Below are 135,000 nucleotides of genomic sequence, written 5' to 3' on the forward strand. Positions count from 1 at the left end.
ACACACACACACACACACACGCACACACACACACACATTATATACACATATATGCATATACATTGGCATTAGGAAGGGCATTCAGCTGTAGAAACCATGCTAAAACAGACAGTTGGAGCCTGGTACAGCTTTTGAGCTTCGCAGCTCCCATCAAACTGTCCAACCCATGCCAGCATGGAAAACAGACATTTTCATCATCTTCATCACCATATGCAAATATATTATATATTAAATTACATCATATATATATATATATTTTATTCTTTTACTTGTTTCAATCATTTGACTGTGCCCATACTGGAGCACAACCTTTAGTAGAACAAATTGACCCTTGGACTAATTGTTTGTAAGCCTAGTACTTATTCTACCGTTTTTTTTTTGCCAAACTGCTAAGTTACGGGGACGTAAACACACAAACGTAAATTGTCAAGTGATGGTGGGGGGACAAACACAGACACACACACAAATATACATTTATATATATATACGACGGCCTTCTTTCAGTTTCCATCTACCAAATCCACTCAGAAGGCTTTGGTTGGCCCAAGGCTATAGAAGAAGACACTTGCCCAAGATGTCACATAGTGAGACTGAATGGTTGGGAAGCAAACTTCTTGCCACAAGTGATGGTATTTTGATAATACTATCATTCTCATATTTACTTATATATATATATATATATATATATATATATGATATTGGTTCCTTTGAATTCCATATACTATTTGTTTTGTTGTCTCTATGAAGAGTAATCAGGTTAATAACACATGAACAGGTTGAATTCCACTCCTTTATTATTAATTAACTGGTTAATATATATCCAACTAATTAATCAGTCATTTGTTTAAAAGTCAATCGTTTTTTTTTTTTTTTATTTTGTTTGTCAAAGTTCATTTGTTGCCATTTGCAACTTTTTCAGTGATTTCCCTCCCAGTTCATTATGGAGGCTGTGTTTGTGTCTCTGAGGCCTTGTTGCTTGTATGTGTGTAGAATATAGTAGGTGTGTCTGTTTGTGTGTGAGTGTGTGTGTGCCAGTGCTTCTATGTGTGTATGCACATGTACATATGCATGTCTGAGTGTGTATACGTGTATGTGGTGTGTGTGTATGTGTATAGCCATATGTTCCTGTGTCCCTGTGTGTGTATTCTTATGTGTGCATGTATGGGCACATCTATACTACCTATATTTACCTACCTACAAAATATCTGCATTCTTATTCTATAATTTAAGTCAGGACAGAATCTGCTATATGGATTATCTGTTATAGACGGCATCTGCCAGAAGAGCACAAATTATGGGTGTGTCAACACTTGTAAATGTCTATTTGCTTAAATTATGTAAAATTTGTCATATTTAATGAGGATCGGTAGATGCTCCTGCCAGATGTCTTACATATGTTTTAATGTCATAACTATATTTGTATTTATTTGTTATCATCAGCAGTTTTTTTATTTAGTATTTAAGCTGTTCACTCATTCAGAAATTTTATTTTCACAGTTATAAATAATATTTCTATCATTAGCCTAATTATTTCCCCACACATTTTTTAAAAATTAAGATATTTTAAATTGCTGCTGTAATGATAAAATTCTTTGGATGCAATAAATATAGGCATCTTTAATCTTGGGAAAAGCACATTATTGTTAAGCTATATTTCAGGGAGTGATGGAACCCAATAAGCATTGTTGATGATATTTCTTCAAATTAACTATTTTTATGTTTGTTTTGCCATTTTATTATCAACGCTTTTTTGACTTTCAGTAAGATCTTTTAGCTGGGATTTACATTCCATTTATATTCCATTTACAGTCAGCATTAATTGCAAACTTTGCAGCTATTTCCTTCGTAGTTCATAATAGATAAAAAGAAATGAATTGTTGCTAGGTTTTTGACTGTTTCACCTCCCCAACTGCAGCACATCTATTAATATTAATAATATTAAGTCTCTTTTGCCGAACCGCTAAGTTACGGGGACGTAAACACACCAACATCGGTTGTCAAGCAATGGTGGGGGTACAAACACAAACACACAAATACATACATACACAAATATATACGTGTATATATATATATATATATATATATATATATATATATCTATATATATATCATCATCATCATCATCATCATCATCATCGTTTAACGTCCGCTTTCCATGCTAGCATGGGTTGGACGATTTGACTGAGGACTGGTGAAACCAGATGGCTACACCAGGCTCCAATCTGAATTGGCAGAGTTTCTACAGCTGGATGCCCTTATTGATAAATAGATAGATAGATAGATAGATAGATGGATGGATAGATAGATAGATACATACATACATACATACGTATGTATGGATACATGTATGTGTTTGTGCAAATATGTATTTTATATATAGGGGCTGTATGAAATTAATTGGCATAGATAATTGTTGCTGTGAAGATCTGCTTCTATCAGGTCAAAGCAGTTCAATGGCATCAAGCCAGGAAGCTAATTATATTGAAATCATGTCTAAATATTAGATATTGATAATAATCATTGACAATTGTGTTGATTCAGCCAATAATAAAAGTCATTAGCTGCCCGAATATAATTAGTCTTTTTACATGAATGAATATTATCCTCATTATCAGTCTTTTCATTGATTGTTTTGGGTTTTATAAACATCCTTACACGCTAGCATGGATTGGCTGCATCTGTAGTAAAGCATTCTTGCGTACACCTGAATTGTCTTACCATTCCTTACGTTAATGTTAACTCATTGCTCTCATATTCGTCACCTCACCACCACCATCACCACTTCTGTTTTATTTTCAAGTTGACTTTTTGATCTACTTATAGTATGGGTGTCTTTTCAGTATCCATATGCAATGCCTGATCATACCAGTGAAAGGATCTCTTTTGCATACATCTACCATCATCATCATCATCATCATCATCATCATCATCATCATCATCATCACCACCACCACCATCACCATATCATCACCACCACCACTGTCATCATCATTACCATCACCACCACCACCATCACCACCACCACACCATCATCATCATCATTATCACCATCACCACCACCATCGTTATCATCACCACCACCACCACTGTCATCATCATTATCATCATCACCACCACCACCACCACCACTACCACCACCACCACTATCATTATCATTATCACCACCACCACCACCACATCATCATCATCATCATCACCGCCATTTAGTGTCCATTTTCCATGCTGGCATGGATTGAACTGTTTGACTGGATCTGATAGGTCCAAGGATTGCATCATACTCCAGTGTCTGCTTTGACATGATTTCTACAGCTGTATGCTCTTCCTAATTTATACCAACCACTTTACAGCATGTAATGTGTGCTTTTCTTGTGCCACAAGCACTATTGTGTTTGCCATGCAGCAAACATATATATATATATGTATGTAAAACAAGAGTCCCACATGGTGCTTGATTCCACTATTACATGCTCCCACTGTAACTGTGGGTTTTGTGCCAATATCAGCCTCATAAGCTACCTCAGGATCCACAAGGGGTAAAGCTCTTAATCTGGTTGGTTCTGGGTTCAGTCCCACTGCGTGGCATCTTGGGCAAGTGTCTTCTACTATAGCCTCGGGCCAACCAAAGCCTTGTGAGTGAATTTGGTAGACGGAGACTGAAAGAAGCCCGTCATATATATGTATATATATATATGTATGTGTGTGTATATGTTTGTATGTCTGTGTTTGTCCCCGCCAGCATCGCTTGACAACCGATACTGGTGTGTTTACATCCCCATAACTTAGTGGTTCGACAAAAGAGACCGATAGAATAAGTACTAGGTTTACAAAGAATAAGTCCTGGGGTCGATTTGCTCAACTAAAGGTGGTGCTCCAGCATGGCCACAGTCAAATGACTGAAACAAGTAAAAGAGTATATATATATTCCAACATCAATTAAATCACTTTACAGAAGTTGGCTGCTATTTCTTGTAAGCCTTCTGTTAAGTCCATAGTTTTGAGTTTTTAGTTTATTCAAGTTAAGTATAATTAAACTTGATTAGTTGAGAATCCACGAAAGCTTTGACCATACATTCTGGGTATTTATTGTTTGCATTGATGACATACCAATGAGTCTTTTTCTTTTGTAATGTGATTCAGTGCAATTAAAGGACATAAATACTTCTATTAACTCCAAAGCACTTTTAATTAAAGGCTATTGTTTAGCTCTAACTTCAACGTATTAAGTGGATGAGGGAGATAAACCTCCTGGACAAGATGTCAGTTTGTTTCGAGATTACGTTTCCTAATGATTCATTTCTTTTTCTCAGCAGGTAAATGAAAAGATATTTAAGAATTAACCGTTTTTAAAAATTTTATTTTACCATATTTCTGCTCAAATACACTGTTTTCATTTTAATTGGTGTCTGGAACATAATTTAACATGAAATTTCAATGGAAGGTTTTAATTTAAATCAGTTTTAAAAAAATGCAAGTTTGTATCACAGAATCAGTGGTAGGCTTTTGTTTAGCTCTAACTTCAAGATTTTAAGTAGATGGAGATAACCCCTCTGGACAAGATATCAGTTAATTAATTCTGAAAATTACACACAAAAAAATTAGTAAAATAATTTTGTCATTATTAGAATCGTTAGCATGCTGGACAAAATGCTTAGCAGCATTTACTCCGTCTTTACATTCTAAGTTCCAGTTCTATTGAGGTTGACTTTCCCTTTCATCCTTTTAAGGTCCAGTTGAGTACTGGGGTTGATGTAATCAACTAGCCATCCCCTCCCAAAATTTCAGGCCTTGTGCCTATAGTAGAAAGGATTATTATGGTGGTGTTTGAAACACAGTTTAACATAAAATTTTCATGGTAGGTTTTAATCTGGATCACTTTAAATAAAGCAAGTTTATATCATGGAATCAGTGATAATCTCGGCAGATTGGTAGTTACAAAAGGGTTAAATGTCCCTTTTAAATACACAACAAAATACCTGTTGTGGTTTTGTACCGAAGGCCTTAAAGAAGTTAGTTTAATATTGTATCTTAATCATTTCATTTTTATCAGAGCATGAATAAATGGGTTGAAGTTAAACCTAAAAAATATTCATATAAAGTCACATGTTTACTTCTTTCTAGCATGGGAGTATGGCCATGCTTGGGCACTGCCTCTCTGAAGGTTTGGTCAAAAAAATCGCTCCTTACTGTGCTTATTTTAAAGTTTTGTGCTTATTCTATTGGTCTGTTTTGCTGAACCGCATGTTACGGGGATGTAAACAAACCAACATTAGTTGTCAAACAGCAGTGGTGGGAGACTAAACACAACACACACACACACACACATTAGGGGCTTTCTCATGGTCTCCATCTATCAAATTCATTCACCAGGCATTGGTTGGTTTGGGGTTATAGTAAAAGGCACTTGTCCAAGGGGCAACACACTGAGACTGAACTTGGAACCTTGTGATTGCAAAGCAAACATCTTAACCATACAGCCATGACTACACCTAAACCGAATGCCAAATCTTGAAGGATTTTTTTTTCTTTTCCCCTTTTGGTATGAAGTTTTAAATAGAAGTCTATTAAAATACCTCATTGTTCATATTGCAGACTGGAAAATATGTTAATCACAATTGGTATAAACTAAAATACATATTAATATTGGTCACTTAATATAGTTTGATAATAATTAAAATATAGAATGAATGTTTTAGCAATCAAACAATAATTGTACATAGAAAATAAAATATAACATATGGTGCACATGTAGATTAATAATAATATTTTCAGTTTTGACTTTTGTCTTCAATAAAGTTATTGGCTGGATGATGTTGCATTGCCTTAACAGCTGGTTCCAACCTTAGAGCTGTGATTCATCAATATATTTCTATGGAAAGTACATGTCATAATATGGAAATAAGTAATAATTTCTTTTTACTTTATATCTTACTTACTATATATAGAAGACGGTTTAGCCAAGCAGTTTGGGTCAATGTGGGAAGGAATGGTGCAATCAAGATAGAATTGGAAGCGCATTGTGATCAGCTGGGTATTACAACATCTGATGTTCTGGGTGATACTGTGATATATGTGTGTGTGTCTATGTATATATATATATATATATATATATATATATATGTATATATACCACTTGAGCATGGCTGTTGCTAGTACTGCCTGACTGGCCCTTGTGCCGGTGGCACGCAAAAACATCCACTACACTCTCAGAGTGGTTGGCATAAAGAAGGGCATCCAGCCATAGAGACTCTGCCAGATCAGATTGGAGCCGGACGTTAAACGATGATGATGATGATGATATATATATATATGTATATATGTATGTATATATACACATACACACACACACACACACACACACACACACACACACACACACACACATATATGTCACAGTATCAGTTTATATATATATATCGCAGGAGTGGCTGTGTAGTAAGTAGCTTGCTTACCAACCACATGGTTCTGGGTTCAGTCCCACTGCGTGGCACCTTGGGCAAGTGTCTTCTACTATAGCCTCGGGCCGACCAAAGCCTTGTGAGTGGATTTGGTAAACGGAAACTGAAAGAAGCTCGCCGTATACATATATATATATATGTGTGTGTGTGTGTGTGTGTGTGTGTATGTTTGTGTGTCTGTGTTTGTCCCCCCAACATCGCTTGACAACTGATGGTGGTGTGTTTACATCCCCGTAACTTAGCGGTTCGGCAAAAGAGACCGATAGAATAAGTACTAAGCTTCCAAAGAATAAGTCCTGGTGTTGATTTGCTTGACTAAAGGTGGTGCTCCAGCATGGCCGCAGTCAAATGACTGAAACAAGTAAAAGAGACATAAGTTGTTCCAAACGCAGATGTCATATCAGAAGCAAATGAACTCTCATTGCAGGTACTTACACAAAAGGTACAGTGCAGCAGCGAGCCAGATGAACTGACCTCGCTGGCCTGATGACCGGCCCGCAGGCTGTAGTTTAGTGACCCCCTGATCTAAGGTGATATTCCTGATCCAGACCAAAGAGAACACTTAGAACAGCGCTTCTCTAACGTTTTAGCTACTGCCCACTTTCTTTTAGTAACACTTTCAACACCCTCTTGCTATGGTTGAAGAAAATTTAGTACATCACAAAATCAGCCAACAGGTTAATCACCATTAAAAGACTATTTATACAAAGGTAATTCCATCAATATTATATGGAATGTCAAAACTCATTTCAACTCTAATTACATTGCCAGATGTTTCATGCATAGAATAAAAATTGGAAATATTTTTGCAAATTAAGCTTAAAACATGCATCATTGACCCCCCCCCCCTACTGCCTCCTTTGTCCCTAGTACCATTTCCCCACCCCTTTCTTTAGCAGTGGGGTAGTACCACCCACAACTTATATTTCACCAACTGGATCATTTTTTTACCATATAGTCAGGAGGGAAGGAGTGTCTATGACCTTTTCCAGAGCCTCCGAGACTGGTGGATGGATGGATGGTCATGGCTTAGTGGTTTGGGTGTCACACTCATGATCATCAGAGTATGGTTTCAATTCCTGGACCGGGAAATGCGTTGTGTTCTTGAGCAAAACACTCCATTTCATGTTGCTCCAGTCCACTCGGCTGACAAGAGTGTGTAATTCTGCAATGAACTGGTGTCCCATCCAGGGACGAAAATATATATGGTACAAAAAAACTGGAAAACCATCCTTATGAGTTTTATTTTTTATCTTTTAAGACCAGTGGGAGAAAGAGAATAAGGAAGATATCTTCAAACCAGAGACTTGGCATGAACATTTGCAACAGAGCAGACCATGCTAAAGGCCACCCAAGGTGTTAGGTGGCAGTGTTTAAGCAGTTGATGGATTAAGTCTATTATCAAAGTAGGCCACAGTGGGATTTGAACTCAAAATGCAAAGATCCAAAACAAATACCACAAAGCATCTGATCTGATGTTCTTCCAGTTTGGATTGGAACTTTATTTACCCCGAAAATGAAAGATAAAAAGGGCTACAGCACAATTTGAACTCTGATTTTATTCATTTATTTGCATTGTATAATTCTTACATTGCTCTGGACATTCAACTCCTGATAGAGTAAATACCAGTTAAACAATAGGGCTGATATAATTAATTTACACCCTTCCTCGAATTTGCTGGTTTTGTGCCAAAATTCCAGAATATGAAACCAATTTTTATATTTATTGCCTATATATTACTTATGTCCCATTGAAGACTAATTTTATTTTTGATTTCTTTTTTGTCTATGTCAGATATGATGTCAATAAAGATAAATTTATTGATATTGAAGAATTAAAAGTCATGATGGAAAAACTAGGAGCACCACAGACACATTTAGCCTTAAAGGAAATGATTAAAGAAGTTGATGAAGATGAAGATAACAAAATTAACTTTAGAGAGGTAAGTGATATATTTGATATGAATATTTAGATTTTCAAAGCATATTAAACATGCACACACACACACAAATACATACAGAGATTCATGCATGTTAATTACGGGTGTGGTTGATGTAACAAGGAAAATTTCGGTATGTTTGTTGTTGGAAAAGTAATATAGTAACTTTGGTTTTTTCATATACAAAAGCCTATGGTCAGATTTTGTAGGAGAGTGTGCAGTCAACTGGATTAAATCAACCTGTTATTCATACATTTTTAATCAGTTGTGTGTGTGTGTGTGTGTGAGAGTGAGTGCATGCACGTGCACATGTGTGTTTCTGTGTGAGTGAGTGTGTGTGAAAGTATGTATCATTGTGTCTCCTTGTGTTGACAGTGTTTGATAGTTGTAAATGTATATCATTGTCATTCATCGTCAATACCAGCATAATTAGAACTCAGTATTAGAGCCAGTTCAATCAACTGAACACTCCACAAGCTGGTGCCCCAGCATGGCCACAGTCTAATGACCGAAACAAGTGAAAGATAAAAGATAAATGGAGCTAATCCAATCATTTCTATTTTGATGTAGATGCTGCTAGGTTGACTGAAACAAGAAAATATATTTGTGTGTATTTTTTCTCACATTTTCTTATTGTAGCAGTAAAGCATATTTGCTGTTATGTCCATTTTCGTTGCTATTTTTGATTTTGTAATTGTTTTATTGTTTGGTTAATTTTTCTGGTATTCACCTTATTCACAACTTCTAGATTAATCATACACCACTGCATTAGTTTAAAGAAAATACTTATCCTTGTTCTGTTTCTAAACTAAACGTTACTCGTTTTTCAACCTTATTCTTAATGTTAAATCCATTGTTTTCTTTCCTTCTTACTTCTCATGCTTATTTCGGATTGTCTTGTTATTCTAATTATTCTAATTAATTGGTAGCCACATCCAAATTATAAATATTTCAACAAAACTTGTCACCATGTTTCTTGTGCTCAAATAAGACTGCAATATCAGCCAAAGAACTTGTCTGTAAATATTTTACCAAGTTGCTATCTCTGTTATTTCTACATTTTCCTTCTTACTGGGTTTTTTTTTTATCATGTTATCAAAGAAATAATTGGTTTGTAAATTTGATAAGCTTGCTCAATTTAAAACACTTTTTGCCATAAATTACAATATTTTGTATTAGCAAGTAAAAATACTAATCATTACTTTTTAATTACTGGTTAAAACATCTCTACAACTTGAGTCCATTCAGTTCATTAATTCTTTCTAGCTTTGTGTGTACGCAAATTTTTTATGTGAAAAAATGTACCAAAAAGAGAAAACAAATAAGGATAATAAACAAAAATTATATAAGCTTTGACTCTGAAAATGCAAGTATAAACGCTTTCTTTAGTGTTAGATCTAACTGACATTTCTAATCACATGAAAACTGGATGTACAAATACTGGAAAACTGCATTGTAAGGTGATACTAGATATTGTAAGTTCTAATCTGAACTGTAACTGGCTCAAGAGCCTATAGCTGTTCTTGGACTTAAACTGATGATTATAATTGTATCTATTATTTTAATGAAAATTAAAAGTTATAAAATTTTAATTTTATTGTTTCAGTTTCTCCTTATTTTCCGGAAAGCAGCTGCTGAAGAATTAAACACAGACAGTGGTCTATACGAGTTATATCAAAATGTATGGGAAATAGATGTGGACAAAGAAGGAGTGAAGGGTGCTAAGAACTTTTTTGAGGCCAAGGTAAAAATTCCTAAAAATTCCATTCTATATCTCTAAGTTGACAAAATGCAACAATTCAGATATATTTTTTTGAATGAAATGTTATCTACATTTCTAAATTGAATCAATTCAATGAATTGATACCTCAAGACCTTATTAATATTCAGTAAATGATCTGAAATTTGACATGATATTGTGTTAGTTGTAAATGAATGTTACCATCATGCAAGCAGTGTCCTTTGTTTTTGATCTTCCCTGAAAACATGTTTCATCGTGAGGAGATATCTTACTTGGAAACAGGTAAGGGTTGGTGGCAAAAAGGCCATCCAGCTATTAAAAATATGCTTCAACAAATTCCAGGCATGGAAAAGTAGACATTAAAATGATGCTGCTAGTGATGATATATACAATATATGGTAAGAAGATTGCTTCCCAACCACATGGTTCCAGCTTCGGTCCCACTGCATGGCACCTTGGGCAAGTGTCTTCTACTATAGCCTCAGGCCAACTAAAGCCTTGTGAGTGGATTTGGTTGATGGAAACTGAAAGAAGCCCATTGTATATGTATGTATGTATTTGTGTGCCGGTGTTTGTCTGCCCCCACCATCACTTGACAACTGATATTGGTGTGTTTACATCCCCATAACTTAGTGGTCTGGCAAAAGAGACTGATAGAATAAGTACTAGGCTTACATAGAATAAGTCATGGGGTTGACTAATTCAACTGAAGGCGGTGCTCCAGTATGACTGCAGTCAAATGAGTGAAATGAAAACGGCTTCAATATATATTATAGATGTGTGTGTGTGTGTGTGTGTATAAAGGGCTTCAATATGTATTATAGATATGTGTGTGTGTGGTGTATAAAGGGCTTCTATGAAGGCTCCATCTGCCAAATTTCACTAACAAGTCATTGGTTAGCTCAAGACTAGTAGAGAACTGGGATGGAATCTGAAACCACAGAGTTGTGAAGCAAACGTCTTAACCATGCAGCTAGGCTTGTATTGATGTCTCTAAAGAAATTGTGTTAGAATAGAAATACAAGCATTAGATTGATATTCATCGAGATAAAAAATATGATTTGAAATTCCAGACATTTTATGTCAAATGAGAGATTCTCAGTGTTAAAAATATATCTAAAGTAGTTGCCTTGAATATCTTAAATCAGAATTCAGATAGGCATAGGCATGACTGCATGGTAAGAAGTTGCTTCCCAGTCACATGATTCTGGGTTCAGTTCCACTGTGTGGCACCATAGGTCAGTGTTTTCTACTATAGCCATGGGCCGACCAAAGCCTTGAGAGTAGATTTGGTAGATGACTGAGAGAAGCCCATCATGTGTGTGTTGGTATCTGTTTGTCCCCTACCACTGCTTCACAACCAGTGTTGGTGTATTTATGTCCCCGTAGCTTAGTGGTTTGAGACCAGTGGAATAAGTACCATATTTTAAAAATAAGTACTGGGGTTGGTTTGTTCAGCTAAAAGTTCTTCAAGGCGGTGCCCCAGTATGAAGCAAGTAAAAGATAAAAGATAAGATGACTGTCTCGTTAAGAAGCTCTCTTTGCAACCATGTGGTTTCACATTAAATAGGTGCAACAATCCTCGTGCTAATTGCTGCACTGCACTCAATGCAAACATCATCAGACAGTGATTACAACAACCCTCATATATTATAAACTAATTAATTAGTGATTAATCCCTGTTGTTTCTAATCCACCATACATTACAAAACCAGCTGATTCAATGGTTGTCATAGCTCTTATTTCTATAATTGAAATGTCTTTGGATGTTATTCTTATTTTATCTACCTAAACAAGCTACCAAATTAAAACCAAAACCAGCAGCACCAATTACGACTGTCTGGTCAAAATTTAGTCATTTCAAACAACCTTGTTGTTGTTATTGTTGTTTAGTCTTTGGTCAACTTTGATCAAGTACATCTCTGGTCTGAAGTGTTCTAGGTATGACCATCACAACTTTTTGTACACTTGAGACAAGTACAAAGTGGGTTGTGTGATTAAGAAGCTTAAACAAGGATAAATCAAAGAATATATTTGAACTTTAATATTAGGGCACAATAAGGCAATGAGCTGGCAGAACTATGAGCACACTGGATGACTTGCTTAGCGGTATTTCATCTGTCTTTACGCTCTGAGTTCAAATTCTGCTAAGTTTGACTTTGCCTTTCATCCTTTGGCGTGGAGGGGGGGGGGGGGGGTAAAATAAGTACCAGTGGAGCACTGGGATCGATGTAATCAACTAGCCCCTCTCCTGCATTTACTGGTCTAGTGCCAAAATTTGAACCCAATATTAGGGTGACCTGGCAGAGTTGTTAGCATGCCAGACAAAATGCTAGTCAACTTTGCCTTTTGAGTTTTTTTGGTGTCAGTGAAATAAGTATCTATCAAGCTCTGTGGATGATGTAATCAACTGGTCCTTCCTCCTGGCCTTGTGCTTATACTAGAAGGAATATTAGGGCTCAGTTGTTAACTTATTAATTCTGCCATTTCTATCCATGTTCACATTTCATTTGAACATGCAGATGTATTGTTTAATTAATGATTTCCTCTTTCGTTCTTTTAGATTGATGCTCAGACATGGTCAAAGAAATTTGAAAATGAAATCAAGGAAGAACAAGAGGAAAGAAAGAAGCAAGCAGAAGAAGCGAAAGAACGAAAGAAAGCATTCAAGGAAAAGGCGTCGGTGTTTCAGTAGCCGTAGGAAGTTGTTCTTAATTTGGCTTCCTTTAGTTTTTTTTTTTTTTATTCAAAAGGAAAAAAAAAAAAGGTGCTCAATTTTATTAAGAATCCTTGGAACAATTTCTAAGGAGTTACAATAAGATCTGACAGATTGGGTCCAAAACGAGTGATCCATAAACTTTGTTTAACACTATGGAAATGTCGATACTTTCTTTGAGCTTGATAGCCTGCATTGATGATTATTTCTATAAAGTGCTATGCCTTTCTTTTCTTTAAACAACAAATATTTAAAAACAATAGGCATTTTATGTTTTCAAGAGACGACTTTCAGTGCCTATCTCAATACAGCAAAAGCAAAAAAAAAAAAAAAAAAAAACTGTTATCATATATATACTATATTAAAAAATATATTAAGAGACCAAACAAAAAAATGAAAAAAAAAAAGGAAACCAGAAAAAATAATTTCATGTTAAAAAAAATGAACATTTTGTTGTCATTGACTGAGAACTTTCCAACATTATTTTACTATATTTCAGATTAAGTCTACCTTGTACATAATGAGTCATTTAATTTCTCATTCGTTACATAGCATAGATATTTCAGTAATTTATGATGTTGAATATTTTAATTGTGTTTTTTCTTTTTTTTTTTTTAACTCTGTAATGCAGTTCAACAAAGAAAGAAAAAAGAACAAACTATTAATGAAAGAAATGCTCTTAATCTGTTTTTTTTTTTAAATATTTAAAATGCAGATTAATTTAACAAGCCAATCATATTTTTAAAGGTGTTTCTTTTTTTCTTTTAAATCTGTTCAATACAAGTGTTTATATGCTTATTCTCATAATGTTCCAGTTTTAGAATATCTCTTCAATTATTGTTCACCTTCACACTGTTGTGTATGGCAAATACTGTCAAGTTGAAGTAAGACTCACTCACCATATGTCGAATCCGTGAAATTGTTTTGTATACTGGTTAGACTTCCTTTCTGTTTACTTAAGTTGCTAATGCCATCGAGCAAGGCATGAACATTATGCAATCACATTTCCCCCATTTCTAATGAATGTAAGACCTCGTGCGTCTGTGAGAAATCAGTAATATCTGTTATTGATAGTTCAGAGTATTTTAGTTTTTCATATACTTTCAACATCACTTTGGACCAATTAACTTTGTAAAACCCAATAAGTATCATATCACACTAGTATGGTACTTTGTTGAGTAAATCCTTTTAACCACTAACTATTTGTTCATAAGTGATTTGTATTTTATCTTCTAGATATTAAAGCCATTCCTTTTGAATGTTGTAAAAAGAAAAATATTTAACACTATAAAGTGGTCTTTTCCCTAAATTAATAGATTTTTACATTATGCTGAGCATCCAGCTAGAAATCTTTTCTGAAATGTTGTTACAAGCAAATATTTATTGATAAAAATTTAGAAAAAAAAAATAACCTTGCTTGCATAAATTATTTTTTAAACCATTCACTACCAGCAGATAAAAAGAACTTTATTAATTCTAATTTAGTAAAAAATAATTGTAGTTTTGGGTAAAATTTAAAAATTTGAATGTAGAATAAATTACATTTTTAAAACATTCTTCTTTACATCTAGAAATGTTTTATCAACTTCCAAAAAAAAAAAAAATAGTTCCATTTTAAAATAGATTTTTAAAATATCTGCTTCTGGTATGTGTTTCTCTGATCTTTTTTTTTTTTTTTTTTTTCATAAAATGTCTTCAATTTCTCATTTTTAATTTATATAAATACCAATTGTTTGTTTGTCTTTGTTTTAGATATATTTATATATTTTCTACATCTTCATGTTAAAACATAATTTAGAAAACTCTTTGTTATAAAGATTTTCATGTACTGAACTATAAGAAGCAGAGGAAATGATAAATGATAAAAACAATGTTTTAGTAAAAGATTTTAAGTTTGGAAAATGTCTAGTTCTATATTTAAAAATCTAGTTCTATATTTAAAAAAATCTGGCCATTTTATGTTTACATTCTCAAATGACATTGTTTCTAACTATTCTACACACTGTATTATGTTTGTTAAATATGCTCAACCTATATTAGTGGAAGTGACAGCATTAAATGCTCAAGAAATGCTTAAATGGGAACAAATTAAAGTGAGACATTTGTAGCAATTTTGTTGTGATTAGTTATCCTGTAGTGATATCTATGTAAAACATTTGATATAATAACTAATATAAGGAAAATCTCATGCAAAAACAACAAAAATAAAATCCTGAAACTCTGTTTATGATTTGATGATGCATTACTCTAATTACTAATTATTGGTGTGTGGCTATGAGTCATACTGATTGTGAAAATATTATAGATCAGCATTATTAATAGCTAAATGCTAAACTAAAAGGTTTAAGCTTTTTATTGATTGATAAGTAGAATAAACTCATCTGTTAAAGGTAACATTTTCATATGATTGAATGAGAAGATATATTTCATAAGTAGCAGATTAAAAATAAAATATTTAAAATAAAGTGTTCACAAGCAGAGTTTTAGTTCAAATTTATGATATGGTTTATCATCATCATCATTATTATTATTATTATTATTATTATTATTATTATAGACGTCGCACAGTATACAATATTATGAGGTTGCTGATTGAAGATATAGTGTCTACCAGGAGTTTGTACTGTTTGTCAAGTCACAACAAGGACTTCGGACAGACAGTACTTTACGCAATATTATTATTATAAAGGGCAGTGAGCTGGTAGAATTGTTAGTATACTGGACAAAATGCTCAGCAACATTTCATTGATCTTTATGTTTTAAGTTCAAATTCTGCTAAGGTATCAGTTGATAAAATAAGCATCAGTCAATGTAATCAACTAGCTTCCTTTCCATCACCTAAATTTCAGGCCTTGTGCCTATAGTAGAAAATTATTATTTTTATTTTTAACTTTACTCTGAATATGTATAAGATTATATTTATAAGATGAACAGATGTGTTTTCTATTTAGAAACAACAAAAGATGTATTAAAGTTTTATTTCACATCACTGCAGCTAAATACAATTAAATATTGCCAAAATCTATATTCGATATTATAAGAGTATTTTTTTTCTCTTTTTCTATAAATGTTAAAATATGAACCCCAAAAGGTCATCATTGATCAATTTCTTGTGATATTTAGTGCTTTGATTAATAAGTGGTTGCCAAAATAAAGAAATGTTTTTATGCATTATTTATAAACAAACAGGTGGAATTTGGTCAGACCAAAATAAGGTATAGGAAGGAAGAAAATAAGGGATCTTAGAACAATTCAATTTATTTTTATTTACATTTATAACAACTTATAATGATATGAACTATATTTTAACTAAATAGGGGTTAAAAATTTGGTAAATGTTTTTTCATGTGTCAGGCTCATAGGAGAATAAAATCTCAGCACTATAAGCTTAGAATGATTATATAAAGTTCCTGTTACAGTAGTAACTTGTACCTGTTTGCAGGATATATTAACAGCTAGGTAGACAGCCAGAAAAGGTTACATGTTAGCCATGGACTTGGTGCTGCATTAGGATACGATCCATTGACTCATTTGTCAGCATCTTGGCAGTCATGTTTACTCAGAAAGCTGTGGATGGGATATGTAACATGGATTATTAAAGAGACATAATTCTTTGCTGGAAGCAATACAAAATTGTAGCTGTTTTTATTATTTATAAGTGAAAATGTTGCCAAAAGAAGCTTCAGATAATCAATAAACTTTCACAGGAACAGTTGTAGTAGTTTATCATGAGGATTTTGATTTGATAGTTTAGGTACAAAAGCCAAAAAACAAAAACAAAACGAATATTTCATGACATTCAGAGTAAAAGCTGATTGGTTGGAGCACTGCCAGTTTTATGTTAATTTATCCCAGGCAGCACAAGGTATTCACCCCTTGACCCATAACAAACAGCTAGCGGATTGACTGAAATCATCCTCTAAGACATGTCCCTCTATACCCCCACCCAAACAAGACTCACAGCTAAAGTACTCCAAGAGGTTCACTCAAATACGCACTGCAGTGGTTCAGACAAAAAAGAGAAAAGATAGAAATCTCAGCCGTCACCATTTTGAGAAAGTTGCTCACTCCATCAAACTGGACATTTTTCGTCCAGCACTGCAACTCATACCGGGCCATCTTCCAAATCGTGAAGTACATTTCTGTATATCATAGTCTGCAAGCTCTCCTCTCTCAAACTGCAACTGATCCTTTTGGTCCCTTACCAGAAGGCTTTTTGCCAACTTTGTGGAATCCTCTTTTTGTCCATTTCTCGAACATTATAGTTCTATGAGTTGTACTCCCATTGGAGAAAGCCTCCACATCTGTTGCCCATTTTGCTTACAGTTCTATGCTACATACATCGATTAAATTTCCTCCCAAACTGTTCTTTTCCACTTCATCAGGTTTGCCACTATGCATTAAGTGTTGAAACTACCTCTTGTCACTTCATATTAACAATGTCATCAACACAGACAGCGTCCAGTAACCTCTAACAATGATCCTCTGAGCTAACCCCTACCTTGACAAAACTATTCACTCTCTCTCTCTCTCTCTCTCTCTCTCTCTCTATCTCTCTCTCCACACATCTCAGTCTTTGGCAACAGGTTACAGTGTTTTCATTCCTAGCAAGGGCAACTCTACTGTCTCTATCAACCTCTGTCCTATGGCATTCACTTCTAACATTTCGAAGGGGATGGAGACAGCCATTAACAATAACAACTTTCTCTAACATCTCTCTTTCTCTCTCTCTCTCTCTTTTTAATGACCTTTAACACTACTTTTATTAAAGCCTCACCCACTGGGTACAAACTCCAATGTCTCTCAACAATGGTGCAAGTATCTCTTTTTTTGGATCAGTGGCTTCCTATCAGATTACAGCATTATGATATATGCTGATAAAGCTCTCTCCCCCCCCCCTCTCTCTCTCTCTGACCATCACTCTATTCAACTCTATATGTCCCAGGACTTGTTTTCGCCCTCAATGCTCTTGCGGTACATCAACAGCTAACTTGTCATCACCTCCAACAATACCCACTTACACATTCAACCTAAGCATCTCATGTTAAATCAGCACAAACTTCAGGAACAGCAGCTTCAAAAAGATCTTCCAATAAGGTCATATCAGTCTTGTTTCCTTCAACAACATCAAAGAAATATCTAATCATTACACATATCAAGAAAATATCACACCTCACTCCTACTAAACATGAAAAGCATGTAGCTAGAACCTTCAAAATCGCTTCAATACTAGGCATCACCATCACTGAGGATCTCTGTCCAGGCAAATGTGTATCCTCAACAGAGCAAAACTGGTCTTCCTCTTCATCTCCTAACTATCACAAAGCTCTGGTGAAACCCACAGTGGTGTAGTAATGCTGCCACATGTGGGACATTGCTACTGCCATGCACATAAAGATTCCACAATAAAGCCACTTGACTGATTGATGTAAAACCACTCACAAACACACTCTAATCTCTGATCTATGGATGTCCTGTCTCTTCTTCTGTCTTTTCTATCACTTCTACCCTAGTCTCCGTTCCTTTGGTTTCATACCACCTCCATTTAGGCATTCCTGACCTACTTGTCTCTCATCTTCTCTGCACCCGTTTTGTACCCTGAATACCCCCCCCCATACATCACCCCCTCCTGAATTCCATCGCTGCAGCAGTCAATTTGCAATCATTCAAGAAGAACGTTAACAGTCTCATTCTCATTAGTCTTTGAGGTGGACATGGGTAACAGTTCTTTCCGCCAGACCAAACCAGTATTAAAAAAAAAAAATAAATCATGAACAACGAAGAAAAACCAAAGACAATATTGTCAACCTTACTCTCATCTAACTTATCATTCTTCCAAACCTAATGATCCTTGCCATTCTTTCTTCTGCATCAAGAGATCCTACATAAATGGTCCTTCCACTTTAAAATAGCTAATAAAAAAAAAAATAATGTTTTGAATAATAACGTTTCAAGAAATAAAAACAAATAGCTTTCTGAAGAATTTTCTACAGAAGTACACCATTGCTACTTACTAAAAAGATTATTGTTGATTAAAATAAAGAAACCAGTATAATTGAAAAAAAAACCTTAAAAAAAAACAAAAACAAAAGACAAGAAAAATTTTTAAAAATTACTATACTTGTTACAGTCATCTTGAAATAGGAATGTTTTAATGGAAAAAAAGAATGTATTTCAGCTAAAAATTAATTTTAATTTTACAATCTTTCTTAATGTTGCTATCAAGACTTTTTATGTGTATAAATATATTCACTATATCTTTGTGCCTGAACAAGTGAAACCATTTCAGTATCTTTCATTAACCAAACTCGACGAGATGACATCAATGTTCCTCTATGTTGTCTGCTTATGCATCAATGCATATGGTATGCAACATGCATCTAAAGAAAATTAAACTATGTGTAAAAAAAAAAATGAAATGGAACCCCCCCCCCCCCCGTTTGTTTGGAACATTGCAGGCTCCTCTAAAGGCCTCAAGATGATGATAAATGGCTTGTTAACCGAATTACATTAAAATATTAATTCAGCAGTAAATTTATGATGCCATAAAAATATCTTAAAATCATCTTGATATTTTCTGGTTTACATCTAAACAAGAATCCTGCATACGGATGTATTTTTTTTTCACTTTGTTGTTTGTTTTTTATTCTTTTTTTCCTTCTTCTCTGTAGAAGTTTTTCATATAACATTTCAAACATTTTTTGCATACATAGACTATCAAAATTTAGACAGAATGTTGATGGAGATCTCGAAGAAAATAGTGTGAAAGAAATTTAGAAAATTGTGTAAATTTTGTGCCAAACAAAAAAAAAAAAATTAAATAAAAACTCTAAATGTGACCATGGATATCTAAATGATTTGGAAAAATTGTTTATAAATAATATACTTCATAAAATAAAGCCTATCCTAATACTAAGGGTGACTTCAAAATGCCAAGGTCGTTTTCTTCTTGTTTGGGAAAGTTAAAAAGAAAAAAAAAAAGCTGTGATAAATAATAAACAATAAAATAAAGAAGGAAATTGCTTTCAAAATTTAGAGATATTACTTGGTTATGGAAGCAACCCTGACAACACCAAAAATCAAGAAAACATTAGAGAGATGAGATCAATTTTGGTTATAAAAAAAATGTCAACTTACTGCTGCTACAGAGAACACATGAAGCTCTAATACAACCATTGTCTTATCTTTATATTACTTCTATCTCAACAAAATTTTGGTATAAGAAAATGTCAGCATAGAATGTTGGCATAAAAAAATCTACTTGCATTGAATAATAGCAGATTCATGCACAAATATCTATATACCTATGTACATCTGTGTATGCATGTGCAGATGATATGTAGATGTACAAAGGTATCTGCATGTCTATGTATATTTATGTAAGTATACACACACACACACACACACACACTTGTACTTCTATATGTAAACCATGTTGGCAAAATAACATAGTCTGCCATGGACACCTGTGCTTTGGTTCTTTCTTTCTTTTTCTTTTCTTCCTCCCTTTGTCACTTTTGCTATGAATTAAATTAATGAATTCAACGGGATACACCGTCTGCAAGTAGTTGGGTTCAGCATATTATCCTCCATTTTCTAATTGTTACACAAATTTTGGGTAAAACCTCCACTTTTACCCGCTCCCATTGATTGCACCTAGTATAGCACTAGCGTAGCAATAATTGGGTACCCTCCCAGCAGTATACTGGATAGATACTATCCCTTAGTGGGTTGTACCCCCAACCCCTAACTCTCTCACGTTATATATATATATATATATGTGTGTGTGTGTGTGTGTGTGTGTGTATAGATTAAGTCACAATATATGGATTCAACTAATCTGGTGGTACTCATTGAAAAAGTTCCTTAATGTATCATTCAAGAAAAATTATGAATAGAGAGAGAAATATATTATAATAAAATATATTTTACCATTGAATATTCATATTTGATATACAAATATCCAATGCTAAAATAGATTTTATCATAGTATATTTATCTATTTGTAATTTCATATATGTACATCATCAACGTCTAGTATTTCAAATCCAGGTTTTGTCCCCATTAACAGGGGTGGCCAGATCTACCTCAATGCCATAGCAACTGAGGTAGGCAGGTGCAGCTCACCCCAACTTTTGGGCTGGCTGGTGCCCATTTTCCTTTGCTGTCACGAGGCTTTTTTTGGAGCTGGATTTTCTATGGGGAGCACTCCCTTGCTTACCCCCAACCTCAGTTTCTAGACATGAGTGGTCCCAAGACCAAGGCCTCTATCATGAGTTTTAAGAAATGTGGTGGAAAACTAGCTCAGGGACACTACTCCCTGAGACCCCTTTCAGAGCCCCCTTATCTCATATGTGTGTGTGTGTATAAGCAAAAGAACCCAATAGAATTAGTACCGGGCTTAAAAGAAGAAAGAAAAGTACTGTAGTTGATTTGCTTGACTGAAAAATAGAATGTTCAAGGAGGTGCCCCAGCATGGCCACAGTCTAATGACTGAAATGAATAAACGAAGACAAAAGAAGATGTATATATATATATATATATATACACACACACACATACATACATATATATACATATACACGCACATTTATATGCATACTAGCAGAAATACCCGGCTTTGCCCCGGTTAAAGAGAATAATGAAATCTAAAAACGCCGTCTAGACTACGTAACCCTCAACTGTTAGTAGCTACGATACCATATTTCTACATTAATAACTCTCCAATCCATGCCAGCATGGAACATAGACATTAAGTGGAATGCCAGTCTCTCATCTAGGAGGGCCTTGAAATCAATGTTACCAACTGGGGACTATGTGTGTCGTAGTGATAATAAAAAGACCCAAAGGAGGTCTGCAACGAAATAATTTTACTCAACACTTTGCAAGTGAATCAGTGGAGGCAAAGATGCGTCTCATTTACTTGACAATTTATGCACCACATTGCAGAAATCACAATGAAAGTATGTCTGAAAGGGTAGTCTTACACTGTTGTACCGTTGAATTACAAATAATGCTCATCTGTTATGTTTGGGTTAAAATTTTATCAACATCAAAAATATATGAATTTTCATGGGAGTTATGGCCGTTATACATAGAATATAATTTCCAAATTTCATAAAGATCCGTTCAGTACTTTTGACGTAGTTTTGGATAAGAAAACAAATGACTAATGTGTGTGTTTGTGTGTGATGGGTGTATATATGTATAGATATCTGTATGCATGTATATATATGTATATATGTGTACATATTACATGTACATCTATATATATATATATATACATCTACACATGTGTATACATATACATGTATGCATATAGATCTATATCTATATATATATATCTATGCATATACGTGTACATATACATGTATATGTATACATATACATCTCTTTCTCTCTCTTTCTCTCTTTCTCTCTCTCTGAAAGTATCTGTCATTACAGTATCGAAATGTGATTGTTTCAGTTAGTGGAATAACGTGTACATATACATCTATATGTATACATATACATCTCTCTCTCTCTCTCTCTCTCTCTCTCTCTCTCTCTCTTTCTCTCTCTCTCTGAAAGTATCTGTCATTACAGTATCGAAATGTGATTGTTTCAGTTAGTAGAATAGTTTCATTTTTAAAGTGAAAGTATTTGACAGGAGTGTTTTTGTTTCACTTTTGACACGTAATACTTAAATAGTGGAGGAGATATTATGTTGCTGTGGGCTCGAACTCTGCAAGAAGTTAAAATTTTTTTTGACTAAAACACAACTGGAACCCTAAGTAAGGCATCTGTAAAATTTGAATGAAATTGGTTGCGTAGTTCTCGAGTTTTAGGGATTCACACAGACAGACAGACAGACAGACACACATTCTCATTTTTATATATATAGATATTTATACATACACACATATGTATAGATATATATATGTGTGTATATGTATACATGTATATATATATATATATATATATATATATATATATATATATATATATATATATATATATATATATACATGATGATGGTGGTGGTGGTGATGGTGATGACGATGATGACGACAATGATGATGTCAATGACAATGCATAAAATGCTGCCACACACACACACACACGTACAGCACACAATTGATGCTGGGTTACATCATTATAATGTGTATGCTCAAACTTTTGAGTGGGTTGCTACGTATGGTCTATAATCTTTGTTTTCTGTGATCTTGTGATACAAATCCAAACAAAGCCATTTTTCTTTTTTTTTTGCACTGTGTTATTTGTTTTACTTGAATCAACAGTTTGTTGCTATCATTAAAACTTTACTAGATATTTAATCTTTAAAAATAGTCACACAAATCTGATCGTGTGAGTTGCTAACTATTTCATTAGTTGCATTGGATATCTCTGCTGAATTTGTTCTATCCAATCTCAACCATCACAGGCAAATTTAAGTCTCCTTCCCTAATCTTCTGGATAATAAGCAATGTGCTTGCTTTATACAACCTGCAGAGTTGGTAGAATGCCAGAGTAAGGAGAATGAGAATAGGGTGACCTCATTATATTTCACATTAGATTTACTTTGCATAGCATATGCATTTGTAAAGACTAATTGTGCTCCACTGGTGTGCAAAGCGCTAGTTCTGCCATTAATATATATTCCACTTGGGAATTATGGGTAATTTTCCAAGCCCAAAATAGTTGATGCTGGATTAATTTGTCATATATGTTTGCTTCGTGTTGGTTTTAAATATTTAAGTCAACAAAAATATCAGTAGCTCTCTAAATAAATATAAACATAAGGTATAAATTCTTGTTTACTAGTATCAGCCTAGATGCATATTTCACTAGGAGTGTAAGATTTACTAAACTAGAATAAGAAATACCAAGAAAGACATATTTCTTCTTGTATCCACAGAGTAGTTGCAAAAGGGTTGGTGGCATTGTTATGTGAATGTCATTTATTGGACTCGTTCATGTCACCAATATCCAAGGTGCCATGCAGGGACTAAACCTGAAACCATTTGGTTGGGAAGCACATTTCCTAACCACATAACCAATGATGTACCTAATGGTTAAATACATAACATAGATTGAAAAACATCTTACACTTGTACATGCATTTTGGTACATAAGTATTTCATTTACAAAACTGTTATACTTTTGAAACAAAAAGTACTGATGTATTGAAATATTTGTGTAACTGAAATATATTCATTGATAAATAAATATATACTCTACATTATTATTATTACTATTATTGAGTGAGAGAGCAGTGCATGCCATCAAAGTGATACTGGGGTAAAATATACGAAGCCCATTATACCCATCATGACTACCTGTTTTATAAGGGTACACCAGGCACATGCATCACAACCATATGTGCGCGACATGGTGATCTCATATCAAAATAAACACCGCATGAACTCGCAGGTGGGGGCCCAGTTAGAATTTTCTTCAGGTCGAGTAGCCCATCCAGCTCAAAAGGTCCCTGAATAAGGTTCGTTTAAGGATGTTGAGCAAAACACTCATGTTTCCAAAGGTGAATTATTCAAACCCCAAAGAATTCCTCTCCCCCACTACTTCTGCTCATGATCAGAGATGCACATATCGTCAGCCACCAAGGGGCATGCCCAACTGGTTAAGGTCAAACAACTGACAAGCAAATCTCTGGTATTAAGCAGAATATTTGCTGTAGCCCATCTTTTATAAATATTCTGCTTAATATTATTATTATTATTATTATTAATACTGAGTGAGAGAGCAATGCATGTCATCAAACTAACACTGAGGTACAAATATGCGAAGCCCAATATACCAATCAAAACAACCCATTTGATAAGGGTACACCAGGCACATGCATCACAATCATATGTGCATGAGATGGTGATCTAATATCAAGACAGACAACATATGACCTTGCAGGTGGGACCCAGTTAGAATTTTCTTCAGGTCTAGTAGCCCATCCCGCTCAAAAGTTCCCTGAATAAGGGTTGTTTAAGGATGATGAATGAAACACCATGTTTCCAGAGGTGAATTATTTAAATTCCAAAGAATTCCTCTCAACACATGGCTATGACTGAATCATTAGCTCACTGGGCAAAATGCTTAGCACCAGTTTATCAATCCTTATGTTCTGGGTTCAAATTCTTCCATGGTTGACTTTGCCTTTCATCCTTTCGGGGTCAATAAAATAAGTACCAGTTGAGCATTGAGATGGATGTAATCGACTTAAACCCTTCCCCAAAACTGCTGGCTTTGTGCCAAAATCTGAAATTATTATTATTATTATTATTATTATTATTGAGTGAGAAAGTAGCACATACCATCAAAGTGATGCTGGTGTACAAATATATGAAGCCCAATATACCCATCGTGACTACCCGTCTGATAAGGGTACACCAGGTACATGCATCACAACCATATGTGTGCAACATGGTGACCTCTATTATTATCATTCGACATTTGATAGTTTCAGGCAAATTTCTACAGCATCACCTGCTACACCTCTGGGTTACTGAGATGTGTGCAGTATTATTATTATTATTATTATTATTATTATTATTATTATCATCATCATCATTATCATTATCATTGTTATTATTATCATTGTTGTTGTTATTATTATTATTATTATTATTATTATTATTATTATTATTATTATTATCTCAGATTTTGTTGTAACTCCTGGAGTCTTGTTGCATAGCAGGCTTGCTGCCTGCAACCTATGGTACGTACCATGCAATCTGTTCTTTTTAACTATCTAATACTTTCCTGATTATTTTGGCCATGCCAAGGAGGCAAATCTTTTGTAATAGTTCTACTACTACTACTACTACTACTATCATTATTATTATTATTGAGTCCTTCTGTTTAGTTGTAGTCTTCTCAAATGTCTTTCATGGACTATAAATATATTTTATATATATGTGTATATGTGTGTATGTCACACCCCAAATCTCTATATATTCTGGCAAACATAATTGAAACCTGCAAACCCCAGTTTTAGTCATCTAGAAATTGAATATGTCAACGATACACTAAGAAATTATTACCTCAAAGCATAAATTGCATCATATTTTTAGGATATTCTAAAAATAACTTTCCAAAGTAGATTTATTAGCAGGAATCTAAATATTAACCCAGGAACAAAAGGAAAAAAAAAAGAGTAAAGAAAAAACTATTTGTAAAGTATTAAGGGAGCTATTTTTAGAGAGTTACTTTACCAAATTCTTCAACCACCTGGAAGTTCTATGAGTGAGATTCCAAAACCATAGCTATTTTGGCATGGGTGTCTTAACCCTTTAGTGTCAGATTACTCTGTTAAATGTAATACTTTTTCACTCAAATTGTTTTGAATTAACCATGCATTATCTTATAGCTTTGAGGTTTCAATGATGTGATTGTTTATTTTTAGAATGTCAATGTAGGTTAGGTGTGAGAGGCTAGATATCGCCAGTTTGAATATAAAACATGTAGAATATCTGGGTCAGATATGGCCAGTTTAAACACTAAAGGGTTAATGCTATATAATATAAGTTGCTGAGTAGATAGGAATCAGTGGTTAATATCCTGCCATTGGTACTGTGTTATGTTTGCAACCAGAACATTTGGGAACCTTTATATGAAAGGTGTGAGCCCATTGCCTGCAGCTAAAATTTTACCTGTATTCAAATTTAAAGCTGCCTATTAATAGAACCTCATAAAAACTGATATGGAAAGAAGTATTGAAACCATTAGGTACTCATACACACAATAAAGGGGTGGGTGGGTAAATTCATATCAGTTTTATATCTATGGATTTGTAAAACTAATCATTATACTTATTATTGTTGTCATTATTATCATCGTTATCATTACCATTTTCATCATTGTTATTTAATGTCCACTGTTCCATGCCTGTATGAATCAGATGGAATTTGTTGAGGCAAAATTTCTAGTCGAGATGCTCTTCCTGTTCCAACCTTCACTCGCTTCCAAGTAAGGTAATATTTCTCTATGCTTGGAGAAGTTTGCATGGAAGAATAGAAACAAACAATAACACTTGTGTGACAGTAATACTTGTTTAAACTATTGTATGGTAGTAAGACAAAGAGACACCACACACACACAGATTGTCATTAGGAAGGGCATTATTGATGTTAGGAAGCAGACATTGGAACTTTGCAATTGTATTTTCCAGGTTTGAGGAAAATAAGGATCAGTTAATTGCAAATGAATTTATTTGTTGGTTTTTAGCATTACGAAGGGGATTCATTAAAGATTTTACCTGACCCATTTCCCAAGGAATGGGATAAATGAAACTTGGCATAATTATTAGTCCTTCTCTACATGGCCACCACCAATGGTGACACACTTCTCCCATCACTTTATACAGCTGTGAAGACCTCATCTGTAGAAGTCAGTAGGTTGCATCTGGAGCCAAGACTTTACCTCGGAAATAAGTTCATCATCATCCGAAAAGTGCTTCTCTTTCAAAACAGACTCTATGGTTGGAAAGAGGTGGAAGTCAAATGGTATGAGTCCAGGAGAGTAAGGGGGATGAGGAAGGATTTCATAGCTGCAGGAGTGTGCTTTCATCTGGGCAACTTGCCCATTGTGAACTGGGGCATTGTCTTGGAAGAGGCTGACTCCTTTGGTCAGCATTCCATGCCTCTCTGCTTTGATGGTGTCCTGCAATTTCTGCATCAGAGAAGCATAACATGCTCTGTTAAATGTGATGCCCTTTGCCAGAAAACTTGTCATCACTACTCCATGTTGGTCCCAAAAGACCATGTGCATCACCTTGCCTGCTAAGGGTTGGACACAAGCCTTTTTAGGAGGTGGTGAGTTATTATGTTTCCATTGCTTCGATTGGACTTTAGTCTCAAGATCATAGTGATGGACCCATGTTTCATCCTGTGTGATAAGTCTGCTGAAAAAGTCCTCCTTGTTTTCTTGGCACATTACCAAAAGAGTCTGAGAGTAATTCACTTGTTCCTGCTTCTGAAATGGTGTGAGCATCCAGGGAATCCATCATGCAAACAATTTCTGCATGTGCAAATGGTTGTGAGTGATGGTAGCTTCTGCTTAATGAATGGTTTTATCATCAATGGCAGAATGTGGTCATCCAGGAATAGGAACAGTTTCCACCGATGTCTGACCACATTTGAACTGGTGTTCCAGTGATTAAGTACATTGTGTGATGGTGCATTGTCATCATAAACTTCTTTCATCTCAATGGAAGTCTCTTTTGGTGTATGACCTTTTAAGTATAAGAACCTGACCACTGATCTGCATTCAACTGCCTCCATTATAACACCTTAGTCTACTTTAGCAGCCGTAAAAGACAAATGAATGCTAGTGGAAAACTGCAATACAGTGGAAAGCTGAATGATGTAGAGACATGTATAATTATACCTGTACAAGTTCTGTTTCCTGCAATAACTGGAAGTGGGTCAGGGGAAATCTTTAATGAACACCCCTCGTATGTTCTATGACTACCATGGAGAAGGTTACCTACAATCTATTGGTTTCCTATCCAAGGAAAGATTTTTTGTAACTTGAAGATTTCAGTGATGTGATTGCTTATTTTTAGAATGACATTATACAGGGGCTGGAGTAAGTTACAAAATAATGCATGACTAATTCAAAACAATCATCAACATCATCATCATCATCATCATCATCCCCACCACCATCTTCACCATCAATTTAACATCTTTTTTTTTTCTATGCTGGCATGGGTTAGACACTTGGAAAGCCTATCAGCATTAGCTGCTGCAACCAGGATTCTAACCTGGGTTACCATGACCACAATGTGGGGCCCTAACCACGAGACGATCACAGCTGTCAGCTTCTATATTGCGTAATACAAGGAGATTAAATAAGCTTTATATTTGACAGAATAATCCGAATGCTAAAGGGTTAATTAATTGTTGATGTTGTTGTTATTGAGTAATCACACTTGATCAACACCCTGGCTACAGTTATTTTATTATACTCCCTGTAAGGCACACTGCCCTACATAACTTTTAGGTATAAAATAAAAACATGTGATCCCTACTTGAGCTGGTACAGAAACTCCTACACTTGTTTACGTTGTTGTAATTGTTGTTATTACAGATGTCAAAGAAAAGTTTCCTGTAATCTTTCTTTTGCATTAATATCCTGAAATCATTAATATTTTGAATCATTTTCTCTAATTAATCCCTGAACCTAATAACTGACATTCTGTTTTCTGATAGAAATTCCTTTTTAAGCAATCTTTCAGAAGAACTACATCCTCCCTACCATTTTTCCCTTCTAGTTTCTGTCACTACAACACAGAAATGGTATTTTGGCATTAGTACAAAGACATTTTTTCCATTGATATCTTTGTTAGTTTCTAAAATATCCTGTTTATTTTCTGTTTTCTCTTTGGAATATTTTGGAATCTTCATATTCTATCACTGTTCCTGTTGACTGTAATTTATCCTTTAATTTCTTTTCTTATTCATCATTTGATTTCCATTTTCTTTTTGTGATGTTTTTAATTGAAAGAATCTGGAGAGAGGGGTCATGTCCTTTGCTTTTGCAGGTCCAATGAGATCAATTCATGCTTCTCTTGAATAATTGCAAGTTGATAGCTGCAGGAAAAACATGGGCAGATAAAATACTTGTGTGTGAAGAGTGGTCAGTGCAAGTCTTGAGCACATAGTACTATCTCTTATCTACTGACCAAACAGCACAGCACTTAGTGCTTGTTAGAGATTAACCATTCTGAGACCACCTTTGATCTAACAATACAAATTCCCTGTTATTAACTGATTTAAATTAAAGCCTTTCCTCAAAATCTTATTTTATTTATGTTCTAAACACCAACTTAATAATCTTTTCTACTATAGGCACAAGGTTTGGACTTGTTGGAGAGGGGGATAGTTGATCACATCAACCCCAGTGTTTCACTGGTACTTAATTTATTGACCCCAAAACGATGAAAGCCAAAGTCAACCTCGAAGGAATTTGAACTCAGAACAGAGCAGCAGACAGAATACTGCTAAGCATTTTACCCAGCATGTTAACGATTCTGCCAGCTTGCTACCTTACACCAACTTAATAATGAAAAAGTTATCTTACTAATATTTTATTTTCAAAATTAATTGAAATAAAGGCAGTGTATTCCAAGAGAAATATAGTAATGAAAGGGTTAACGTTGTAGTAATAGATGTGATTATAAATGCTCCAGTTAATCAATGACTAATCCTCATCCTTCGGTGGGCTTCAACAACCAATCCCAACCGGTTGGGATTCACAGTATGATTGACTTCTATACTGTTCAATCATTCATCACAACTCCAAGTTTATTGATGGCAATTCCTGAGTTGCATTCAATGACATCTAGAGAAGTGAGTTTTCTCACAAAGACTCTTTATGTCAGCCTCCACAAGAGGAGGGGGATGAAACAATCTCCTTGTCTGCTTGATAATAGAGACCAGAATGTGTTTTCATATTTTCAATATGGCTGTGTTATAAAGAAGTTCACATCACAATCTTCTGGTTTCAAAGACACAAGCATGGCTGGAAATATAAGTAGTCCACATCACAGTGTAGTGGAATTGACTCCAATATGATGCGGTTGTATGGTTATGATCTTAACTTCATAGTCACCTTGTTTTGGGTTCAATCCTGCAGCATGTCACTTTACATAAGTGTTTTCTACAATAGCCTTGAGTTGATCAATAACCTTGTCACTGAAAAGGAATTGATAAAAATTGTAAGGAAGCTTGTTGTATAAATACAAATATGTGTCGTGCTAGAGAAGAAGACTCATCAAGCAGAGCAAAATTACAGTCGTAGCAGATACTGGTGTCACGCAAGTGGCATCTATGTCGGTGGCATGTAAAAGCACCTGGAGTGGTTGGCATTAGGAAGGGTGTTAGGAAGCCGTAGAAAACCATGCCAAATCAGACTGGAGCCTGGCACAGCCTTCCAGCATGCCAGCCCAGTCAAACGTCCAACCCATGCCAGCATGGACAACAGACATTACATGATGATGATGATGGTGTGTGTATCTCCATGTGTCATTACATTGACACCACTTGGCATTCGTTTAGGTCACCCATTAACAATTTTTCCAGCAGCTCAGCAGTTTAATGTGCAAATAAGAATTGGAGGCAGGAAAGGCATTCAGGTATGTCTGAATACTGGATGTTTTGTCTAAGCCATGCAAGCACGGAAAAAGCAGTCATAAAAACCACCATGATGATTCCATTCACACATCATCATCATCATTTCAATATCCACTTTTCGATGTTGGCATGGGTTAGATGCAATTTGTTGAAGCTGATTTTTACAGCCAGATGCTCTTCCAGTCGCCAACCCTCACCTGCTTCAAAGCAACAGTATATTTTTCCTTTAGCTAGACATGTTCTTTCACAAAAGAGTGGGAATGCACATCGTCTCTAAAATAAAGATGATTGTCATTTACAACCATCACTTGATGCCTAGACAAAGGTACACACACATGCGTGTGTGTGATAGGCTTCTTTCAATTTCCATCTACAAAATTTACTCACAAAGCTTTGGTTGATCCAAGGTTATAAAAGAATACACTTGCCCAAGGTGCCACTCAGTGGGACTGAACCCGAAACCATGAGGTTGAGAAGCAAACTTCTAACCACACAGCCATTTCTGTGCCTATTCATATTCATAGATTATCTTTCTGTCTGCTCTGAGTAGCTAATTAGCAAGTCGTCATTTTTTTTTTTCTTTTGAAGATAACATTACAAATTAGAAATGCATTTGTGTAAAAAGAAACAAAAAAAAAACCCGTTCAAGATCTAACGTCTCTCACTTTCATTGTTCCATAATCTATTTATATATTAGCACGAAAACCAAAAAAACAACCCAGTTTGTTTCTTTGCTTTGATATGATAACTGGGTTACCTTTGAAGTGCTTCTTATCAACTGCCTCAGCAAACATGTCAGTCTGCTAACCTTAACTAATGTGCAATAAAATATTCTTTTCTACTCTAGGTACAAGGCTCGAATTTTTGGGGAGTGGGACCAGTCGATTAGATTAACCCCAGTATGCAACTGGTACTTAATCTATTGACCCTGAAAGGATGAAAGGCAAAGTTAACCTCAGCGGAATTTGAACTTAGAATGTAAAGACAGACGAAATACCATTAAGCACTTCACCCGGCATGCTAATGTTTCTTATTTCTTTATTGCCCACAAGAGGCTAAACAGAGGGGACAAACAAGAACAGACAAAGGTATTAGGTCGATTACATCGACCTCAGTGCCTAACTGGTACTTAATTTATCGACCCTGAAGGGATGAAAGGCAAAGTCGACCTCGGCGGAATTTGAACTCAAAACATAAAGACAGACAAAATACCGCAGAGTATTTCACCCGGCGTGCTAATGTTTCTGCCAACATCACCACCACCACCACCATCATCATGATGATGATGTTCATGTCTGCTTTTCCCCCATGCTGTCATAGATTGGACTAGATTTCTTGAGGCAGTACTCTATGGATGGATACCCACCCGTGTACTGATGATATCATGTTGAAAATGCTGAGAAATGAGATGTATTGTTAATCATTGTCGTTATTGTTGTTTTGCATCTGTTTTCTGTGCTGTTTTCTGTTATATGGTTCAATATGGTTTGAGTCAGTTCTTTTTTGGAGCTAATACTTTCTTTAGTATGGCAACAGGACCAAGCCCCAAGTGTCCGTTTTCCATTTTAAAATGATTTTTACTGCTGCTTATGTGGAATGTAATCAAACATCACTGTTACCGCGTGGTGTCTCAATGAAGATATGCAAAGTCAACATACATACACACACACACACATACATACATATAAACACACACACTGGCTTCTATAGACTTTCTGTTATCCATATTTCACTTACAATGTGCCACACAGTGAAACTGGATCCAATCCTTTTTATGATGTCAGAATGTGATTTGAGGAAGATTTTGCTGCTATTTCTAGCAGACAGGATGACAACATAGAGACTCCATTTGTTGCCTCATCTGGATAATGAAGGCTATAGGCTAATTCAGGGTACACTATTAATGGCATGTCGATACAGGGATGGGGACAGTATAGTGGGAACAAAACTAATTCAAGAAGTATTATTGCTTCATATCTTCATATTCTATCTGGTAAGGAACCAAATTCAAAAGAACTTATAATTCCCGCTTCCTCTTGGTAAACCATTTTGGCAGTGTAGCTTTCCATTTCACATCCTGTAAACAATATAAGGCATTAAATTGCCATTGGTGTAATATTTCTGGTACTTCCTCTATTCTAAAAAAGAAATAAAAATCCTCTGGGAAGCAATTACAACTGTTGCACATGAACTGGTTCCATGTGCGATAGAAATTTCATGAGCAGATCATTGCAGAAATATTGTGGAGTCAGGTTCTTGCATCACAATGAAATTCCTTATGGTGCAGCAAGTCTTCATTGAATGTATAGAAGAATGGTACTGATTAGGAAAGTGTGGAGGGGGGGAGGTTGAATATATGAAAGAAAGAGAAGAATTGAAGAAGGATTGAAGAAGAAGAAGAAGAAGAAGAAGAAGAAGAATTGAAGAAGAAAAAGAGAAGAAGAAGAATTAAAGAAGAAGAAAAAGAAGAAGAATTAAAGAAGAAGAAGAATTAAAGAAGAAGAAGAAGAAGAAGAAGAAGAAGAGTAAAGGGAAAATATGTAAAGGAGGGGAAAGAACAGAAGGGAAAGGAATAAAAGGAAGAAGAAGAGAAATGAGACAAGAAGAAGAAATGGAAAAGAGTGAGAAGATGAGAAACAATAAGAAAGAAGAGAGTAAAAAAAGAAAGAAAACGAAAAAGAAAAAAGTTAAGATGGAAAAGAGAGAAGATATTTTGTTTTTTGAACTGAAAAATTTGAAATCATTGAAAAGGTTTCAGTTATGTGTAATGAAAAATTTATGATAAATTAGTTTATAAAAAAAAAAATAATAAAACTGAAGTGAACTACAACCAGTGTATGTGTTTTTTGGCAACATGACCCTACCAAAATACACCAAAAGTAATAAGAGAGAAACAGAAAAAGAATAAACAAGGCAGACAAAGAAATTTGTATAAATTATATGAAATTACAGTAATATGTCTGTAGTCTGGCTGTGAAATTAGGTTCTGTGGTTATACTACATGGCTTTTTGACACCTCAGAATGAGGAATGAACAGACTGGCTTCATTATCTTTATAGCTCATCAAGAATTACTTAGTGTTTCCTCCTGAGTAGTGAAACATTAGTAGCAGAGAGTTATTATCAGAAATTCTCTCCAACAAACACACAGAATGCACACAAGACAAAACAATTCATTTATATATTTGTAGAAGACTAATGACTTGACATTAATAACTACTAAAGCAGTGCTCTGCAACAAGTATAGTATGCCGTGGCACACTGGTGTGCCATGAGACAATGCTAGGTGTGCCGCAGTGTAAACTGAATATAATTTTTTTTTCCCTGATACTTTTGGTTATATTTTTAGTTCAGGTGTGGTGCTGAATTTTGAGAAAAATATAAGTGTGCTGCAAGTGAAAAAAGGTTGCGGAGCACTGCATTAAAGCACTGATATAAAAGAATGGCTCATGAATGAATGAATGGACGGATGGATGGATCAATCAATCGATTGATCGATAGATAGATAGATAGATAGATAGATAATTAGACAGATAGAGATAGAAATACATAGATAGATAATAAGATAGATAGAAATAGATAGAGATAGATAGATAGATAGATAGATAGATAGATAGATAGATAGATAGCTAGATAGATAGATAGATAGATGATCTTCTTCTAGTACATTAGCAGTCCACCTAGTGGCCTCCTTTATATATATTTTTGTATATACATATACAATAATCCTTTGAGATCTGATATTTTTTCTGAATCTCCCTGATTCGTTTAATGTGCTTGTTCCCTGGTATTACATTGATCATCATCATTCATCATTGTTTAACGTCCGCTTTCCATGCTAGCATGGGTTGAACGATTTGACTGAGGACTGGCGAACCAGATGGCTACACCAGGCTCCAATCTGATTTGGCAGAGTTTCTACAGCTGGATGCCCTTCCTAACACCAACCACTCCGAGAGTGTAGTGGGTGCTTTTACGTGCCACCGGCACGAAGGCCAGTCAGTCGGTACTGGCAATGGCCACGCTATTTGATATTAATTAATATCCAATTTTTTACCCTATTGTTTAATTTGATAGAGAGATAGAAATAGACAGAGATGGATAAACAGAGATAAAGATAGATAAATAGATAGATAGATAGATAGAGAGAGAGAGATAATGTTTCTGCCAGCATGCTGCCTTGCTTTTGAAATAAATATTAAGAAAACAAACAGTTCTTACTATATATTTTATTATAAGATTTGAACAAGTAAAAGAATTTACAAAAAGGAAAAAAAAAACCAACAACAACAACAATAATAATAATCAATAAATTACACTTTCTTCTGTGTTATCAGCTTTGTGGTGTTATTGTAAGAGAATTACCATGTATATTCCAGAATTTATAATGAGATGATACATATTCATGAACTGGAATAAAATTGTAAATAATTAATTAATTAAAAAATAAATAAATAAAAACAGAAAATTAAAAGAAACAACAAATATATGATATACTCTTTACTCTTTTACTCTTTTACTTGTTTCAGTCATTTGACTGCGGCCATGCTGGAGCACCGCCTTTAGTTGAGCAAATCGACCCCAGGACTTATTCTTTGTAAGCCTAGTACTTATTCTATCGGTCTCTTTTGCTGAACCGCTAAGTTATGGGGACATAAACACACTAAAAGCATTTGTCAAGCGATGTTGGGGGGACAAACACAAACACAGATATATACATATACATATATACGACGGGCTTCTTTCAGTTTCCGTCTACTAAATCCACTCACAAGGCTTTGGTCGGCCCGAGGCTATAGTAGAAGACACTTGCCCAAGGTGCCACGCAGTGGGACTGAACCCAGAACCACATGGTTGGTAAGCAAGCTACTTACCATGACAACATTTTCTATGGAAATGGATGACAGTGGGGGATATGTTATTAAATTTTACTCTAAAATATCACTGTGTATTTAAAAACTGATTGGAGGTGTAATTTTGGGTAAGATAAAGGTACAACTTGGGGGTCTTGGAATGAAACTTATTTTTCCCTTGTGTTCTATTATTTATTACTGATTGAAGGCAGAACCATCAGCACACTGAGCGAAATGCTTAGTGGTATTTCACTCGTTGCTATGTTCTGAGTTCAAATTCCACCGAGGTCAACTTTGCTTGCGTCCTTTTTGGGGTTGATAAAATAAGTACCAGTTGAATGTTGGGGTCGATGTAATCAACATATCTTGTGAAACTGTCCCACCCATACCAGCATGGAAGGCAGACGTTAAACGATGGTGATGATGTGAAACTGAAGCCGGGAATACAACTAGTAACAGATGATCTTGAATTGACACAAACTGATCTCTCAACCACTGTTTCCTACCACTAGTGGAATTAACTCTTTAGTACTTAAACCAGTTTAGGCATGTTCAAAACTAGCCAGGTCAAGCTTCTCACACTTACCCTACAATGTCATTCTAAAAATAAACAATCACATCATTGACGATGATGATGATGAAATCTCAAAGCTATGAGAAAAGGCATGATTAATTCAAAACAATGTGAATAAATAAACATAATATTTGTCAGAACAAGCTAAATTCTAAAGGATTAAATAAACAGAAATTCAATAAATTTCAAAGGTAAACAGAAATAAATGATGAATTACCTGTATTTAGTTTACATTTCAATTTTCCTTTCACTTGTACAGATTTTGAATCCACATGACATCCTGACTGTGTAAAATCATTAATCCGAAATGTGAGCTGACAAAGAGATTAATGGAAATTTGCTTTAATTTTGCAAAATAAATGTGAAAATATAAATTTATAGCATACAAAGGAATGAATGAATGGATGGAGAGAGAGAGATAAACATGAGATGAATGTCTTAGTAGCAGTGTGAAGATATAAAAAGATGGTGACTTGAATTCAATACCTTGACCACCCATGGACATTGTCCTCATTTTAATCATCATCATCATCGTTTAACATCCGCTTTTCATGCTAGCATGGGTTGGATGATTTGACTGAGGACTGGCGAACCAGATGGCTGCACCAGGCTCCAATCTGATCTGGCAGAGTTTCTACAGCTGGATGCCCTTCCTAATGCCAACCACTCCAAGAGTGTAGTGGGTGCTTTTACGTACCACTGGCACGAGAGCCAATCAAGTGGTACTGGCAACGGTCACGCTCAAAATAGTGTTTTTTACATGCCACCTGCACAGGAGCCAGTCCGGCGACACTGGCAACGACCTCACTTGAATGTTGTTGCCAAATGTTCACTTTTCCATATTTGCAGGGGTCAGGTGGAGTTCATTGAGGCAAATTTTCTATGGCCAGATACTCTTCCTGTCACCAACCCTCACCTCTTTCCAAAGAAAATAATATTTCCCCATGGTTAGACATGTTTCTGTAGGATATTGGAAATGAATGACACTGCTTGTGTGACAGTGACACTCATTTACAACTGTCATATATCGTTGCTGTTATGCAAAAGTGTCGTAAGTTCAAAATGTTGCTTTTTCAGAAAATGAAAAAAATAGTATCACTGTTCCATTTCTTTTTACATTAGCAACAGTTTCAGCTTAACAATAATACTTTGGTGGGTGCATTTCACCTGTCTAAGTTCTAAGGTCAAATTCCACTGAGGTTGACTTAACTTTGCATCCTTTCGGAGTCAATCAAATAAATACCAGTCAAATACTGGGTCGGTGTAATCAACTTCCCCTCCCCTCAAAAACTGCTGGCCTTGTGCCAAAATCAGAAACCACCTGTGCCAAAATCAGAAACCATATTATTATTATCATTACTTCCTGATGTATTGCCCTTCCTGTCGATTTCAAGTGCCTATTTTTCTGAATATTTCTAAAAACTACACCAGTGACCATCCTTTAAAATCTGTTGAACTCAAAACACTTATCAAACCACAAATGAGCAGCATGTTAAGTATCCACCTTGGTCATATGTGTGGCTACTTAACATTTTTATTGTGGCCCACTTGGAAGTATTGTACATAGAGTGCTCCATTCATGCCATATTCATATTATATTTTGACAAATGTTGAAGCTTCACTGGCAGAACTGTTAGCATGCCAAGCAAAATGCTTTGCGGCATTTTATCCGTCTTTACAATCTGTGTTCAAATTCCATCACAGTTGACTTTGCCGTTCATCCTTTTGAGGTCAATAAAAAAAAAACCCAGTTGAATACTGAGGTCAATGTAACTGACTTATGCCTTTCCCAAAAATTGCAGGCCTTGTGCCAAAATTTGAAACCAATATTGATATGAGAAAATCATTAAGAATGTTATTAATGATATAGTTGTGTGCTTATGAAGTTTGCTTCTCAACCATGTGGTTTTGGGTTCAGTCCCGCTGTGTGGCAAGTTGGGTAAGTGCTTTTTACTATAGCCCCAGGCTGACCAGTGCCTTGTGAATAAATTTGGTAGTCAGAAACTGAAAGAAGTCCATCATGTGTGTGTGTGTATGTGTGTGTGTGTGTGTGTACTCTTGTCTTGATATCGCCTCATGGTTCTAAACGAGTGCTATTTGTTTCTAATCTTCCATGGAAAGAATGTCTAGCCAGAGGTAAATATATACATGCTTGGAAACAGGTGAGGGTTGGCAACAAGAAGGGTGTCTGAGCATAGAAAATCTGCATTAGCAAATTCTATCTGACCCATGCCAGCAAGGAAAAGTAAACAGTGAAATGATGATGATGAAGATGGTGATGATGATGATGATGATGGTAATGATGAATATATGTTTCCATGGCAACGCTCTGGTTTCTGCTTCTTATCTCCTCCATATTTCCTTTTACATGGTTAACATTATTTCTTGATTCTTTTATTCTTTTATTTGTTTCAGTCATTTGACTGCAGCCATGCTGGAGCACTGCCTTAAAGGGTTTTAGTGGAAGAAGTCGACCCCCATGACTTATTCTTTGTAAGCCTAGTACTTATTTTATTGGTCTCTTTTGCTGAACCACTAAGATACAGGGACATAAACACACCAGTATCAGTTGTCAAGCGATTTCGGGGAGGCGGGAGAGGCACAGATACACACAAATAAATAAATACATACACACACACACATATATATATATATATATATATATATACACACACACATATACATATACAACAGGCTTCTCTCAGTTTCCATCTACCAAATCCACTCACATGCAAGCCTTGGTTGGTACGAGGCTATAGTAAAAGACATTCGCCTAAGGTGCCACACAGTGGGACTGAACCTGCAACTATGTGGTTGGGAAGTAAGCTTCTTACCACACAGCCGAAAGAGCCACCTACCTTAGTGAGTGTTATTTATTAGAATGCCCATCCTGTTGGTCTCAAATATCTGTTTTTCTAAAAGTTTACACCCTAATCCTTTTGATACCAATCCATCATAGGCTAACCCTGATTCTATGATACAAACTCCATTTTAAATTAAAATCTTCAAAAAAAAATTTCCCATGTTAATTTATGCTCTAAACATGAGCTTAATAATGAAAAAGTTATTTTACTAAATAACTCATTATTTCCAAAATTAATTGAAACAAAATGTAGCGTGTTTCAACTTAAATACGGTAAGAAAACGGTTAAATATTCAGTAAAGTGTAAAGAAAGTCAATCACAAAAACACAATCTTACTCTGTAAAAGAAAATGAATAAATAAAAAAACTCACCAAAACGTAAGAATTCAGGTCAATGCAAAAGGGATCTTCATACATGTCAGGATTTGTAGGCAACTGTTTATTGAGTAATAAGGTTGACGTCAGGAAAACTTCAAGGTTTTTACTAGGGAACTTCTGCCCTATTGAAAGTAATAAGCAGAAAGATTTAGAATAAAGATACATTAATACAATGAAGTATTTTAAGGTAGTGGATCTGTAGAAACATTAATGTCTTAGATGGGCTATTGTGCAGTATTTAGTTCTGATTATTTGTGTTCTGAGTTCAAATACCACCAAGATTAGCTTTGCATCATTTCATCCTTTTTGGATCAATAAATAAAATATTAGTCAATTAGTGGGGTTGGTTTAATTGGATCAGCATGTCTAATACAAGTGGACAAAAGATAAAAAAAAAGAGGACTTTTAAAATTAAACCTTTTAGGGTTCTTCAAATTGTTTCCACTATTTTATTTACTCAACATGGCTGTTTGGTTAAGAAGCCTGCTTTGCAACCATGTGGTTTTGGGTTCAGCCCCACTGTACAACACTTGGAGTAAGCATCTACTAAAGAGCTGGGTTGACCGATGCCTTGAGTGAATTTGGTACATGGAAACTGTGTGGAAGCCCACTGTATTTGCCAAATGAATATTAGATTTATTGTTATTTAAAGTAATATGCCGCTGCTAATACCAGCTTTATCATTCTCGATCTATTTTTCCATACTTGCAATAGTTAAAGGAACCTTCCCCAGCAGAGCCTCCTACCACTTTTGGCAGCCCCTTTGTCATCTCCTTCATCATAACCTTTCCTGCAGGTTTCATCCAGTTGGAACATCTGACATTTCTTTAAACCCACTGTCATCTTCTATATACATCACATGCCTCCACCAACATTGCCAGTAATGTAGCTAAAGGTAAGCAATGGGAGAAGTCCATCCCAGGTGATGTTTTAAGGGTAGCACTTTTGGGTCTGTTCTATAAGCCTGTATAGGCAGTAGTGGCCAAGTGAGAGTGGCAAACTCAATTACTGCCCCAAGCAACACAAACTCGAGATCAGTGGTTCTCAACCAGGGTCGATATAAGATTTTGTTGCTAAAATTTATGTATTTATGTGCAGTAAATTGGTCATACTTCTACAATACACTAAATGTTTTAACAATTTTTCATACAATTCAGAATAATATTTAATTATGAAAATACCATCAGACCTTTTAAACATTGAATGGCTATGAGAGCCCATCCAAATAAAATCAAGAATCAAGGTGATCCATAGGTAAAAAATGGTTGAGAACAACTGCTCAAGCTACACAACTGAACAGCCTTCTCTCTTGCACATTATATCTGATTCTTCTTACACCCAGCTTAGCTTTTCTTTCAATTCATTCAAGTGTTGCTGTCCATTCATAATAACCATTACACATCCAGTGTAGCATGCTCACTTCATTTCTTTCCAACATTTTGTACATCCTCCACATTCAATGCTCTTTTTTTTTCACTCTCATGCAACCTCAAACTTTGTAAACAAGCATCATACAACCAGTCCTTCACTTGGAGAGGGAGAGAATTCATCTGTTGTCAGCAGAGGCAAAAGATCTCTGAACTTTGATCTTTTCCCCTCATTCTTATTCTGGCTACTTTGCTTTTAGAATATGTGTGTGTGTGTGTGTGTGTGTGTGAGAGTGAATATGAGAGAGAGAGAGAGAGAGAGAGAGAGAGAGAGAGAGAGAGAGAGAGAGAGAGAGAGAGAGAGTGTGTGTGTGTGTGTGTGTGTGTGTGTGTGTGTGTTAGGTGATTAACCTTTTATCTTTTACCTGTTTCAATCACTGGACTGTGGCCATGCTGGGGCACAGCCTTGACGGGTTTAGTCGAACAAATTGACCATAGTGCTTATCTTTTTCTTAGTTTGGTACCTATTGTGTTGGTCTCTTTTGCCAAACCACTAAGTCACAGAGACATAAACACACCATCACTGGTTATCAAGCAGTGTGGCATGTGTGTGTGTGTGGGGGGGACAAAACACATATACACACACACACACACACACACATCATCATCATTTCATGTCCACTTTTCCATTTTGCATGGGTTGGATGGAGTTTATTTGAGATAGATTTTCTACAGTCAGCTGCCATTCCTGTCATCAACCCTTGCCTGTTTCTAAGTAATGTAATATTTCCCAATGGCCAAACATCATCTTGCACAATACTGAAAATGAAGAATACTGCTTCTTTGACAAAAAACACTTATTTACAATTATCACATGATATTAAGATTAACACACACACACACACACAAGTTTATTTTGGTTTCTGTCTACCAAATCCATTTACAAGGCTTTGCAGTCAGCTTGAGACTAAAGTAGATGGTCGAAGGTACTGCACAGTAAGATTGAACCCAAGACCACATAGTTGAGAAGTAAACTTCTGACCCACACAGCCACATATGTACCTTTGTAGACCTTTGCTACTGATATTCATACATTTTGTGCCAATTCTGTCCAGTTTCCATTAAGCACTGATTTTTTTTTTTACTCTAGTTTTGTTTAATTATTGACTTTTTCCCCCTATGAAGTTATTTCTGGAGAGAGAAGAAAACATGTTAAAATATAATAATGATATTTGATATTTTTTTTTGGACTAAACCTAGGCATAAGGCCAATTTTCACAGGCAAGAAGTATTGTTAATTAACGGGTGAAAAATAAAATCAGAATCCAGGAAGAGAGGAAACAAGTGGTTATTAATTAAGTTGATTTCAGTATATTTTTTTTGTTATACAATCTGATTAAAAAAAAAAAAAAAAAAAAATTAACAAATTTGGTGGATTTGAATACAGAAATGTAGTGCGTTGAAACTAATGACTATAAAATATTTAAACAATTTCTCAACTGTTCCTGCCAACATGCTGATGCAATAATAATAATAATAATAATAATGACGATGATGATGATGATAAAGATAAATAGGAAAAGGAAATACACACAAAAAGGAAATGAGGAATGAAGTAGAAAAATAAAATAAAATAAATGCATAAATGTTGAGAATTAAAAGTAAAGATAATGTGTGTGTGTGTGTGTGTGTGTGTATGCGTGTGTGCGTGCGTGCATGCATGTGTGTGTGTGTGTGTGTGTGAGAGAGAGAGAGAAAGAAAGAAAACTGAAAATATATATATTTATTAAAAGTACCTATGTTCCAAACCAATTTACGCTTATCAACCAGTTGAACACTTCCTTGGCTGGCATTCACTTCATAAGACTGGACAAGGCCACTGAAGAAAATAAATATTACAAATATGAATATAAACTTTTTAGAAGTTTCCAAAATAATTACTGTATATTATTATTATCATCATCATTGTTGTTGTTGTTACCTCCGCCTTAGTGAAGGCAGAAGTATTGATTACAGTCATGTTTGTTTGTCCGTGGTCAAGATATCTCAAGAACCGCTGGATGGATTCGGATGAAACTTTCAGGGATGTTTGGCTTCGTGACTGGCACAAACTGATTAGATTTTGGGATGGTTTTCTATGGGTGGATGCCCTTCCTAACACCAACCACTCCGAGAGTGTAATGGGTGCTTTTACGTGCCACTGGCACAGGTGCCATTTGCATGACACCGAGATGTGTTTATGTGCCAATTTGCATGATACTGGTGTCTGCCACAACTGCAATTTTGCTTGGCTTGATGGGTCTTCTGAAGCACGACATAACGCCAAAGGTCTTGGCCCATGTGAGGCCCAACACTCAAAAGGAACTCAGTCACTTTGCCCATGTGAGGCCCAACATTTGAAAGGAACTCAGCCACTTCGCCTCTGTGAAGCCCAACAGTTGAAAGGAACTCAGCCACTTTGTCTCCGCGAGGCCCAATACTCGAAAGGAACTCATAGACACACACACTTTATGTACAACATATTGACATGTTATCTAACTTTCAATGGAGTTACAGCTAGACATGTTATTATGGTGTTAGGCATCTTGGTAAAAGGCTGTAGAGTTTGTATTATGTTACTTGTACTGTAATGTATTGATGGCCTATACACTTGACTCTTCTTAGCTACATGTAGGTCACCTCACCTTCGTATAATGCAAAGCACTTTGTAGTTAATGCCAAAAATCTCAAAAAAAAAAAAAAAATCACCTCAGGTTCTAGATGTGAAGTTGAGCCTTCCTTGAACTAATTTTGTCTCTGATGTTCTTTTTCCTCAATAAACACTGTTAAAAAATTAGGGTGTGTCTAACATACCCAACAGTCTTTTATGCCATCATATATATATATATATATATATATATATATATATATTAGAGGAAACTGGGTTATTTTTCTTTTGTTCATTTTATTTTTGGGAGAAACTTTGGATAGTCTCCTGATTCAAAGTATTAGCAGAGTTTAAATTTTCTCTGGGGGGATATTGAATTTCGTTCATTGTGAAGAGTTTTCAGCCTGAATCACTGAGTTGACTTCGCACACTTGTTGATCATGTACTGCAGGGACTAAGCTTAACACAAGTATCAAATAATTACATAATATATATATATACGTAATTGCATTATATTTGCTGATGTTAGCAAAAATATTTAAATAAAGACAAGCTAACAAAAATACTTTCAATAAAGAAAGAAAATAGTTACACACACAATTGTTTCAGTTAAAAGTACTTTATGAAAAATTCATGCATTTTTTATTTCATTAATAGACACTGACATGATAGCATAAAAGACGGTATTTTAGAGGTATCACAATTTCAACAGCGCATATTCAGGAAAAACACTTTTAATACATTAAAGCATGGCCCAACTTCCCATACAGGACCCAGGGTGGTTTTTCTTTGAAACAATTCTTTATAGAAAAAAAAGGAGTCTAATTATGTTATAAGATATGGTAATCAACATCATTTTAATGTCTACTTTTCCATGCTTGCATGAGTCAGAGGTGATTTGCTGAGGCAGATTTTCTAGGTCTTCTTGTTGCTTGTCTTCACCTAATTCCAAACAAGCTACTATTTCCTTTTGGCTGATCATGTTTGCATAGAAAATTAAAAATGAATAGTACTGCTTGTATAATGATAACACTTGTTTACAACTATCATGTGATGTCAAGACAAGGAGACACAAACATACCCATGCATGCACACACACACACACCTACACCCATATCATCATCAACATCATTGTTTAATGTCTGCTTTCCATGCTGGCATGGGTTGGACAGTTTGACTAAGGACTGGCAAGCACCAGGCTCCAATCTGATCTGGCAAGGTTTCTACAGCTGGATGCCCTTCCTAACACCAACCACTACAAGAGTGTAGGGGGTACCTTTTACATGCCATCAGCATGGGGGCCAGTCCAGCAGTAGTGGGATTGACCATGCTTGTATAGTGCATTTTATGTGCCACCTGCATGGAAGACAGTCTGGCAGCACTGACATCAGCCATGACAATGATTTCACTTGACTCAACAGGCCTTCTCAAGCACAGTATATTACCTGATGATTGAAGTGCACTCTTAAATGGGTTGGTTATGCGACACTGGCATAGGCCACAGCTACTTGGCTTGCCAGGATCTCACTCGGCTTGCCAGGTCTTATATCATCATCATCATCATCATCATTTAACGTCCGCTTTCCATGCTAGCATGGGTTGGACGATTTGACTGAGGACTGGTGAAACCAGATGGCAACACCAGGCTCCAATCTAATTTGGCAGAGTTTCTACAGCTGGATGCCCTTCCTAACGCCAACCACTCAGAGAGTGTAGTGGGTGCTTTTACGTGTCACCCGCACGAAAACGGCCACGCTCGAAATGGTCTCTTTTATGTGCCACCCGCACAAGCCAGTCCAGGGGCACTGGCAACGATCTCGCTCGAAAATCCTACGGGAGCCAGTCAGGCGGTACTGGCAACGGCCACGCTCAAAATGGTGCATCTCATGTGCCACCCGCACAAGAGCCAGTCCAGGGGCACTGGCAACGATCTTACTTGGCTTGCCGGGTCTTCTCACGCACAGCACATTTCCAAAGGTCTCGGTCAGTAGTCATCGCCTCGGTGAGGCCCAATGTACGAAGGTCTTGCCTCACCACCTCAGCCCAGGTCTTCCTGGGCCTACCTCTTCCACGGGTTCCCTCAACTGTTAGGGTGTGGCACTTTTTCACGCAGCTATCCTCATCCATTCTCACCACATGTCCATACCAGCGCAATCGTCTCTCTTGCACACCACAACTGATGCTTCTAATGTTCAGCTTTTCTCTCAAGATACTTACACTCTGATGGGTATTCACATTGACATTACACATCCAACGGAGCATACTATATACACACACATATATATATATATATAGATATAGATATATGTTCATCATGTTGAACCATTAAGCCCTACACATTTTTTTCCCTCTCAATCCTTTCTGCTGAAGGATGTAGGCTTGAAACGTCAAAGACTTTTCCATTCTTTCTGTGTGTCAAACTAATACACCTGCTTGTTGTTTCCTCACCTGTCTTCATCTTTTGTATTCTGTAAATGTGAACTATATATATATACACACACATGCACACATTTATATACACACACACACACATTCAGTTTCTTATTTCTTTATTGCCCACAAGGGGCTAAACATAGAGGGGACAAACAAGAACAGACAGAGGGATTAAGTTGATTACATCGACCCCAGTACGTAACTGGTACTTAATTTATCGACCCTGAAAGGATGAAAGGCAAAGTCTACCTCGGCGGAATTTGAACTCAGAACGTAACAGCAGACAAAATACCGCTAAACATTTCGCCCGGTGTGCTAGCGTTTCTGCCAAATCTAGCATTTCTGCTAGTGCTTCTGTCTCCCATATCCACACACACAAGGCTTTGGTTTTCCTGGGGTTATATTAGAAAATACTTGCCCAAGTACCATGTAAGGACCGATCCAAAACAACATAGATGGGAAGCAGGCTTCTTAACCACACAGCCACACCTGTGCCAATTATATAATACTTCAAACAAAATAACAGAGAAAGCATCTTTAATTGCTTCAGATAACTCTGGCAACATAACCGAAAATTAATGAATAATTAAGCTGCTCTCATTAGACTCATTTCATGTAGCTTTTCTAATTTTACTCTTTGGATGGTTTTAATGTTACCTGAGTATATTCTGATATCTCTGGCTCTTTTGATACTAACCTACCTGAGACCACCCCATGTTCTATGATATAACTTTCCTGTTTTTAAAGTGATTTAAATAAAACCTTCCATTAAAATTCCATGTTAATTTTATGTTCTAAACATCAGTTTAATAACTATGCTAAATAGCCATCTGTGTATCATACTTAATGTAAACACATAGGTGAAAGGCAAATTTACTGCAGTATTCATCCAGAGATAGCATCTCCAATGCTAAAAATACGATAGAAGGTGTCTATAAATTATTTTGACAACTTTCATATACTAATTGTGGAAGTTGTAAAGATAATTTATGAACACTGTATATATTGGTGGGTGGCGAAAATCATCCCAGTAGCAGCTAATGAGAATGCCTCACAGTCAGTCACATACATAGAAGAGATTTGTAACCTCTGATATAGAGAGAAACAACAAAAAGCATTCACCGGCTGAATAAAATCACTGGGCTAATACCGCAGTATATTTGCCTGTCAATGATGTATTTACATTGAGTACTATACACAGGTGGCTATTTAATTCAATACTGCTTCTACTGCATATAATGGACTACAGAGTTATTTTACTAAATTCTTAATTTTTTTCAAAATTAAATGAAACAAAGGCAGTGCATTTCAACAGAGATATGGTAACAAAAGGTTTACCATATAATGAGACATGTATTATTGCCTCCATATTGTTTAATAGCACAATAATGCATGTGACAAAACGATTAGAGAATAGCATTGTCACCAAATACTCTAAGGACAAGAATTCAGCCTCCAGGCTCTGATTACATCAACAACATTGTCGTCGTTGTTGTCGTCATCATCATCGTCACTCTCATACTTGCATGAGTCAGACAGATTTTGTCCAAGCAGATTTTCTATGGCTGGATGACTTTCCTGCCACCATTTGCCACCTGTTTTTAAGTAAGGTGATATTTTCCCAAGGCAAGGCATGTTTTTCATGGAAGAATAGAAACAAACATCATCTGCATGATACTCATTTACAATCATCACATTTAGATAGAAAGATAGATAGATAGATAGATAGATAGATAGATAGATAGATAGATAAACAGACAGACAGACAGATACAGAGACATACCATATCTAAATATAAATAAATAAATATAGATAGATAGATAGATACAGTGATACATCATATATATATATATATATATATATATATATATATAGCAAATGAAAGACAGAAGATAGAATATACTATGGTATTCACCCAAGGATAGCATCTCCTATGCTAAAAATACGATACAAGATATCTATAAATTATCTTTACAACTTTTACAATTAGTATGTGAAAGTTGTAAAGATAATTTACGGACACTATATATTGGTGGTGAGGGGGGGGGGGTAGTGAGATGGATTTCTTTTAATTTTTGTCTACTAAATCCACACACAAGACTTTGGTTGGCCCAGGGTTATAGTAGAAGACACTTGCCCAAGATGTTGTGCAGTGGGATTGATCTCAAGACCACATAGTTGGGAAGCAAATTTCTTAACCACACACTCACACCTATTCATGTAAAACAGTAGCACAGAAACAATACAATTATGAAAATATACAATCCATGAATGCAGATGGAAGATTGACAAATTTCATTTTACCGATTATATATTGGTATTTGTAGTTCACAGATATCAAAAGAATTTTTAATTTTAGGATTCAGCGTTAAGCGAACTTCAATGATGACTTTTCCTCCTGGTTCAACCTGCAAAAGAAAGACAGCCATTTTCTAGATTTACTATGGTAGACCATTAAGAAAATATTTGTTAGTTTAAAAATTAATTACCAGAAGGGAACAGGTAACAAAAAATCAAAATCTAGTTCAGAAGTTCCAAACCATGGACTCCTTTGATTGCTGTTTTTCTTGGGTGGACCCGCATAACTATTTGATGCTTAACAAATCCTTTATATTTTTTGTCATCATCATCATAATCATCATCGTTTAACGTCCACTTTCCATGCTAGCATGGGTTGGACGATTTGACTGAGGACTGGTGAACCAGATGGCTACACCAGGCTCCAATCTGATTTGGCAGAGTTTCTACAGCTGGATGCCCTTCCTAACGCCAACCACTCCGAGAGTGTAGTGGGTGCTTTTACGTGCCACCGGCACTAAAGTCAGTCAGGCAGTACTGGTAACGGCCATGCTCAAAATGGTGTATGTTACGTGCCACCCGCACAAGAGCCAGTCCAGCGGCACTGGCAACGATCTCGCTCGAAAATAATTAAATATTTCTTTCTACTAAAGGTACAAGGCCTGAAACTTTTGGGGGAGGGGAATAGTCGATTACGTCGACCCCAATGCTCGACTGGTATTTTTTTATCAACCCTAAAAGAATGAAAGGCAAAGTCAACCTTGGCGACATTTGAACTTAGAATGTAAAGACGGATGAAATGGTGCAAAGCAAATTGCCTGGAATGCTAACGATTCTGCCAGCTCGCTACCTTTTTATAATTAAATATTATTAGGAACAATATTAAAATAATGTTAAACTATTTTGTAAGTTGTAGGAGCACAAGCAATTTATTGCTCGTAAATTTTAACAAAAAATCTTATATGAACCCCCAAGGGTCATATGAACCCTCGTTGAGAACCACTGTTAGTAGATTAGTTGGAAATAAAAGCCAAATTATATTCTGGGTTCTTTAATACAACAGAAATGAAGATTGGTATACTTTGTTTCTGTTTTTATTTTTTAATATCTACTTTTACATACCTGCATGGATTGGAGGGAGTCTATTAAGGCAGATTTTCTATGATGCCCTTTCTGTTGCTAGTTTTAGGCAAAGTAAAAATGCCCCATGGCTAGAAATGTTTTTGCAGAATATTGAAAAAAATGACTATTTGGATGACAGTTGAATTAATTTCAATAAATTTATTTCATTAATTTTCTTTTCATGATTTCAGAGTGTACTTACCTGCATATCATAGTAGCCAGTTATTGGCATATCTTTGGGGGCATTGACCGAATAATTGCAGAGAGTAAACTGTTCTTGTGGTGGAATGAATCGAATTCTTCGAGAAGTGCTGCGAGCATCTAACTCTTGATTATCACCTGTAGTATTACAGAAATATAATATGTTATATTCTACACTGAACAATAAACATTCATTCATTTTATAGGCAAAAGGCATGTTACACAGGTACACAGGTATTTCATAGGTACATGTTTTATTAGGGTAGGGTTTAGCTGCTCAAACAGACATCAATCTTTAATCTTCTATCTTTTACTTGTTTCAGTCATTAAACCGTGGCCATGCTGGGGCACTGCTTTGAAGAATTTTAGTCGAATGAATCGACCCCCAGTATTTATGGTTTTTAAAACCAGCTACTAATTTTATTGGTCTCTTTTGCCAAACTGCTAAGTGACAGGAATGTAGACACATTAACACCTGTTGTCAAGTGGTGGTAGGGGACAAACAGATAAAACCCACACACACACGTGTATATGTATGACCAGCTTCTTTCAGTTTCCATCTTACATATCCACTCACAAGGCTTTGGTTGGCCTGAGGCTATAGCAGAAGACATTCACCTAAAGGGCCACACAATGGAACTGAACCCAGAAGCATGTGGTTGGGAAGCAAGCTTCTTACTGCACAGCCACACCTGTACATATATATATATACACACACATATATATTGGCACCCATGCCTGGCTCATAAGCGCTGGTTTCCCGGTTTCATTGGTGTATAGGTTCCCCACCTGGATGGGACGCCAGTCTGTCGCAGGCAAGCTGCTAGATGCAGGAGGAAAGAGTGAGAGAAAGTTGTGGTGAAAGAGTCAGCAGAGTCTGCTAGAGTCACGTGGAGCTTAGGTGTTTTGCTTATAAACACAGACCTGGTCTGAGATCTGAACCAGCGATCCCTCAACAGCAGCTCTGCTGATCTAACCACTAAGCCATGTGCCTCCACTAGGAAGGGCATCCAGTCATAGAAACTACGCCTAATCAAAAGCCTGGTGCAGCTCCCCAGCTTGCAAGTTCCAGTCAAACCATCCAACATGGACAATGGACATTAAATGATGCTACAGATGATGATGTGGGTAGGATAGCACACACAGAGAAACCAAAAGGTTAACTTAAACCATTATTTGAGATTTTTAGTTCACATGAACATCATGTTGTTATGGTGCCAAATAAAACTATAATTCTGTTTACAAAAGTTTTGTTTATGAAGATATCTATTTGCAAAGTCACTATAGCCCACCGAGATAAATTTAGCAGTCACATGCATATATAATGGGTGGGTTGGGAAGGGAGATAGTATGTGTTTGGGGCATGCATGTACACACACTCACATACACAGAGAAATACTATATTATAACATTGCATGCACACACACACACACACACAGAGAAACATTATATTATATCATTTGACTATGTGATTTTTTTTAGCAACATGTAAGAAAACACCATAAAGTTATATGTATACACACACACACACACACACACACATACACACTTACACACACACACACATATACACACTTACACACACACACATATTTATGCATACATAAATGCACAAACACACAGAAACACATAACCATAACAGCATGTGACCATGTGACACATGACCAAAACACCCCTATCCCCACCCACCACACACACACACACACACAGAGCATAAAGTCATATCACACAAGTGCACACACACAAACACACAGAAAAATACTAAGTTATGACATCATGTGACATGTGACTTATTACCAACATATAAGAAAACAACATGAAGATAGACATCTTTAACATAATAAAAACAAACGGCAATATATAATATTTCTTCTTATTATTCAACATTTTTTCACATTTTCTATTTTCTTCTTTTTTTTTAATTTTTACTAGTTTAGCATCTTTGAATTTCTGGTACAGAAACCAAGAATTTGCCTTTGATATATAATCAGCACCATCATCATGGATTGGTGCAGGCGTGGCTGTGTGGTAAGAAGCTTGCTTTCCAACCACATGGTTCCGGGTTCAGTCCCACTGTGTGACATCTTGGGCAAGTATCTTCTATTATAGCCACGGGCCAACCAAAGCTTTGTGAGTGGATTGGTAGACGGAAACTGAAAGAAGCCTGTCATATATATATATATATATATATATATATATGTGTGTGTGTGTGTGTGTGTGCGCATGTGTATGTGTGTGTGTGTGTGTTTATGTGTGTCTTTGTGTCTATGCTTGTCCTCCATCACCACTTGACAACTGATGCTGGTGTGTTTACATCCCCGTAACTTAGCAGTTCGACAAAAGAGACCAATTCAATAATTCTACAAAGAATAAGTCCTGGGGTTGATCTGCTTGACTAAAATCGTTCAAGGCAGTGCTCCAACATGGTCACAGTCAAATGACAGCAACAAGAGTCATCATCACCACTGTTTTAACGTCCACTTTTCGAAGCTTGCATGGGTCAGATGGAATTTGTTGAAGGAGATTTTCTAAGGCCAGATGCCCTTCCTGTCAACAACCCTCAAGTGTCTCCCAGTAAGGCAATATTCCCTCATGACCAAATGTATTTTCATGGAAGACTGGAAATGAAAGACACGACGTGTGTGACAGTGATACTTGCGTCTATCATGTGATATCAAAACAAAGCAACAGTAAGACAAACACACCCACACTAATATATATGTGTTTGTGTGTATAATATATATATATATATATATACACACACCATAGGTTTCTTTCAATTTCTGTCTATCAAATATACTTACAGATGTCTTCTACTCTGGCTCAGGACTATAGCAGAAAACACTTGCCCAAGGTACCACTTAGTGGGACTGAACCCAAAACCATGAGATTGAAAGCAGACTTCTTAACCACACAGCCACATCTGTGTCTAAGATCATATCTAATATAATCTGACCGAAAGGCAGCGAGCTGGCAGAAACGTTAGCATGCCGGGCGAAATGCTTAGTGGTATTTCGTCTGCCTTTACGTTCTGAGTTCAAGTTCTGCAGAGGTCGACTTTACCTTTCATCCTTTCAGGGTTGATAAATTAAGTACCAGTTGCACACTGGGGTCGATCTAATCAACTGGCCCAATCCCCCAAAATTCCCGGGCCTTGTGCCTAGAGTAGAAAAGAATATTTTTTAGGTGGTGAGCTGGTAGAAATGTTAGCACACTGGGCGAAATGTGTAGCAGTATTTTATCTGCCTTTACGTTCTGAGTTCAAATTCTGCAGAGGTCGACTTTGCCTTTCATCCTTTCAGGGTTGATAAATTAAGAACCAGTTGCATACTGGGGTCGATCTAATCGACTGGCCCCAACTCCCCCAAAACTTTAGGCCTTGTGCCTAGAGTAGAAAAAAAAATGATAATAATTTGACGGAATTTAAACAGAAATTAATGTAGTCTTACTTAATGCGTCATCAACATCAGCACTTTGAACACAGGGGTGAACTGTAAAATTATCCAAACAGAATCTTTCATTTGTAGGCATTTGGATAATGTTGAGTGTGACCTCAGGAACAATACCATCCAGATCACACTTACATGTCACCCTGCCATACACTTCCCAGTCATTTCCCTTCTGATTGGTTCCACACTGAAAGAAAATAAACCAATGAGATTACAGTAAAAAAAATACGAAGTAGTAATTTCAGTGAATATTTCACAAATTCTTGTGTAATGAATGATGTTATATTCGGTTATCAGCTAAATTTGTTTGATTTTTTTTTCTTTTTTACTCGACAATCCATGTTATCATCATCATCATCCAGTGTTTTAAATCCAGGTTTAGTTCCCTCAATGTCATAGCAACTGCCCTCACACCATCTCGCCCAGTTTTGGGCATTCTCCTTTTTCAAACCAACCCTCAAATGCAAAAATCACCCCGGGTCCTATATGCAAAGTTAGACCTACATTACATGTTTTAATGCATTAAGAACTTTTTTCTTGAATATGTGCTGCTGAAATTGGGGGCATCTAATATGACCAGGCATTTTTTAAACCATCAAATATGTAATTTTATTTTAAAATTATAAAGGGAGCTTACTCTGTCGCTACGTACTGAAATAAAACATGTTAAATGAATAGAAGGTGATAAATTCTGTAAATTTTTCCTTCCGTAGAAAAAGGAAATAATAAATGATTTCCTCTATCATTTTGATTATAGAACCCATGCTAGCATGGAAAGCGGACGTTAAACGATGATGATGATGATGATGATGAAAGGAAAGAAAAAAAAAGCAAATAAACAAGATTTCACAACTCAATTAACACAATATCATCAATTGATAACAACATGCTTATGTAAATGTCACTGTATAATAGATCCTCTAGTTTAGAGAGTGTGAAGGTCATCTAAGTTACTTTTAATATCCGTCACAAAATTTGGAAGGAAAGATAAGTAGACAGAATAAGCATCCTATGTACTACACTAAAATCTCTATTGCTACAATTTTGTCGGTCATGAGTCTCTCTTTTGTCTTTAACATTTATTTCTATTCATTCAATGCAAAAAGCTTAGCTAAAAAAGAAAAAAAAAAAAAATTAAAGAAAAAGCCAGGAATGTAGTATGAAGGTACTTTCTAACAAACAGATATATAGTTAATCTTACGTTTTTATGATTGTAATTTTAAAATACTAGTACTTTAATTTTAATTAGTTATTCTAAGAAATACTCTTACCACTGCCACTAGTTTGTCATTAATGCTCTGTGAGTTCTTTTTATATTGATACACATGCTAATAATAAGTTTATTGAAGAAATAAGCCTAGGGAACTACCACACTGTCATCTAATCCAACCTGCTATAAATGACAGCCAAAATCCCTCAGATTACACCCTACCATCTTAAAAGCAAAGAACACATTAGACAATGCAGTCCTAGAAATAAAGGAACTCTATTAGTCAGGGATGACCATCCATCTGCACCTGTATGTGCAGGGATGGACATGATTATTATTTTTTTTTTTTAGGAGAATTACATGCTTGGACAGTTCCTCCAGTATGCAAGACTTCCTTGTCCATGCCATCAATGTTTATCTAAGGGACAGGTCACCACCAATAGGGTTTGGCACCAGTATATTACTACAGGTATTGCTTTCAGAACGTAATGAGCCTGAATAGACACTGCTTGACTATAACAGTTCTACCAATCCACAATCCTAGATCGGTATTTTTTTATGGACAAAGCAAAGCTGACTTTCGTGGGATTTGAACTCAGTGTGCAAAGAGTTGTAACACATACTATGAGGCATTCCAGCCAATGCTCTAATGACTCTGCCAATTTGCTATGTGTGTGTGAGTGTGTGTGTGTATGCATATATATGCATGTGTGTATGCATATATATATATGTGTGTGTGTGTATGCATATATATATATATATATATATATATATATATATATGTGCTGTGCGTGAGAAGACCCGGCAAGCCAAGTAAGATCGTTGCCAGTGCCCCTGGACTGGTTCTTGTGCGGGTGGCACATGAGATGCACCATTTTGAGCGTGGCCGTTGCCAGTACCTCCTGACTGGCTCCCGTAGGATTTTCGAGCGAGATCGTTGCCAGTGCCCCTGGACTGGCTTGTGCGGGTGGCACATAAAAGACACCATTTCGAGCGTGGCCGTTTTCGTGCGGGTGACACGTAAAAGCACCCACTACACTCTCTGAGTGGTTGGCGTTAGGAAGGGCATCCAGCTGTAGAAACTCTGCCAAATCAGACTGGAGCCTGGTGTTGCCATCCGGTTTCACCAGTCCTCAGTCAAATCGTCCAACCCATGCTAGCATGGAAAGCGGACGTTAAACGATGATGATGATGATGATGATATATATATATATATGTGTGTGTGTGTATAATATATAATAAATATAATAATAATAATGAAATTATTGTGTATAGTGCTCAGGTGCACTACAACTCACCAAAGGTGCATGTACGGTACAGAGAATTATGTACAAAAGTCAGGAAAGTGAACAGTGTAAGAGTCATGATATACATGTGTGCATGCGTATGGAGGTGATGATATCAGGTGTAGTGTTGGCAAATTTCAGGAAGCATGGAGGTTTTAAAGGAAGCAATGCATCTGTAGTGGCGCGTGTGGCCGCCATCTTGGGAAGTGCCATTGCGCATGTGCAAGGGACTTGCCGTCAGCGGAAGTACCTGGGCACACATGCGCAAGGCAACAGGTGGAGAGAGAGCAATAGCGTTCGCTCTCTTCTCTATCTAGCAGCTGTCGTGACAACACGTATCTCCCAGTGCTCTCTCAGCTCGATACCGACATGTGGTCGAAGCTTCCTTGGTATTCTAGCGGCATGCCTGTTCACCCAGGAACGAAACGGCTCTACACCAACCTAGAATAAATTATTGATCTCTTGTTACTGTTATCCCTGGTGTTGTTGTATTTCTGGATTTTAATGATTAATATAAGAACTGGGGAGAGATGGCCGAGCCGTCATATCTCATCCAATTCTTATACATCTATATATATATATATATGTATATATATATATATATTAAAAAGAGAAGAAAACAAGATGAACAATTTGAAAATGCTTATGACCAGAGTGACTTGAGACTCAACAACAACAATAATAATAATGGTACTGAAAACTTTAAATAGATTTTACTTACAATAGCAGCTCTAACATTTTCAGAGACACAAATATAGATTTGATTTCTCCCCTTGTGTGTATTAGGTCTCCAAGCAGGTTGCTGTGAAATACAAAGATATGAACTAAGGATGAACAAAAATTCAATCATTTATTATCGTATCAAATCATATCAAATCAAAGCTTCAAAAATGAATAAGAATACTATCCTTATTAACTTTTGTAAATATCTTTTGATATATACATATCAAAACATTACTGCTATATTCTCTTTGCTGAGGATCCAGTTGGGTTAAGGGCTTGTGTTGGTTAACCCCAAGCCACATGGTCACAGCAGATGAGGTATCTCATGGAGATGGTGACAGACTGGGGATCTGCCCAATGGGTTACCCGAGAGGACCCAGGAATATACTGACAAATGGTGAATGCAGCAACATGCTGCAATAGCACATCTTTTCCCACCTGACTGGGACACTGTATGTGTATGTGTGCGTGTAAATATATATAACTTTGTCTTCATCCTTAGTCAGAAGAAATCTACATCTTAATTCCTAACAGATAATATACTTAGAATAAATTTTTTGTCAATATACAAAGATTTCCACTTACTTTTTGATTTCCGGCAGCAAAGATTGATTTATTGGCAATTTTAGCATTGATTGACGTCAAATTAACATCGCGTATTTTCCCTAAAGGTACAGTTTCAATCAGAAATGTGGATATATCATTGAATAAAGAATTCTGAAAATACCAGAGGAACATTTCTGAGAAGTTACATATATACAGAGGATATTCAAACAATTACTACTCAGATTATAATCTGAATTATGCTTTCTTCCATCTTGTAGATTCCAAACCTACAGGTAATTGTAGGAAAATAAACACAATGAGATCCAAATACTTTATTAAATGGATATCACATATTGTTAAGAACCAGTCGAGAGTTACAAAAATCCAAGACAACATGTTATTGATCTGTTGGGTAAAGGATTATTTCTTCAGGCAAGCACAGTGGTATATTCAAGACCCAGTAGCATAGTGAGAAGTGGATGACGGGGGTGGCTCTTTCATGGGGGTGACACTTTTGAGTCTGTTGCATCAGTATGTGTAGAGGTGGAAACAACAAACTCATGGGCAGCACATGCTCTAGCTACACCACTGCTTTGTAGTATTAAACGTAGCACTGTGTAATACATTAGTGTAGAAGATAGATTTTATACATTTTACAAACCTTCTTAGATATACTACTACTACTACCACCACCACCACCATCATCATTTAATGTCTGTTGTCCATGCTGGCAAGTCAGAAGGCTGCACCAGACTCCAGCCTGTTTTGGCATGGTTTCTACAGCTGGAGGCCCTTCCTAATGCCAAACCACTCTGAGAGTGTAATGAGTGCTTTTTACGTACCACCAGCACAAGTGCCATTTGCATGGCACTGGTATCTGCCATGATTATGGTTTTACCTGGTTTGATGGGTTTTCTCAAGCACAGCATAATGCCAAATGGTTTCAGTCTTTGGCTCTGTGAGGCCCAACGCTCAAAGATGCTTTTACATGACACTGGCATTGGTGCATGGGTGCCATTTGCATGACACCAATATCTACCACAAATGTGATTCTGCTCGGCTTGATGGGTCTTCTTCTCAAGCACAACATAATGCCAAAGGTCTCAGTCATTGCCTCTGTGAGGCCCAAAAGGTGCTCTTTACATGCCACCTACATGGTTGCTGGCTATGTGGCACCAGCATCGGCCACATGATAACAACTCTGTCACCTCACAGCCTTATAAAAATCTATAGTGATAAAAAAAAATCTATAATAGTAAAAAGAAAAAAAGAAACAAAAACAAATTCAAACCCTTTGACTTACCTCATTATTTAAGTGTGAAGTATGTACAATATCAGATAAGGCACTCAGCAAACCGTGACACAATGTTACACCAGGACTAAATAAAAGAAAGATACAGAATTATGTGAAAGATCTATTGCTTCTTTTTTTTTTTGGAAGGGGTTTCATTTAAAGCAGGGGTTCTCAACTGAGGTCCATGAGACTCTTGGGGGTCCATGTAAGATTTTGTCAAGATTTATCTGCAATAAATTGGTTGTACTTCCACGATACACAAAATGTTTTAACAGTTTTTCTTATACAGTTCTTTATAATATTTAATTATAAAAATGTAATGGGATTTTTGAAACATTGAATGACTAGAAATCAAAAATGTCCGTAGGTAAAAAAAATGGTTGAGAACAACTGATTTAAAGAAACACAATCCTTAAGTCTTTTAACTTGCTTCAAATTTCAGTCACTAATTCCTTTGTTGACATTAATCAGGATATTAAAATAGGTGCAGAAAATTGCAACAAATAACAAAATGCTATGCTGGAAAGGATTTATGCAACCCTTAGAAAAGTGGCAGAAGCTTATCCCGAGATTATGGCCTGCGTATGGCCCAATATTCTTAGAATGTAAGGAGTTAAGGGCCAAAACATTTTCATAAGGAGGGTACATATTCTTTACTGAATGTCTTCTGCTATTCAGCTTGTTCTAGAGAGTTTCTGACCAAATGCTCTGTAGCTTGACTTTTGTGATTCTTAAGCATGGCCACTACTCTATTTGGTTGTTTCAAAGTATCACCATCATTATTTAATGTCCATGTTCCATGCTGGCATGGGGTGGATAGTTTGACCAGATCTGATGGAGCCAAGGACTGCATTGTGCTTTGGCATGGTTTCTATGACTGGATACCCTTCCTAACGCCAACTACTTTACAACATGTGCTGCGTGCTTTTTTTCATGCTGCCATCATCAGTGAGTCTACAAACATCAAGAGGTAACCTTTATGCTAGGAGATGGGAAAATGATATGAATAAAGTACGAGAGAAAAGGGCCAAAGCAGAAGAGGTTTCGTTTTCAACCAAAATTAATTTTTATGAATAAAAAATACTATCTAAACACCATTAAGCAATTTCTTTCAGAGAATCAAAGTAAAGGATGTTTTAAAGCTTAACTTACATTTCAATAAGGAAAGATTTGGAATGAGATGCTGAATCCACAAATGGTAAACAGCAGAAAAGGAACTGGTCCTAAACAAAAAGAAAATTAGAAAAAATACATTAAATAAAAATGTGAATAGTTCAGAGATTGTGTCAAAATTGACTTTGGTGGCATTTGAATTCAGGATATAAAGAGCTGGAAAAAATGCTACTAATTGTCTGATGTGCTAATGATTCTGCAAGGTTGCCATCCATCAAAAAATTTTTTTTTGCACAAATAATAACAATGTTTTCAGCCAAGAAAGAACTCTTAGCTACTTCATTACAACCTACCATAGATAATGGATTACAAGATGAATGATTGACACATAGAATTAATGGGATCCTCGATCCATCATATTTCCCTTGGACATTTGCCACACACTACTTACAAACATCAACAAATAAGAAATTCATTTGTAAGCCCTATGGACACAAGAGAAAAAGCTAGAAAACTTCTGAGGTAGGAGGAAACAGGTGATGAAAGAGTAGGAGTAAAAAAAGAGAGGCTGACTTAAAGAAAACAACAACATAGAAATATGAAAGTTCAAAAAAATATTTTGGAATATGGCACAATTTACCTTATTTAAAACAATAACAGGAAAGAGTTTTCCACCAGCAGTGTTTATAGAATAGAATGGACTTTTATCTTGGTTAGAACATTTCTGTTCAGAGTTCTGAAACAAAATAAACACATGACACTTTAGAAATATTTTAAATGTAATACGTCTGGCTGTGAGCAACATTCTTACGTTCATATTAAAAACTATATTTGCAGTAGGAGTTAGATGAATTAAATTTCAGAAATGGAAGTGACCCTTGCTGTATGAATGGCAACTTTAACCCTTTTGTTACCATATTGAAAGTGAGACTGTAGTTTACAGTCAGAAAACACATGTGAAGAGAGGGGGAAATACAAACTCACTCACACACATGTGCATGCATACATACACACACACACACACACACACATCATCACCATTTAATGTCTGCTTTCCATGCTGGCAAGGGTTGGATGGTTTGACAGAAGCTAGCAAGCTGGAGGGCTACACTAGGCTCCAGTCATCTATTTTGCTAAGGTTTCTATAGCTGAATGCCCTTTCTAATACCAACCACTTTACAGAGTGTACTGGGTGTATTTTAAGTGGTGCCAACAGTACAGCTGCTTTATTACATGGCTCTGTCATGATTGCTGTTTTGTGTAGTCTGGCATGGGTGCTTTTTTTATGTGGTGCCAGCATGGGTGCTTTTTTATATGGCACCATAAGAATATGATTGTGAATACAAGTAGCCAAAATAGTGTTCTTCTGAAGGGTCTTCTCTTTTTTTGAGTAACATTATTCACCAGAGTGCATAACTCAGAAATCGGAGAGGCTCTCCAGGTAGAGCCACTATTTGTCTGAATTGAAAGATCACAGCCCTGACACTATGGATATGTCGTAAAAATGTCTTAAGAAAGAACTACTGGACAGGTTTTATGGGAAAAAAAAAAAAACCAACTGGCAGGAGACACAGGGGTAGACCACAAGCAAGATGGTCAGATAACGTCCATGTGCTTGGTTGGTCTCACTTGGAATCTAACTGGATCAATTGGAGATGGTTGCTTCTGACAGGACCCAATGGAAGGCATGCTTGAGGACTCTGCTCCCATAACCTTCCCACAAATAAGTGGGCAAAGAAGATCAGATGACATGAGGCTTCTTCAGTTTCCCAATTTCACTCACAATGTATTGGTTTACCAGTAGCTATAGTGTAGAACATCATCAGCTGACAACATTCATACAGTGGGACTGGACTTCTAATCAAATGGTTCCAATGCAAAACTCTTAACCACACAGCCACGCCTGTACCTGTAAGTTCTTAACCACACAATCAGATTAGAAGATAATTTTAAGATTTAGAACAAAAAAAAAAAATACCTTGTTCAATTTAGAGTTTGTTCTGATGCAATTAAAAAGGTTTTTTGTAAATTCAGTATTCTGTGGAATTGGAACATATTGGTCTTTTTCAGTCAGGACTGTCCATTTCTCAACTGTAGGAAATCGCCTGCAAAATAATTAGATAAGTATGAAGTATAGAACCCATAATAAGTGCAGAGAATCAGCAACTGTTGTGCTCTGATATAATCAACCTTACCTGCACCTACCACAGCCACAATATCAGGTATTAAAAGTGCCTCTAAATAGTCACATACTTTGCGAGAAATAGCAACAAAATCACTCTCAAATCAAATCTATTGAGGTCAGATAGTTGGGGCATGAATCGTTGCAGTGCATCACTGCAGCTACCATTTGTTGGTATTTACTCAGGTTGACCTAGGCAACCCTCTGAGCAGTGTCTTAGTCACTCCCTATTTCTGCAAGCTACTTCCTTATCCACTATGACCATGTGGCAGACCAACATGAGCTGTCACCCAAGCTGGATCCTCAGAGAAGGGAACACAATCACAATATGCAGGATCTAACTCGGAGAATCAAGCAACATCACCAAACAGTCTGAACTGATACTCCTGTATTGTACAAGTAACCTACTGTCATAATATAAAAATGAAGAACACACTTGAAAATGTAACCGAAAGTATACTATATTGAGATAAAAAAAAAGATGGATGGTCATGACTTGGAGTGCCTTTGATCATAGGTTCGCTTGATCAGAATCAATTTGGGTCCAAGTAACAACAGGCATAGAAAAATAGATTAGATGGTGGAGAAAATATATATCCAAATTGCAACATCGCATCCCACACAATTAAGCAGTGTATGTCAGCTAGAAAGAGATATAATATATCTAGAATGATAAATCTAGGTTTTACATAGTTATGTATTTTAATAACTGCATGCTATAGGTTTGCTGGGAGTTTAACAACAAGAAAGTATGTGTTAAGCATAAATTAAGGCAACCTTTATATCTAAATCATGTGATATCATCATCAGCATTTAATGTCCTTTTTTCCTTCCACGCTACCATAGGTGAGATGGAATTTGTTGAGGTAGATTTTCTACAGCCAGGTGTCCCTCCTGTCGCCAACCCTCACTTGTTCTCAAGGAAGGTAATATTTCCCATGGCCAGATATGTTTTCCATGAAACACTAGAAACAAACGACACCACTTGTATGATGGTGATGCTCGTTTACAACCAACACATGATATCAAAACAAAGATATATACAAGGCTTTGATTGGCCTGGGGCTATAGTAGAAGACACTTGCCCAAGGTACCACTCAGTGGGACTGAACCCAAGACTACATGGTTGGGAAGCAAGCTTATTAACTATGCTTGCCCCTATATATATATACAAGTTGCAAAAAGGAATGACTCTGTAGTTAAGAAGTTTGCTTCCCAACCATGTGGTTTCAGATTCAGTCCCACTGTAAAGTACTTTGGCTAAGTATCTTCTACTGTAGCCACAGTCTTGTGACTGGATTTGGGAGATGGAAATTGAAAGGAGAAACTTTTTATGACATTTTAGAATTCACCAGGTTAGCAAAATGAAAAAAACATAATCCAGATCCTCCAGAACATAGTTTGGAAAATTCTACCATTAGACACAGTTTGTTGGTCCTTCAACTTTTAACTACCATACAAACAGTGAGAGAGAGGTGGTATTTTTCTTTTACTGGTGGTTTAAAAGTATATATGTGTTGTGTACATCTATCTTTAAAGGTATACTGTTAAATCAAAATAAGTTTGTCCACTTCAATCAGCTAACTTCATTTTAGCACAGTGTATCAACTCTACTGAGATATCTGTGATTAAGTATGCAAAAGTTGATGTTGGAACAATTACATAGATATTGATTACATGATGGAAGGTTGTTGCAGTTCCTTTTAATGCTGGAAATCAAAAATGCTTCATGTCCTTGATACAGCTGTTCCTATCTTTCAGGTTGTACTAATTATTAAATATTTTGTGATATTTTGGGCATGACATCAGGGCCCAGAACCTTAGCACACACTACAGGGAAGATCAATGGAAAAAGGGGAAGGGTGAAACCCAAAAAGACGTTGGCTGGATGTCATCAAAAAATGGATCAGAAGATTTCTGGCTGAATATTGCACAACCAAAGGAATCAATGGAAAGAGCTGGTGCATGTGCTCATGGTCCCTGACCTTCAGCAATGAGTAAGGGAATAGCCAAGACTATATATCATCATCATCATCATCGTTTAACGTCTGCTTTCCATGCTGGCATGGGTTGGACAGTTTGACTGAGGACTGGTGAGCCAGGAGGCCGCAACAGGCTCCAATCTAATCTGGCAAAATTTCTACAGTTGGATGCCCTTCCTAACGCCAACCACTCTGAGTATAGTGGGTGCTTTTACGTGCCACCAGCACGAGGGCCAGTCAGGCGGTACTGGCAGTGCCACACTCAAAAGGTGTTTTTTACATGCCACCTGCACAAGAGCCAGTCCAGCGGCACTGGCAATGACCTCGCTCGAATGTGGTTTTCCACGTGCCACTAAGGCGACAATGGTGCTTTTTAAGTGCCACCGGCACGGGAGCCAGTCAGTGGCCCTAGCAATGATCACGCTCGGATGATGCTCTTAATGTTCCACTAGCGCAGATGCCAGTCAGGCGGTGCTATCATCGGCCACGTCAGCGAATTTGATTTCGATAAAGTATATATATATATATACACACACACACTTTATTTGTGTATTAAAGTTACCATTGGTTTCATGTTAAGAAAATATCTCAGCAATTCTTTAAGCTGATCACAAAGAAAGATGCCAATGAACACCAATTTTTCTGTGATATACTTGAAGAAATGTTGAGATATTTTCTTAACATGAAACCACTGGTAGCCTTAATACACAAATGAATCTTTATCAACCAATGCGGTATGGAGCACTCATTCTCATTGTTCGATATTTACATTTGTATACACACACACACACCTATGTTTCAGTATATATGCATTGTACTGATTTATGGCCAAAGGTGCTTTCGTCATGTACATCTTTTGGTACTACTAAAGCAGCGCGGACCCGAACGCGCAGTCGCGCGTCCGCGCTAGCTAGTCTTGAGTGGTCGATCCTAACCCTAACCCTAACCCTATCTCGCGTGTGCAAATGAATACGTGTTTAGGGTTAGGGTTAAGATCGACCACTCACGACTAGCTAGCGCGGACGCGCGACTGCGCGACCGGGTCCGCGCTGCTTTAGTAGTACCCATCTTTTTATATGTTTACATCGTCCAGTGTGTCTATTTCTTTTATTTGAAGATGGTAGGGTGTGATTTGAAATAATTTGGCTGCTATTTTTAGCACTCTTTATATTTTAGAATACAAAGGCGTGCGTTGGGACAGTGCATACAGAGGGGAGTCAAACAAGACATCTCACAGGAACTTTGGTACGTTACAGCCCCTAGCTCAAGTCATCCCGTTTCATCTTTAGAGGTTAATATAGTCTTCATAATAATAAGCTTTGCACTAGAAACACACACACACACGTAATCCCTCTCCCCAGACACAATAGATAAACTAAGTCTTTTGACAAATATAGGGTCTCCATCGTGAAAAGCAATGTTGGAATACTAGTCACCTTGCCGGAATCGTTCCTCTCCGAGAGAGAATATTGTAACTAGTTGAGAGAAGAAATGATAAATAGAGCTGTTTGTAATTGTAAAGTTCCAGATATTATGAAAGATACTATGTTTTCAATATTTTAATCAAGCTCTGAACAGTTAAATAAAATTATTGCTCGACAAGCATAGCATTTTCGATATGCAAACCCGACAACCGGTACTTAGTGTTTGTACAATGGAGAATGACAATTGCTGTATGATTATGAGTTTTGCGACGAAAATTATGGCATCAAATATAAGATTCTTAATAAAGTTAACGGTTTTATGCATTATTGAATGGCTGATATGTGTTTTCCACGCAGTGATTGTTTTAGTTTCAACATGGTCTCAGATCAAATCACTTGCCAGACAAGTACATCTCCGAAGCATTAATTTTGAAGTAGTCTCGAGTTCATAAACGAAGACTGGAAAGTATGTATATACCATGCATTTACTGAAGTAATCAATATAAAAGATAAAATTACTCACTTGGGGGTTTAAAGAGATCTAACGTACTGTTCTGTCGTGAAGTGGAAGACAGACAGTCAAACCAATAAAGTGAAGAGAGTAAATTATGATAGATGTTACGCGTAAAATTGTTTGTCATACCAAGAAATACTTGAAGCAAAGCAGTTTATTTGGTTAATGTTTACAGTTTATTTCATTAGCTTGAAAAATAAAATGCTTGTTACAGAAATCATTAAACAAACTATTATTCTTCTAATAAAAAGGAATAACAGTCATATTCATTATTTTCAACCACTGTCCGCATACCGGAGATGTCCGTACATTGATTTTTGCTATTAGTCTATGGAGTACACCTACACCTAAAACAGAAACCACGTCACCTTACCGAATAGATTGAACTTCCAGTTCAACTATAAAGATAACACAATTTATGATTGCTATACTCATTTGAGTGTGACTACACATATGCTATAGTAGTTGGCAAATCCAAAGTATTCATCTGAATGTAGTAATCGTTATTTATACTCCCTAAGCATATTACAGGATACACAGAAATTATATATACATATATAAATGGACAGGGTCGATTATTTTATGACGATTGAAGAGCACAACATTGCTTTGTGTTTATATTTCTAACTAATTAACCATATGCCTGTATGGACATAAATAATACAATAGGTTACATACACATATGTACGTTAGTAAACATATACATATATATCAATACATCGTACATCTATAGATACATAGATTTCTCAAAGATTAGTCATAAGCAGACGTGAACAGTCGAATAGTTTTATCCAGGATTTTTTAATAAAAATTGTTATTTTAGAAATACATTTTATTAAGTACTAATCCAGTAAAACGAATGCAAATTACATACGAACATTATAACAAACACATCAACACAAAAATAAGGGCCACCCTCAAGTTTGTTTATATTAAAAGACGACGTACACTTCAACTATGTAACTGTTATAATGGGAAAATAAAAATGTAAAAAAAGACCTTGAAAATATTAGGTTCTGAGATGTTCCCGACGATCCCATGTAATACACCCACAGTGACCGGATCTTCATCTTGTGTTTTGTTTGTAAACTATCCCATAGATGTATGAGGCGAATGTAAACTCGCCATTTTCATTATAACAATCACATGACTATACAGACAGTAACGTGATCAACATGTTAATTAGTAAGGTGCCCCCTTAGAGATTTCATTAAAAACTTATCTTGACTCAATTTTAGGAAAATACTTTTGTCTATAAAGTAATAATAGGCATAACTACAGAACTGTGCCCCCTCATCGACTTTGTTTCCTCATAACTTCCTTAAAAACGCGAAATTTTCAGATACGTTTTTGAGGGTAGAGGTTACGATTATCTTAAAACTTTGAAAAAAAAAAAAAGTTTTTTTGAGGTGTTTCGGATGATATTTACTCCAGTTTTCCAGAAAAATCTGCCAGCATAATAATCATATCTACTACAGGCACAAAGGTGAAAATATGTGGGAGGTGGTTAATCGGTTACATCGATTCCAATGCGCAACTGGATGAAATAAACATCAGAGATACTTTGCTAGTTTCAATTGCAGTGCCTATTTCCTTGATTTTTTTTTTCAGTTGTCTGGGTTCCAAACCTATCTTCTGCTGGAAATAGCGCATTGACCTAGACGGAAAGCAGCCGACCTCAATGAAGAATGAGGCCGCATGCCAACCCTTGACAAGGTTCTCGTCGACTGCGTGATGATATTTCGATTTCTTTGGTGGGGAATATCGAGTCTATCCTTCCAGGGCACTGTAGGTTCCACCACAGTTATTCTTTTTGTATTACTGGAGAGCTGGAACATGTCTGACCAGCATAATATTACCCCTGTCTCCCCTAGGAAGACTGCTCTGCCCCTCAGGTCCACTTGCGTTTCCCAGTCTGAGGCTGAACGGAAAATAGAAAATAGGTCCCCATCCATTGCTTTCGCCTTGGGAGCTTAGTCACCTTAATCGTAATCTATCCTCTATAATGTATCTCTGGAAAATTTAAAGTATGCTTTTCTAAGACGTACTTCTGTAGTCATGCCTTAATGAATAGATCTAGTATTTACTAATCAACGTGTCTATTATGTTCCAGAAAAGTGCCTTTTGAAGATAATATATCTGCTTAGATATAGTGCGTTTTCTTTTGCGTTTCATTGCTTTTATAGTTGATAGTTGGCCACAGTTCATCTGTGATCGAGCATACTTATGATTAAAGGCATCCATCTATGAATAGCCCATCCTTTCCTATGCAAAGTCAACCAAGAAACATATCATCCAATGGATCCTTCTATTACAGACTGTAGGGGGGAATATAGAAGAGATGTGGTTCCATACGTTATTTATACCAACTATTTTTGTTATCTACATCTGCTATTTCCACGGTTGGAATCTTGAAGAAGGAGTGGTCGTGGTTTTTCTCGTTTCTCTTCGACTTATCACCATAGATGTTCATAACAGGACTACTAGACTTTTGTTAGCTCAGTCCTCAGTGTTACTGGAAGATTACACAAAGTCTATACTCTGACAAAGAGCAACCATCAGATGAATACATACATACAATGTGTATGTTCGTCACTGTTCATACTGAAGTTGCCGATTCGTTTTCTTATTTCAAGTTAGTTAAGGGTTAATCAGTTTGTATAACCTAGCGAGAGAGAAAACAAACCAAAACAAAATTCACACTTATTTGTAATTTCAGCACCCTCAAGATTATTTCCCATAGCTCCTTTTTTGATACCAATTATACGTGACAGAATTCTTTCCTCATTTGTAAAATCCTGTCCACTGATTAAAGAAAGGTTGAGAAGACAATGCTTCGCCGATGACGACTAAATAGAACGAAACATGTGCTAAAGTGGCTGGCCAGATTAGATTTGCCATTGAGTATGAAAATTAAGAATTTTATGAAATCAAATTATTTTCTTGAAATTATCTTCATATTTTTTAGTGTTACTAGCATTGCTGCTAGTTTTTCGCTTTCTGTCTGCAACTAAACGGAAAATTTTAGTTCGTTGTAATTTTCGACATACGTCATTTAGTAGATTACAATTTGTCCAAATTACCTAAATCCATACCATTGGCTTTCCTTCAGCTTTTTGTGTATCATATTGATTCCAGATTTTTGCACAAGGCCAGCAATTTCGGGACAGGGGTAATCTCGATTACATCGACGCCAGTGCTCAACCGGTCCTTATATTATTTACCCTCGTCGGAATTTGAACTCAGAACATAAAGACGGACGAAATACCGCTAAGCATTTTGCTCAGCATGTAACGATTCTGCTAGCTTGCCGCCTTCTATTAATCACATCTGGAAGACGGCGAGTTACATAATTGTTGGCGTTTCAGACAAAATGCTTAGCGGCAACTTTGTCTTTCATCCTTTTGAGATCGATAAAATAAGGTCGATGTAATCGACTAACCCCTCCCCTTAAAATTGCTGGCTTTGTACCAAAATTTGAAACCATACTAAAACTAATCTGGTCTTTGCCTTTTGTCATTCACATTACTGGTTTTGAAATTAAATTATTTAAATCTGTGACAGAATGGGTAAATGGATATTGAATAATTTTGACTCGAGCGGGATTTAGACAAAGAATGTAAAGGGACATGACTCATGGCTTTATTCTAGCACGCTATCCCACTCTTAAAATAATACACGAATTCTTTATACTTTTTTCTGAAAAAAAAAAGAAAAAGAAACTATGGTAGGAAACTATGTTGCTTTTACTTTCAAGGGCTAACGCGGAAATTTTAGTGAAAAGTTTTCATTCGGGAATCAAAACGAAATGACAAGAAATAAAATTATCAGTTAAAAAGTTTTCTCTCTGAATTAAATGTTTGTGTATCATTCATTTAGTTAGGAACAGTCTTTAGCAGCTTGAAATAATTTTTTTAAATGCTAATGTCTCTAGTTAAACAATCCTTTTTCAATGCGACAGGTGTCAATATTTGTAGGTTTTCCCTTTAATACCTAATGCTTGACTTTGAAAATAAATATATGGCGATCCTTGAATGTAGAACTCAAGGACCGCCAATATAATAGTATTATGCACCTTTCTAAACTAGGAGGCCATCTAATGTACTTAGACGTTTAAGTCTGATCAGATGTTCCAGCTATAATCTCATACTATTTTAAAGCATACTGTATTCAATGTGTCTCTACTTTAAGCCATACGAAACTATCTATTGCATTGGCTCGAATGCTCATATCAGAGATGCCACGCCGGTGATTAATTCAAAGTCCATTCCCAAACAAAACTACTTTATTTGAGTCACTTGAATAGCTGTCAGAAGCTGCATAAAAGCAAAAAGAAAACACTTGACTTGTATTTATACTATAAATACTACAGCCGTATTGACATAACTGAATCCCACCAAGCACTTATTACCTACAAAAGCCTTAAGAATACCGGCATTTCGAGTCACGTTTTCCCGGCTAACCGAAATGCATGATGGGAAATGTTATAAAGTATTCTTTAATAAACATATCATTTATTTAATTATTGTATTTCAATTTTCATATAAGTTCAAAATATTTCTGAATTTAGATAGCTTTCTCAAAACACATTTGCTAATTTAAATTTGATAACAAAATAACTTCACATCCGGTCCGTTTTTGGTGACTACTACCCGCATTTTGGCGTGTTCAGTAAAACTTCGCGGTAAGTTTTACCTGTTTAGTACGTTAATTGGCCTGTTCACACCTATTATTCTCTTTGCATGATTACTTCATTTCCATTTCAAATTAATATTTGTATGATACAATTTTTACTCTATCCTTTTAAAGGCAAAAACCTAAAATTCACGTGTAGAATGTCTCCACGCTGCTTAACAAATGGCTGCCAATGGAAAACTGCTTCTTCATGTGTCATGAGTTTTCTTGTTGCTTTATTCTACAGACATTTTCCAAAGATTCACTATTAGAAATAATTTGGATGTCTATATTGAAATAACATTTATGCTATCTAGTTCTTAATTGTAAGTTTGGCCTGTCGATATTATATATTTTTATCATTTTGCCTCACTCCTACGTAATTTGAGACATCCATCATCAATTAAAATTTCTCTGATCCGTCCTGGAAAGTTTTGGGGAATAGGTAATAACCAAACCAAATGTTTATAGATGGAAACCCTTTTTTAGTTTATTAAGCCAATGACGTTTTTATTACGATATCAATGCAGAAATAATACTCAACTTGGTCTTCGATTTGCCATATGGAATTTCTGAACTATTAAATTTGATAACTTATTTAAATAGCAATTTGCTTCGAGTCTGAGTTGAAAAGATCACCAAAAAGGATAATCTAAAAATATAAATAAGTCAATTTACATTATAGTCTACCTATACCCACATTTCATTTATAGTGACTCCTTAAACAGCTGTTAAATCTGCAATTTTATTCCCACAAAGGTACCCGTTACAAATTGTTACGTACGATAAATCAGTGATAACTATGTTATAGCTACTGTAGAAACCTTTTATTTTAATATATTTGTTACTCACTAATATATTGCAAATTGTCAAATTATCTTCAAAGACCTTCTGATGAAAACATTTGTGTTCAGTATTGAAAGGTTAGATTCCAAGGGGAAACAGATGGTTGGATCTAGTTCGTATATCATCATTTAAAACGATTGATTGATGTCTTGGAGTTTCTGAGGCATCGCTTTTTGGATGTTAACGATTACTGATGTATCCATGTGTTTTTTTTTATATGTAATCCTCCCATACAAGTTTTCGTAGGTTATAGCTGTTGCACTGGACATTCAGTTGGTACTTATTTAAAGCCAGTTTAATCAAACCAAGGCGTGCCACAATCGAAGTATGGCACGATAGATCCTGGCTAGTGTAGCATCCTTACGATTCCATTACTATACCGCTATTTCTCTCGTATACATGGAGCTGTTTCTTTTTTCTCTAATTAAAATACACAGGCTGGTCATTTAAATGCCAAGTGAGCAAAGACAAAAGAAGAAAGGTTTGCAAATTTCTTTAGAATTAACCTGTAACGATTGATTCGACTCCGACAAACAGCTGGGATATACTTTCGTATAATTGACAGCTAAACTGGAGCCAGCCGTTCTTTTCTTTAAAATGACTAAAATGTAGTAGCGATATATTAAAAAAAAAGGTACTTCTGGGAAAAATGTTAGACATATTTATAGAGGTTCACTGATGGAGTTTACGACTTGGAATAATTGTTAATGTTTCGATTAGGTAATATATTTTTTGGCGACGCAGATTATTTGCACCTTTTTAATTTTTTGTTTAGCTCATTAATCATGAGTTTCGTATTCTGTTGGGCATTTCGTTTTAATTTTAGGAACTTACAAAATAAATATCTTGAAAATAGTTAACACGAGAAATACATTGGAAGTCTTCCAAATTTATGAATTGATTGCCTTAATTACTGCTTTGTTGCTCACTAGTGCAGACTTTCTAGGTTTAAAAGTTAGTAGCAAACCAACTCAGTTTCAAGAAGACAATAAAATTCCAAAGTGGATTATTTATTGATGATTGTGCCCATCATCACCTACACAAATGACCATTTACTTAGAAGAAATCAATTTAGTCTGAGTTGTGTGCTAAGATAATTGGTTTCTTTTCTTTGTGTGTGTGTGTGTGTGTGTTAATATTTTTTAATTATTAATCTAAAAGAAAGTGAAGAGCTGTTAAAATTCTTAGCACACCAGACAAAGTGCTTAGCAGCATTTCTTCTGGTTGTTTACATTCTAGCTTCAAATTCCATTCAAGTTGACTTCTTGGTGTCGTTTGGAGTCAGTGGAATGGACTTACACCCTTCTCTAAAATTACAGGCTTTGTGCTAAAATATGAAATCATTAACCTACAGATGTTTTGTGGAGCAAAATATTAATCATTTTCATGATCCTTTCTTGTCAAAATGGATTTCTTCTCCTTAATCTCTTTGAAGATATCTTTAATTCCTGGCAGTTGCTTTCACAATTTCTTGTATTTCTGTAAATTAATAAACAGTTAAATACTTATACTTCAACAAACTAATCAATTGAACTGAAAATGTCATTTTCAGTTTAGTTAATAATGGAAGCATTTTCTTAATCTGGGAAAATACATAGGAATTGACCTAACTTGAAATCAAAACACAGGTAGTGTTTTCTATGGCTGGATGCCTTTCCTAATGCCAAATCTCTAGGTCAAATGTTTAATGTTAAACCAGTCTTGAATTATGGCATGAAAGTCACACTTGCCTTGCTTGTGTATCAGTCTGTAATAATTTTCACAATGCAATTTTAGAACTGTTTGCTAGAAGACTTGCATAGTCTGTATGCTATGCATCAGTCATCCAGGCTCTAAATTATTAACCACAGTCAAAATATGAGGTATAATTTGCAAGCATAAAGCTCAAAAAAGTAATGAAAACTGAGCCCTCAATTTCTAGAATTTATATGGCTAACAATTTTTTTTTTCAAGAAAGTTTACAGATAAGACTTTGTTGTATCTTGGGAACGTCATTATGCCAATAATATAGATTAAAGAAAAGTTGATTTGCACTTATATGAAAATATTTGTAGAAAGAAATTTTCTTGGCTAAAGAGAAATTTGCAAAAATTCTTAATGGTGTTTGATTTGATTAAAATGTGGATCAGAAATCTTCAGGCAGTGGAAGTTTCAGCAAATGCCATCAGCACTAAATAAATTAATGATAACCATCATTTAAGTTAATGGTTTCTGGAAATTTTTCTCTATGCTGTTGAAATAACACTGCCTATATTTCAATTAGTTCTGAAAATATTTAACAATTTACTAAAATAATTTTTTCGTTATTAAGTTAGTATTTGAAGCACAAAATTAACTCGAAATTTTGATGGAAGGTTTTAAGTGATATTACTTTTAAAAGAGATTTATATTGTAGAATCAGGGGTGGACCCAGATAGGTTGGTATTAAAAAGGTTAATTGAATCTACTTTTGGATTGGTATTATTTTGTTAGCAGGCAACAGAACTGATCATCAACATTTTATATAATGTTTCCTTTTGTTTCAATTCATTGATTTAGGTTATGGGTTGTGCAAATGCAATATAAACCTGTCAGGTTAACTCTACTGCAAGCACATCTTAAATAACAAGTACATAAAAAGAGTAATTTAATATATTATTATTTTTCAGAAAATGTCGAAGTTTTACAAGATAGAAAATGAGACCGATAGTGAGAGCAGTGAAGAGGAGGTCATACCTCAACGTCAGGTTACAAAGTAAGTATTTTATTTTCATTAGTCATTATTGTAAAAGACAAAGATCTTTTGGTAAAGATCTTGGTAAAGACCAGTATTTTTTATGCTGGTTATTCTGTGTACCTCAGCTGTGGTAACCTTCCACTGCTAACAATTTCTCCTCAGTATGCATCATCCACTGTAACAGTCATCTCTGTACTTTGCCTGATGCAGTCTTATTTTTTTGCATCTCAACCTCTAGTGTTTTTATTTACTGAAGATTGTCTTCACTCACTGCCTGTTTCAAATATATCAATTATTGTATGCATCTGGACACAGATATATAATGGTATGGTTAAGAATTCTTGTTTAAATCTGTGTTGGTCCTGGGTTTGATTTCCACTGTGTAGTGCCTTAGGCAAGTCTTCTACCTCAGTCTTGTGTGGGTCAGAAACTTTTAGAAACAAACCATGGAAGCCTGTTGTGAATGTGTGTGTGTGTGATGGGAGTATATATGAACTGAAGAGCTACTCAGGCACCATGTCTATTTTGGCATGGTTTCTATGGCTGGATGCCCTTCCTAATGCCAACCACTTTACAGAGTGCACTGTGTGCTGCTATGCAGCACTGGCACAGGTGCTTTTTATGTGGTACCAGCACCCTCAGTTCAAATTCCGTCAAGGCCAGCTTTGCCATTCACCTTCCAGGATCAACAAAATAAGTATCATTTGAACACCAGGGTCGATTTAATCCATTTATTCCTTCCTCCTGAAATTGCCAGCCTTGCACCAAAATTTGAAGCCAAAAGTTAAATAATCAAAAGTAACTCCATCATTTAGATGACTCATGTGGAAAATCATTTTGTTCATCATCATTATCACCATTATTTAACATGTTTTCCATGCTGCATGGTTTGACAATCTGGCAAACTGCAGGGCTGCATTGAGCTCCAGTGTCAGCTCTAGCAGGGTTTCATCATCTGGATGCCCTTCTTAACATCAACTACTTTGCAGTGTTTACTGCTGTTTTATTCATCAAAAGGACCAGTATTAATTTCTTGGAAGTTTTTTTTCCTTTTCAACTTAATCTTTTCATCTTCATCTTTACTTAATGTATTCAGTGTTTTTTTTTTCGCATGAAAATGATATATTTATTTCACTTTTGTTTCTAGGACCTACCACTTCAGTGAAGAGGAAGAAGATATTAAAAGAGTGGTCCGCAGTGCAAAGGATAAGAGGTGAGTTTTACTTATAATCATCCAATTACTAAGGTTGTTATGTTTATTTTCTTAGATTTTACTCTTGAGACACATTTTTACTTGCAACTTTTTAGTGGTTTCATTAGTTTAAATCTAAATTTCTTGCTGAGATTGATAACCTTTAATTACAGTTTGTATTGAAACCCTTAATTTGCTTATAAAATTTCACTATTTGTAATTGTTTATTAGACGTAACTGCACTGTAAATAGATTTTTTATTTCCAATCATAAAATATACCATATTCAATGGTGTATAAGGTGCACTTTTCTTTTCAAAACAATGTCCCAAAAAATACATCCTGGGTCCTATACACGAAGTTATGTCTATATTACATGTTTTAATGCACTACAAACTTTTGTTTTTCCTGAATGTGTGTTGCTGAAATCCTGATGAGTCTAAAATGCCCATGGATCTTTTATACCATCAAATACAGTAGTTAGTATTGCGTTTAGTGTGTAAAATTTCTGAAACCTAGAATCTTTACCCCTTTTCCTTTTGTTTGGATTATTCTGGGTGCAGTTTTTTTCTTCGTGTCACTAACTAAACCAGTTGGGGATCACTGATAAAGTTATGAAGGGAGTTAAGTAACTGATTGAAATTAAATTTTTATTTTAATTAATGTCATAGTTGAATTAAAACACCATTTTCTCTGCTACTGAATTTTTGTATTTTTCATCATGAAACAAACAATTTTGTAATTCCAATTATTTGTAATCTTATTTTATTCATATTGTTAATCACTTATTTAAAGTAAAAAACGATTTGCAATAGACATTTAATATTTGATTTATTTTTCAAACATAAAATTATTTTTAGTTTAGATTTTATGATCAAGTTTTAAAGTAGCTTCAGTTCAAGTTTTTATTAAATTTAAGACTTTGTGAAGAGAATAAAATGAGTTATTGTGTAAGGAAAATTTGTTTCTTTGACACTGAAATTATAAGTATTTGATATATTTTGTTTTTTTCTTATAATTATTGGGCTTACAACAATAATAATCATAAAAACTTTTAATGAATTGAAACAAGATTATTCTACTTGATAAATAGATGTAGACAGAAAGTAAATTAATGGATAAAAATTTTAAAAATTGACTGTTGTAAGAAATCTTGGGAAAGGAGTTGCTGAGATTTTGTGAATCTGGTCAGTATTATTCATGATGATTATTAAGTATATAAATACTTCACCGGTCCTTGATTTTACTGATTCCGACGAAATGAAAACCCCCGAATCATCCCAATGTGATTTGAACTTGGAGTGATTCATTGTTTTATTCATGTTTTTCTTTGTTCTTTTGTTTTACTAGGTTTGAAGAGATGCAAAATGTTATTCGTCAATTAAGAAATCATAAAAAAATCAAAGATATGTCTAATGTATTGACGGGTATGTATTATTTTTTAATAATAATCATAATCCTTTCTACTATGGGCACAAGGTTTGAAATTTTGAGGGGAGGGAGATAGTTGATCACATCGACCCCAGTGTTTGACTGGTACTTAAGACCCTGAAAGAATGAAAAGCAAAGTTGACCCCAGTAGCATTTGAACTCAGGACCTAAAGATAAGAGTGTGTGTGTGTATATTAGTGTAGGATGAATATAAATTGGTGCATTGTACAAAAATACCTTGCAGTTTTAGTTCTGACTGGAGTTGTTTTATCCTTTCATTTTAAGAGTGACTTAATTTTTAGTCTATGAGATTGATAAAATAGGCATCAAGTAAGGTTATGGGTTGATATATAAGTGAGACTAAAGCCCTTGGTAATGGGTGTAACAGCATCACTGCCACTTCCATGTCTTCCTTCTCCAAATTGTCTCTAGCTAAATTGTCATTTAGCTTTTACTCTGCAATCATTAACCCTTTCGTTATTGTATATATTTTGAGATGCTCTGTGTTTCTTTCAATTACTTTAAATATGACAAAGAATTTAGTAAAATAACTTAGTTATCATTCAGCTAGTGTTAGGAACATAAATTGTGACTAATGTTTGGTGGAAGATTATAATTCAAAACTTATGACAAGACATTTGTACTCAGAACCAGAGCCAGTTTCAGTCGGGTTGGTAACAAAAGGGTTAATCCCTAATTTTATGATCTTTAAGTATATTATTCATTGGAGAAAAGACCTAACATTCACAACTCTGTGTGTCTTGTTTGTTGGTGTACTTAGACATTTATCTTGTATTATTTGATAAAAAGAAATATTTTTAATGCATTAAAATGTTTATTTTTTTTCTTTTAGATTTTGAAGCTCTTACAAAAGCTTTTGAAAAAGCTAAAAAAATTGTTGACATTGAGGGAATGCCAAGATTTTACCTCCGATGCCTTGTAGAATTAGAGGATTTTGTTAATGAGGTATGTTCTTTTTTGCTTTGAATCTTTTTTATACAATGATCTGTTTTTAAAGCTGTGGTTCTGGACCATTTTTTTGCCTGTAAACCCCCTTTCATTCCTATTTTTACTCTTCTGGCCCCTCATAACTATTCAATGTATATATATTAAAAAAATTCCTACTGTATTTTTATGATTCTATTTTTGTGGGGAATTATATAAAAAAAATTAAAATATTTTGTGTATGGTAGAAGTAAAAGCAATTCATTGCACATAAACTTAAACAAAATCTTATATGATCCCCACCAAGGGCCATCTAGACCCTGGTTGAGAACCACTGCTCTAAAGGATATATTATTTTAAAATTTGTTTTTGACTGTTAGCTAGCTTTTATTCTGAAATCTTAGGAGAGTTTTACAAGTCATTATTTCAAACGTTACAAAAATCATTATAGATCTTTGAATTTTAATAATTAGATGCTGAAATATGGCTTTTGGTAAATTTCAACAATTAGAGAAAGCAAAAAATTCTCTTTTCTATTCTGCATTACTCATTTAACCCATTACCTACCAGTGATCTCATATGAGATCAAATTTCGTAATTATCTGTCAATATTTACACATATCTAACCTTTTTGCTATATCTACTAGGTATATTTCTCTGATATTTAAATGAGGTTTGCTAATTTTTCACCCAATACCTCACTTATTTCTATTTAAAATGTTATTTTGATCATTCCAGCGTGTTTCTAAGGCTGTTTTATGCTAGAAATCAAAGTTTCAAAAAAAAATTTCAGTTAATAGAATTATGGGAGGTAATGGGTTAAATGTGAGGAATATGTAATTACAGGTCGTTTGAGGCAGATTGGGAATGGAAGTGTTAATGTGACTGAAACCCTGGGAGAAGGAAATTTTTGAGGTGTTTCTCCTTACCAGAATGTTTACACATGTTACGAAAATTCCATCTATCCATGCATCCATCTTAGGCCACTTTTCTGGGGGGGGTAAAATCCTGGGTACCTCACCACTATTGGGTCCTATGAGAAACAACTGTCATTGTACTTTCTGGCTGGATTCCCAAATGAAACCAACTGAGACTGGATATTACCCAACCATCTCCTCCGTGGTCTATTCCTAGTTGGCTTGGCTTGAAGAGAGTCCATTTTGCTATTCTTTTCTGTGTTGTTCTAATCACATGTCCATAGTGAAAATTGAACCAGAAAATCTTCAGTATGTATTTTTTGCTTTAACCCATTATCATTTAAAATGGCCATATCCAGCCCACCTGTTTTATGTTCAAACTGGCCAGATCTGGCCTCTCACACCCACCCTAAAATATCATTCTAAGAATAAACGATTGATGCAGTAATCTATTTTGCACCATCAAAATCTCAAAACTACAAGATAATAACACGATTAATTCAAAACAAAAGGAATAATTAAGCATTACGTTTGACAGAGTAATATGAATGCTAAAGGGTTTGCTTGAAGTAATAAAATATGTTTTCTGTTTTTTACAGTGTTGGGAAGATAAAGAGGGAAGAAAGCAGATGAGCAAAAACAATGCTCGAGGGTTGACCACTCTTCGTCAACGTCTTCGGCGTTACAAACGGGACTATGAAGAAGAGATCACAAAATACCGAGAGGTATGTTAGCACAGCTTTGTTTTTTGATTATTTATTGGATTTGTATTTTTTTTTTTCAATCAGCCATTCAGAAAATTAGTTATTTTGACATGGCTTCTGATTGTACATCATACGTTTGGGGGGAAAAAAGTTTTCTTTTTGTCATTTAAAAGAAAAATTCTTTTATCTTTTCCAGAATCCAGATGAAGGAGATGAATATGATGAAGGTTCTGATGTTGGAGATGATGACGATGATGATGATGGTAAGTTTTTTTTCTTAATTAATTTGTATATGTATGAGATACAACTTTTTTTGGCTTGATAACCATTGCTTTAAGCCTTTAGCATTCAGATTACTCTATCATATGTAATGCTTCCTTATTCACATTGATGTGAATTAGTCATGCATTTCAATGATGTGATTTTTTTTTATGAATAATATTGTAGGGTAAGTGTGAGAGGCCAGAGATGGTCAGTTTGAACATAAAACAGCTAGAACATTTTGGCCTGTTATGGCCAGTTTAAATGCTAAAGGGTTAAGAAAACTTTTGAATGCAGTCTAATGCATTATCTTGTAGCTTCTAAATTACAAAGATGTGATTATTTTTAATTTTTAGAATGACATTGTAGGGTAGGTGCAAGAGGCTGGATCTGGCCAATTTGAACATAAAACTGGAAGAATATTTAGGTCAGATATGACAGGTTTAAATGCTAAATGTGGGTTTTAACCCATTTGACACCAACCTGTCTGATGCTGCACTTGGTTCTATGATACAAACTTCCTGTTTCAAAACGGTCTAAATTAAAACCTTCCATCAAAATTCTGTGATAATAGATACTTTACTAAATTCTTCATTATTTTCAAAATTAATTGAAACAAAAGCAGTGTATTTCTCCAGAAATATGGTAACAGAAGGGTTAAGCATTATGGAGAGTCTGCAGTTGTTCAGTATTGTAGTATTTTCTGATTCTGTATAGGAAGCATAATATTTTGGATACATATTTGTACATGAGGCAAATTTCTATGAATTGGTATAAAATATCACAGCACAAAGCCTAGTAAGTGTTGTGAATTTGAGGGTTTTGTGTTCTACAAGAATAAAGAGGGGATAGTACAAGACTGCTCTTATTTAAAAAAAAAAATTTTGTATATAAATGATGATTGAATCTTTGTGTAATGTCAGCATTGCAGGACGTTTCTGAGGTCTTTGTTCATGAAAGTTGTGCTGGTAAAGCATCGACTTGAACCCTGGCAGCCTGGGTGAAAGCCAGGAATCCTAACCACTAGACCGCATGGGATGTGTTACACTATTGTAAACTTAAACTTTGCAACTGTTTCTCTGCCATTCATTATTACCTAATGATCTCAATATTACTCAGTTAACATTATTTTGTGAAAATGCCTATAATATTTATTAATAATTCGTTTCTGTAGATAATTCTTTGTCTGGAGATGATGATAAGATGTTGGATTTTACTCGGAAAAGTGATCACGAAGCTATTAAACCCAAGGTAGGTCAATTATTTGTGTTGTGTAATTAAAATGCTTCAGTGGATGACCCTTCCACAAAATTTACAGAAGGACTTGGCTATTGTTATAAAGTGTTATATAATGGGTAGTGGATTATCAGGATCAGCATTAAGAAAGGTATCCAGCTGTAGGAGCCATGCCAAAACAGATAATTGGAGCCTGGTGCAGCTCTTCAGCTTGGCAGCTCCTGTCAAACTGTCCAACCCATGCCAGCATGGAGAACAAACGTTAAATGACATTGAAGTGAGAGCTCTGGACAAAATGCCTAATGGTATTTGATCCGGCTCTTTATGCTCCCAGGTCAAATTCTGCTGATGTCAACTTTTCCTTTCTTCTCTCCGAGGTTGTTAAAATAAAGTACCTGTCGAGTACTAGAGCTGATGTAATTGACTAACTCCCTCCCCTCAAAACTGCTGGTTTCGTACCTAATTCAGGAATAATTATATAATTGGCTATTTAGGAAAAAAAAAATACTGCCACTTACTGAAAATCAGTATGAAAATAATTGAATCTAGTTAAAACGTTTTCAAGATTAATGAAGCCAAACCATTTTTCATCATAGAGAAGAGACAGATCAAAATACATGTTGAGAAAAACACGAGCAGTTAAAAGTGAGAGTTATGCCTTCTTAGTAAATTGTTTAGAGCAGTGATTCTCAGCCAGGGTCTATATGGTCCCTGAGGGTCCATATAAGATTTTTGTGGTCCACATAGCAAAATAGCAAATTGGGTTCCACAATAGTGTTTTTAACCCTTTCATTACTGTATTTATTTTGAGATGATTACTTTATATATAACAAAGAATTTAGTAAAATAACTTAGTTATTATTAAGCTAGTGCTAAGAACGTATTTTGTGACTAAGGTTTGGTGGAAGATTTTAATTCAAAACTTATGAAAACATGACATTTGTAGTCAGGGCCAGAGCCGGTTTCAGCCGGGTGGGTAACAGGGGTTAAGGGGCTCCTGGAAAATTTTTGCTTTATGTATTGGTATTTATTGCAAGAAACAACCAGGTTTCTTTCTCTAACAATTTCCATAGCACACGTTAATGTGTGAAAAACAAAATAGGAATTTCGAAAAAGTTTCTGTAACACTAGTTTTTAAGCATTGAATGACTATGGGGGTCCACCAGAATAAAATAGTAATCAAAGGGGTCCATAGATAAAAAATGGTTGAGACTTTTAAAATGTTTTACCAGTTATTTTCTGAACATGTTCACACATTGAATCTAATGTGTAATAGAACTGTTATCTTTTATCATTTGTCTTTTACTTGATTCGTTCACCGGACTGTAGCCATGCTTTGAAGGGTTTAGGCAAATAGATCAATCCCTCTACTTAATTCTTTGTTCGGTACTTATTCCATTTGATCACTTTTGTCAAACCACTAAGTTACAGGGCTGCAAACTAATTGAAACCAGTTGTGAAGTGATAGTGGGGGACAAATACAAACACACACGCACACACACATACACACACACACACACATGAATATACATGTATACAACAGGCTACCACTCAGTTTCTAATTTCTTTTACTACCCACAAAGAGCTAAACATAGAGGGGACAAACAAGAACCGACAAAGGGATTAAGTCAATTACATCGACCCCAGTGTGTAACCAGTACTTAATTTATCGACCCCGAAAGGATGAAAGGCAAAGTCGACCTCGGTGGAATTTGAACTTAGAACGTAGCGACAGACGAAAAACTGCTAAGCATTTTGCCTGGTGTGCTAACGTTTCTGCCAGCTCGCTACCACTCAGTTTCTGTCTACCAAATTCATTACCAAGACATTGGTCAACTTGAAGCTATAGTAGAAGACACTTGCTCAAGGTGCAGTGTTGTGAGACTGAACCCCAAAACCACATGGTGGCATAGCGAGCTTCCTAACCATACAGCCAAGCCTGTGCCTGGAGTAATGTTTCAACTTTGAACAAACAACTTGCAAATGCAAGTGTTACCAGTTGAAAGCTCTGCATACCAGGTACTAGCAAGTTTACGGGGGTCATCAGGAGAGAATGTGCACTGTTTCAGGGTCTTCCTCTTGATGGCTGAATAATTTGTTCAACAAGTGAAACTTTTGCTTTTGTTTTGTGCTTTGATATTCCTTGCATACCAATTGATTAATTAGCTATCATATAATATACAGTTCAATTTTTAATTAATTCTCCTATTTTTAGCAAGAGTCTTCTTCAGATGATGATGATGATGAATGGAGCGAATACGGTTCAGATGAATCTTCATCAGATGATGACGACTATGACCATATTGCTGCTTCCTTCTTGAAAAAGTAAGTCTTTCTAAAAATAGATTTTTTTTTCTTTTTTTTTTTTCAATTTAATATGAAATATTCTAATTTAAAAGTAAGATATTAGTTTCTTGGAGATTAGCATAACATGTGAAAAAAACCCAAAAAAACCTAGCTTTGCATATCTTTAAATTATATTTAAATTGACATCAAGATAGTATTTTATTTTAAAGTTATTATCTTCCTTGTTGGTTTTACAATTGGCACCCAAATTCTTGGATATTAATCCCTGAAGTTTCAGTATAATTTTTCCTGTAATTTCTGTTATCAGTTAAACATTGCGAAAGAATATTCCAAACTTCAGTCTAAGTTACCCCCTTTTATATTCAACAGTAAAGAACACTTATGAGAGCCGAACAGCAAAAGGTTTTCATAGAAACCCAAAGACACCTGCCTCTGGCAAGTGTTTTGACCCTCAACTGCTTACACTCTAAGGCAGCGTTTCTCAACCGGGGTTCCCTGGAACCCTAGGGTTCCACAAAAGGTTCCTAGGGGTTCTGCGAGAAAGAGAGATAATCTAATGCTAATTTCATGATTGTAATATTACTACACATGCACAACATATTGGTTATTGTAATATTGTAATATAGACATCATCCTATCTAACCTATTATGTTATCAAAAAAATATATCAACCATATATATTTATATATATATATATATATATATATATATATATATATATCGTCCAACCCATGCTAGCATGGAAAGCGGATGTTAAATGATGATGATGATGTATATATAATGTGATATTTACCAAGTGAACTACAATGAAAAAATATGAGAAAGATAAGGCATGTAATTTTTTCTGTGCAGGGGTTCCTTGAGACATGTAATTCATTTTAAGGGTAAGAGGGTTGAGAAACACTGCTCTAAGGGGACTGGGTCACATCCTGGCCATGGCTCCTGGATACTCTTTTGCAGCCACTTCTGTGCTATTGTCTATGTTGCAACCCTCCTGGATGGTAAAGGTACCCCAGAGCCAAAGTATTTTAGGTGTTGTGATCAGTTCAATCTAAGACACCAATTGACTGTAGGGTAAATTATGCCTTTTGAAATTCATTTCCATTCCTCCTTGGCCTGATCCAGTTGGAACTTGTCTCTGCTGCTTCTGCTATTGCCTTAAGAGTTCTGGTTTTCTTTCTCTCAGGAATTGAGAGCCACTTAAGATGATCATATGCAGATTAATCCCCAACCCCTCTTGCACCCACCTCTATGGTGAGGACAATGGTTTGGAAGCCAGATTTTCTCAATCTGATGGTTAGACTGTCATATTTTTCAGTCTTTTAGATCTGGGCTTCCTCCATTCTGCTTTCACAATGAGTTCAATCAGAATCACTCGTTTTGATGTATGGTGAGTTAAGAATATTGTGAGCAGTGTAAATTTTGTTGGAGTAAGTGATGTAAACCTTTTACAATTTGTTGATATAAGAGAACGGAGCGGTTTAGTGAAGTAGCTGAAGATTTGTTGGATTGACAGATAAATTCACTCTAGGTATGGCATGGAAACATACAGAATAAGATTTTAATATATGTCAATAATTTATGTAAAAAAATTTATTTGTAGATTTAACTCTTTAGCATTTAAACTGGTCATATCTGGCCCAAATATTCTACCTGTTTTATGTTCAAACCAGCCAAATGCGACCTCTCGCACGTACCATACAATGTCATGCTAAAAATGAGTAATTATTGGCACAGGTGTGGCTGTGTGGTAGGAAGCTTGCTTCCCAACCACATGGTTCTGGATCAGTCCCATTGCATGGTACCTTGGTCAAGTATCTTCTACTATAGCCTTGGGTTGATCAAAGCCTTGTGAGTGGACTTGGTAGACGGAAACTGAAAGAAACCTATCGTGTATATATATATATATATATATATATATGTGTGTGTGTGTATGTATTTATGTGTGTGTGTGTTCCTCCTACCATCATTTGACAACCAATGCTGGTGTGTTTAGGTCCCCATAACTTAGTGGTTTGGCAAAAGAGACCAACAAAATAAATACTAGGCTTACAAAGAATAAGTCCTGGAGTCGATTTCTTCGACTAGAACCCTTTAAAGTGGTGCTCCAGCATAGCCACAGTCAAATGACTGAAACATGTAAAAGAATAGAGGTATATCAAAATCTCAAAGCTGTGAGTCAATAAGCATTAGATTCAACAGAGTTATTTGGATGCTAAAAGTGTTAATGGCTTTAATATAATTTTCTTTGTTTAAGTAGTGTACATATGCGTTTTTCATAGGCCAAGTGCTGAAGGCAAAAAAGAAGAGAAGAAGAAAAAGAAGAAATACAAAGCAGCCAAAAAGACTGAAAATGAAGATGAAGGTGAATGGGAGAAAGTGAAAGGTGGCATTCCACTGGTTATGGTAAATACTGTTCTTCTCTGATTGCTATATTCACTTTTGTTTGCCGAAAGGAAATATTTTAACTATACACCATCAACATTTTCATGGATTTAATTTTAAAATATTGAATTAAAATTTAAGAATTTGATGAAAAATACAAAGAATCTCGGTTATTATTGCCAAAGATTATTATTATTATTATTATTATTATTATTATTACTACTCAATTGTCCCATGGAAACATCATTGTAGAAGAATTTTTCTGTGTGTTATTGATTGGCCTTCATTGAACAGATTTATGATCAAAGGCCTTCCAGCCATGATCATCCCATCTTTTTCAGGTGTGTTCTGGATATTTTCAGTATATTCTTTTTTTTTTTTAAGCTAGGCGGGTGTAATTTGAAGGGGATTTAGCTACTGTTTCTAATATGTCAAGCAGCTGCTTAGGGGTCCATGGGCAAAGAGTAGTTGAGAAACATTGGGATAGAGTATGGAGGCAGCTCAATTTGACAGGAGCTAATCGTTCTCCAAGCTACTTATTGGAGGGGTTAGACTTAGCATTACAAGCTAGTGAAAGTCGTCAATTTTCAGTATAACAACTACAGTACTACTTTGTGGCAGTCATCTATCTACTTAACCAAGTAACAGGCATAATTTGATGCCAGTGACAAAGTAACTGATGTTGGAGTTGGCCCCTCCATTTCTATATCAACTTGTCCATCTGTACTTCCACCCAAAAGAAAGCCATGCAGCTATAATTGTTCGGCAAGTAGTCACCAACTCATTCAATCCCTGGCCCCAAATCTGCCTTCTTACTCTCCTTTTTCTACTATCACTACAATGGCCTTCTCTCCCTTGTAGCTAATTACTTGCACACCACCAAAGCCTACCTGACCTATTTATCTCCATTCAGCCCCAGTTCTAATTACTATGTTAATTCCTTTCACCTCAGAACATCAACCATCTGGAAAATCCTTCCTGTCTGTACTTTTCTCAGCAGTTATTAACTTGTGCTTTTTAAAGTGATAGACCTGAATATTTTATGTCCTTCAATTTTACTCCTATGAATAGTGAAATGCACAGTGGTATTTTATGCATTGTGGAGGCGCAGTGGCCCAGTGGTTAGGGCAGCAGACTCACGGTCATAGGATTGCGGTTTCGATTCCCAGACCGGGCGTTGTGAGTGTTTATTGAGCGAAAACACCTAAAGCTCCACAAGGCTCTGGCAGGGGATGGTGGCGAACCCTGCTGTACTCTTTCACCACAACTTTCTATCACTCTTACTTCCTGTTTCTGTTGTGCCTGTAATTCAAAGGGTCAGCCTTGTCACACTGTGTCACGCTGAATATCCCCGAGAACTACGTTAAGGGTACACGTGTCTGTGGAGTGCTCAGCCACTTGCACGTTAATTTCAAGAGCAGGCTGTTCCGTTGATCGGATCAACTGGAACCCTCGACATAAGTGATGAAGTGCCAACAACAATATTTTTTGCATTACATTGTAGTTATTTTATTTCTTCATCTATTTAATCTGTTTAATGTTTTAAATAACTTCCCATAGTCCTTATTACAGTGCTCAGATTTCAAGTATTAAAGTTTATTGATGACTTCATTATATATTGAATTTATTCAAAAATTTATTTTTTTTGTCCCCTCTTCTATTTAACTGTAGGAAAAACCCAAGATGTTCAGCAAAGACACTGTGATCAACCATGAGGCCGTTATGAAGAAGTTAACTGAAATTATTTCCGCTCGTGGAAAGAAAGCCACAGATCGTAGTGAAATGATAGGCATTCTCGAAGAATTGCTTACTGTATCCGAAAACAAGAATCTTGGTCCAGCCATGGCATCTAAGATTATATTTGCAATTATTTCTGCTATATATGATTACAACCCCAATATAGCTACTAACATGAAGCCAGAAATGTGGCAAAAGTAAGCTTCTTTTCCTTTTTTCAAGTCCTATTCAATTATGGAATTTTATTATAAAATGTTCTCTTTGGTATTTTTATGTTTTCCAGGAATCTTTATATTTCTGGAAGATTTTTATATAGATCTCAGCTCTATTATAATGTTTTGTAGCTTTCCAATTATACTTTTAGCAGCACTCAAAATAGAAATGAAATGCTAACCATTTATGCTTCTAGACACAGGCATAGCATTGTGGTTAAGAAGCTTACTTCGAAACCATGTAGTCTTGAGTTCATTCCCACTGTGTTGCACCTTGGGCTATGCACCCTGGACTATATTTTATTGCCAGTTTATGAAGTTTCATTTCCAGAAGACTAAACTGATTAAATTTTAGTAAAAGGTTTTTGAGTATAAAAATAGAAGTTTTCCTGAAAAATAAAAAAAATATTTTAAAATCAAGAATTTGCTAGGTATCACATACCACAACATGTAAAACTTGGTAATTAAAATGATTTTTTTGTAGTTTCAATAGTGTTACCTTGAAAAAAAAAATTTTTATATTGTTGTTTGATACATTTATGAATAATAATAATAATAATAATAATGATGATTAATATCTTCTAATTAATTTTATTTCTATTTTAGCTGTTTGTCATATGTAACTAAACAATTAGATCATCTTATTGAAAATACTGATATATTAGTAAGCGAGAATATCCCAGAAGACAGTGAAAATATGGAGGTTAGTATTATTGTTAATCTTGGTTAACCATTTTAATGTATGGGTCTTGTAAAGACAGTGAGCTGGCAGAATCATGAGCACACCACGTAAAAATGCTTAAAAGAAAGAATAACGAACTGTAAATAATAGTTTTCTTTGAGACTTTCTGGCAGATAGAATTGTTAGAGGATGAAACAATGCTATTTTTTTTTGTCTTTTTTTCAGACTTCACCCTACCGTGTTCGTGGTTGTATCTTGACAACTGTAGAAAGGATGGATGAAGAATTTAGGAAGATGCTTCAAGGCTGTGATCCTCATAGTACAGATTACATTGAAAGGTGAGCTCTATAGACATGTGGAACATATTTTATTTATTATGTTAACTGTGTTGCAGAAAACTTGCAGCAGGAGTTAAAAATCCTATAAAATCACGGGATTAAGTGAATGCTTAAGTAATGTATTTCATGGGTTCAATCCCACTGCATGGCACCTTGGGCAAGTGTTTTCTGCTACAGCTCCATGCTTGAATGGATTTGGTAGACAAACTGAAAAGAAACCTGTCATGTGTGTGTGTACACCTTGTATCAACATCACATGATGGTTGTAAATGAGCTTCAAGTGATGTTTGTTTCCAACAAACATGTCTGTTTCCAACAAACATGTCTAGCCAAGAAGAGATATTAACTTCTTTGGATTTAGGTGAGGGTTGGCAACAGGAAGGACAACCGGTCATAGGACATCTACCTTGACAAATTCTATCTGACCCATGCAAGCATGAAAAAGTGTACATTAAAACAATGATATAGTGTTTGTGTGTGTGTGTGTGTGTGTGTGTGAGACTATTCAATGTTGTTGGTACTTTTGTGAATGACTTGTCGGCTCACTTTGTTCCTTCAAAGCCATGTGGAAGAAAGAATCCTTTACATGAAAAACCATGAAGGGTAGGTGTGAGAGGCTAGATCTGGCCAGTTTTAACATAAAACAGGTAAAATATTTGAGCTGGGTATGGCCATTTTAAATGCTAAAGGGATATGTTCCATATACCAGCTAAGTTATGAGTGTTATTTTATGATGCCTTAATAGGTGTCGAGCTTGCAGAAACAGCATGCTGGGCGAAATGCTTAGCAGTATTTTATCTGTCTTTACATTCTGAGTTCAAATTCAAGGTCGATTTTGCCTTTCATCCTTTCGGGGTCGATAAATTAAATACCAGTTGTGTACTGGTGTCGCCTAATTGACTGACCCCCTTTCCAAAAATTTCAGGCCTTGTACCTAGAGTAAAAAGGGATATTCTTAATTATTTTCGAAATCTGAATGAACAAAGGCAATGTTTTTCAACAGAAATGTGGTAATGAAAGGTAACACCTATTTACTCTTGTATTATATAAGAGTGAATTTTTAAGGCAATTTTTCATTGAAATTTTAGGTTGAAGGATGAACGCACTGTGTGTGATATTATCGAGAAACTTCAATCTTATTTGGAGAAAAATGAAGTTCCTACCAAAGAAATTTGCCGGTGTTACCTTCGTAGAATTGAGCACATGTACTACAAGGTAAGGTTTTTTTTCTTTTCCTTTTTATTACTTTTTAATGTGAAGCAGTTTGGAATAAGAAGTGTTGAATTGTACCATTATTTGTTTAAACAGTACCTCAGTGGTTCTTAAAAGTAGTTGTTATACTTAGCACCTACCTAAGTGGCAAGTGAGACATCATGACTAAACTAACTTAACATGGATGATAATTTATAAATTTTACTCTAAAAATGGATTGGATAAGCTTTTAACAGTGAAATGATAAAATGAATAAAGATAAAATTTGTAAATTTGCTTTATACATTGTAAATTAATGACTTCCCTGTGCCTGATGAGATCTCATTTTATCTTAATAGCCATTACTGGTTTTATCATGTATAATATAATTACTACCATAGGTAGAATTTAGTATGTTAATTATGTTACCTATCACTCCCTCTGACACACCCAGTGCCTCCTTGGGAGCGGTGTCTTCAACATTGAGAACCTCTGCAGTAAATCATGGTAATATTACTGTCATGTGATTTGTTTAACTTTCATACATGGGGACTGCTATGAACAATATTCTGTTAATGTATAAGTAACTGAGCCTATCATGTAAATAATCTTCTATTAAAATAATATCATTTGACAGCAGAATGAAGTGAATTGTCATGTATTGTATTGTTATTTTTTTATTTTTATAACAGACTGATACTTACAAAGGCAGCGGTCAAGCAATGGATAGATTATGTAAGTACATCTATGTGAAAGATTCCACTGACCGTCTGAGAACCAGAGCTATTTTGTACCATATATATTTCCATGCTATCCATGATAGATGGTATGAGGCCCGTGATCTGATGATGATGTCTCATTTGCAAGACACTATTCAACATTCAGATATTCCAACTCAAGTAAGTGTTGTTATTTTTTTTACTCAGCTATTTTACTCCGAAGGTGATGAGCTGGCAGAATTGCTAACATGCTGGGCAAAATGCTCAGTGGTATTTTATCTGTCTTTACTTATGTTCTGAGTTCAAATTCCACTGAGGTAACTTTGCCATTCATCCTTTTGGAGGCTGATGAAACAAGTACCAGTTAAGCCCTGGGGTCAATGCATTTGGCTTGTCCTCAAATTTCAGGTTTTGTGCCCAGAGTAGAAAGGATTAATATCATTATTTTACCCAGAAGGTGGTGAGCTGGCCGAACTGTTAGCATGTTGGACAAAATGCCTTGTAGCATTTTTCTGGCTTTTTGTTCTGAGCTCAAATACTACCAAAGTTGACTTTGCCTTCCATTCTTCTGGGGTTGATAAAATAAGTACCAGTCAAGTCCTGGGGTTGATGTAATTGACTTGCTCCTTCCCTCAAAACTATTAGACTTGTGCCTAAAGTAGAAATAATTATTTTACTCATTAAAACTCTTTGTTCATAACTTTTGGAATCTATATTCTAGATCTGTATGAAATGGCCAAAAGATAGGAAAAAAAAAAAAAAAAAGGCTAACAAATTCTGTCAATGAATATAAGCATAATTTTAATTGTTTTTTTTTTTTTTTATTTAAGCAGGAAAATAAAAATGATAGGTCATATTGTTTTTGAAATTATTAAAAAAAATTTCGTCTACTAGCTGACATATAGTAACATTTTATGGTATCTTTTGGTGGTGGTTTTGTTTAGATGTAGATATTGAGTTTTTCTGAAAGCAAGTTTGAAAAATAATCAGTAGACTATGGTACTTCCATTTCATTTTCCCAATCTTCAGTTTTGTAATGTTGGCCAAATAAATAATATTACTCCCAGTATTATGGTAAAAAGAAGGAAAAAAGCTCTAACTCTTTATTTTGATTATTTTGAATTGGTGTTTTAGCAATTGAATGATAAATATTCTGAGTTTCTTAAACCTTCACATGATGCAGCTTTATTAGGGTGTGATAAAAGACCTTCCCATAATCATCATTTCGATAAATTTTTCAACAGCAAACGCTGTGTGCACTACTCTAAACCTTGACGAGAACTATAGAAAAAAAACAAAAACGTAAATAAAAGAAAAACCCATGATACTTTTAGCTCCATAGAAACACTGTTGCCACCTAACTTGGCTGGGTAAATAAAATAGGGGAAATGTTTCGGATCTAAGGGAGAAAACTCTTCAGTATATATGTAATTGTAGCCACTAAACTATAGAACTATCAGTCAAAGTTTGTATGTGATAGTTGGCCACATGCTATGTAGAGTATCAATCTGAAAACATTGTTATTAGATTTGAGGGTTTTACTTCACAGTTGCATTTGGAAGGGCATCTATTGATATCCTTTCAAATATAATAATGTTATATTAATAACAGTATTATAATAATATTGAGAACTATATAAAACTTTTGGGATCTATTTCAAAACGGGGGCACCAGTATTTTCTTAACGAAACACTAACGAAACACTTTGAAACTTGGGACACTGGTAGAATGTGTCATATAAAACATCTTTTACTCTTAGTCTTCTTAACAAAAAAACGTACATCGCAAGTTATTCCATGTTAAAGTTGTCGTATTTCTGTAATTTCAACCAATCACTGACGTCTATTCAGCTGAATAGAGTTACTGCTGGGCGGTCATAAAAATGTTATTCCCTGTGACATATTTCATCTGGTTTAATCGTAATTTATATGCATATATTGTTTATATAATAAATTACGCTGTGTGTATCTATGTGTGTAACAATTTTAGAGTTCGGATTCTAGAGTTAGGGTTAGGGTTAGGGTTAAAAGTCTAGTTAGGGTTAGGGTATTAATATGATATACACCGTTACAGCGCTAACTGTTTTCAACTGAATAGACATCAGTGATTAGTAGAAATTATCGAAATAAGACAATTTTTTCCATGAAATAAATTCGAATACAAAAATTTTTTTCTGTTCTATAACACAAAATAGTATACGAATAAGTATACGAAGTTTGAAAGTCTTTCGGTACCAAAAACACTACATAAAACATAAATGAAAACTGGTGCCCCCGTTTTGAAATAGATCCAACTTTTTTACTTAAAATTTTTCCAAATAAATAAATGAACGAATTGCATGTGTAGACTGAAGTTTCAGTGAAGTATGAAATATATAACAAGTCTTCATCAAATGGAGAATAAGGGGTGAATGTCTTGTTAGCTATAAATTATTGGCCAAAATATCTTTACCAAAATGAAGTAATATAGTATATATATATATATATATAAATAGTAAATGAGTATATGCATATATACGTACAGGTATGTGCATACCGACATCCACCTGTATGTATAGGTGCATATCTGGGTACAGGACATTGCAAACAAAACAGAGACGAGAAAACACACAAGCCACATAGAGAACATTCTACTTCATCAGCTACCTCCAGTTTAACCCTTTAGCATTCAGAATGCTTATCTATTCAAATTGTTTTGAATTATATCGTAGCATTGAGGTTTTGAAGATTTGTTTATTATTTTAATAACATTGTAGGTTAGGTGTAAGAGGCTGCATCTGGCTAGTTCTAACATAAAACAGGTAGAATATTTTGTTTGCATTTGGACCCTTTAAATGCTAAAGGGTTGAATACAAGACAATGACTCAAAATTTTAAATAAGTTTCTCCTGAAATCACTAACTAGACCTGTGTTAATAGTAGTTTGTATGTTTGAATTAAAGTTAGGAATGTTGTTTAAGACAAAGTTTGTAGATGATTTCTTTTAATGTATTTTGTATTGTTGTATTAATTGAATCATTTCATTTTTAGATCCAGTACAATCGTACAATGGTGCAATTAGGATTGTGCGCTTTCCGGCAAGGTTTGATAAAGGATGCCCATAATGCACTTGTTGATATCCTTTCCATTGGACGTGCTAAAGAATTGTTGGCTCAGGTTAGTAGTGTTGTTCGATTTTCACTCATCTTCCTTGATAGTTATTGCAATTTTTCCATCTAACGTCCACAACTTGAATGGGAATTTTTCATTTCGCTCACTAACTGTGAAATATTATTTTTGCATTTAGTTTTCCCCCCTGTATGTTCTAAGTCTAATTCAGGTTTGGCTGGAAGTAGATAAAATAATTGCCAGTTCTTTATTTGATTGATATTTCAACCCAGTAACTTTGTGGACTTAATTCATTTTAAAGTTATGGCAGTGCTGCCTAATTGGCTCCTGTACCAGTGGCACGTAATCAGCAACATTTGAGTGTGATTGTTGCCAGTGTTGCCTGACTGGCTCCCATACCGGTGGCACGTAAAAAGCACCATTTGAGCGTGGTTGATGCCATTCCTGCCTGAATGGTCCCATGTTGGTGACATGTAAAAAGCACCGCACCCACTTGGAGTGGTTGGTGTTAGGAAGGGCATCCAGCTGTAGAAACATTGCCAAATCAGGTTGGAGCCTGGTACAGCCTTCTGGCTTGCCAGTCCCCATTCAAACCGTCTAACCCATGCCAGCATATAAAGCAGACGTTTAACGACGATGATGATGAGGATGATCCTCATTTTCACATTTTTAAACATGGTAGAATGAAGTAGCAGTTGAATGCTGGATTAAATACTTTACAGTATTAAAATTTTCCTCTCTCTTTGATTTTTGAGTTCACGTTCATCCAGGAATGCCAAAAATAAGTCAGCTATCACATAACAAACTTGCTTCAATTGCTCCCCTTCCTTATAAGTCTATGGCTTTTTGGCCCCGTGTAAGAAATCATTCATTTGGAGTCCTGGAATACTGGATTAGATGCTTTGTAGCATTTAAAAAATTCTATCCTGTTTTAATTTTAAATCATTCTGGCTGTAGCACAAAGTGATAACCAATATAGTGTTACACTTGAGATGATTCTTTTACTGTACCCTCTCAAGAAAATTCTGCTGCCTGCCATTATCAAATGAAATAATAACGTTGTATATTTTCATTTGAGTTACTTGAGTTTCCTCATTCATTTGAAATATTTGGATGTATCTCCATTATCATGACCATTAATCTAAATTGGCAAATAATGTAATGAAATCTGGAACAAACTTAGACCTCTCTCTCTCTCTCTCTCTCTCTCTCTCTCTCTGTCTCTCTCTCTCTGTCTCTCTCTTTGTATGTGTGTGTGTGTGTGTGTGTGTAATATATACATGTGTATGTTTAAGAAGCTTGCTTCCCAACCATGTGATCTCAGATTCAATCTCATTGTGCAGCACCATGAGCACCTTTATAGCCTTGTGAGTGGATTTGGTAGATGGAAACAGAAAGAAGCCTATCGTATGTGTGTGTGTGTGTGAGACCGACAAAATTGTTTTGGTTATCTTCAAGAAATTAATCTATATTAAGTTTTTTTTTTTTTAATGCTCTTGTTCAAATATTTATTCAAATGTGTTCTTTTTGTATGAAATATTTTAACAATTGAGACTTGAATTTTGCCTCGTTTCCAGGGTTTACTTTTACAAAGACAACATGAACGGACTCCAGAGCAAGAATTGATAGAGAAGCGTAGACAGATGCCTTACCATATGCATATTAATTTAGAACTCTTGGAGTGTGTATATCTGGTTTCAGCTATGCTTATTGAAATACCATACATGGCAGGTATAGTAAATCGTTTCAAATCATTTTTATTGTTTGCACCTAAAGACATTGGAGAAAGTAACAGAATGAGTATAGTGAAATTGCTATGGGGAGTGGAATATGCAACATTGCAGACAGTCTTTCAGGATAACATTGACAAGAATGAAATCAAAGAAAGACAGCTGGATAAGAATGGGATTACTAAACAGTGATCCCATTCTTATCCTTTAGTTACCTTCTTATCTCAATTTTTTCCTCCACCTCACCCTTGCCTCTTCTCTTTTGATTTCTCTTCTTCTCTCTCTCTCCCTCATTCAGTTTCTCCTACTACTTCCTGTCCAAGTATGAAGCTCATGTTGTCTTACTTTCCTCATCAGTTCCATCCAAATTTCCTCATATAGGAGGATGTAAAACTTTGTTGTCTTTATTTTATTTCTCTCCAATAAACTCTACCCTGGCGAAGGACTCTTTGGCTACTGATCTCCTTGGAGTTCTGTTTTATCCAATGCAAAAACACTTGTAATCACTTGTTTGGCCAACAACTTCATTGGCATCAACCTGCCTGGGACCGGCCTTGTTTCTACCATATAAAGACCCTCTCTTGAAATAATCTTAATTAAAACCTTCCATCAAAATTCCATGTTGATTTATATTCCATACACCAGCTTTATAATATTTTGCACTCTAGGCACAAGGCCTGAAATTTTGGGGGAGAGGGCCAGTTAATTAGATTTACCCAGTATGCAACTGGTACTTAATTTATCGACCCTGAAAGAATTAAAGGCAAGTTAACCTCGGCGGAATTTGAACTCAGAACATAAAGGCAGATAAAATACCGCTAAGCATTTTGCCTGGCGTGCTAACGTTTCTGCCAGCTAGCTGCCTTACACCCGCTTTATAATGACTAATTTATGTTAGTGAATTCTTAATTACTTAAAAAAATTAATTGCAACAAAGGCAGTGTATTCCAACAAAAATATGGCAACAAAATCGTTATCTTACAACCACTGCACTTCATGAAATTGTGTTTATGATGTCCTTTGGAGTTAAATCCATCAACTGTGATGTGTATATTTAGTTTTTCTAAGGTTTTTCTAAAAAATTCATTTTTTCAGTTTTTAAATAATTCTATTTTTGATTATTTACGATTTACAATCTTTTATTCCAGCGCATGAGTTTGATGCGAGGAGACGCATGATCAGTCGTAATTATCACAACCTGCTGCGGAACAGTGAGAGGCAGACCTTGACTGGCCCGCCAGAGAGCATGAGGGAGCACATTGTGGCTGCTTCAAAGGCAATGAAAGTTGGAGATTGGGAGGCCTGCAAGAATTTTGTTATTAATGAGAAAATGAATGGAAAAGTAAGTTTCTACTTATTTATCAGTGTGTATTTATACGTATGCACACATACATCCACAGGTATGCATAATTACATACACAGCCATATTAACACATACGCACACAACGTGCCTTTGCACTGTTTTCATCTACCAAACTTCCCTTACAAATATGTCTCAAAGAGCATTTCACTTTATTTCATTTGCTATAGTAGAAAAAAAAAAACTTGTCAATCATTTTCTTTGCAAGCACAATGGAGAAGCAATATCAGGGGGGATAATTCAGTGATACCCTTGCAATATATTACGAGTAAAACTATCAATTTAAAAGTTCGAGCTGAGTCTTCATTTTAAGTACAGCTATACTAGTTTTAGCTTCCTGGCTTGGCTATTTCAAAGTATTGTGTAGACCAAAATGTTATTTCATCATATATCGAATGGTGCTTTTAACATACCATTTCCATTATTGTGAAGAAAAGAAAAATGTAACATTCCAGATGGTCAGCTTCAATAGTTTAAAACTAAAGGCAATTATTAAATTCACCTTTTTTGTTTTTTTTACCACCACACTGCACCCCAAAACTAAAACTGTACTTATGATGAGCTTGAAATAACAGCTACCTCAAATTACACATTAACCCTTTAGTGTTCAGATTATTCTATCAAACATAATATGTTTATTGATTCACATTGATTTGAATTAATCAGGCATTATCTCATCTTCAAGATCTTGATGGTGTAATTACTTAATGTAGAATAACATTGTAGGGTAGGTGTGAGATACATTGGTTAATGTTGTCCTGTAGTTTGTATTGAGTTATTATTTTGTTTTTGCCACTGTTGCCAATTATTTGTGGAAATAATTTTATAAAGGAACTAAATTATGTATTTTTATAAAACATTTTTCATTATTTTAAAATTGAATTTTTTGTTTTTTTAAGGTTTGGGATTTGTTCTTACAAGCTGATAAAGTCCGCCAGCTTATTACTCAAAAGATTCAAGAAGAGAGTCTTCGTACCTATTTGTTCACCTACAGCAGTGTTTATGACACTCTCAGTATGCATGCTCTCAGTGAAATGTTTCAACTGACCCCCCCTGTTGTCCACTCTATCATCAGCAAGATGATCCTTAATGAAGAGCTTATGGTAAATATTTTTGTTTATCACTCGAGTTTCTCAGTAGTTACTATATTTATCTGTTTGAAGGCACGAAGCTCAGTGGTTAGAACATTGGGTTTACAATTGTGCAGTTGTGAGTTTGATTCCCTGACCAGGCTGTGTGTTGTGTTCTTGAGTAAGACACTTTATTTTAACTTGCTCCAGTTCACTTAGTTGTAGAAATGAGTTCCAATGTCACTGATGCCAAGTTTTTATCAGCCTTTGCCTTCCAATTGGACTGCATTGATGTCGTGGAGAGGGGAGACCCAGTATACATAGGTGACTGCTGGTCTTCCACAAACAACCTTGACTGGACTTGTGCTTCAGAAGGGAATTTTCTAAGTGCAACCCCATGATCATTTGTAACCGAAGGGGTTCTTTACCCTATTTGATTACCATTTTAAATTTAATGTTTCTGCAACCCGTGAACACTCTTATAAAAAATCAAAACACAGTACAGCATCCACGACTTCTGGACACGTTTTCCAAGTTGGGCATTGTTAATGCATGGAGTAAACTGTCTGCATTAGTTTTTAACTGCTAGGACAATGCATCCTTCAAAGATTCCATGCTTCCTGAAACTCCTTAACACTACTCTTGATGTGTCCATGGAGATTTTCCTCTTTATTTCTCTTTTCCTCTTTATTTCTCTTTTCCTCTTTATTTCTCTTTTCCTCTTTATTTCTCTTTTCCTCTTTATTTCTCTTTTCCTCTTTGCTTTTCTGTCATTTCTTGCTTTATCCTGTATACTTTGTACTTTAAGCTGCTGCTTTCTTTCTCGCCTTTAACCCTTTTCTGATGAGTTGTATGTAGTGAACCTTAGCACTGTATACCATAAACTCGTAGTTTATGTAAATTTATTTAAGTATATTTCATTAATTTTGCATTCAGTAGTTTAGCCCTCTTATTTTAGCTTCAGAATATTTATGCTTGCATGTCTATTTTACAATTAAATGAAAACCTAATACTTAACAACGAGACAGTAATCTTTTCTACTATAGGTACAAAGCCTGAAATTTAGTGGGAGGGAACCAGTTGATTAGATAGACCCCAGTACGCAACTGGTACTTATTTAATCGACCCCAAAAGGATGAAAGGCAAAGTTGACCTTGGTGGAATTTGAACTCAGAATGTAAAGACAGATGAAATACCGCTAAACATTTTGCCTGATGTGCTAATGATTCTGCCAGCTTGCTACCTTAATGAGACAATAATCTAAAATAATATTTTCTTTATGTTGTGAATTAGCTGATGGAACCTGCAATGAATCAATATTTACTGCTAATCTCAACATATTAAGATAGCTAGTCTTATGTTACTTTATTAAGTGTTTTGCTATATATTTATGCAGATGCTGCACTGCATTCTGATATTTTCTCTTTGTCTTTGTATGAGTACAGCTATGTTCAGAGAATTCAAATCTTCTTGCGCCAATAAATTCCAACAGTATACAGTATTTTCTTCATTTGTTATTATTCAGTTAAGTGATCTAGTATCTGAAAATTTTGTTTAGTTTCCTGTTTGAAATATACACCATAGCAGATAAGACCCCCACCCCCATCCCAAAGGGGGTGGGGGCAAAAAATCACTCCAGATCCTATAAATGAAGTTGGACCTCCCATGAGCTTTAATGCACTAAAAACTATTTTTCCTGAAAATATGCTGCTGAAATTGGTGTGCATCTAATGTTTGCATGCCATCAGTTTTAATAAAACTTGACTGTTGACTTTTACAGTAATTGGCTATGAAACAGACTTATTTTGAGTTTCTAGTACAAAGGCTATATGTAAATCAGGCTTGTTATATTACATTCTTAAATATGCTTGTTATGGAATATCAAATTAAATTTTTGTTTTTCTTAAATTCTCTAGGCGTCCCTGGACGAGCCAACTCAAACTGTCGTTATGCATCGTACAGAACCAAGTCGCCTGCAATCTTTGGCTCTGCAATTATCTGAGAAAGTGGCCAATTTGGTGGAAAACAACGAGCGTATACTGGAAAATAAACCTGGTCTTAACTACTATAAGTCTGGTTAGTAGTTTTTTTTTCTTTTAGTTTCTTTATATCCACTAAAGTGTAATGAAAAAAATATTTAAGGGACATCAAGTCTCTTAGTTACTTTAATATGTCTCCACACCATATTTTGGCTATTTTGCATGCTTATATATATATATATATATATATTTATTTGTCCAATCCATGCCAGAATGGAAAACAGATGTTAAATGATGATGATATATGAAATGCATGCAGGTGTGGCTCCATACTTGCAGTGTGTAGTTGTGTGGTTAAGATGTTTGCTTCCCAACTACATGGTTGTGGGTTCAATCCTATTGTGTAATACCTTGGGCAAGTTCCTTGCACTATAGCTCTTGTAGAGGGAAACTGAAATAAACCCGTCATGTGTGTGTGTTCCTCCTTGTCCTGACATTGTGTGGTTATTGAAAATGAATGTCATTTATTTCCGATATTCTGCAGAAACATGTCTGGCCAGTGGGAAATATTACCTTGCTTGGAAGCAGGGAAGGGTTGGCAACAGGAGAGGCATCTGGCCATAGCTAATCTGCTTCAATAAACTCTGATCCACACAAGCATAGAAAAGTGGACACTAAAAAAAAAACGATAAAAGATGTGTGTGTATGCATATACGTGCGTGCGTGTGTGTGTGTGCGTGTGTATATTTGATCATTTTGTGTCTGTTTCTCTATGTTAGCCTGGGCTAGACATGCGCAAAGCATATATATATATTTATTTATAATACATGTATATGTGTATATATTGAGGCAGCCAAGCCCTTCCAGACACATGCCATTTACAAAATGGCTGTTGCACATCACTATGAACCTTAAATTGAACCTGGGTTATTAACTCACTTCTGTGGAAGCTTACTTTCCCGACTTTTCCTGGATATTTCCTGGATATTTTGCTACTTGTAATCTGAGATATTTAATGTTCTGAATTTCTAGAACCTCCATGCTTCCTGAAATTCACCAACACTACACCTGATACCCCCCCCCCCCCCCTCCATACGCATGCACACATGTATATCATGACTCATACACTATTCATTTTCCTGGCTTTTGTACATAATTCTCTGTACTGTCCATGCACCTTTGATGAGTTGTAGTGCACCTGAACACTACACAACAATTTCATTATTATCATAATATAAAAATGGACTCTCTTTATAATTATGTGTTATAATAATAATAATATCGAAATTTTTTATTAGGTTATGATGCCAATCAACAAGCTGGCCGTTGGAATAAACGAGACAACAACCAATGGAATAAACGTGGTGATTCAAAATGGGGTGGTAGAAATGACCGTTCTGGAAACTGGACTGATAGAGAAAAACGCGATAACTGGAAGCAGAGGGATCGTGACCAGTGGGGAATTAAATGTGAGTAGAATTCCTTTTATTCTTTTGTCTGTTTTACATTCATATTAGTTTGAGATATTTGTCTGAATATTTGTGGAAAGTATTATAACGCTGTAATTTGATTATAAATAAATTAATGGTTGTAATTAAGGTAATTTAAAATATTGTTCTTCGATTAAAGAAAAATGCAATTGAAGACCTTTTATGTTAGTTCAGCAAACTCTCAGTTACTGAGCCTCTAAAAGTTAGAGTAACACCTTTATTTTGTATATTAAAGTTAAGCTCTAAACAAAGCTTGGGGACACTTCTGCCAAATTCCAAGTAAAGCAGTAATGAACAACGCACATAGAAAAAGATGTTACTGATTCTGTCTGTTAGTTTGCTTGCAATCGTTACTCTGGAGCTGTAGATGCAACTATTTATTTATTTATTTTTTTTTTGCTTAGGAGCCCCAGTGGAGGGTAAAGTTACACAGGGGCCCAGGTCTGAGAAGGTTAAAACTAGAAGCAGTTTAACATGTCAGTGTAATGCATTATTAAATCTTGTTGGTTATTTCATAGCTTACCATTAATGAACCTTTATTGTCTTTCTTTTGCAGTGGGTCGCCGTCCTAACAGGAATACTCGTAATTATTAACCCACGTGGCATTCTAATTGAAGTTAAAATGCTTTATTTGACACGGCATGGATATTTTATATCAGAACAAACAAAAAAAAAAGTTGCTTATACTCCTCTCTGTTTCTGTATCCAAATAGCAAATAAAGAATTTAAGAAAATATGAAGTTTGTTTCATTATATTTAATCATCATCATTTAACATCTGTTTTCCATGCTGGCATGGGTTGGGCGGTTTGACTGCTGGCATGGGTTGGGCGGTTTGACTGCTGGCATGGGTTGGGCGGTTTGACTGCTGGCATGGGTTGGGCGGTTTGACTGCTGGCATGGGTTGGGCGGTTTGACTGCTGGCATGGGTTGGGCGGTTTGACTGCTGGCATGGGTTGGGCGGTTTGACTGCTGGCAAGGTTTCTACGGTTGGATGCCCTTCCTAACGCCAACCATTGAGAGTGTAATGGGTGCTTTTTACGTGCCACCAGCACAGGAGCCAGTCAGGCAGGCCTGGCATCGATCATGTTTGGATAGTGTTTTTTATGTGCCACCGGCACGGGAGCCAGTCAGTGGGTTCTGGCATCAGCCATATTCAGATGGTGCTTTTTACATGCCACCGGCCCGAGGTCCTGGCATCAATCATGTTCAGATCATGCTTTTTACGTGCCACCAGCATGGGAACCAGTCAGAGGGTACTGGCATCTGCCATGTTTGGATGGTGCTTTTTACATGCCACTGGTACGGGAGCCAGTCGAGGCACTGGCCACAGCTACGATTTTGGTTTTACTTGACTCAACAGGTCTTCTCAAGTATATCATATCGCCTGATGCATCACGTTTACTCTTAACTGGGCTGGACATGTATGGCTGCAATCTCACTTTAGTTGTCGGGTCTTCTCAATCACAGCATATCTCCAAAGGTCTCGGTCTCCTGTCATTAGTTTTGTGAGGCCCAGTGTTCGAAGGTCATACTTCACCACCTCATCCTGTCTTTCTGGGTCTAACTCTTCCACAAGTACCTTCCACAGTTAGTGAGTGGCACTTCCTCACGCAGCTATCCTCATCCATACATAACACATGACCATACCAGTGCAGCCATCTCTCTTGCACACCACATCTGATGCTTCTTATGTCCAACTCTGTCGTGTATGCACCCTGACATTACACATCCAGCAGATCATACTAGCTTCATTTCTTTCAAACCTGTGCATGTCCTCACTCAGCAGTAATAGCCCATGTTTTACTGCAGTTTGCACACATACATCATACTGTCATAGTCTACCTTTCATCCTAAGCGAGAGGCCCTTAAATATGATTTTTGTATTATTTCACTGCAGGAACATTTAATTAGCTAATTTACAAATTCAGTCAATGCATGCATGGCTGGGTGGTTAAGAAGTTCATTTCCAAACTACATGGTAATAGGTTCAGTTCCACTATGTGGAATCACGAACAAGTGTCTTCTGCTATAGCCATGGGCTGACCAAAGCTTTGTGAGTAGATTGTACTGATGAAATTGGAAGAAGTGTGTATATGTGTACCTTGTTATATTTCTCATCTTCACATGTGTTCACTGGTTGTAAACCAAGGCCACCTTGCTGGCAGTGTTGGATAGTATAGTGTACTTAGAGTCCATTGTGAAAGCATATTTGGGTCTTTTGGTATGTTGTACAATCTTTGTAAACAAAAGATTCATTCATTCGGTGTTGTTTGTTTCCACTTCTTCACATAAACGTGTCTGATTGGAAGATTATAAACCTTAGAAATATGTTGGGGCCAGGAAGAGCATCTGGCTGTGGAAAACTCTGCCTATCATACTTTCGTCGGACCCATGCAAGCAGGGGGAAATTAGAAGTTAAACCGATGATTCTGATGAATTGATCTTTTAAAAAATTCTACATGATCTCCATTTCCCTTGAATAAACAATGTTATTTTTATAGATGTGTTCATGAAATTTCACCTTGCCATATCATTTGGTATACAAAATCACAATCTGTCTTGGTCCCGTTTTTTTACATGAACGGTGATAAAAAAAAAGCCAAAAGAATGATTCTGCATCAGTTTGTGGTTATCAGAGATTTTGTTGGTCATGATTAGCCGAGTCTGTTCTGTAAAAACTTGAGTTCTGAAGCAATTCACTGTGGTCCATTGATTGATGTCTAGTAGGTTGTAAGATGGGGGAAGTTATACTGCCCTGGTCTCCAGTAGAGTATGAAGTCATTGTTATTTTACGAGACCCACGACAGTCCAAATCGAGCAGTTCAATGACCACCAAACGTTTTTTTCGGACATACTTTATTTGATGTCATAAACGACGCATGGGCATAGATGCACACTAATTTCAGAAGGACATATTCAGGAAAAAGTGTTTTTTGTGCATTATAGCTTATGAGAATTCGAACTTCTCATATGGGTGCTGGGGTGTTTTTTTTTTTATTATTTAAAAGGTGTATCGTATATGCCATCACAGTATTAATGTATTGGGTTGTCCGGAAAGTTCGTGCCGATTTTTAAAGGAATGAAAAAAGTCAATAAATACTTGCCATTACATTTTTAATCAACCAAATATGAATCATTTTGTTGCACAATGCGTCTCCATCTTTCTTTTAACTTGAAAATACCCTCTTCCCAGAAGTGAAGTAGTTTCATGGCAAATAAGTCGAAAGGTTGTTGGCACTCCGTCGCTTACGACGTCGAGGGTTCCAGTCGATCCGATCAACGGAACAGCCTGCTCGTGAAATTAACGTGCAAGTGGCTGAGCACTCCACAGACACGTGTACCCTTAACGTAGTTCTCGGGGATATTCAGCGTGACACAGTATGACAAGGCTGACCCTTTGAATTACAGGCACAACAGAAACAGGAAGAAAGAGTGAGAGAAAGTTGTGGTGAAAGAGTACAGCAGGGTTCGCCACCATCCCCTGACGGAGCCTCGTGGAGCTTTAGGTGTTTTCGCTCAACGATCTCGTGAATAACAAAATTGGAATTTTGAAAGAAGTAACCAGAAAACTAATTTTTAAACACAGAATGGCTATGAAGGTCCACCGGAACAAAAATAGTAATCAAAGGTAAAAAAAAAAAATGGTTGAGATCCATTGATATAGAGGCTTCTATAGCCTAAGTAAGACATGATAGCCGAAAGTTTTCAGCTTCTAGTTGAATGATAGCTGTCTTTGAATATGTCCAAAGACAAACTTAAACTCGAAGCATTTGAACATCAACCTTGGACTGGCATTATACCAAGAAAAATGGAAAAGGAAACAATCTAACCACATTGGCTTAATTTCAGTGATTCTAACCCTTATTGCCATAAAGCCTACATCAATATTCTGCGGAAAAGAAAATTATTGGCAAATTTTAAAGTATGTCTGAGAAAATGCTAACAACTGCCAGATATAATTACTTGCATGCAATGATGTTGTCCAAACGTCAAGAATTCCTAGAATTTGTCTAAGTTTTACTGCATTGGTGTTTTCTTTCCAAGAGAGTGAAGTATTTGAAATCTCATGAATTATTAACAATCACAGGCTGACCAATGCTATGTGATAAAATTTGGTCGATGGAAGCTGTAAGAAATCCGTTGTATGTGTGTGAATGTTGATGTGACTTGTCAGCTCTTAAGCCAAACGGTGATGATTTTTTTACATTTCTTGATATTACGACTTGTCACACCCCATTGTTGACAATCTGTAGAAAAAAAAAATCCTTTACTTGAAAATATGTGGAGGCACGTGACTCATGTTCGACTTATGATCGTAAGATTGTGGTTTCGATTCCTGGACCGGAAGATGAGTTGTGTTCTTGAGTAAAACGCATCATTTCACGTTGTTCCAGGCCACTCAACTGGCAAAAGTGAGTAATCCTGCGACGGACCAGCGTCCCGTCCCGGTGAGGATTATACACGCCATCAAATCGGGGAAATCGGTCCTTATGGAGTCGATATTGACTCGAGAAGGTAACTTTACTTGAAGATACAAGTGTTAGTGACAGGAAGAGCATCCATCCACAAAATCTTGCCTCAAATACATCTCAACGAACGAGGGTGTTATTGGATTGAATATGGACAACAATAAGCAGAATGGTACTGCTTTAGTAGTGATTATGGGTGGGTGGGGGGTTGTGTCAGACCCGATAAGATTTCAAAGTGGAGTTTAACTGCATTTTGGGAAAGAGAACTCTACCATAGTCTTGGATTGACCAATAATGCCTTGTGAATGAAAATTGGTGATGGGGAAACTGCAGAAATCCATCGCGCACTCGCACATGTATGTATGCATGCACGTGTGTATGTATGTAGGGCGTGAGTTGAGAGAAATTTGACTTGTATTTCTAGCATGTCCATCGACTACGTGGAAGTTCTCTCAGAGTCTCACTTTCAGTTTTCGTGTTCACTAACAGCTAGACTGGAAGAATGGGGGGGGGGGGGGGAATCGAATAAAACGACAAACAAACAAAAACAAACTATTCAATACTCTCTGTCTTTGACACAAACGTCGTGATATTTCAGAAAGGTGTAACGGGCAGACAGACAGACATCCCAACAATTCTGAGATCTAGTTAAAAAAACTCAAGACCACACACTGTATCGGGCTAGTAGATGATAGATGGGTGTTAAAACATACCCTATCATACCCCCTAGACACACACACACACACAACAACAAGAAAGAACAAAAAAATTTGAACATGGAACGGTGAAATTCGAGGAAATAATGTATATTTTTGAAGGGAAGAATTCATGTAAATGAACGGAAGAGAATGGGTAAGAAGAGGTTAAGAAAATTCGAAAATTTAAAAGAAAATACAACGGTCTTTCTTATGTGTGTGTTTATAGGTATATATACATGTGTGTGTGTGTATAAATGTATGCATAAATGTGTGTATATATGTGTGTGTGTGTATAAATGTATGCATAAATACGTAAATATATATATGTTTACATATTCTTTTATTCTTTTACTTGTTTCAGTCATTTGACTGCAGCCATGCTGGAGCACCGCCTTGAAGGATTTTGGTAGAACAAATCAACCCCAGGACTTATTATTTTTAAGCATAGTACTTATTCTATTGGTATCTTTTGCCGAACCGCTATGTTACGGGAACGTAAACACACCAACACCGGTTGTCAAGCAATGATGGTGGACAGGCACAAAGACACACACACATGTATATACACACACACATATATATGTACATACACACACACATATATACACACACACACACACACACATATATATATATATATAGATACACGAGGAAGTACCCAAAAGAAATCGGAATTTTGCAATATTATTCTATTCACTTCGTTTTAAATGTTTACACTTTTATCGCCTTCAAAGTGTTCTCCACCTGAAGCAATGCATCAGTCCAGGCGCGTTTTCCACTGTTCAAAGCAGTCTTAGAATTCTTACGAAGTGATGCCTTTTAACCACCCCGTGGTTTTTTTCTTCACCTCTTCCACATCTGCAAATTCCATAGCACCAGCTTTCGTCACCAGTGATAATCTTCGAAAAAAAAGTCCGGATCAGCTTCCAACTGTTCTTTCAGTTCACATCACACATTCAGTCATGACTGGTTTTGATCTTCCGTGAGCAATCGAGACACAAATTTTGCTGCAACTCTTTTCATTCGCAATTCCTCGCTCAAAATTCGTTGGCACGAGCTCCAGGGCATACCAGTCAGATCAACAAGCTGGTCAACTGTTCGGCGACGGTCCTCCAAGATCAGTTCATGAATTTTCATGATGTTTTCATTCGTTCGAGAGGTCGACGGTCGCCCTGAACGAGATTAGTATTCAAGCGACTAGTGACCACTCCTGAAGCGTGGAAACCACACGTAAACTTGTGTTTTCTCATGGCAGCGTCCTTGTAAGTTGTTTGAAGCATGACAACTGCTTCGGCCTCCGTTTTCCCTAGCAGAAAACAGAATTTCACGGAAGCACACTTTTCCTTCGTTTCAGCCATCGTAGAAATCGACGAACGAATGAGAAGCATTACAAAACAAAGACACACCACGTGACAGTACGACAACAGCAGACGACACACACACACACACACACACATATATGCATGTATCTATCTATCTATCTATCTATCTATATATATATATATATATATATATATATGCATACATACATACATATCTACATACATACATACATACATACATACATACATACCACTGCATCGACCAGACTATCGAATGTTGTTATACATCGTTGGTCACAATGTGCTTCCTCGCATTGTTGTAGCTTTCGAATGGTGCTACCTGATGGTAGATCCTCAGTAATATTCGTCTTCTGTTAATATGCAGAATATTATACGATATGGTTTGGCGTTTGGCCTCGATAGCAGTGGTCAGAAAAGTTTTTCTTGCGTTGTATAAGAGGAGGAGCCGCAATGGCCCAGTGGTTAGAGCAGCAGACTCGCGGTCATAGGATCGCAGTTTCGATTCCCAGACCGGGCGTTGTGAGTGTTTATTGAGCGAAAACACCTAAAGCTCCACGAGGCTCCGGCAGGGGATGGTGGCGAACCCTGCTGTACTCTTTCACCAGAACTTTCTCTCTCTGTTACATCCTGTTTCTGTTGTGCCTGTAATTCAAAGGGTCAGCCTTGTCACACTGTGTCACGCTGAATATCCCCGAGAACTACTTTAAGGGTACACGTGTCTGTGGAGTGCTCAGCCACTTGCACGTTAATTTCATGAGCAGGCTGTTCCGTTGATCGGATCAACTGGAATCCTCGACGTCGTAAGCGATGGAGTACCAACAACAACAACAAGAGAAGGAATGGGTGTGACGAGTCCTTAAGTCTCCCTTTTGGTCTTGTGTTCACACCAAGGGATATTTTGAGCTCCTATGAGATGCGTGGCGCATGTACCATTAAGGCTATCATGAAACTCCTTCATTATTCAAGCTTCGGTTTTATAGAGGAGAATGCTCTCTTAATATATCCCGAAGTAGATAAGTCTTGTTGAGTTTGAAATATTTGATTTCCAGATGTTTTGAAGCATGTAACTGGCACTCTAGGCTAATCCCTTGTGTGTGAGAAAGTCTTTCGTGCTGTCATCAATGTAAGAGCCGAGGTACTCGAAGACATCGAGTTGTGTGCTGTCCTTGGAACAAATCGACATCTTCATTATTATTCCTCCTCCCCCCATCCTCCCCTTCATGCCCTCTTCCTTCTCCTCCATTCTGGCAGGATTCTCATAAGGGAGTGTAGTTCTAGGGGAGTAGACGAAAGGTTTACGTACGATATGCCGATATGGCAGAATAAATAGGCCAGAATGCTACAATAATATCACAAATAGGAAAAAAAAAAAAAATAATAAAAAGGAAAAAGGAAAAATGTATTCGTTTCTCTCCCTTCCCAACTACTTCTTGTGTTTGACAAAAGTGAATGGAAGACATTGATTTGTAAAATCGCGGGTGGTTCGTAAGGGAAGTGGAGTATAAATGTGAGCGTAATTGGCTGACAAGAGACGAAAGAGTTCTTACTGAAGGGAAACAACAAGTGTGGCAAGCGAAAACATTTTCTCAGCATGACAAGATGATAGAAATGTGTCAAACAACACAAGTAGTAGTAGTAGTAGTAATAATAATAATAATAATAATAATAATAATAATAATAATAATATGAAAACAACAACAATAATAATAGATGGTAAGAAAGCAAATTTCGTTAAAGCTATCGCAAACATTTTCAAATTGTGTCATTTTAAGGGGTACTAATAACATCGGTCTTGTTTCCTTTTTTTAAATCTGTTTTTTTAATCTTTTTTTTTTTTACAGGATCTAATTATTCACAGAAGAGCGAATGAAATAATCCCAAACCAACAGAAGATCGGAATACAGTTACATTGTTTTTAAACTCCTTTACAATCAAACAACAAAAACAACAGAATCAAACCAACGTGGGAGTCATTTTGTAGCCTCTCGATCTACTAGAAATAGCGGTATGGCAGCTACTAGCCAGGCTACGTGAATCTCTGGTGGTATATCTTCTACCCTACCCCTGGAAGCACGTCTCCCAAGATATATGGGTAGAAGTACCACTTCTTCTGTTTTTAACGGGGTTGCCGAGTGTAACCTGGCAGTAGCTACCTCTCGGAAACTCACCTCCACTGTTTTGAACTTCCTTCCTCTGGCAAGGTATGAAATTCCTTGCCAGATTGGTTTCAAGGACGTGTATGATCGTCATTACTTCGATTTTCTTTGTTTTCAGTATCCTTCATAATTTCTTGTGGAGGGAACACCTTTACTTCGCACCCATCTCTGCAAAGCATGTTCTTATATTTACTCAGTTCTGTTAGTTCGACTGCGTTGCTATGGCTCTTGGCGACAGTCGCAAAATTTCTTTTCTTCAACTGCTCATCCATTATTTCGACAGACTTCAATAGTTCTTCCTCAGAAGACGAAAGCTCCGAGGAGGTGAGGTTCTTGTATCCAACAGACTGCTGTAAGGCAGTAAGACAAGAGTAACAAAGTGTTTAAAAAACACGAAACAATTTTAACATTAAACGAAACAACAAATAAAACACTCACGCACGTCAATGCTGTGCAGAAAAAAAGTGAGACTGGAACCAACAGAGGTTTGGAACCAAAGACCTCGAGACGAGGAGAAGGTGAGCTTTTATAAGGAACAGTAGGCTCAAATGGGATTGAAAACAGGCCGTCTCACGAGATTTATTTAGGGGCTCCGCTGCAGATTGGCGCGACAGAGTAAAAGGCAAATTGCACCAATACCAACCAATCAGAGTAGGGTCCAAATAGCGGCCAAAGGCTAGCTGTTACCTGCTACATTCGAAAGTACGTATATATAATAAAGGGGAGAGGGGAATTTCACTCGAGTGTACGCTACAACCTCGAAAGAATGAAAATCAAAGTTGGCCTCGGTGAGATTTGAAATCAGAAAGTAGAGAGTAGGAACAAATACGGCGCAGGATTCTGTCCGTCGTTGTAAGCACTCTGGTAATTACAGGTACTATCCACCGGATGGGCTTCTCTAGTTTCTGTCTACCCAATTTCTCTCACAAGGCTACAGAAAATGATATTTACCCGAGATGCCACGCTGTGATATTGAACCCGGTACTTTATGATTGCGAAGTGAACTTCTTAACCATTCAGCTATATAGTGCCCGCAATATCATCTACTATTACGACAGTGTTGAGCCAATAGTGGCTACCGCAACTGTTGGCTCAACAGGCTAGAAATAGCAGCCAAATTTCTCTCGAAACGTACGGTTACTATCTGTAAAGTAAATTAAGGAAATATTTGGTACGACGGGTGGAGGATTTAAACAACAACTACAATTACAACGAAGGTGGCTAGTCCAACGGAACAACCCTCGTACATGCGTTTCCGGTGTTGGTAAAACACCGGAAGCTAAAGGAGGAGATACCGGTAGGATTTGAATTGAGAACTTGAAAGAAGGAAATTATACACCTCATAGTACATATTTAGTTCAGCACTTTAATATCTCTGTCATTCTAACGTGCTACTTAATTATTATGATAATGTTATCCATTTCATGTTTATTAACTTCAATAAGTAAGATGCTTAGTTCCTCCTTCAGTTTATGGCAGATGTTATTTCAGCATTATGACCCGGGCATCTTAAACTGTAACAACAAGCCAACAGACCTTGACCTCCTTCCTTACTAACATCGCTGGTGATGCTGAAACTTATCGTAACATTGAGCAGTTTAATTTTGTTTTCTAATCAGTCTCGCTCAGTTGTTTTTGTTTTGTAACGTTTTGGAGAGGCTCTGCTAATGTGTTGTGAGCAATAAGGCGGTGAGCTGGCAGAAGCGTTAGCTCACCGGGCGAAATGCTTAGCGGTATTTCGTCCGTCTTTACGTTTCGAGTTCAAAATCCACCGAGGTCGACTTTGCCTTTCATCCTTTCGGAGTCGATAAATTAAGTACCAGTTGCGGACTGGGGTCGATCTAATCGACTGACACCCCATTCCCCTAAAATTTCGGGCCTTGTGCCTAGAGTAGAAAAGAACATGTTGTGAACAATATAATATGCTTGTTGAATGCTGAGAGGTCCGAAGATCTTATTCGATCAAATACCTTTCAGTATGACTTGTGGCTTGCTTTTCACTTCATGACTGAGTTATTATAGTACCGTTTATCTTTTATCTTTTATTTGTTTCAGTCATTAGACTGCGGCCATGCCGGGGCACCGCCTTGAACAATTTTTAGTCGAATGAATCACCCCCTGCACTTATTATGTTTTTAAAGCATTGTACTTATTCTATCGGTTTTTTTTGCCGAACTGCTAAGTTACGGGGACGTAAATACACCGACATTGGTTGTCAAGCGGTGGTGGGGGACACATACACACACACACACACACACACACACACACACACACACACACACACACACACGCAGACAGACAGACAGACAGACAGACACACACACACACACACACACACACACACACACACACACACACGTGCAGACACACACATATACATACATACGTACATACATATAAATATATACGACAGGCTTCTTTCAGTTTCCGCTTACCAAATCCATTCACATGGCTTTGGCCGGTTGGAGGCTATAGTAAAAGAACACTTGCCCAAGCTTCCACGCAGTGGACTGAACTCGGAACCATTTGGTTGGGAAGCAAGCTTCTTACCACACAGCTGCTCCTGCGCCTATAAAATAAAAAATAAATGCCTCCTTCTCGAGCCTTGCCAAGCTCATAAGGGCCGGTTTCCCGGTTTCAATGGCATATATATTCCCCACCTGGACGGGACGCCGGTCCGTCGCAAAGATATTCATTTTTACCAGCTGAGTGGACTGGAGCAACGTGAAATGAAGTAGTTTGCTCAAGAACAAAACGCGTCGCCCGGCCCAAGAATCGAAATCACAATCTTACGATAATGACTCCTACACCCTAACCACTAAGCCTACACACACACACACAGCTCTCTCTCTGTCTCTCTCTCTGTCTCTCTCTCTCTCTCTATCTATCTATATATATATATATATATGCTGAGACCCCTTTCGGTCATGACTGACCATGGGATTGCACGTAGAAAGTTACCCTCCCAGGCACAAGTCCGGTCAAGGTTGTTTATGGAAGACCAGCAGTCGCCCATGCATACCGGCCTCCCCTCTCCACGCCACCAGTGTTATCCAAGGGAAAGGCAAAGGCTGATACAGCTTGGCACCTGTGACGTCGCAACTCATTTCTACAGCTGAGTGAACTGGAGCAACGGGAAATAAAGTATCTTGCTCAAGAACACAACACGCAGCCCGGTCCGGGATTCGAACTCACAACGATCGTAAACTCGACGCTCTAACCACTGAGCCATGCGCCTTCAATATATGTATGTGTGTGTATATATATATATATATATATATATATATATATATATATGAGTGCATATGAATGCATATGAATGCATATGAATGCATATGTGTGTGTGTGTGTATCTATGTGTGTGTGTTTGAATAGGCATTCACACACATATCTATGTATGTTCTTATGCATACTTTTATATATGCGTATGTACCCATGTAAGCGCATATACATATGAATACGGGTTTGCATATCGTCTTCTTTACCTCAGGATCCATACCGTATACAATATATTATTCGTATATGTTTCTTGCCTAAACTTATTCCAACCTATAGAGAATATGTGAGTAGCTTTTTATCAAATTAGTATGTCTGATTAGCAGTCGAAGCAACAATTCGATTTGCTTTTCATCCATTTTATCTAAGAAAAGAAATCGCTTGGAAGAGAGGATAAGAGAGAAAAAAAAAAAAAGACACAACACCAAAACAAAATGGCGTCGTTTTATTTTTACTCCGCCATACTGCATGCGGAACTTTTCCTGGATCACTGCCGTTGCGTTAGATTTCTGTTTTCAGTGCTTTGATCATTGCTTCTTGCAGATCAATTTAGCAGGTTTGATTTTTCAGAACTAACTCTGGTTACTATTGATGATGCAGTTAGATTGGTCGGTACATTTACATATTGATACTAAATATTACCGTTGTCTTTAACGTATGTGTGTGTTTTTTAAAATATTCCCCCCACCTTTTTTTATTCATTTTTTGAATCACTCAGTGAATTGTTTTTGTGTGTGATACGAAATCAATTGTGGCTACTTTCATTCATTCATTCATTCATTCAATCATTTATTGATGTTTTTCCATACGGATTCTTCGTTCTGACTCTTAAATCCTAGCAATGCTAGTACTGACTAGCATCCTCAGTCACCTTACTGACGTCTATAGTTGTGCCTTATGGTTGTAAATTGCGAATAAAGCCCCCTTAATAATTTATAATTTTCACTTTTACCATTTATGGAATCAGCTTCTGATTCCTACAGCATTCTCTATAAACTAACAAGCCGAGTTAGCTTTAACCCTCGGCAACCGGGTGAGAGTCACTGATGAGGAATAATCAAATCCGAAATCATCGATGATCTGGCTCTGTCTTGCTTGCTGTATGGAGCTTGTCTACCTTGCCAGTAATTAGATAAGTGCTTCCCCGTGGCTAAGAGCTGTTTTGACTCTTATTTCTAGCAATCCTGGTGCTGACTTGTATGTACCCTTACTCACCTTAGTGACGTCTCTCTCTCTCTCTCTCTCTCTCTCTCTCTCTCTCTCTCTCTCTCTATATATATATATATAATATATATATATATAATATATATATATATAATATATATATATGAATATATATATATATATACATATATGCATATATATATATATATATATATATATATATATATATATATATATATATATATATATATATATATATATGCATATATATATATACAGAAATGTACGTTCCTACATATATATGTATATATACCTGCATATATGGGTACAGGACGTCAAAAATACGTGAACAAAATGAAAAACGGGAACATAAAAAAAAACAAAAACATGTAAAACGAACTTTTATTTTGAACGAAAGAAACAAATAGAGAGACGAGACAGGACACATAAAGAACAATCCCTTCATCAGTTGTCCCCTGTTTTATCTACTCCGCGTTTCGAACGTTGAGACACACACACACACACACACACACACATACGCAGACACACACACACGCACAAACACACACACACATACGCACACACACACACATGCACACACGCAGACACACACACACGCACAAACACACACACACGCACACACACACACACATGCACACACACACACACACACACACACACACACACACACACACACACACACACAATAGGAAGTAAAGATTATCCGCACTTTGACCAAAACTTTCTTTAGGTTGGCCTCACTGCTTTCAGTGCTCGCGTGCTAAAGTGTGGTGCTGTTTTGGTTACGCAACCAACGTTTGACCTCGATCGCTCTAGTTTTCTTTTTTTTTTTTGTGTGTTACCTGAGAAAGCATGGTCGCTCCGTTGGCTGTGCACACTAAGGAAGAACAGAAACCAGTGATCCGATTTCTCTGGTCTGAATGTGTGTCAGAGGCCGGACATTCGTTGCAGGATTTCAGTACAGTAAGGGGACAGCGCTTTACTGCACAGAAGAGTGTATGAGTGAATTGAGAAGTTTAAAAATGGACAGATAAGCGTGATGACAAGAGTTAAACACGAAGAGGGAGCAGGAGGTTCATCAATAATATAAATAATATATAAATATATGCATATATACATACATATATGTACATACCTACATATGTATGTATATATACATGCATATATGGGTACAGGACATAAAAAAAAAACGTTGAACACAATGAGAAACGAAAACATAAAAACAAAAACATAGAAAACGAACTTTTTTTCGAACAACGAAAAAAATAAACAAACAGAGAAACGAGACATGCAACATAAAGAGTATACCCCTTCGTCAGTTGTCCCTGTTTCATCTACTCCGCGTTATGAAGGCAAGGACAATACGCGACTTCGTTGAAAACAAACCCGTAAGACAATAATAGGTAATTGTTCTGATCAGTGTATTTGGCAGAAGCGTTACACTTTCAAACAAAAAAGCCTCGTCGTGTTTACATCCTGTGTTCGAATTTTACCTCTGCCGTTCTTCTCTTCGACGTCAGCTTCGCCTTTTATCTTCCCTTGGTCAATAAGATAGCTAGCAGTCAAGTACTGCGTTCGATTTTAATCGATTATCTTCTCTTACCACATGGGGAGAGAAGACAAAGGTTTCACTGTCTTGAGCCTATGTTAAACACCAATATATATATGTGTAATTGTGCATGTGAGTGTTATAACTGAAAACGGTTTTGTTTTTGTTTTTGTATTTTTTATATTTTCATTTTGTATTTCTCGGACATAAAATAACGTTTAGTCTTATTTACTTGCCTTTAGAGATTTGTCGGACATTACTTCCTTCTCCGCTACTCTCTCTCAATCGACTTTTATTGTTTTAAAATTCCATTATCTGTCCCGGCATTGATTACTTTTCATTGCAAATCACGTCATTCTGTTTTAGTAAGCATATACACAGTTACATGCATTCATGCGATCAACGTACACCCCACCACACACAAATATATATACCAATATATATATATATATATACATACCCAATAATAATAATAATAATAATAATAATAATAATAATAATAAATAATAATAATAATAATAATATAACACTACATGACTGCTACAAGTTACAGAGAAGTTCTATGGTTTTTTTTGCACCACCCCATGAGAGATACAGTTTCCGAAACAGAACGTTGTATCGCGGAAGACTTCCTACGCATATATTCTTTACGTCATCAGAAGCTGATTCTTTCCATTTATTCTTCTATTGTTTAGAGTTAATGAGGCAGTCCCAACTAATTCCCAATTTATATACATACGCGCGCACAAACACACACACATGCACACGCACATACACGCGCGCGCGCACACACACACAGGTACACGCACACATACTTTATTGAAAAATACTTCGCTAAGACTAGTTATGATGTTACTGAATGTGTATGTATGTATGTATGTATGTATGTATGTATGTATGTATGTATGTATCTATCTAAGAGACCGAAACTGGGCGATTGGCACCGCGAGTGTCGCCAAGCTCTACAACAGCTCTGCCGTCCGGGATCAAACTTGTGCAACTTCCAAACGACCAATGCGTTCTATAGAGGACTAGTGGAGGGGAGGTCTGACGACACTCTCGGGGCAAACCTGGGTGTCGACGAGAAATTCCTAACCCGCCTTTTCAGGACGACGTTCGGGCCGGGGCCTATGGATAATTTCCAGAGATCCCTGGCTTGGCAATGCTATCGAGACGCACTACCAGTTCGAGAGAAGATCTACAGACACGGTTCGAAAACTACCGGACCGACCTGCGGTCAGAGCGACGAAACCGTTCTGCACGCACTCGTGCAGTGTCCAGATATTTCAGAGCTGTGGACCTTCGTCGAACGGCTGTTGTCGCGTGTGGGACGAGCCCACTTATCAGCCGAGTCTATCGTGAATATTGTTCCGCCACCTTCCTTTAAACGGGAAGGAAAAACGGTTTTTGTAACACTGATAGCTATGGCAAAAGAATGCGTGTGGTGGACGCGTTTGAAAGGTCTACAAACAAACACTATCCTCTCTGGTCAGTCCCTCGTCAACTTTTTCAAGTACCACTTGAAAAGGAGGATGAGGATAGAGAGGAAAGTGTTGTCGAATGAAAGTTTCAATAAAAAATGGGTAAATGTGGCAAGAATGGTAAGAATGAAAGACGACACCATTTTAAGCATAGACTTGTAACAAAAAGAGACAAAAAGAGAGAAGGTACTTACTTTCATGTACCTTTAAAAAAAAAAACCTGAGGTGACCGTGGTCTTTTCCGTAGGCTTTTCTCTCCACGGATAAACCTAATCTGTTCCCCGTTTTTTACATCGACTGTGATACACGATCCCTATTGATCGCCCCCCCCCGTTTTTTTTTTCTTCCCGCGATCCCTTTTGATCGAAATTATCCCCCCCCCCAAGAAAAGCTCTACTTTGTAATTTGTCCATTTTCTGTATTTAGCCCTGTGTGGCTATAATAAAAAGATATCTTGCAATAAAACAATTTTACATTAATCTCAAAGGTTACTCTTCACTTTTGCAGAGTGCAAATTTATTGTTCTTAAAGAAGAATATTATTGACAATGACTTCGAAGTTTCGGCCAGCTAAGTCATCGTCGTACTGCGATACATTGAAGACAATCTTGGTTTTATATAGTCTCCGTTGAAATAAGATTTTCCTTAGGTATGTGAGTTCGAGTGGTGGGGTAATTAGGTTGTCGGGTGGAATGTGATGAAGAGTTGTTTCAGACAAATTTTTATTAAGCTTGAAATTATGTTGATGTTTAGAATTTATTCATGCGCGCAGATCTTTGTAAACAGTTATATTTATTTAGGTGTGTCAGCTTCAGGTCAAGGGAATGTTTTTGAGTGGTTCACAGAAAGGACGTATGCAGGTATCGGAAGTTTTTTTAGTCAGCGGATGTGCCAATAGTTTTAGTTATTTTTGGCTTTATTCGACTTAATCCTTTGCTTTGATAATGTAAAGGTCCAAGTTCAAAGTTTAGTCCCGTATTTAAAAACTTTGTAATTGGGTGTGTCCACTTTTTTGTAATGAAATTTTTTAATAGTTTACTAAAGAATATTAGTAGGTGGTATGTTTTAGCCGGCCGGTTTCTTTACTTGTTGCTGATGTTATTTCGGGCATTTCCTGCTTGTATTGGAAGGTGAGGTAAGTCATGGTGTTATTTGTATTGAAATTTGTTTATCTTGCGCTATGATGTTCACAAGAGGATGCAGACAGGCGTAAAGGTTGTTGGTCTGTGTTCATTGTTCTGTAAGAAATTAGATTAATACATAGAAATTTTAAACTTTGTGTTTTATGGAGGCAAATTTTGTGGCTTATGTGTTCATAAATATTTCTCCAATTCTGTTTCAAATCTGAGCATTTCATAATATATCATTTTAGGCCAGTGTGAAAGTGGGACATTATAAAAGCGTATATACTCATGTATAAAATTGGGAATGAAAATAAAATTTTATTTAAAAAATAAAAAATAAAAACTTTTCGAAACATTTTAACTGAATGGAGGATTAAAAATGTGTGTTCCAACTTGTTTGCATATATATATATATATATATATATATATATATCTGTAAAAATATGTGACTCTTATTCGGTAGCCATAAGTGTCACATATTTTTACAGATAAATTCCTCTATTTACATAATATCGAGGTCTCTTTCTTTCTTTTGTTGTCCTTTCTATCTATCTATCTATCTATCTATCTATCTATCTATCTATCTATCTATCTATCTATCTATCTATCTATCTATACACGTATATATATGAGTGTTTGTAGGTTTGTGCACCTATATTTGAAAATCTTTTGTGGGGATTTTGGTTGGAGATAAGGAAACTTAATTAATTTCTTCAGTACTTGTTTAGTGTAAAACAGTCAAAATAGTTTTTATGCATATTATGGGATGATTTATGCTGTAGGTGGAAGGAGAGATGGGGGTGAGATATTTACATGTTTAGTCGTAGGAAAAAATATTGGTTTAAAATGTTTTAGTGTTTTTAATATTCTGTGCTTGCGTGAAGAGACTAGTTCAGAGTTTTGGTTCAGAGTTTGGTTCTTGAATGTGAGAATGTGGTGAGATTCATTAGTACAAAATTGGCAGGGTTAGTTGTTAGCTTGGGATGGATGTGCGTGTGAGAATATTTTTCAGCCACATGGTCCCGGATTCGATCCCAATGCGTGGTGCCTTGGGCAAGTGTATTCTACTATATCCTCGGGCTGGCCATAGCCTTGTGAGTGGATTTGGTTGACGGACACTGAAAGAAGCCTGTTGTATATATATATATATATATATATGTATATGTGTGTGTGTCAGTCACTGCTTGACAACCGGTGTTGGTATGTTTACGCCCCCATAACTTAGTGGCTCAGCAAAAGAGACTGATAGAATAAGTATTGAGAATAATTTCTTCCTTTCCTTCCACGAGTCACGAAGGCCATGAAAAGAGCCAAAGGCGCTGCCCTTTCTTTTCTACCAGTTTCAAATATCCTGTGAAGGGCCATGTGCACTACACTTTTTCTTTGAACAAAGTCAGTTTTTCTTTTTGTTTAATTCGATGCGTTTGCTTTGTCAAAAGATATCAATATTTGAAATGATCGAGAAATAAAAAAACCGTTATCAGACTTTTTAGACCTTCTGCCCAACTCAGAAACCAGTATTAAATTGGTCTTCTTGTTTTTAAGTTTTATTTCTTCTACAAAATTGATCAGAACAATGAAGACACTTAACATTTTCGGGATTAAAACATTCACCTTTATAAAAGGTTATAACTGATGATTTAATGAATATGATATCATTACATTAAATCAATTATTAACTTTTTCCGATATGGACTGCAATACAAAGTTCATATAATTTTCAGAGACTGCAGTTTTATCAGAAGGTCATAAAGTTGCAATAAGCACCCACCATCCGGTTTCGCTTTATTGTCAAGCCCAGATATTTCGTTTGTTTGTCTGGCTATAGGCTTTAGTCAATAAGCTTAGCAATAAGTTTAGTCAATAACGCTATAGAAAACTTTGAGTTTCCTCAAGGTTAGATAAGCTAACATCGCACGGATCCAATTAGTTACTAGTTTGGTCTGTTCGCATTGCAATTTTGTGAGAACTGTGGCTTTGTTTGTAAAGATCTAAACCTGGTCATAGTAGATAGTCACTAACAATTTGACTGAGTGGTTCCAGTCGGTTCGATCCTCTTGCATAAACATTGATGGGAGAATCCCCCCTCTCTTTATGTATATATATTTTTCCATTTGTCTCAAGTAATCTATAAGGGGACGACGGTCTGCTCCTACTAACAAACTACAACCCACAAAAAACTGAAAAATTTAGGAAAGAACTACAACACTTTTTAAAAAACTTGAGCTTCTCTATTACAGTAAAAGCATAACTAAAGTCAGTCAACTTCCTATATGTTACTCTAAGCCTAGAATTCAGTGTCTATAAACCCAACAAGAAAGATAACGTAAGCAATCAGTATATACATATACAATTCAATCACCCCCAAAGCATTATCAAAAACCTAGTAAAGAGCATTTCTTTTGGACTTTCCTCTTTCTCTTCAAATGAAAAATACTAAATGAAATAGCAAATCCATATAACGAAGCTTTCAATAATAGCGGTCACAAGGAAAAGTGTAATATATAAACTACAAACCTCCAACAATAAATAAGAAAATGTAAGAATAGAAAAAGGAAAATCATCTGGTTTAATCCAGCTCCCCTTCAACATTTTCCTCAAATTCTCTAAAAATACTTCCACCATAACCACAAGTACTACGAACTATTGGATAAACACAACGTAAAAATTGTCATATTCCACAGCCAATTACAACCAAAAATTGTCTAAAAGTGAAAACCTAAATCACACAACATTTGCAATTGTAGAACACTATTAACCTGCCCTTTAGAAGGAAACCGTCTCTCAAGAAATTTCGTCTATAGTACAATGGTAATCACGAACACGAAACCAACTATTGTAGCTACATCTATGGGATATACATCAAACCAATTCAAGACACAGTACAACTGACACATGCACAATTTTCGTTATTCAAACAAGAAAAATGATACTCCACTATCCAAGGATATATTCTTTTACTTGTTTCGGTCATTTGACTGTGGCCACAGTGGAGCACTACCTTGAAGGGTTTTTAGTCGAATAAAACGACCCCAGGATTTATTTCTTAAGCCTAGTACTTGCAGAACCAAGGAAACCAAGGGGCAGAAGACGGATCAAGCTTAGGAAAGGAAAAAATTTCCTTTAAATCTCACATTCACACGTCTGTATGTCATTCATTATTAGGGTCATCTAAGGCGGTGAGCTGAGAAAATCGTTAGCACGCCGGTCAGAATGCTTAGCGGCATTTCTTCTGAGTTCAAATTCCACCAGAGTCAATTTTTCCTTTTATCCTTTCTGCTATTTCCACAGCTAAACTGCGCTCGAAATATTACTTTTTTTTCCAAGGCGGCGAGCTGGCAGAAACGTTAGCACGCCGGGCAAAATATTTAGCGGTATTTCGTCTGCCCGTTACGTTCTGAGTTCGAATTCCACCGAGGTCGACTTTGCCTTTTATCCTTTCGGGGTCGATAAATTAAGTACTAGTTACGCACTGGGGTCGATGTAATCGACTTAATCCCTTTGTCTGCCCTTGTTTGTCCCCTCTATGTTTAGCCCCTTGTGGGCAATAAAGAAATAAGAAATGTTAGCTCACCGGGCGAAATGCTTATTCTTCAAGGTGGTTCCCCAGGATGGCTGCAGTCTAATGACTGGAATAAGTAAAAGATAAAATGCAAAAAGAAAAAAAAAAAATTCCCAAAGTAGAAGTTATTCTTTTATAAACGTAAAAAAAAAAAGTTCAATTATTTGATTTTCAGTTTGGAAAGTTGTCTTATTAAATTCCATTTGGACCATATTCCATTTCCTTTTGTTAAAAATGCCACTAACTAAAAGGTACCAACACAACATGGTCACAGAAATATTCAAATTAAATAGTTAGGTAAGAATCTATTTGTTAGTTGGCCATTTTCCGAGACAAAATCAAATGAACGCTTCCGTCTCTCGTCTCACTGTAATTCTCTCTCACATCCACCACCACCCAGGACTATTATAAAGCATGGACTAATGAATACTAAAATAGTTTTATGCAGCAGAATATTCTAAAGGAATTTCCTAGAATTTATGCAGGCATTGCTTTTGTCGAGCAGAGCAGCGTAATAATTTCAGTTTTCATTGATAATTTTCCTACATAGACGTTGTCTTCAGTGAATGAATAAAAGACACGTGATTTAATCGAATCCTCTCAATGGTTTATTGATGATAGATATAAATGATGGAGTGATAGTACTCACGTAGACGAGACGAGACGAGACAGATGGAAGGAGCGGAGATGGACTCATTTTGAATGGCTTCAGTTTTCAGCTTTCGGAAATATATTGTACATGTATAAATGGCGGTACTCACATCTTCACTGTAATATCACGCGCACGCACTCACGCACGCACGCACTCACGCACGCACGCACGCAGGCAGGCAGGCAGGCAGGCAAGCAGGCACGCACGCACACACACACGCACACACACACACACACACACACACACACACACACACACACCCACACACACACACACACCGTCTCTCTAAGTTTAAAAGCTAAACGTCAGCACGCCGGGCGAAATGCTTAGTGGTATTTCGTCTGTCTTCGTGTTCTGAGTTCAAATTCCACCGAGGTCGACTTTACTTTTCATCGTTTCGGAGTCGATAAATTAAGTACACTGTATTTTACATGAATAATATATAGTCTGTTGACTAATTTTTTTCTCGCTACACCACTGGTAGTAAATTAAATTTCTTAATTTTTTGCTACCCTAAGACTTATTAATTGCTGTTCTAACGGCATTTCTGCGTTCTAATATAAATTATCACCTTATTTGTATCTTACAATACACATTTCGACATTTATAAAAACATGGTATATTTATGTATACGTAGATCTCTCCCTCTTTCTCTCTCTCTCTCTCTCTCTCTCTCTCTCTCTCTGTATATATATATATATATATATATATATATATATATATATATATATATGAGGTCATCCCTAAATTATGTCTTTTTTTATACTTCTTATATTTTTCAAAATTAAAGATCAACAAAGTTCTTTTTTAATCTAAAATATACTCTCCTTCATTTTCTGCAATGCTCTTCCATCTATCTGGTAGATTTGCAAGACCCTTCTTCCAAAATTCACTCGTCCAATACTGTTCTGACCACGTCTACAGAATTCATATTTTTCCGTCGAAATGATTTTGAAGACTGCAGAATAAATGATAATCAGATGGGGCAATGCCAAGCGAATATGATGGGTGGAGCATCGTTTCCCATTAAAACTGCTCCAGCCTTAGGAATGTCCTCGCTGTATGTGGTCGAGCATTATCCTCATGGAAGACTACCTTTCGTCTTGAAACCAAAGATGGTCGGTTTTTCCTAGTGCAGTTGTCGATGAATGGTTGAATGACCAAATCCAAGCTTCTCTGCTAGTTCCTCAACAGTTATAATGAGAGTTGGTTCCACCAGGGTTTGCAGGATGTCCTCGTCGAGCTCTACAGATCTTTCAGGACGAGGCTTCTATTTCCGGCTCCGAATTTCTGGAACCACTGTTAACACTGGCTTACGCTTATTGTCCGATCTCCATATACTGCATTAATATTCCTCAAGCTTTATGTTGCGTTGTTGTCTTTATTGAACTCATAAAGCAAAATATGCCGAGTATGCACCTTTGTCACTTCCATTTAGCTTTGAGAAAATAACTGTTAAAATCGAACTGCACTCCTCAAAACTTGCACTAAGAATAAGGACAAGGTAAAATTACTACCTCCTTGTATAGCAAGTTGATACAGGTAGTTTATCCCACCCTCCTCCGACTTTTACTTCATGCAATTGAAAAAAACCGCATTATTTATGGGATGACCCAAAATATATATGTACGTGTATATCTATCTATCTATCTATCTATCTATCTATCTATCTATCTATCTATCTATCTATCTGTATTTGTATATATATATATATATATATATATATATAAACAATTGCAGCGTGGAAGGTGTTTATAAGCCATTTAAATATATATATATATATATCTACACATACACACACACACATGTATTGACAGATTCACACACATATACCTACATTCGCACAGGCTACTCCTGTTTCGGCTATTAAATACATTCGATATGAAAGGAAATTAAATTATTTTAATAGAAATTTCAGAATAGCAAAGAATACGTGCACCTTACCTATATCACGAGATGTACAGATAAAAGGATTAAACACACACACACACACACACACACACACACACACACACACACACACACACACACACACACACACACACACACACACTGAGATAGAGTTCGTAAATGTACATCTACCTATCCATTTCTATCTATATACACACAAACATACACGCACGCACATACGTGTGTGCGTGTATGTTTGTGTGTATATATATATATATATATGTGAGTCCATATATATATATATATATATATATATATATATATATGTATATATATATATATATATATATATATATATATATATATATATATATATATATATACATATATTTATATACACACATATACACTCGTATATACATGTGTATATATGCTTGTGTTGACATGAATGTGTGTGTGTGTGTGAATGTGTTTCAAGGAGAAGAAAGATTGAAAAATTGTGAAGGAATTTGGTTGGATCGAATGTGATCAAAATGAAAAGAAAGTCTGTATCTTCTTTGTAATTGTGAATTAACGCTTCCAACCAACTTTCACAGAACTAATCTCTAACCACAATACAGCATTATCATGCTTTAACGACTTTTCATAAATATGATTTGTTTCTTGGCGTGAGAATCCAATGATAGTTGAATGGGAAGGAAAATATCCCCAAAGCCTCTGCCTACCTGCCTGCCTGCCTGCCTGCCTGCCTGCCTGCCTGCCTGCCTGCTTGTCTCTGCCTGTCTCTGCCTGCCTGCCTGCCTGCCTGTCTCTGTCTGCCTACCTGCCTATCTGCCTGTCTCTGTCTGTCTCCTGCTTGTCTCTGTCTGTCTCCTGCTTGTCTCTGTCTGTCTCCTGCTTGTCTCTGTCTGCCTGCCTGACTACCTGCCTGCCTGCCTGCCTGCCTGCTTGCCTGTCTGCCTGTCTCTGCCTGTCTCCTGCCTGCCTGTCTGCCTGTCTCTGTCCGTCTGTCTGTCTGCCTGCTGCCTGTTGCCTGCCTGCCTACCTGTCTGTCTGCCTTCCTGTCTCTGTCTGTCTGTCTGACTGCCTGCCTGCCTGCCCCCCCTCTCTCTCGCTCTCTCCTGTCACTTGTTTATTGTATATTGTATTTTATCTTTCACCTGTCGCTACCCCATGTTTAACTCCATAGTTTAGTGTGGATTAATATACATTTAACGTCGTGAGTCATAAGATGTTTTAATTAATTAAATTTACACCTGAAATGACGAAACAAAATCATTAGGCGAAATCATTAACTGTGGCGGTGGTGGCGATGGTGGTGGGGAAGTAATAGCCGAGAGGAAACAAATGAAAGTTATTATATGCTCAATGACGGAATACAATGAGATGTGTCTTCGACAAGTAAAGGAGATAAATTCGGACATGTTTTGGTCTTATTAGTCTTCCTCAGCGAAGTGTAATACTGCCACTTCTTGCCAAATCCGAAATGACAGATACAAAAATTTTGAGTGAATTAAAGACTATCGACAAACGTAACGACTTAAAGAGATGACCAAGGAAAATTACTCAGGGACGCCTTTTGCATGTAAAATGCGTAGTTAAGTAGGGGGCTAATGTACGTACTGCAGTGAAACCCCCAAATATTTAAATGATTTAAATTTCACCTGCTGTGGAGAGAAGAAAACATTAGCATTGATGATTAAATCTGAACAAACTGAAATCGAAATCCAAATTGATAGAAAATTGAATGGAGTGGTGGTAGTGGTACTGTGGAGGAGTGGTGTGTGTCTGTCACTTTTTCCTTATAATTCTGTGACATGACTTCAATTAGTTTATCGAACGTGGTGGGATAAAATTCACAGTAAACCTCAGCGGGATTTGAACACCGTATATGAAGGCATGTGTTAAATTTCTAAATTAGATTATGAATCCACATGTTCACTACGCATAAGTTACATATCATCGACTCTTGACAACAATTAGCACGATCGCCCGGGCTAAATCACCAGCATACATTCTGGTTTATTACTGAATGTGATAACATAGGTTTCTACTGGTCATAAAAGGTTCTAGTAATCTATCAATAGATCTAATAAATTTCTGTTGTAGATAGGAAACCAGACTATTCTGATTCAAATATTGATTTCCTTTGACTTTGAACAATTCCAGTTGGGAAAATGGAAAAGTTTATTGAATCGATCTTAGTATATTACTGGCATTTAGTCGTTTTGAACCGGATGGGATTTTTTGTTGTGGCTTAATTTAGAACAAGAAGGGTGGTGTTCATGTCTTTTTACTGGGTCTTCGAGACTGGTGGAAGTTGGGGGTGAGGACAAACCGTGATCCAAGGGTTTCTTTAGACTGGAAACATGGCTCGATTCCTTCCAACTATTCTAGTGTTCCCAGTGGTTAGGTGGTGGTGGTGATGGTTTTAAACGGAGGGATAAATTAAGTGTATCACCTAAAAACATTCCTTTGTATGTAATTTCACTCACAAATCTTAGGTCGATTCGATATTACGGCAGAAGACACTTGCCCAAAAGTGCAGTGTCGATGGATCGAGCTCGGAACCACGGGTTTGAAAAACGCATGTCTTAATCACACTATAGTGGACACCAAGTCCAAGTCTCTGGTTGGACTTTGATGCAATTCACTTCAACACTTTTATATTAGTTTATGACAGAGGTGCGGTGTTTAAGAATTACAGAAGAACGAAAAGGAAATCGTGTGACGTCAAACAAGTACACAAACTAGGCGAAGTGAAACTGGAATAAAAACCATAAACAGGACACTCCCAGAGTAAAGCGACGGTTTTTGACCTAAACTCTATGACACTGGCCTATCATATAAATCTATAAAAATCTAACCTAGGTCACCTTTGATATTATTTGTTTTACAAAACATGTGTTAGCAAAAATTCTTCACTTTATATTTTTCTTTAAAAATACCAGACATCGAAGGCTGGGTTTTGGACTCTCTTTTGCCATATTCTTAGCAATAACATCTTTAAATTTTTTTCGAGCTTTCAGTTAAAAGCAATATTAAGCAATAAATAGTATCAAAGTAACATAGTCCTACTGTTATAAATGACGAGAATTTTAGTTATATACAGTGATACTTCGCAGTACGAGTTTAATTTGTTCCATGACCGAGCTCGTCTTACGATTTACTCGTTTTACAAATTAATTTTCCCCATTGAAATTAACTAAAATATAATTAATCCGTTCCAGCCCCCCACAAAACCACTCAAAAATAGTTTTTATGGGTTTTAATACAAAAAAGGTGTAGTTACAAGTAAAATGAGAATTATAAAGAAAAAAAAAGAGAATGCAAAAGAAATATGTAAACTGGTTTTATTAACTGAATTACCTTAAAGATTTGTGTGCTCGTACTGCGGATTTCCGTTCGTACTTCAAGACAAAAGTTCGTACGAGTCTCGGCTCGTATAGTGAATTACTCGTACAATAGTGCACTCGTACTGCGGGTTTCTACTGTGTTTTAGATAAATGTTACATAATAGTCAACTACTTTAGTGATTTCCCTTAAGATTTCAAATGACTAACCAGTTCAACTTTTCCTCAATACCAAGAGGGGAAATATACAAATTATGATAGTAAAACAATCGATTAATTCATAAAAAACACGCGCTTGTTAAAAAAAGTCAAAAGAATTATCTCCCTTGATAGGTTTAATGCATTACACAAAATTAGAATGAGATGCATAAACTTGTTCTATGCTATTGTATGAGGTAACAATGTATTGGGTTGGTGCATAATTATTGCGGCTTTTTTTCAACAATTTTTTTTCAACATTAACAATAACAACATGTAACAAAAACATCTTTACATGATTATTCCGGAGCATATTCACCATCTACTTCAATTAATGCTTCCCTTATGCTTAGCAGGCGGTCAGTCAGACCATCATTTAAAGATGTTTCCGTTAAATATTCCTCAGTCGACTTCAGCGGAATTTGAACTCAAAACGTGACGGCAGACGAAATACCGCTAAGCATTTCGCTCGGCGTGCTAACGATTCTGCCAGCTCATCGCCTTCCCTCCCCGCTCAATTAAGGCTTGTTCATGGTTTGAGTACCGTACCATAGCTCAGCTCAGTCATGTCTGACATTGTACTAAACAGCAAAACAAATCGTAGGTCAACATAACTCCGAACAACAACGGCTGATAAAACCGACATGAGAGGGATTCGGTCCATCAGCTAACCCCTTCTGAGGATTTTTCATGGAGACGGACATCGACATGAAATTATTTCATAATTTCATGAAATTATAAATTATTAAATGTTTGTAGAAATTCTCTCTTCGAAGCTTTTGCCTTCCTTTTTTTAGTTAATTTGTAGAATTACTGAGTAAATACATGTACTGGAAATAAGTACTATACATAGATACATATACATACATACGTACATACATACATACATACAGACACACAGACATGCATACACATACACGTATATATATATATATATGTGTGTGTGTGTGTGTGGGTGTATATGTATATATATATATATATATATATATATATATATATATATATATATATATGCATACCACGAGTATTGTTAAGCACACACATATATTCATTTATTCACACACATGTAAACGTAAATGTACGCACACCTACATATATAGTCACGTGTGCGGGCACTTGAGATAACTAGTTCTTCAAAATTTACTTTACGTTTCATGTAACTCGCCTCATAACTAAATATGCTTACTGAAAATACACAAATACACACACACACACACACACACACACACACACACACACACACACACACACACAAAGACGTACATTGACACTAACAACTACACATATACACACGGATATGCACACACACACACACACACAAACACACACACACACACAAACAGAAAAACACACGGACGCAAACACACACGCACACATATACATACGAACACAGAAAAATACACACACACACATTCACACAAACAGACATACACAAACATACACAGACATACACAAACACACACGTACACACACGCACACACACACACACACACACACACACACACACACACACACACACACACACCCATGAACACGCTTACTCATGGGTGCGCAAATACATTTACACGGACAAACAAACACAGACGCTAACGCATACATCGACGAAATATTGTTAAAACATGTGAAAGAGACGGCGATAAGTAAATATAAGGTTGGAAAAGCGGATTACATTATCTCTGGTCATTTAGTGTTGACAGTTCGGTGTATACAGCGAGAAGTGAGAAGATTCTGGTGAGAAGAAACATGATAAACGATGTTTTCCGTTGGCAGTAAAGAAATAAATGGATAACAGTCGTGAAAGCATGTCACCCCGACTGGTTGTATGAAATGATGCCGTTGTCACATCTCAAATGTCTTTAACAACCTCTGACTTAGCTAAATACCAGACACCTAGCCACCTCAAAACAGCATTCCCCACGCCACTTCAGTACACGTCATCTTTGCCACTGATCTCGTTGTCTTGAATACATGGGTGTTGGTCGAAGTTATACGTCTATGTGTGTGTGTGTGTGTGTGTGTGTGTGTGTGTGTGTGTGTGTGTGTGTGTGTGTGTGTTGTGTGTGTGCTAGCCATGCTACGTTCTGAGTTCAAATTCCGCTGAGGTCGACTATACCTCTCATCCTTTCAGAGGTTGATAAAATAAGTAGCAATTGTGTCCTGGGGGTCGGTGTAATCGACTCACCCCGCTCCCCCGAAATTTCTGGCCGTGTGCCAGCATTTGAAAAAAAAAAAAAAAAAGTGGCGAGCCATCAGAATCGCTAGAGCATCAGATAAAATGCCTAGTGGTATTTCTTCCGATTCATTACATTTTGAGTTCATATTTCACTGGGGTCAAATTTTCATAATTTTGGAGTTCGATAAGTGCCAGTCGATGTAATCTACTAGCCCCACGCCAAAATTTCAGGACTTGTGACTGTAAAAGAAATATTTAGTTGTTGTTGTTGTTGTTGTTGTTGTTGTTGTTGTTGTTGTTGTTGTTGTTGTTATTATTATTATTATTATTATTATTATTATAAAAGAAGACGAAAACGACGGTGAGCTGGCAGAGTCGTTAGCACGCTGGACGAAATGTTAGGCTGTATTCCGCTCGTCGCTACGTTCTGAGTTCAAATTCCACCGAGGTCGACTTTGCTTTTCATCTTTTCGGGGCCGATAAATTCAGTACCAGTGAAATTCTGGGATCGATGTAATCGACTAGTCCCCTCCCACCAAAACTTCAGCCCTTGTGTCTATAATAGAAAGGATTATTATACAAAAGGAAAGGGCGGCGAGCGAGCAGAATCGTTAGTACACCGGGAACCTTAGAGATGGCAGAATTATCCGGGCTCTCTTGTGAAATTTCTTCCGAATTGCTCTAAGTTTCTTGTCGCGCCGGAACGAATACTCAAAACATTCTAGCTGACAGCCTAACGATTAATCCATTTAGCCTCCACACATACACACACACACACACGCATGCACGCGCGCACACACACACAGACGCGCGCACACACACAGACGCGCGCACACACACAGACGCGCGCACACACACAGACGCGCGCACACACACAGACGCGCGCACACACACACACTGACATACACACACACGCAAACGCACACCACTCGCTACTCGCTTGCGCTCGCGTGCACGCTTTTACGGTTAAAGTTTTAATATAAAACAATATAGGCACTTATTTTTCCAGGAACAAAGCAACAGACTCCCCATTAAGAACTGAACCAGGTATTTATCGATTGCAGTGATACAGCGGTATGGATTACACGACAGGAAACCTGTGTGTGTGTGTATCTGTGTATTTGGATGGATGCATGCACACACACACACACACACACACACACACACACACACACACACATACACACACACAGAGACTATATACCTATATTATATAATATACATATATGCATACATATATATACATTCATATACATACATATATATACATACATACACACACGTATATACATATACACATACAAATACATACATATATACACACATATATACACATACAGACACACACACACACACACACACACACACACACACATATATATATACATGAATATGCATACACACACACACTCATAGACACACACACACGTGTATCAAACACATCACCAATAGAAAAGTAACAGAAGTGAAATACAAAACAAGGATTTTGTTTGTATTTAAACAATTATTTAAAATAGCAACATACCGTTTCGTTTAAACTATTACATTATATTGCCTTATATAGGACTCACAATGATTTTATTTTGATCCTCTGCTTGAATATCTCCTTTCCGCCATTTTTCACATTGTTATATTCTATTTTAGATTATCTGTCGCTCTGTTTAGTAATTCCACCACCACACAGAAAAAAAAACATACATCCGTTACAATTCCTCATAAATTAAAGGATATACGTATATGCTCATACAGGTCTCACGTCAAACAATTTTTCTTTATTTCATCTCAAACTGTTAAATTTCTTCGTAATATTTGATTGATTTCTCCCCCACTTCTTGTTTTAATTCCCTCACTGGGAACCAGCATTGAACTTCGCTTTAACAATCTCCATGGAAGCATCACTAATCATATATATATATATATATATATATATATATATATATACTCATGAATCGTATTTCATCTCATCTATTCCACAAATCTCCATTTTCTTGTATTTTTTCCATTGTTACTTTTATTATTACTTCTATCTTTGAAATTTAGTCGAATTCTTGCGTGATATCATTTAGTGGAAATGTTCCAACATATCATTGATATTGCATTGCGTTCCTCTCTTTAATCGAACAGTTTTAATGGAACGCTCTACCTGGCTGGCATTCTTCATCGATTCTAAGCTATTATTCTTAGTCATCTCCCTACCGTTCCCTAAATCCTTAAACACCCAACTCCTACCCATCACCACTACCTTAATTCTGCAGATTATCATTCATATTGCATGGATTGTTGTTTGTTAATGTTATCCAAAATAGATCGTGCTTTAAAAAGGAAGTTTTAAGTTCAGCAATAGAACACTCACAACCACTACAGCTCCAGAAACAGCAGCAGCAGCAGCAGCAACAGTTATAGCAGTTACGTCATCCTCCTCCTTCTCATCATCATCAGCAACAACAACAACAACAACAGTAACATCATCGTCACCAGTAACAACAACAATAACATCTCTGATTTCATCGTTAGCGATGACAACGACGACGACCGCAACAGCATCTGCACGGAAAACTGCTGCACGCAACTGAAGCACGAACGACGTTCATGTTAACGGCAACGCAGCAATATTAATAACTAATAACTCTAAAAGAAACAACTACAACACTAACACAAATAACAAGACCACCGAGTGAGTCAAGGAAGGAACCCCTCTAAATATATAATGCTTCAGTTCATTCAGCTGTAAACAGGATATAAGCAAATCGCCGCCGTAGGCAGAGGTTGTATTGGTTGACAAGTAAGCTGACTTAGAAGAATCTAGTTTAATGCAGAGCTGACTTCTGCTTTTAAAGCCTCCATTTCGTATAGCGTAAGGCCTCCATTTCATAAAGTATCAATGCTGCCAAGATGATTTTCTCTGGGTTAGGAAAGCCTCTGAGTGGGTGGTCACTTAACTTGCTAGATGCTTTATATTGTGCTCTATTAAGTTACACTGCATTCCACAGTGATTGTAGTCCACTGCGTCTAAATACACCTCCATAGTATTGTGATATCGTCGTGACTTCTGTTAGAATTTCATTCACATATATGATGCTCTGTGGACTCTTGTCTGTCGTAAACGACAGACGAGGGTTCCGCAGTTTCTTGCTGAACAAACATGAGCAGATAATCTGTTTATAGTGGTCAAATGTATGTGCTGTACATTAACTCATCCTGTCCATCAAATCGACGTTGTCCGGTGTACCGCAATGTCAGGTGTCGAAGTGTTCGCAGAGCAACGCAAGAAGAGGTGTTTTGCTGAAGAACACAACGCATCGCCCGGTCTACAAATCGAAACCATGAGTTGGCGATCATAGTTTTAACACCCTAAGCCATTACGCTAGGATTATCAAATCAACTGCGAAACTTGACTGATACTTGTGCATTGGCACTCCGTCGCTTACGACGTCGAGGGTACCAGTTGATCCAATCAACGGAACAGCCTGCTCGTGAAACTAACGCGCAAGTGGCTGAGCACTCCACAGACACGTGTACCCTTAACGTAGTTCTCGGGGATATTCAGCGTGACACAGTGTGACAAGGCTGACCCTTTGAATTACAGGCACAACAGAAACAGGAAGTAAGAGTGAGAGAAAGTTGTGGTGGAAGAGTACAGCAGGGTTCGCCACCATCCCCCGCCGGGGATCTATTTTAAAACGGGGGCCACATTTTTCATTAATGTTTTACGTAGTGTTTTTGGTACGGAAAGACTTTCAAACTTCGTATACTTATCTATTTTGTGTTATAGAACAGAAAAATAGGATCTTTTTTAAAACGGGGGCCACATTTTTCATTAACGAAACACTTTGAAACTTGGAACACTGGTAGAATGTGTCATATAAAACATCTTTTTCTCTTAGTCTTCTTAAAAAAAAAAAAAGAAATCCATAAGTTATTCCATGTTAAAGTTGTCGTATTTCTGTAATTTCAACCAATCACTGACGTCCATTCAGCCGATATACATTAAGTGCCGACTACATAAACAAACGATTCTGAAACAATTAACCCTAACCCTAGGGTTAGGGTTAAAGCAAATTTAAAAAGAAAAAAGCAAATAAAACGAAGGTATGGAGATTAAATACGCTTTACACCGCTTAATCAGCCAAAGGAGTAAATATAAACAACTGAATACTTGTCAGTGATTGGTTGAAATTATCGAAATAAGACAATTTTTTACATGAAATATATTCGAATACAAAAATATTTTTCTGTTCTATAACACAAAATAGATAAGTATACGAAATTTGAAAGTCTTTCCGTACCAAAAACACTACGTAAAACATTAATGAAAAATGTGGGCCCCGTTTTAAAATAGATCCGAAAAATATTTTTGTATTCGAATATATTTCATGTAAAAAATTGTCTTATTTCGATAATTTCAACCAATCACTGACAAGTATTCAGTTGTTTACATTTACTCCTTTGGCTGATTAAGCGGTGTAAAGCGTATTTAATCTCCATACCTTCGTTTTATTTGCTTTTTTCATTTTAAATTTGCTTTAACCCTAACCGTAGGGTTAGGGTTAGGGTTAGGGTTAATTGTTTCAGAATCGTTTGTTTATGTAGTCGGCACTTAATGTATATCGGCTGAATGGACGTCAGTGATTGGTTGCAATTACAGAAATACGACAACTTTAACATGGAATAACTTATGGATTTCTTTTTTTTTAAAGAAGACTAAGAGAAAAAGATGTTTTATATGACACATTCTACCAGTGTTCCAAGTTTCAAAGTGTTTCGTTAATGAAAAATGTGGCCCCCGTTTTAAAAAATATCCCCTGCCGGAACCTCGTGGAGCTTTAGGTGTTTTCGCTCAATAAACACTCACAACGCCCGGTCTGGGAATCGAAACCGCGAGTCCGCTGCCCTAACCACTGGGCCATTGCGCCTCAATAGTAATAAATACACAGTTACAGTACTGTTTCTACTTCGTGGATTTTCACTTATCGCGGGTGTTTCTGGAACGTAACATCTGCGATAATCGAGGGATTACTATATACACATTTTCTTCATATGGCTATATTTGAGGTTCTTTTCTTTTTATTCACCTTATACAAAGCTTCCAATTGCATTTAGAGCAGACCTAATAAATAAACACTTCGGTTAAACAATTTATATAGTGCCCAGTAAGGCTTATAGGCGTTTCGTAGTTAACGTATAAATAACCAATTCACTTCTTTAAACAATTCCTGTTCATCCAC

The 135,000-nt window shown here is 36.3% G+C and overlaps 3 protein-coding genes and 1 long non-coding RNA gene across 5 annotated transcripts in view; 2 read left to right on the top strand and 2 right to left on the bottom strand.

The window, feature by feature from the left end:
* Positions 1-15,877, top strand: part of LOC106875147 (EF-hand domain-containing protein D2) — a 60,021-nt gene extending 44,144 nt beyond the window's left edge. For both annotated transcript variants that reach the window (XM_014923151.3, XM_014923150.3), the window contains exons 2-4: positions 8,251-8,398; positions 10,002-10,139; positions 12,700-15,877. In XM_014923151.3, coding sequence (XP_014778637.1) covers positions 8,251-8,398; positions 10,002-10,139; positions 12,700-12,831 — 418 coding nt within the window. In that variant the 3' untranslated portion in view covers positions 12,832-15,877. The remainder of the gene's footprint in view (positions 1-8,250; positions 8,399-10,001; positions 10,140-12,699) is intronic.
* A 19,315-nt stretch (positions 15,878-35,192) lies between these two features.
* LOC106875148 (AP-5 complex subunit mu-1) lies at positions 35,193-66,582 on the bottom strand. Its single transcript, XM_014923153.3, has 14 exons — positions 66,438-66,582; positions 61,315-61,441; positions 59,977-60,072; positions 59,376-59,446; positions 58,233-58,308; positions 56,969-57,100; positions 56,382-56,462; positions 53,165-53,351; positions 49,717-49,853; positions 48,399-48,502; positions 42,811-42,893; positions 39,642-39,769; positions 36,624-36,720; positions 35,193-35,389 (listed from the first exon to the last, which is right to left on the bottom strand). Exons 1-14 carry the CDS (start codon positions 66,506-66,508, stop codon positions 35,313-35,315), a joined length of 1,467 nt encoding a protein of 488 aa, XP_014778639.1. The 5' UTR covers positions 66,509-66,582; the 3' UTR covers positions 35,193-35,312.
* Positions 66,583-70,061: 3,479 nt separating this feature from the next.
* LOC106875141 (eukaryotic translation initiation factor 3 subunit C) lies at positions 70,062-101,399 on the top strand. The gene is made up of 22 exons (XM_014923134.3): positions 70,062-70,122; positions 73,607-73,692; positions 74,822-74,887; positions 76,216-76,292; positions 77,150-77,262; positions 78,758-78,883; positions 79,059-79,125; positions 80,298-80,374; positions 82,575-82,684; positions 84,949-85,072; positions 86,723-86,985; positions 87,607-87,703; positions 87,908-88,020; positions 89,109-89,235; positions 89,904-90,110; positions 92,959-93,084; positions 94,614-94,767; positions 95,915-96,108; positions 97,026-97,229; positions 99,113-99,272; positions 100,474-100,644; positions 101,222-101,399. Exons 2-22 carry the CDS (start codon positions 73,610-73,612, stop codon positions 101,257-101,259), a joined length of 2,697 nt encoding a protein of 898 aa, XP_014778620.1. The 5' UTR covers positions 70,062-70,122; positions 73,607-73,609; the 3' UTR covers positions 101,260-101,399.
* Positions 101,400-117,312: 15,913 nt separating this feature from the next.
* On the bottom strand, positions 117,313-121,656 carry LOC149135340 (uncharacterized). Its single transcript, XR_016242367.1, has 2 exons — positions 121,522-121,656; positions 117,313-118,061 (listed from the first exon to the last, which is right to left on the bottom strand). It is a non-coding gene; the product is annotated as an uncharacterized LOC149135340 (long non-coding RNA).
* Positions 121,657-135,000: the final 13,344 nt, after the last annotated feature.

The sequence above is a fragment of the Octopus bimaculoides genome, chromosome 6 (genome assembly GCF_046866305.1).
Source record: "Octopus bimaculoides isolate indiv1 chromosome 6, ASM4686630v1, whole genome shotgun sequence".
NCBI classification, from domain to species: domain Eukaryota; kingdom Metazoa; phylum Mollusca; class Cephalopoda; order Octopoda; family Octopodidae; genus Octopus; species Octopus bimaculoides.

Coding starts and splice junctions, on each gene's coding strand:
- LOC106875148 (XM_014923153.3), bottom strand. CDS start 66,508: ATGAAGATCCGGTCACTGTGGGTGTATTACATGGGATCGTCGGGAACA. Junction 48,503..49,716: donor CTGGCTACTATGATATGCAG/GTAAGTACACTC, acceptor TTTCTTTTGCAG/GTTGAACCAGGAGGAAAAGT. Junction 39,770..42,810: donor TAAATTGGTTTGGAACATAG/GTACTTTTAATA, acceptor TACTTTCAATAG/GGCAGAAGTTCCCTAGTAAA.
- LOC106875141 (XM_014923134.3), top strand. CDS start 73,610: ATGTCGAAGTTTTACAAGATAGAAAATGAGACCGATAGTGAGAGCAGT. Junction 76,293..77,149: donor TATGTCTAATGTATTGACGG/GTATGTATTATT, acceptor TTTTTCTTTTAG/ATTTTGAAGCTCTTACAAAA. Junction 99,273..100,473: donor TCTTAACTACTATAAGTCTG/GTTAGTAGTTTT, acceptor ATTTTTTATTAG/GTTATGATGCCAATCAACAA.